At 38.7% G+C, this 144,179-nt stretch overlaps 2 protein-coding genes across 2 annotated transcripts; both read right to left on the minus strand.

Annotated features, from left to right (window-relative positions):
* Window positions 1–26,634: 26,634 nt before the first annotated feature.
* PTPN12 (protein tyrosine phosphatase non-receptor type 12) lies at window positions 26,635–103,565 on the minus strand. Its single transcript, XM_007530797.3, has 18 exons — window positions 103,214–103,565; window positions 68,714–68,822; window positions 65,646–65,722; window positions 61,726–61,821; window positions 60,575–60,613; window positions 56,719–56,790; window positions 54,633–54,692; window positions 50,325–50,467; window positions 47,329–47,395; window positions 44,709–44,786; window positions 44,515–44,613; window positions 41,870–41,955; window positions 35,841–36,814; window positions 33,821–33,898; window positions 32,820–32,887; window positions 31,981–32,011; window positions 29,163–29,270; window positions 26,635–27,527 (listed from the first exon to the last, which is right to left on the minus strand). Exons 1-18 carry the CDS (start codon window positions 103,310–103,312, stop codon window positions 27,466–27,468), a joined length of 2,346 nt encoding a protein of 781 aa, XP_007530859.1. The 5' UTR covers window positions 103,313–103,565; the 3' UTR covers window positions 26,635–27,465.
* Window positions 103,566–123,870: 20,305 nt separating this feature from the next.
* Window positions 123,871–125,680, minus strand: LOC103120393 (snRNA-activating protein complex subunit 1-like). The gene is made up of 2 exons (XM_007530802.3): window positions 125,511–125,680; window positions 123,871–125,201 (listed from the first exon to the last, which is right to left on the minus strand). Exons 1-2 carry the CDS (start codon window positions 125,636–125,638, stop codon window positions 124,220–124,222), a joined length of 1,110 nt encoding a protein of 369 aa, XP_007530864.1. The 5' UTR covers window positions 125,639–125,680; the 3' UTR covers window positions 123,871–124,219.
* Window positions 125,681–144,179: the final 18,499 nt, after the last annotated feature.

The following is a 144,179-nucleotide window of genomic DNA, read 5'->3' on the forward strand; positions in this document are numbered from 1 at the left end:
ACAATCAACAGATGACAGGCATTGCTTTCATAATCCCAGCTCATTTCTGCAAATGTAACATTGTAATTTCAGATTTTCTGAGATTCTGACTCAAGGAATTGCTGCCTTCAACAACATAGATTATGTGAGTGAAAGAGGGGCCAGTGACATAATTTCCCTTTATATATATATTTTAAAATTATCTTTATTTAGTTATTGGATAGAGACAGTCAGAAATCGATAGGACAGGGGAGATAGAGAGGGAGAGAGGCAGAGAGACACCTGCAACACTGCTTTACCACTAGCAAAGCTTTCCCCCTGCAGGTGGGGACCAGAGACTTGAACCTGGGTCCTTGAGCATTGTAAAGTGTACTCTCAACCAGGTGTGCCACCACCCAGCCCCTCTCTTTCTCTCTTATAATTAAAGTAGCTCTAAAAGAAGAAGAGATCATGTGGATCAAGATAAATGGTGTTCTTTGGAGGCCAGGAGGTGGCACACTTGGTTAAGTGCACATATTACCATGCACAAGGTCCCGAGAGGTGCTTCACTAATGATAAGAGCGGTCCATTGTAAGGGCAGCACCCCAAGCCCCAGAAATATTCTTGGTAGCAATTTAAAAAAATTTTTTTTATTTAAGAAAGGATTAATGAACAAAAACATAAGGTAGGAGGGGTACAACTCCACACAATTCCCACCACCCAATCTCCATAACCCACCCCCTCCCATGATAAGCTTTCCCATTCTCTATCCCTCTGGGAGCATGGACCCAGGGTCATTGTGGGTTGCAGAAGGTAGAAGGTCTCGCTTCTGTAATTGCTTCCCCGCTGAACATGGGCGTTGACTGGTCGGTCCATACTCCCAGTCTGCCTCTCTCTTTCCCTAGTAGGGTGGGTCTCTGGGGAAGCTGAGCTCCAGGACATATTGGTGGGGTCTTCAATCCAGGGAAGTCTGGCTGGCATCCTGATGACACCTGGAACCTGGTGACTTGGTAGCAATTTTTTAAAAAAGATAAATGGTGTCACACACACACACACACACACACACACACACACACACACACACACACACATTTATTTATTACCAGAGCACTGCTCAACTCTAGCTTATAGTGGTGCCAGGGACTGATCTTGCTAGAGTTAAGGTTGAGGTTTTCAGTTTAATTGATATCATTTATATTCCTTGTCACTTCTTCCCTAGAGCTTCCTCAGTCATGACATTTTTGGGACACATAGGATAATTTACTTTCATATGCATTTGTGGCATTTGGAAGCCCTCCAGTGGTCAAATGCTGTACTTGAGAAAAAAAAAATCTTTGCAATGCTGAAATGGTTAGATGTGAAGTGTACTTGTATTTGCAACTTATTTTAAAATGTATAAAAATGAATTAACTTAGGGGTTGGGTGGTAGCGCAGCAGGTTAAGCGCACGTGGCGCAAAGCACAAGGACCAGTGTAAGGATCCCGGTTCAAGCCCCAGGCTCCCCACCTGCAGGGGAGTCGCTTCACAGGTGGTGAAGCAGGCCTGCAGGTATCTATCTTTCTCCCCCCCTCTGTCTTACCCTCCTCTCTCCATTTCTATCTGTCCTATCCAACAACAAAGGACATCATCAACAACAATAATAATCAGAACAAGGATACAACAAGGGCAACAAAAGGGGGGGGGGGAAATGGCCTCCAGGAGCACTGGATTCATGGTGCAGGCACTGAGCCCCAGCAATAACTCTGGAGGCAATAAATAAATAAATAAATAAATAAAATGAAATAACTCAAGAATAGAAGGATGTGGGGGTCGGGCATAATGCAGCAGGTTAAGTGCACGTGGTACCAAGTGCAAGGACCAGCTAAGGATCCCAGGTCCAGGCCCTGGCTCCCCACCTGCAGGGGAGTCGCTGCACAGATGGTGAAGCAGGTCTGCAGGTGTCTCTTTCTCTCCCTTTCTCTGTCTTCCCTTCCTCTCTCCATTTCTCTCTGTCCTATCCAACAACAACGACGACATCTACAACAATAAAACTACAACAACAATAAAACAACAGGGGCAACAAAAGGGAAAATAAGTAAAAATGAATAATAAATTTTTTTAAAAAAGAATAGAAGGATGCATAGGTGGTTAGATCTGTAATAAAGCAAATACAACAGTAATTGTAGAATCCAGGTGACAGGTATGAGTGACTGTAGAATTCTTTCAACCTCTCTCCAAACATTCATATAATAAAATATTGAATAAAATCAGTGTGGTAGACTGACATTTTATACTTCATAGTTATATTATTGATTTAAACTTACTTTCAATATGGGATCCAGAACTAAAGACCTGCATTCCCAGAGTCCAAGCATCCAAAATATCTTTGAAGAACATCCCTGCCTGCAGACCTCCTGTGAGGAAAAGTGCTCAGAAGTGGAGGAGAAACAATGGATGAAAAATGGTCTGACCTTCCACCTTCTACAACCCATAATGATGCTGGGTCCATGCTCCCAGAGGGATAAAGAACAGGAAAGCTTCCAATGGAGGAGGGAATGGGATAAGGAACTCTGGTAGTGGGAATTGTGTGGAATTGCACCCCTCTTATCCTATGGTCTTGTTGATCATGATTAAATCCACAAAAGAAGGAAAGGGAGAGAGAGAGAGAGAGAGAAAGGGAATGGTTTGAACCCAAGACAGACAAGGATTCTCCATAAAAGGAGCAAGAAGGCATAGACAGCTTGGCCTGTCTGTCAGGGACCTCTCCAGCAGGAGGAAACAGTGACCACCACCTAAAAAACAGGAAAAGAAAGACTCCGGGTGGTGGCCATGAGAGCCAAAAATATCCTAGAAGGGGCCCCTGCAGAACCCAGAGAAGGTTCAATGGGCACAGGCACTACTCCCAATTCCACAGGCCTCCAGTCCCCTAGCCACCTCCCCTGAGAAAAAGTCTGGTGTCTTCCCTGAGATTCATGTCACAAGCCACCTATGAGAAGCTGACCCAGCACCACCAGGATCCCCAGGAGATACTGACCCAGCTGTGGGCTCCCCTATGGTCCCTGGTGCACAGCTGCTACACTATGGCCTCTCAGGTAACTTATACCATCCCTGCAGAGAGCCTGGTCCCCAGGGCACACCCAGGATGGCAGAGGAGGGCAGCGCCTCTCCCAGAAGAAACTCAAAGATGTGAGGGAAACCAGTTTGTGACATCTAAAAAAACCCATTGGTGGGCTGGGTTTATCAGCTGATCTGGCTAGCTAGGTGGGTTTCCCCATCATCCCTCACTACCCCATGTATGTCCCTTCTGAGGCTGCTTGTTTGGTCTCCAACTAAAAGCAGACTTGTCTTCCATTGAGGGTATCTGAGTACCTGTGCTTGACTACTAGAAACTCTAAACAAGCCCTTCAGGTCCAGAAGAGACCTATGCAGCCCTCAGCCCAGAACCTTGAAGCTGAGGTGTCAGGGCCTGCAGAAGACTGCACCTGATGGCACTCCTTCCACAGCTCCACAGGACTCAACCCTGGGAGCAAAGCCCAGCCTGCTGATCCTCAGTCACATCCAATAGACCCATAGGCCTGTCACAAAAAAAAAAAAAAAAAAAATCACAGACCTGGGGGTGGTCACAAGAAGAAAAGAAAGCTGGAATAAGAATGGAGATTTTGGCTACCAGGGGACAAAGGTCATACTGGGCTTGTGGTGACTTTCAAAATGACAGCAAGCAGATTCACCATATCAGGAGATCAACAAAAGCAGGTTGTTGGGCATAAATGCCCTTGAATTTCTCACATGTATATTTACTCCCTCTCAGGACTGGCGGCTTTGGGTTTGCCTTCTCTCCACTCCACACCTCTGATAGTAATCTAGAGCTTTCCACAGCCAAGGGATTGGGGCTTTGTACTTCCCTCATGTGCCTGCTGAATTGAACCTTATCCCTTGTAGTCTTTTCTTTCTTTCTTTCTTTTTAATTTTTTAAAAATTTCTTTATTGGGTAATTAATGTTTTACATTCAACAGTAAGTAAAAAGGTTGTACAATAGTTTGTACATGCATAACAGTTCCCAGTTTTCCATATAAAAATACAACCCCCACTAGGTCCTCTATCATCTTTCTTGGATCTGTATTCTCCCGACCCACCCACCCACCACAGAGTCTTTTACTTTGGTGCAATAAGCCAATTCCAGTTCAGATTCTACTTGTGTTTTCTTTTCTGATCTTGTTTTTCAATTTCTGCATGAGAGTGAGATCATCTCATATTCATCCTTCTGTTTCTGACTTATTTCACTTAACATGAATTTTTCAAGGTCCATCCAAGATTGGCTGAAAATGATGAAGTCACCATTTTTTACAGTTGAGTAGTATTCCATTATGTATATATGCACAACTTGCTCAGCCACTCATCTGTTGTTGGACACCTGGGTTGCTTTCAGGCTTTGGCTATTACAAATTGTGTTGCCAAGAACATATGTGTACACAGATCTTTTGGGATGGGTATGTTGGGTTCCTTAGAGGAGTTGCAGGATCATAGGGTAGGTCCATTTCTAGCCTTCTGAGAGTTCTCCAGACTGTTCTCCACAGAGGTTGGACCAATTGACATTGCTACCAGCAGTGCAGGAGGGTTCCTTTGACCCTACACCCTCTCCAGCATTTCCTGCTGTTCTCTTTTCTGATGTATGACATTCTCACAGGAGTGAAGTGGTATCTCATGGTTGTCTTTATTTGCATTTCTCTGACAATCAGAGACTTGGAGCATTTTTTCATGTGTTTCCCGACCTTTTGGATCTCTTCTGTGGTGAAGATTCTGTCCATGTCCTCTCCCCATTTTTGGATGGAGTTATCAGTTGTCTTGTTGTTGAGATTTGAAAGTTCTTTATATATTCTGGTTATTAGCCTCTTATCTGATGTATGGCATGTAAAGATCTCCCATTCTGTGAGGGGTCTCTTGGTTTGGGTAGTAGTTTCTTTAGCTGTGCAGAAGCTTTTTAATTTGATGTAGTCCCATAGGTTTATGCTTGTCTTAGTCTTCTTTGTAATTGGATTCGTTTCATTGAAGACGTCTTTAAAATTTATGCGGAAAAGAGTTCTGTCAATATTTTCCTCTAAGTATCTGATAGTTTGTGATCTAACATCCAAGTCCTTGATCCACTTGGAATTTACTTTTGTATTTGGTGAAATACAGTGGTTCAGTTTCATTCTTCTGCATGTTTCAACCCATTTTTCTCCAACACCATTTGTTGAAGAGACTCTGCTTTCCCCATTTAATAGTTCGGGCACCTTTGTCAAATATTAGATGTCCATAGGTGTGGGGCTTACTTCTGGGCTCTCAGTTCTATTCCACTGGTCAGTATATCTATTCATGTTCCAGTAGCAAGCAGTTTTGATGACAATGGCCCTATAATACAATCTGAGATCTGGGAAAATGATGCCTCCGGTTCTGTTCTTTTTTCTCAAGATTGTTTTGGCAATTCTAGGTCTTTTCTGGTTCCAGATAAACATTTGTAGCATTTGTTCTATTCTCCTAAAAAACGTGCTTGGGATCTTGATGGGGATAGCATTAAATTTGTAGATGGCTCTGGGTAGTATATTCATTTTGATGATGTTAATTCTTCCAACCCATGAACATGGAATATCTTTCCACTTCTTTGTGTCTTTTTCAATTTCCTTGAGTAGTGACTCATAATTTTCAGTATAGAAGTCTTTCACTTCTTTGGTTAAGTTTACTCCGAGATATTTTATTGTTTTAGTTGCTATAGTAAAAGGAATTGATTTCAGTTTCTTCTAACCTAGTGTTTGCATAGAGGAATGCCACTGACTTTTGAATGTTAATTTTATAGCCTGACACCTTACAGTATTGCCTGATGATATCCAAAAGCTTCTTGCTGGATTCCTTAGGTTTTTCTATGTATACTATCATGCCATCTGTAAATAGGGAGAGTTTGACTACTTCTCTTCCAATCTGTATGCCTTTAATTCCTTGCTCCTGCCTGATTGCTATGGCAAGAACTTCCAACACTATGTTGAATAGTAATGGTGATAGTGGGCAGCCCTGTCTGTACCTGATCTGAGGGGAAATGCTTCCAGTTTTTCACCATTGAGTATGATGTTGGCTGTAGGTTTGCTATATACAGACTCCACTATCTTCAGGGATTTTCCATCTATTCCCATTTTTTGTAGTGTTTTGATCATAAAGGGATGTTGTATTTTGTCAAAGGCTTTCTCTGTATCTATTTATATGACCATGTGGTTTTTGGTCTTGCTTTTGTTGATGTAGTGGATTACATTGATTGACTTACATATATTAAACCAACCTTGCATGCCTGGGATAAACTCCACTTGGTCATGATGAGTAATCCAATAATTAGGATCCACCTGCATTTCAGATTTCAGGCTCAGGGAAAAAAAAAAAAAACTAGTATAGCCACAGGCCCTTTGGAATATAACTAAAATATGCCTACTAGCTATCTACAAAATGGAGGACCCCCCAACTCTTCATCTGCACTGTTCCAGCCTTTAGGTCCATGATGAGTGAACAACTTGTTTGGCTTTATATGTTAACTTTCTTTTCAGCTACCAGGTTCCAGATGCTACTATGATGCCAAACAGACTTCCCTGGACAGACAGCCCCACCAGTGTGTCCTGGAGCTCCGATTCCCCAGAACTCCACCCCACTAGGGAAAGAGAAAGGCTGGGAGTATGGATCGACCTGCCAACGCCCATGTTCAACGGGGAAGCAATTACGGAAGCCAGACCTTCCACCTTCTGCATCCCACAATGACCTTGGGTCCATACTCCCAGAGGGTTAAAGAATAGGAATGCTATCAGGGGATGGGATGGGATATAGAGTTCTGGTGTTGGGAATTGTGTGAAGTTGTACTCCTCTTATCGTATGGTTTAGTCAATGTTTCCTTTTTATAAATAATAAATTTTTAAAAAATAGAAAAAAAGAAGGTTCCCACAACCTCTCCAACATTTGCTGTTGCTATCCTTTCTTTCTTTCTTTTTTTTTTTTTTTGAAACTGGAGTGCATCCTGTAGTAGTGTTTTCAGGTTTTCCATGTTCCTAGCAAGTGAATCTTTAAGGTTATGGGCTTATAGTTTTTCTTTTCTTTTTTTTAAAATTTATTTCTTTATTGGGGAATGGGGAATTAATGTTTTACATTCAACAGTAAATACAATAGTTTGTTCATTCATAACATTCCCCAGTTTCCCATTTAACAATACAACCCCCACTATATCATTTATCATCCTTCATGGACCTGTATTCTCCCCACCCACCCACCCCCGAGTCTTTTACTTTGGTGCGATATACCAATTACATTTCAGGTTCTACTTGTGTTTTCGTTTCTGATCTTGTTTTTCAACTACTGCCTGAGAGTGAGATCATGCCATATTCATCCTTCTGTTTCTGCCTTATTTCACTTAACATGAACATTCAAGGTCCATCCAAGATCGGCTGAAAACGGTGAAGTCACCATTTTTTACAGCTGAGTAGTATTCCATTGTGTATACATACCACAACATGCTCAGCCACTCATCTGTTGTTGGACACCTGGGTTGCCTCCAGGTTTTGGCCATTACAAATTGTGCTGCCAAGAACATATGTGCACACAGATCTTTTTGGATGGGTGTGTTGGGTTCCTTAGGATCTATCTCCAGGAGAGGGATTGCAGGGTCATAAGGTAGGTCCATTTCTGTTGCTGTCCTTTCTGATGTATGACATTCTCGCAGGAGTGAAGTAGTATCCCACTGTTGTCTTAATTTGCATTTCTCTGATAATCAATGACATAGAACATTTTTTAAAATATGTTTGTTGGCCTTTTGGATTTCTTTTCTTATGAATATTCTGCTTTCATATCCTCTCCCCTTTTTTGGATGGAGTTATTTTTTTGTGGTAGTCTATAATTTTTAATACATGCGCTGGAGTTTGAATGAATATTTCCTTATGCGTCTTGTAAAGTGGAACACTCGGGGCCAGATGGTGGTGCACCTGGTTAAGTGCACATGTTACAGTGCGCAAGGACCAGGATTCAAGCCCTCGGTCCCCACCTGCAGGGGGAAAGCTTTGCGAGTGGTGAAGTAGGGCTGCAGGTATCTCAGGCTCTCTCTCCCTTCCTATCACCCCCTTCCCTCTAGATTTCTGGCTGTCTCTATCCTATAAACAAATAAAGATTAAAAAAAAAATTGGAACACTCAGCATTTATGGCTTTCGTAAATATTTTCAACCATGAAGTTGTCCAAATGTTTTGGGACTGCCATTGCAGTTATTCTTTGTACTAATTAGTTAAATAATGCTTTATTGCCAGGACCTCATGCATACGTGATTTCACCACTCCACTGACTTCTTCAGTGAGAGATTGGGGGAGCGAGGGAGGGATGCAGACAAATAGAAAAAAGAGAGAGACACCACAGTGCCAAAGTTTGGCAGTGCAGTAGTATTTCCACATGGAATACTGAGAGCGCCTGATCTGATCCAAGTTGCATGGCAAAACAGGTTCCTTTCTATGTGATTTTATCTCATAGGCTGTCTAGATAATTTTGATCCTTAATTTTCCTCTTTGTTTGCTTTGCTGCCCCCTCCTGGTAGAAAGGAGAAGAGTTTAATGATGTTCCCAATTTTTTCAGTCATTGAAACTGACTAAAGGTACCAGTATTTTGAATCCCTAGTAAGAGAATCCACCTTTCAAAACATTCAGTCCTAACTTCGAGTGAATTATAATGAAATTAAAGGCGGAGGCCCAGGAGACCACTCACCCAAGAGCACACACCTTGCTATGCTTGAGGCCCTGGGTTTGAGCCCTGGCAACACATGGGAGCATGATGATGACACCAAGGCAGCTCTGTGGTTGGTGGAGTGGTGCTGTGGTCTCTCTCTTCTCTTTCTGTATGTCTCTCCCTCGCTCTCTCTGAACAAATGAAGAATAAAATATTTGGGCAGGAGGAGCTGTTTAGTGGTAATGCTCGAAGTCCCATATTCATTCCCTGGCACCACAATTAATAAAGGGACCACAGGCTGGTGGTAGCAAACATGGTTGAGAACATACATTGCATGCACAAGGATCTGGTTTCAATTCCCTGGTCTCCACCTGCAAAGAGGAAGTTCCATGAACAGTAATGTACTGTTGAAGAAGTTTTCTGATCCCAGATTTCTTGATATTTGTTGTCAGCAGTTTAACCTAACAGTTCCATGTTTACAAAACATGACTGTTAACAGATGCCCAGGCACTCCTTATTTTATTTTATTTTATTTTATTTTGTATCACAACTCTTTCCCCTTTAAGGCAGAAGTATAAAGAGTGTCAGACAATTATAATGGCAACCCACAGGCCTTGAGATTATACAAAATGCCTATCTGTATCAGCCTTGGCTACTTCCTGGGAAGGGGCTTGGGGCTGAGGCATTAGAGAATGGCACCTGACTAATGACACTCAGACAAACACTATTGTAATCAAAGTTTAACACATTGATGTCTGGAATAGCTTGAAAGTAATTTGTGCTTTGATAATTGCTCCCATTGTATTTACTTTTTGATGTGTTTATCAATAAATAGTCTAATCTAATTGAGTTCTAATCATTAGAACACGTGCCATTCTCCCACCTAGAGTTGTCTAGGTGCTGTCCCTCCAGATTCTTCCCCCCCAATTTCTCTCTGCCCTACCAAATAAAAATAGAAGAAAAAAAGAGAAAAATTGACCACTCGAGTCCCAGAGATAGCACTAGTTGATGGCAATGAAAAATAAGGGGGGGGGGGAAGGAATTAAAACATAATTTTTTAAAACTTTTATTTTTTATTTATTTAAAAAAATTAATATTGAGATCGCTTTCTCTCCTCTCCTCTCCTCTCCTCTCCTGGATCAACTAGGAATACCAAAGGAGACCACCCGGACTGAAACAAGACAGGACTAGAATGACCACAGGAACCCAGTAAATCACCTGTGAGTACAAACACGTGTGGCTGGTGACAGAGAGGAGAGAGGGGCCTAAGGAAAGATTAAGTGACTGCTAACAGTTCAACAGTTTATCAGTTGAGACACCACCTCCAGTTTGCTCCACCAACAAGGGGTCAGCTGAAGGGAGGAAAGGACTCCCCAGAGACTCACCAAGTGCAACTCTGAGTCTCCATTGCTACTACCCTCAGAATCTGGAGCAGCAACAGGGAGGGACACCAGGGGACAGAGATCTAACCGGGAAACTCAGGAGAATACCTATACCTCAGTGACATAGCTGAGGGGCTGTGAAAGTCTCTTTGCATAACCACTGGATTATCTCTGCCACACCCTGCTTTATCTCTTGGTCAGGAGTCAGTGATTAAGCTAAAAAAACTATTGATAGTTTAAAAGCCCTCAGGCTCCCATAGCCTACAGGGAAGAAAAAAAAAGAGGCTTTTACACCACTGAGCTCCAACTCAGGGATTGAAAAAACTGTTAACTTCCAACACGGTAAAACCTTTAATTAAATTACTTAGACACAAGTCAATCCAGGCAATAGTGATCAATAATTTGAAAAGTACTGATAAAGGGAACTCATAACATAATATATAAAATGGTTAAAACAACAAGAAAAAATATTGGAGACTCGAACCAGGACAAAAGTCCAGCTAAAAGTCCTCCAGAGGGTGAAGCACAAAACAACGAATTCAACATCCAAACATTAGCTAAGGAAATAATAACAGGAGTGAGTAAAGAATTTGAAAAAATTGTAATCAGAAATGCAGGAACAACAAATGAGAATATGGAAGAAAATTCTAATAATCTCATGGTTATTAGAGAGCTGAAAGCTGAAATCGCTGAACTAAGAAGGCAACTAGCTGAACAAGCTAAAACAGTATCAGAGCAGGGCAATAAAATAGATGAAGTTCAGAAAGCAGTAGAGGGCAGAGAGAATAGAATCAATGAGGCTGAAGACAGAATTAGCAAGATTGAGGATGAATTAGAGACAACTAAAAAAGAAGTAAGAGATCTCAAAAAGAGATTAAGAGATGCTGAAAACAACAACAGAGTCCTATGGGATGACTTCAAAAGAAACAATATCTGCATTATTGGCTTACCAGAGGAAGAAAGAGAAGGAGAAGAAGAAAGCATTCTCCAGGCCATAATAGCTGAAAATTTCTCTAGTCTAGACAACACCAAAGACATAAAGATTCAAGAAGCCCAGAGGGTCCCAAACAGAATTAACCCAGACCTAAAGACACCAAGACATGTCATACTTAGAATGGAAAGGAATAAGGATAAAGAAAGGATCCTCAAGGCTGCAAGAGAAAAACAAAGAGTCACCTACAAAGGAAAACCCATAAGATTAGCAGCAGACTTCTCCATACAAACACTACAGGCCAGAAGAGAATGGCAAGATATCTATCGAGTGCTCAATGAGAAAGGCTTTCAGCCAAGAATACTATATCCTGCTAGACTGTCACTCAGACTAGATGGAAGCATCAAAACCTTCTCAGACAAGCAACAGTTGAAGGAAGCAACCATCACCAAGCCTGCCCTGAAAGAAGTTCTGAAAGGTCTCCTATAAACAACCAGACCACCACAAATAGGACATATATCAAAACACTCTAAAACTCTACAAGAATGGCGTTAAAATATCTTCAATCTTTGATATCAATAAATGTCAATGGCCTGAATTCACCTATTAAAAGACACAGAGTAGGAAGATGGATCAGAAAACACAACCCAACAATATGCTGTCTACAGGAAACTCACCTAACTCAACAAGACAAACACAGACTTAAAGTGAAAGGATGGAAAACTATCATACAAGCCAATGGCACACAAAAAAGGGCAGGAACAGCTATTCTCATATCTGACATGATAGACTTTAAAATAGATAAGATTAAAAAAGATAGGAATTGACACTACTTAATGCTCAGAGGATCAGTCAATCAAGAGGACTTAACAATTATTAATATCTATGCACCCAATGAGAAGCCATCTAAATACATCAAACTTCTACTGAAAGAGCTACAGCAGTATATTAACAGCAACACAATCAGAGTAGGGGACTTCAACACCCCACTATCTCAACTTGACAGATCATCCAGGAAGAAAATCAGTAAAGACATAAGGGAGCTAAATGAAGAGATAGATAAACTAGAACTATTGGACATTTTCAGAGTCATTCATCCCAAGAAACTGGAATACACATTTTACTCAAATCCACATGGATCATTCTCAAGGATAGACCATGTGTTACGCCACAAAGACAGCATCAGCCAATTCAAGAGCACTGAAATCATCCCAAGCATCTTCTCAGACCACAGTGGAAATAAACTAACACTTAACAATCAACAAAAGATTAGTAACAGTCCCAAAATGTGGAAGCTCAACAGTACACTTCTTAACAACTTCTGGGTCAAAGAGGAAATCAAGGAAGAAATCAAAATGTTTCGAGAGTTCAATGAAAATGAAGACACAAGCTATCAAAATATTTGGGACACAGCTAAAGCAGTCCTAAGAGGGAAGTTCATAGCTATACAAGCACACATTAGGAAACAAGAAAAGGCACAAATAAATAGCCTGGTTGCACATCTTAAAGACCTAGAAGAAGAACAACAAAGGAATCCTAAAGCAACCAGAAGGACAGAAATCACTAAAGTTAGGGCAGAAATAAATAACATTGAGAATAGGAAAACCATACAAAAGATTAATGAAAGTAAATGTTGGTTCTTCGAAAGAGTAAACAAAATCGACAAACGTTTAGCCAGACTCACAAAACAAAAAAGGGAGAAGACCCAAATAAATCGGATAGTAAATGAAAGAGGAGATATCACAACAGACACTGCAGAAATTCAACATATCATGCAAGGCTTCTATGAACAACTATATGCCACCAAGCTAGAGAACCTGGAAGAAACGAATGATTTCCTAGATACCTACCAACTTCCAAAACTATGTAAAGAGGAAGTGGATAACATGAACAGGTCCATCACAGCTAATGAAATTGAAACAGTTATCAAAAATCTTCCCAAAAATAAAAGTCCTGGACCAGATGGTTTTACAAATGAATTCTACAAAACTTTCAAAGAAGAACTAATACCTCTACTTTTAAAAGTCTTCCAGAAGATTGAAGACACTGGAATACTCCCTGCCAGCTTCTATGAAGCCAACATCACCCTGATACCAAAAGCAGACAGGAACACAACCAAAAAAGAAAACTACAGACCAATATCTCTGATGACCATAGATGCGAAAATATTGAACAAAATTCTAGCCAATCGGATACAGCAGTATATCAAAAAGATTGTTCATCATGACCAAGTGGGGTTTATCCCAGACATGCAAGGTTGGTTTAATATACGTAAATCAATCAATGTGATCCACCACATCAACAAAAGCAAGACCAAAAACCACATGGCCATATCAATAGATGCAGAGAAAGCCTTTGACAAAATACAACATCCCTTTATGATCAAAACACTACAAAAATGGGAATAGATGAAAAATTCCTGAAGATAGTGGAGTCTATATGTAGCAAACCTACAGCCAACATCATACTCAATGGTGAAAAACTGGAAGCATTTCCCCTCAGATCAGGTACTAGACAGGGATGCCCACTATCACCATTACTATTCAACATAGTGTTAGAAGTTCTTGCCATAGCAATCAGGCAGGAGCAAGGAATTAAAGGCATACAGATTGGAAGAGAAGAAGTCAAAGTCTCCTTATTTGCAGATGACATGATAGTATACATGGAAAAACCTAAGGAATCCAGCAAGAAGCTTTTGGAAATCATCAGGCAATACAGTAATGTGTCAGGCTATAAAATTAACATTCAAAAGTCAGTGGCATTCCTCTATGCAAACACTAAGTTAGAAGAAATTGAAATCCAGAAATCAGTTCCTTTTTCTATAGCAACAAAAACAATAAAATATCTAGGAGTAAACCTAACCAAAGAAGTGAAAGACTTGTATACTGAAAATTATGAGTCACTACTCAAGAAAATTGAAAAAGACACAAAGAAGTGGAAAGATATTCCATGTTCATGGGTTGGAAGAATTAACATCATCAAAATGAATATATTACCCAGAGCCATCTATAAATTTAATGCTATCCCCATCAAGATCCCAAGCACATTTTTTAGGAGAATAGAACAAATGCTACAAGTGTTTCTCTGGGACCAGAAAAGACCTAGAATTGCCAAAATAATCTTGAGAAAAAAGAACAGAACCGGAGGCATCACACTCCCAGATCTCAAACTGTATTATAGGGCCATTGTCATCAAAACTGCTTGGTACTGGAACATGAATAGACACACTGACCAGTGGAATAGAATTGAGAGCCCAGAAATGAGGCCCCATACCTATGGACATCTAATCTTTGACAAAGGGGCCCAGAGTATTACATGGGGAAAGCAGAGTCTCTTCAACAAATGGTGTTGGAAACAATGGGTTGAAACATGCAGAAGAATGAAACTGAATCACTGTATTTCACCAAATACAAAAGTAAATTCCAAGTGGATCAAGGACTTGGATGTTAGACCAGAAACTATCAGATACTTAGAGGAAAATATTGGCAGAACTTTTTTCCGCATAAATTTTAAAGACATTTTCAATGAAACGAATCCAATTACAAGGAAGACTAAGGCAAGTATAAACCTATGGGACTACATCAAATTAAAAAGCTTCTTCACAGCAAAAGAAACCACTACCCAAACCAAGAGACCCCTCACAGAATGGGAGAAGATCTTTACATGCCATACATCAGATAAGAGTTTAATAACCAACATATATAAAGAGCTTGCCAGACTCAACAACAAGACAACAAATAACCCCATCCAAAAATGGGGGGAGGACTTGGACAGAATATTCACCACAGAAGAGATCCAAAAGGCCGAGAAACACATGAAAAAATGCTCCAAGTCTCTGATTGTCAGAGAAATGCAAATCAAGACAACAATGAGATATCACTTCACTCCTATGAGAATGTCATACATCAGAAAAGGTAACAGCAGCAAATGCTGGAGAGGGTGTGGGGTCAAAGGAATCCTCCTGCACTGCTGGTGGGAATGTAAATTGGTCCAACCTCTGTGGAGAACAGTCTGGAGAACTCTCAGAAGGCTAGAAATGGACCTACCCTCTGACCCTGCAATTCCCCTCCTGGGGATATATCCTAAGGAACCCAACACACCCATCCAAAAAGATCTGTGTACACATATGTTCTTGGCGGCACAATTTGTAATAGCCAAAACCTGGAAGCAACCCAGGTGTCCAACAACAGATGAGTGGCTGAGCAAGTTGTGGTATATATACACAATGGAATACTACTCAGCTGTAAAAAATGGTGACTTCACCGTTTTCAGCCGATCTTGAATGGACCTTGAAAAAATCATGTTGAGTGAAATAAGTCAGAAACAGAAGGATGAATATGGGATGATCTCACTCTCAGGCCGAAGTTGAAAAACAAGACCAGAAAAGAAAACACAAGTTGAACCTGAAATGGAATTGGAGTATTACACCAAAGTAAAAGACTTTGGGGTGGGTGGGTGTGTGGGGAGAATACAGGTCCATGAAAGATGATGAATGACATAGTGGGGGTTGTATTGTTAAATGGGAATCTGGGGAATGTTATGCATGTACAAACTATTGTATTTACTGTTGAATGTAAAACATTAATTCCCCAATCAAGAAATAAATTATTAAAAAATTAATATTTATTTATTTTCCTTTTAGTTGCCCTGTTTTTTATTGTTGTTGTAGTTACTATTGTTGTTGTTACTGATGTCGTCATTATTCGATAGAACAGAGAGAAATGGAGAGAGGAGGGGAGACAGAGAGTGGGAGAGAAAGATAGACACCTGCAGACCTGCTTCACTGCCTGTGAAGTGACTCCCCTGCAGGTGGGGAGCCAGGAGCTCGAACCTGGATCCTTATACTGGTCCTGGCACTTCCTGCCACGTGCGCTTAACTCACTGCACTACCATAAATGTAATAATTTTAATTATAATTTTTCTTTCTTTTTCTCTTTTGATAGAGAAAAAGAGAGATACAAAGGGGGAAAAGGGAGGGAGAAAGAGAGAAAAGGAGACATCTGCAGCAATATCCTACACAGGTGGCAGTTGGAGGCTTAAACCATGCATAGTAACACATACACTCCACCAGGACAGCTACTACCTAGCATCTCTAAATGTAAAAATTTTACACACAATTAAAAAATAGTCATTAATGAGAAAGAGAGAAAGAGAACCTGAGCATCACTCTGGCACATGCTTTGCTGGGGGAGAAAACGCTGGGCTTTATGCTAAGAGTCCCACACTTGACCTACTGTACCAACCTTCACCAGTGCTACATGTAAATTTTAATTTTTGTATGTTCCATGGAAATTGATGACAGGTTGATTGACTGATTGATGCATTTTACCAGAGCACTGATCAGCTTGGTTTGTGGTAGCGCAGGGATTGAACATGGAACTTCAGAGCATCAGGCATGAGAGTCTTTTTTTTTTTTTAAATTTATTTACCCTTTTGTTGCCCTTGTTGTTGTTTTTATTATTATTGTAGTTATTATTGTTGTTGTTACTGATGTTGTTAGATAGGACAGAGAGAAATGGAGAGAGGAGGGGAAGACAGAGAGGAGGAGAGAAAGATAGACACCCGCAGACCTGCTTCACCGCCTGTGAAGTGACTCCCCTGCAGGTGGGGAGCCGGGGCTCGAACCAGGATTCTTTTTTTTTTTTTTTTTAACTTTTAAGAATATTTTATTTAATTTTTATGACATGAAAGGCAAGGAAAGAAAGATACAGCTAGAAAAACTGGTGTACTGGTCAAATCTGGCTTATAGTAATGCTAGGGATTAAACCTGGGACTTTAATGTCTAAGGGAGTCTTTTGCCCCAAAACACCTATTTTTAAAGAGAAGAAAATGTTTATTGTTTTTTACTTTAAACATTAACTTTTCTTCCTCTTTTTTTTTTTTTAAGAAAGGATTAATTAACAAAACCATAGGGTAGGAGGGGTACAACTCCACACAATTCCCACCACCCAATCTCCATATCCCACCTCCTCCCCTGATAGCTTTCCCATTCTCTATCCCTCTGGGAGCATGGACCCAGGGTCATTGTGGGTTGCGAACCAGGATTCTTTTTTTTTTTTTTTTAACATTTTATTTATTTATTCCCTTCTGTTGCCCTTGTTGTTTTATTGTTGTAGTTATTATTGTTGTTGTCGTCGTTGTTGGATAGGACAGAGAGAAATGGAGAGAGGAAGGGAAGACAGAGGAGGAGAGAAAGATAGACACCTGCAGACCTGCTTCACCGCCTGTGAAGCGACTCCCCTGCAGGTGGGGAGCCGGGGTTCGAACCGGGATTGCGAACCAGGATTCTTAAGCCTATCCTTTTGCTTCGCGCCACATGCGTTTAACTCGGTGCGCTACCCGCATGAGTCTTTTTGCGTTACCATTATGCTATCTGTCCCTTCCACAAGTTGATCTAAATATTAAGACAATATGAAAACAAGTTATTTTAGGTTGAAAAAAATGCCACAGTTACTTTGTTACTTTGAATAATAAAAGGAAACTCCCTATGGGTTGCATTTTACCTTTCTGTTACAATTACATGTATATGTGTAGAATTTTGGGAGTCGGGCTGTAGCGCAGCGGGTTAAGCGCAGGTGGCCCGAAGCACAAGGACCGGCTTAAGGATCCGGGTTGGAGCCCCTGGCTCCCCACCTGCAGGGGAGTCGTTTCACAGGCGGTGAAGCAGGTTTGCAGGTATCTATCTTTCTCTCCCCCTCTCTGTCTCCCCTCCTCTCTCGATTTCTCTTTGTCCTATCCAACGATAGCAGCAGCAACAACAACAACAACAATAATGACTACAACGATAAAAAAACAACAAGGGCAACAAAAGGGGAAAAAATGGTCTCCAAGAGCAGTGGATTCGTGGAGCAGGCACCTGGAGGCAAAAAAAAAGAAAAAAGAATTTTATTAAAATGTTTTTGAATGTTTATATTGGTTAATATCTACATCTTTCAAATTAAAAGACAGTTGTGGTATCTCTCTCTTTTTTTTTAACCAGGAAACTGCTCAGCTCTGGTTTATGGTGGTACAAGGGACATTGGAGCTTCAGGCAAGAGTCTTTACACAACCATTATGCTATCTACCCCCACCCTAGATGTGGTAGCTCTAGGTTAGTATTTTACAGTTTTTGCACGGAAACTGCCTGAGAATGTTATCATTGGTGATCCAAAAGGTGGCACAGTGGATAAGGCATTGGACTGTCATGCATGATAGTCTCGAGTTCAATCCCTGACAGCACATGTGTCAGAGTGATATCAGTCTGCTTCTTTCTCCTCTTATCTTTCTCATTAATAAATACATAAATTCTTTTAAAAATATTGTCTGAGTTGGGCAGTGGATTAAGCACAGGTGGCGCAAAGTTTAAGGACCGGGGTAAGGATCTCGGTTTGAGCCCTGGCTCCCCACCTGCAGGGGAGTCGCTTCACAGGTGGTGAAGCAGGTCTGCAGGTGTCTGTCTTTCTCTGCCCCTCTCTGTCTTCCCCTTCCTCTCTCCATTTCTCTCTGTCTTATCCAACAACAACGATAACATCAATAACAACAACAACAATAACTAAAACAATAAAAAAACAAGGGCAACAAAAGGGAATAAATAAATATTTTAAGAATGTTATCATTGCATAATACAAATACAATAAAAATGCCCAAATATTTAGATATTATGTTTAATGTTCTTTTTTATTCCCTTTTGTTGCCCTTGTTTTATTGTAGTTTTTACTGATGTAGTTGTTGTTGGATAGGACAGAGAGAAATGGAGAGAGGAGGGCAAGACAGAGAGGGGGAGAGAAAGATAAGACACCTGCAGACCTGCTTCACCGCTTGTGAAGAGACTCCCTTGCAGGTGGGGAACCGGGGGCTCGAACCAAGATCCTTAAGCCAGTCCTTGCCCTTTGTGCCACGTGCGCTTAACTGTTGGACTCCCAGGAATCTTCTAATAGGCTATATATAGAAATCTAGGAGGAACAACACTTTAAATTTCATAGGTGCGCAAATAATCTGCACATGCATGTACTTAAAAATCTACAGGAACTGAAGAGCATGCTCTTACTGAATTATTATCTACCAAGGGAGCTCTCAAGTCATAAATGCCATTATATTCAATCATGGTAACAGTGCACATGCTGTGTTATCACTAACTAAATGTAAAATGACTGGAATCTTTGGAATTCCCTTCCCCCCACTAATTCAACAAAGCCCAGATTTGTTGTTCAGCACACACAGATGCATCTCCTGAAGCTACCCAAGCATAGCTGCTTTTTCACTGATCAAATCGTTTATGTTCTGAATATTGGTCATTTGCATATCTTCTAAGATCTGTGTGCCTTGAAGACAAATAGTGGAGGAAACAGATTGTAGCAAATCTGTTGAGGCAGTTGATATTAAGAACTAGATTGACTTTACACTTTAGCAGAACATTTAAGGGCTGGCTTATTGTGTGGATATGTGCCAAAGTCTTTGTTAAAGCTTTTGCAAATCTCCATCTGCCAGAATGAAAATATGAGCTTCTGGCCTTTAATAGCTGTATAACAAAGATGCTAAATTGGAGAATGGAATTTCAAAAAACAAATTAATTCCCATCCCATTATTTAGAAAGCTATTCATGGGATATGAATCTTTGCTATCTAAAATAACCTCACTAAAAGCAGGCAATTAGTAGATATTTGAAAAAGAAAACAAAAGCAGCAAGAACTGTTCCAAAACTAGACAATGACTTAATTCAATTTAATCATAAATTTAGGGTTACATCAGAATTACATACATTGTAATCAAGACTACAAATATTCAATATATATATTTCAGAAATATTACAATCAGAACACAGTTTTATCTTACATGTAATGAATATGTCTTATTTCACTTGAATTCACTTTAAAGTTTTCAGATTACAAATGGCATTCTTTGTGTTGTTTCCCTTGATACTTAGCACAAACATGTCTCTATGGCTTATGACAAGTTCCTAATATTGATGTATATATCTTTAGACAAAGCAAAATATTCACTTGGAGAATATATATAAGCAAAGTACTCACAGTGGATGATTTTCTTTCTTTTTTTTTTTTTTGTCTTTTCTGGGCTTCGTTCCAGGTTAACTTTTTCAGGTACAAATATGGGGGCTGGGGGTTGGGGTGAAGGAGAAAGAGCAGGGAGAGAGAGAGAGACACCACAGTACTAAGGCTTCTCTCAGGGCAGTTGGAGGATTGGCTTGCACCTGGGTTGCTAATATGGCAAAGCAGGAACCCAGCTGAGTTATCTTGCAGATTTGGATATTTTCTATTGATTTTTTTTTTTTTTCAGTTACTGCCTCAAAATCCTTCACATCACTAACACTTAAATAGCAGTGAGTTTTGGGTTAAGATAGTACTGTGAGTAGGGAGTTGGTAGCACAGCGCATTAAGCACAAGGACCGGCATAAGGATCTTGGTTCCAGCCCCTGGCTCCCCACCAGCAGGGGAGTCGCTTCACAGGCGGTGAAGCAGGTCTGCAGGTGTCTATCTTTCTCTCCCCCTCTGTCTTCCCCTCCTCTCTCCATTTCTCTCTGTCCAATCCAACAACAACAACAACATCAATAACTACAATAAAACAAGGGCAACAAAAGGGAATAAATAAATCTTAAAAAAAAGGTGCTATCACTTGCTCAATTAAAAAAAAAAAAAAAGGAAGGTCAGAACATCACTCTGGCATATGTGATGCTAGAGGTCAATTCAGGACCTCATGCTTCCAAGTCCAGTGATCTACCACTGTGCCACCTCCCAGTCCACTGGACAATAAATGATATTGACTACGTGTTTATTAAATCCTAGAATCAAGGACAAGTATGTAAATAACCCATTGTTCAACTTTACTTCAAGAGTAAGCACTTTAAGGAGGTAGTAACTCAGGGGTGGGTGGTAGCGCAGCGGGTTAAGTGCACATGGTGCAAAGTGCAAGGACGGGAGAAGACTGAGGAGGGGAGACACCGCAACACAGTTCTAATGCTCCTGAGGCTTCTAGCTTCCAGGTGATCCCATGTGGCAAGTGAGAACTTGAGCTTGGGCTCTGTACGTGGTACAGTGTGTGCTCTACCACGTGAGTTACCTCACAGCCCACTCAGGTAAAAAGAAGTTTTAAAACTTAAGAGGGAGAACTGGAGCATCACTCCGGCATATATGATGCTTGGGATCAAACTCAGGAAGGACCTCATGCTTGAAAGTCATATGGTTTATTCATTCGCCCCACCTCCCAGGCCATTTTGGGCAAATTTTATTTTATTTTATTTTTGCTTTTATTGACACTGGTGCCTGCACAATGAGTCCACCACTCTTGGGGGCGCATTTTTTAAAATTTGATAGGGCAGAGAAATTGAAAGGGGAAGAGAGAGTGAAAGAGAAACCTGCAGATCTGCTTCACTGCTTGTGAAGTATCCCCCCACCAGTGGGGAAGTAGGGGTTCGAACTCAGGTCCTTGCACATGGTAACATGCATGCTTAACTAGGTGCATCACCACCTGGCACCCTTCAGGCAAAACTTTAACTACATGTTTTATGAATCTGAGTGAGCAAGTCACATAGCTAAAAACTTAGCACTAACATACAATGATAACTTCACTGTTCTGTTGATTAATATATGGAGAAAATATCCATAAATTAAATACTATAATGGAAACTATGCAGAACTCTCCTAGGGGGTCAGGAGATAGCTTATCCAATAGTGAGTGTCTACCTTACTTATGCGCAAGACCTCAGGTTCAATTCCTGGCATTACATGCACAGTACTAGGGGAACTCCATGGATAGTGGAGTGGTACTGTGCTGTCTCCTCAGTATCTGAAATAAAGAGCATGAAAAATTAGGCCTGGGAGTGTTGGAATCACACATCTCTGGTTCTGACACCATAGAAAGGAAAAAAAAAAAAAAAAAAGAAAGAAATCCTTCCATGGTCCAGGAGGTGGTGCAGTGGATAAGGTTTGGACTCTCAAGCATGAGGTCCCAAGCTCAATCCCCGGCAGCATATGTACCAGACTGATATCTGGTTCTTTCTCTCTCCTATCATTGCTCATGAATAAATAAAATCTTAAAAAAAAAAAAGAAAAATTAGGCCAGGGAGTGTTGGAATCACATATCTGAGGTTCTAACACCACAGAATGGAAAAAAAAAAAAAATCCTATGGTCCAGGAAGTGGTGGTGCAGTGGATAAAGCATGAGGTCCAAGTTCAATACCCAGAAGCACATGTACCAGAGTGGTGTCTGGTTCTTTCTCCTTTTTCAATAAATAAAATCTTAAAAGAAAAAAATCCTTCCAAACAAATCTGTTATGATGTATAAGTAAAGACTGAAAGCTTTTTGTTCATTCCCTGGCAGCACATATACCAGAATGATGTCTGGTTCTTCCTCTTTCTTATTAATAAAATCTTACAGAGTAGAGCAGTAGTGCAGTAGGTTAAGTGCACGTGGCACAAAGTACAAGGACTGGCGTAAGATTCTGGTTCGAGCCTCTGGTTCTTCACCTGCATGGGAGTCACTTCACAAGCGGTGAAGCAGGTTTGCAGGTGTCTGTCTTTCTCCCCCTCCTCTCTTCATTTCTCTCTGTCCTATCCAACAATGATGACATCAACAATGATAATTACAATAGAACAAGGGCAACAAAAGGGAATTAAAAAAAAAGAAAAAATCTTAAAACAAAACAAAAAACCACCTTTCACAACCTTAAAGACTCACTCAACAGAAAAATGAAAATCATTCAGTCAGCTATCAGACAGTGTCACTCATAGTGCAATGTAATTGAAACACGTGATTTTGTTAAAAGAAAAAAAAAGTAGACAAATTGTTAAGACTTTGTGAAAAGCATGGTTGTTATCCTGAGGAAGGGGATTTTGCAAGGTGGTGATGGGTGGAGTTTGGAACTATACTTCTGTAACCTTATGATCTTGTAAATTATTAAATCATTAATAAACACAAAAAAACTCATTATAAAGACAGTGAAATAGAGTAGAAAATAGAATCACAGAAATCGTACCTTACAGTGAAGCTGTTTTTGGTGGTACCAAGCTGTATACACACACACACACACACACACACACACACACACATCACTGCTTCTGGGTCAACTTTTTTTTTTCCTCTTCCAGGGTTATTGCTGGGTTCGGTGCCTGCACCATGAATCCACCGCTCCTGGAGGCCATTTTTTCCCCCCTTTTGGTGCCCTTGTTGTAACTTCGTTGTGGTTATTATTATTGCCCTTGTTGACGCAATTCGTTGTTGGATAGGACAGAGAGAAATGGAGAGAGGAGGGGAAGACAGAGAAGGGGAAAGATAGACACCTGCAGACCTGCTTCACCGCCTGTATAGCGACTCCCCTGCAGGTGGGGAGCCGGGGGCTCGAACCGGGATCCTTACGCCAGTTCCTGTGCTTTGCGCCACATGCGCTTAATCCACTGCGCCACCGCCCGACCCCCCTGGGTCAACTTTTAAAATTTTATTCTAGAAAGATGAGAGACAGACACCATAGCTCTGCTCAATCATCCTTGGGGCATTCCATATGGTGCCAGAGCTTGAATCCAGGGCCTGGCACATGGCACTGTGCAGGACTTGGTTAGCAAGCTAACCAGGTAGCTGATGAAATTATTTAACAGTGAAGAAAGGATATAAGTGGTTAGTAAAAAGAAACTATGTATTCCATAAACACAACACACAAACACCCACTCTGTAGCACACACACACACCAGTAGAAAATCATGGAATAGTTCATGATTTTGTAGTGAACAAAGCTTTCTAAAAAGGGACATCAAGCAACATTATTTAAAAAAAAAAGACTAAATTAAAAACTCCTGTTTATTAAAAATAAATGAATAAGAGACAAGCCACAGGCAAACTAACAAGGGCTAAAATGAAGAATATATAAGTAATCTCATAATCAACAAATAACTCCAAAGAAAGACAGGTGCAAAACTTGTCAGATTTTAAATTATATGTATATTCTGCTTTGGTAGCTACTGCTGAATAATCTGAGATCTGAACAAGTAGTTTGTGAAAGAGAGTATTTACATGGTCACAAACATAATAAAATGTGCTTAATCTCATCAGAGAAACATGTTTAGATCATAATGCAGTATTAGTACATATCCAGTAGAATGGTTAAAATGAAAAAGTATTTGCAAGATATGTAACGTTAGATCAATTACTTTGGAAAACTGTAGTACCTACTGAAACAATATAAATGCCTACTCTATAAAAAATATTTCATTCTTGAATAAATACACAACAGACTTACATACATAAGTAAACTAAGTTACATATTCAGAAATGTTTGTAATAGCCTGGGAGCTGGCTGAGTAGAGGCACCACATATGCCAGAATGGAACAAACAGTGCTCTGGTTTGGGTCTCTTTCTCAAATAAGTCAGTCTTTAAGATTCCAACCTATTTGCTGCAGCATACTTTGTAATATTGCCAACATCTATTAATAGCAGACTGGATGAACTGTGGTTATTTACAAGCAATTGCTAAATTCTATAGTGGTGAAAAATGAACAAGTTACTATACATACAACAAAGCTCAAAGTCCCAAGAGAAAACAACTTAGTGGCTGATCTGTTCTGATTACCCTAGATGTTGATCACATTCACACAGGCATACTTTGAATTTTTTAGTTACAAAAGTGATGTGCTACAGATATTTCTGGTGAATGAATATGACCAAAATGTCTGAGGAAAAGCAGAAATCCTAAGGAGTCAACATGATTATTCAGCTTTAAGAATTTCTTTATAGTCGTAGGAGAGGTGGCTTAGTGGGAAAAAAAGCAAGCTTTGCAAACCTGAAGCCCCAAGTTCAATCCTGGCATTACATATGGCCAGCATAGTGATCTGGCCTCTAATACTAAACTGATCTTAATATTCTGACATTTAAAGTATTATTTTCTCTTTTCACAGCTATCCTTCCCCTTTTTTAGTCATGTAAGGTTACTTTCACTTTAGCCTCAATTTTTTTTTCCACTCTTATATGCAAAGGGAATATACAAATGTCTATCAATTTCAATCCGTCAGAATTTTGTTTTTTCAAATTTTTATTTATAAAAAGGAAACTGACAAAACCATAGGATAAGAGGGGTACAACTTCACACAATTCCCACCACCAGAACTCTGTATCCCATCCCCTCCCCTGATAGCTTTCCTATTCTTTTAACTCTCTGGGAGTATGAACCCAAGGCTTCTGTAATTGCTTCCCAGCTGAAAGTGGGCGTTGACAGGTCAATCCATAGTTCCAGCCTGTCTTTCTCTTTCCCTAGGGGGGAAGGGCTCTGGGGAATCAGGGCTCCAGGACACACTGGTGGGGTTATCTGTCCATGGAAGTCTGGTCAGCATCATGCTAGCATCTGGAACCTGGTGGTTGAAAAGAGAGTTAACATACAAGGCCAAACAAATTGTTGACTAATCATGGACCTTAACGCTGCAATAGTGCAGATGAAGAGTTGGGGGGGGGGGTGTTCCTCCATTTTGTAGATAGCTAGTAGGCATATTTTAGTTAAATTCCAAAGGGCCTGTGGCTATACTACCATGTCAAAATTTTATGGATTAAAACTATTGTCTAACCAACCCCCTTTTCCAACTCTCATCTCTATTTGGTTTCATGTATTTATTATTGGATAGAGACAAGGAGAAATTGAGAGGGAAGGGGAAAGCAGAGAGAAAGAGAGACACCTGGAGCTCTATTCACCAGTCGTGAAGCTTTTCCCTGGCGGGTGGGGACCAAAGGCTTGAACCTTGTGCACTGTAAAGTGAGTGCTTAACCAAGTTGTGTAGTAGGTAGAGTGCTGAACTTCTAACCATGAGGCTCTGTGTATGATCCTTGGTATTACATTTGCTAGGAGGATGCCATCATTCTGCTTTTCTACTTCATGAAAATAAAAACAACCCCCCCCCTCAAAAAATAAAATACACAAAAATTGCAAAGTAACTTTTCTATGAAAGGTGTCCTTCAGTTTGTAACTAAGAGATTATACACCATTCATACTAATAGGTAATAATGAGCCAACAGGTGCTCAGGAGATGGCACACTAGATAAAAGTGTATACTTAAAAAAAAAAAATTTACTTATCCCCTCTTGTTGCCCTTGTTTTATTGTTGGAGTTATTCTTGTTGTTGTTATTGATATCGTTGTTGTTGGACAGAACAGAGAGAAATGGAGAGAGGAAGGGAAGACAGAAAGCGAGAGAAAGATAGACATCTGCAGACCTGCTTCACTGCCTGTGAAATGACTTCCCTGCTGGTGGGAAGCCGGGGGCTCGAACCAGGATCCTTATGCTGGTCCTTGTGCTTTGCGCCACGTGCACTCAACCTGCTGCGCTACCACCTGACTCCTGATAAAGTGTATACTTTATATAAAACTTTACATAAAATGTATGCTTTATATAAAATTTTATACAAAACTCAAGCATGGAGTTCTGAGGTTAACTGAATATGCCAGAATGGTAGTTTGGTGTTATCTCTCTCTCACCTTTCTCATAAATAAATACACCTTTAAAAAAAAGAGTGAAGAGTAGATAGTACAATGGTTACATAAACAGACTCTCATGTTTGAGGCTCCAAAGTTCCAGGTTCAATCGCCCACACCACCATAAGCGAGAGCTGATCAGTACTCTGGTTAAAAAAAAAAGCCAACAGGAGGGAGGTGTTCATTAAATGTAATTTGTAGAAATGAGTAATAATAATTAAAAAAAAAAAGACAAGTAGACATTATAAAATTGTTTTTTTTTTTTTAATGGCAGGTCAAATATCCGGAAACATACATATATTTCGATAGTCATCTAATCCCAGTTGAATTCAAATATTAAAGATTAAAGTAACACACACGAGCTAAGAGAATTCAATATTGTTCCAAGGCACTTACTGAATCTCCATGACTAGATGAAAACAAAGACAATTAGGGTGGACAATTAGACAGTATATAATATAAAAATAACTTTTTGCTTACAATTTACAAAATGTATTATTATTACAATCTTTGATCTCTGATAACCTGTAATGCTGGCTGCATGAATCCAGCAATTTTAAAATTCAGTAACTATTTCTAAAACTCCAGGGCAAATAATTTACAAATAAGGTACACAAAGATTTAGACCATGCAGAAATTTCTTACATCTTCTGTTAATATCTTAACTGCAACTTTATCAAATTATATACTTACTTGCCCTGTACATATACAAAATAATGCATACATGATAAAACATTAGCAAAAGAGTAGTCCTTACTCAATTTATCATAAAAGTATTACTATATTAACATGTCTACAAGCAGCGTGTAACAGGGTTAAGAGACATTAAGGCAATAATACTTGAAGTTACAAAATAAACCATATGTAATACTTCTTTTCCTAAGTGTAGTATAAGGCAGGTAGATAGTCCCCCCAAAAACCAAACCAAACCAAACCAAAACAAAAAAACCCAAAGGTAACGATCTACACTGCTGGTTAGTCCCACATTTTATGATGGAATACTATAAACCTGGCTTTCAGTGGCACTTAAATTTTCCAGTATAACTTAAAGTGTCTTTCGCTCCCTGAATCATGTCCATTCTGAAGGTGGATCTCTTGGTCCTTTGGGTTTTCCACAGCGATTACCAAAACCTATAACCAAAACACCACAATAACTGGTCATTGTTCAGGAATATGCAGGTACTCATTTTCTGGAACTGATGCAAATCAATTCTTAATTTGTTTATGGCAGCTGAAAATAATAGCTTTTCATGAAAATAAAATCAGGTGCAAGGATACAGTAAGCAGAGTACAGTACCTGCACATATGAGGTTACAGATTTGATTCCATCACCATATAAGCCTGAGCCTAGAGGTGCTCTGCTCTCTAAGAAAAAATATTTTTGGAGGCTGGGCGGTAGTGCAGCGGGTTAAGCAAGCGCATGTGGCGCGAAGCACAAGGACTAGAGTAAGGATCCCGGTTCGAGCCCCTGGCTCCCCACCTGCAGGGGAGTCGCTTCGCAAGTGGTGAAGCAGGTCTGCAGGTGTCTATCTTTCTCTTCCCTGTCTTCCCCTCTTCTCTCCAGTTCTCTCTGTCCTATCCAATAACAACAGCAGCTATGACAACAATAACAACTACAACAAGCTCAACAAAAATGGGAAAAATGGCCTCCAGGAGCAGTGGATTCATAGTGTAGGCACCGAGCCCTAGCAATAACCCTGGAGGCAAAAAAAAAAAAAAGTCATTTAAAAAAATTTTTCATATCGCACCAAAGTAAAAGACTCTGGGGTGGGGAGAATACAGGTCCATGAAGGATGATAAGAGGACCTAGTGGGGGTTGTATTGTTTTATGGGAAACTGGGGAATGTTACGCATGTACAAACTATTGTATTTACTGTTGAATGTAAAACATTAATTCCCCAATAAAGAAATAAATTAAAATTTTTATTTTATTTTATTATTTTTTAAATTTATTTTTAATTTCTTTATTGGGGAATTAATGTTTTACATTCAACAGTAAATACAATAGTTTGTACATGCGTAACATTCCCCAGTTTCCCATAAAGCAATACAACCCCCACTAGGTCCTCTACCATCCTTCATGGACCTGTATTCTAACCCACCCACCCACCCCAGAGTCTTTTACTTTGGTGCGATATATTATTTTTATTTTATTTTACACCAGAACACTGCTCAGTTCTGGCTTATGGTGGGGCTGGGGATTGAACCTGGGACTTCAGAGCCTCAGGCTTGAAAGGCTTTTGCAGAACCATTATGCTATCTCCCCAGCCCCCAAAGTCCTTTTTTTTTGGGGGGGGGGGGATAGGGAGATATCAGAGCACTGGAATATCCACTGGTGATTTTGCAGTCTTATTTTATTTTATTTATTTTTTTACCAGAGCACTGTTCAGCTTTGCTTTATCGTAGTGCAAGGGATTGAACCTGGGACTCTGGAGCCCCAGGCATGAGAATCTCTTTGCATAACCATTATGCTATCTACCCTCACCCATGTTGGCAGTTTTAGGGGGTGCTGAACTTTGGTTACAGGCATGGGCAAACACTCTAAACAAGGTAAGCTATTTTTCTGGCTTAAAAGGGAGACAAGCCAGAGCACCCCTTTGGCAGATGAGACACTGGGGATGAAAGTCTGATGCTCTAGCAGTAGATTATTTCCCTGGCCATTTAAGATAAAATTCTAAGATATTTCAGAAAGATCTGTTATGACCTTTCCTCATTCTTGCCAACATGAACTAGTGACACTTATAAAGTATTTAGTAAATAAATTACCAATATCTGTGGCTTCTGTTGGACTTTCTGATATTTGCTCTTTCTTGTTACTGCAAATAGATGGGCATTCTGTACACATCTCTGTCACCATAATCCCTGCTGGATGATCTTAAATGCAAAACAAAGTCAGTGTTAATCACTATCACTTGTGGCATATGTTCATTCCACTAATTGTTTTACGGTGGTAAGATCCCCCCCCCCCCATGAGTATTTTACAGTAAGAAATACTAACATTGGATAAGAAGTTAAGCAAATTTTTATTCTTGATCATAATTCTAGAGGCCCAGATTAGTGTAAGAGCAAAAATAGGAAATCTTTTACGGTACTTTTGAGTGCACCCACAAATTTGCAATGAGCACTGATGCAATATGAAGACTGTTGCTATGCTCTTACTTTATTTACTTGATTTTAAACATATTTGAGCTGTTACCCTATGCACCAAAATCTTAAAGTAGTAATTGCAGTTGAAATACTTTTATATGGAAACCAATCCATTAACTCATGAACTCATTGTTTGCTCTGAAATTTTTGTGTTGCATATTTTCATGTGTGTGTTCAATTCTAAATATATAAGCTTCTACCAAGTATTGGGTTACTGGACAAGTTATGACTTGCAAAACATGTCATGACTTTTCCAACAACCTGATACTATGATCTACACATTCTTCCACAACCTTTCCATATCCGCTACAAGCAACTTTCCTGGAAATTTGAAATACAACTAAAATAGATGCTCTTGTCTTCAGATGCTTAGTCTTGAAAGGCCTGAAAACTTTTTTCTGTATAGGGCTAAAGATTAACATTGGTGGCTTTGTAAACCACATAGTTTGTCACATAATCTTCATTTTTATTTTTAAACAATTGTTAAAGTTCAGTGAACTTGGAGCAATGTTGTGTTCTTTGTACTTCTATTTCTGTTTCTCTCTCCTTGAAATTAATAATTAAAAAAAAAGCGGGGGGTGCAGCATGAGGGAGTCTGCTGGGAGTGATGAAATTGTGCAGGAACGAGAGACCTCTCGGGCAAAAAACCAAGACAAACCCACACATTTGTTCAGTTAAGCAAACCAAGGACGTGGCTTGAATAGTTCTGTAGGATAGTTTGCCAACCACTATAGGCAGAGAGAAAGGATAGGGAAAGTCAGACAAACATATTACTTGTTATAGTATACTTGCTATAGTTAGTAAAATAATGTGCATAGGGTTCAATCCCTAGCACCAAAACAATAAGCAAGTAAAATCGTACCCACAAAGTGTAATGAGAATAGAGAAGAAAAGCATACAGATATAACTAGTATAGTGAGGTATGCAGGGATTCTAGAAGGGATGATCGAGACTATAAGCCTTGAATTTCTTTTTCTTTTGGGACTGAAGAGTGTTCTGGTCTTGCTCATGAGAAAGGAGTTGGCAGATTTTAAGGGGCCCACCAATAGCAGCAGTAGTATAATAAAGACAAAACTAGCATTGCTACATATGAATGCCTATCCAGTGCTGGCCACAATGTTTGATAATCCATGTGATTTAATATTCTTAACTATCTTCTATTACTATACTTGCTTATTGTTTTGGTGCTAAGGATTGAACCCTATGTACAATATTTTATTAACTATAGCAAGTATAGAATAACAAGTAATAGTGTAGTAATAGTAGGCACTATTACTATCTCTTTCACAATGAAGAAAAGTGAAGTTCAAAAAGATGAGGTAACTTGTCCAAAGCTATACAGGAGAGTAAAACAACAGAAAAGGAGAAATAAGAGGGGGGAGGGGGATGAGAGAAACCAAAAAGGTTTCAAATTAGATGGGCTTGACTCTAAAGCTTTTCCTCTTTTCTTTTCTGTTACCTCAGGAAAGTAGAAAGCCTCATTAGGCTCAGCTCTAAGGTATAATCATGAAAGAGTAGCAGAAGCAGAAAGGAAAATAATGGCAGAAATGATAGCTTAGTTGGGGAAACTGTATAGGCTACAATGAGATATTTTACATGGTCAGTGATTTATAAGAAGAGTTACTCGACTCCTATTTTACTATAACTTTTACAGCAAAAGTTATGTGGTAGAAACATTCTTTAACAGCATTATAATATTGGGCTGAGTTATAGAATTTTACTAGCCTTTCAAAAAGTTGAAGTCCTAAAAGGAGATTTCAATAACAATGAATTTTTAGGGACCAAATTCAACTATCTAAATTAATCTGGGGTCATATGTTCAAATAACCGCTAGATCTAAATTTTAATTAGTTTTATAAGAAATAGAAATAAAATGGAACTATCTAAAAATTTCTTTTCTGCTATTCTATACCTACTGGTGGTAAAATGACCTTCCAGATTAATGATAATAAATACAGTAATTAATGTGAAGGAACTGAACTTCAATCCAGGTTGTACAGAGTTGTCTTACATATTTTCACATGCAGAAACAACCAAGTAAGTAGCATATACCATGAGGCAAGCGTAATAGTTAATACAATCTGTGGCACAGTCTATAATAAAGTGTTGGGATCTCAAGCAAGAGGTCCCAAGTTTGATCATCGGCACTGCATGAGCCAAACTGATGCTCTGGTTTTCATTTTCCTCTCTTGTAAGAAAATAAACCTTTTGTGGTCCGGGATGTGGCACAGTGGATAAAGCATCAGACTCTCAAGCATGAGGTCCTGAGTTCAATCCCCGGCAGCACATGTACCAGAGTGATGTCTGGCTCTTTCTCTCTCCTCCTATGTTTCTCATTAATAAATAAATAAATAAATAAATAAACAAATAAAATCTTTAAAAAATACACCTTTTAAAAATTCTACAGTAAAAAAGCAAACAAAGCCTATTAACTTACCACATTTTTCACTTCCACATAATATCATGCCCTATAAGGAAGACATTTAATAGCTATTACCACACATTCATTTCATTCATTTTATTTACAAATAGTTAACAAAATGGTATAAACATATAATCCAAGAAATCAAGGGCAGTCACGGTTCCCAGTGTCAAACAAGTGGGGAACCTATGGCATTTTCTGTTAGACTTAAAAACTTTCATGTATGCTGCTCTATATTGGGAGTAAAAGGATACAGGAATTTCTGTCTGGATGGAAAGTGAAAATGCAGGAGTTATTATAAGACACAGTATCATCAGTATAGATTTATGTGCCAATTAAACTATCACAATGCTTAAAATCAATTATAAGATGCATATCAATTTCATAAGTATTAAAATATATAAGGGAAATATAATAACAAAACTTTTCTTAAATGTGAAAAAAAGCTTAATGTGATCAGAAAAGTCAAAGGGAGGGTTTACATTTTTAGGTCTACAATGAAAGAAAAAAGGGAAGTACTGTTACTATGGTCCTAAGAATATTAACTCCTGACCATTCATACTTCTAGAAAGCAATCTAGAACGTGGCATAATTTGCAAACTTCACAAGTAATTAGGGAAGGTAATATTCTGAAGTGATCACGGTCCTATGTAGATCATGTTGCCCTTTCAATTTTTTTTTTCAGATCCCACATTTTATATAGGCTTTTCATCTGAAACCTCAGCATAAAATATGCTGATCAAAAATTAAATTTACTAGTTTCAAGATGATGGTTACTGTAACAAACTGCAAGAAAAACTAACAAAAGAGCAAAAATGTTGAGCTATAGCTATTCCAATCCCAAAAGGACTCACTTCAGATTTTTTTTGTTCAGACTGTTCCTGACTTTGAAGTTCACTCCATTCAGATCTTACAGGTGTATCTGAGAAAAATGAAATCTTACAATGAAAATTAACATCTCTAATTTTTGAAATGTCTTCCATTAAGGCAATATATACAGATTCCATAGATTTTTAGAAATGATAGTTTTCTTGTTTTATGTCACTCCAAGAAAAAATTTTAAGCTTCCTTTCTTAAAACTGAATTAAAAGAATTCACTAGTCAGTTTACTGTAAGTTTATTGTAATAGACTGACAGACTAATTTTATATTAAGTATACCACACCTCATTGTTTTTAACATCCATAAAAATCAGCTAAAAGGAATCAAATATTAGTAAAGTGTAACTCAAATTAGACCAGTGAGTACCTCCACTGAGCATAAGATACTACAGATATGTCAAAGTTGCTTCTGTACTATCAGGGGGCTATAGGGAGAAATAGATTATTGATGCTTTCAGCTATGGCTACTTTCTCCCAGCTCTGATACTTTGGTGGCTTCACGAGGCCTTCAATTAACATCAGTCTAATGCCAATGTGCAACCTGACTTACCTCTAATAGCAATATGAAGCAAATGTCTGTTCACAACTAAATTATTTTTAAAAGACAGGAAGTCAAATTGCAAATACATTTGTAACTGCATTTAACTGGATTCTAGTGATGATTAAAATGCAGCTACTTTAGCAAATTTCCCCCCTTTTCTTTCTGTGGTACCAGGAATTGAATTCAGGGTCTCATGCATGCAAGCTCTTAGCTCCATTACTGAGCTCTATCCCTAACCTCGCTCTATTTTACCATTCTTAACGAAGAAATAATATCATTTTACTTTTCATACATGGAATTAAGACATTTCTTAATATCAGTTTAAACCTGTTTTTGACCTAGGCAGCACAATAGCAACAAAATTAAAATAAGCTATATTGTTCAAAGTTTATTATTATTGTAGAATAAAATACAAAAAAGTATGAGACACTTACTATGTTCACTTGCTACTACAAATGATTCAGGAGTTCTTTCAGGTAGGGGAGGAGGTGAATCTTCACTAACATCAACATCTAAATTCAATACACAAAAATGTGGATAATTAAAAATCAATGTATTATCCAAACAAGAGGATTTTGCTGCTCATCACCAGAAATAAGAGAAATGATTTCTAAAAATGCAAGAAATGAACAAGAATTCCTTAAAATTCAACTTGCTATCAGGAAGAATTATGAAGTTTACTGAGCAAAGAATGAACTCTACCACTACTGCAATGAGAAAATGATTTTCCTGACACCATGTAGAAAGGAATCACATTGTCTCAGCCTGAAGGCCAGCAGGCAAATAACTCAATCTCACTCACTGGGCCTACTGCTAGTACGCTGACTACAAGAAGGAAAAGTTTTCATCATCTAGCTTAAGGCAGTGCTGTCTAAACTGGATTTAATTGCTCAAGTCCTTCCATGAGTTTTGCCCTACTATGCACCATCTGTCCTATTTACTTTTAAATTCCTACTCATCTTAAACTTACGTATTTCAATCATGTTTTACACAGTAGTGACTAAAATAACAGATGTTGCAGTACTAATTATTTTCAACCACACATAAAAATATAACCACTGGGAGTCGGGCGGTAGCACAGTGGGTTAAGCGCAGGTGGCACAAAGCGCAGGGACCGGCGTAAGAGGATCCCAGTTCAAGGCACTGGCTCCCCACCTGCAGGGGAAGTCGCTTCACAGGTGGTGAAGCAGGTCTGTATGTGTCTATCTTTCTCTCCCCCCCTCTGTCTTCCCCTCTTCTCTCCATTTCTCTCTGTCCTATCCAACAGTGATGACATCAATAACAACAACAATAAAACAAGGGCAACAAAAGGGAATAAAGTAAGTTTAAAAATCATTAAAAAAAATATAACCATTAAGAATTTTTGAATGTTCACTTACTATTCACACTTTTGTGAGGAACAGCATACGATTGCTCTTTGAAAACAAGAACACAATCCTGTGTAGACCCTCAGATTATAAAAGAATAGGGTAAAAAAACATAAATGTGAGGGGCCGGGTGGTGGTGCACCTAGTTAAGCACACACATTACAGTGTGCAAAGACCTGGGTTCAAACCCCTGGTCCCCACCTGCAGGGAGAAAGTTTCATTAAGTGGTAAGCAGGGCTGCAGGTGCCTGTCTCTTCCCCTCTTTACCTCCCCCCCTCAATTTCTGTCTCTATCCAATAATAAATATTAAGTGATTCATTTTTTCCACAATACCTTGCTTTCACCACACCTAGTAGTAGGATATACATTTAAAAGAGACTGCAAATTAACAGGAGCTTTTTTCTTTTTAACAACCATAAGTCAGTTATCATGGCTTCTGTTTCACCTACATATATTTATATGAAGATACAAAGAAACCAGACGCTGGGTCCTGCTGAGAGCAGACATTCCATTCAATGGCTTATTTCTTTTTCTTTTAATATTTATTTATTCATTTTATTTGATAGGATAGAGAAACTGAGAAGGAAGAGGAAATAGAGGAGAAACAGGGACACCTGCAGCACTGCTTCACCTCTCTGCAGGGGGGACTGGGGTTGGCACAAAGGTCCTTGTGCATGGTAACGTGTACACACAACCAGATGCACCACCACCTAGCCTCTCAGTTCAATAGTTTCTATATATACTAGGAGTGTCAGAAATTTCTCTTGCATAGGATAAATATAGAGAGACAGATTTAGATAGTTAATTGAAATCTGCAACCTTGGGAGGAAATGGTACAGAACTCTTATAGGAATGGCAAAGAATCATACCCCTATTATCTTAAGTTTATAAATCAATATTAAGTCACTAATAAAATTAAGAAATACATAGTCTGGTAGTAAAACAAGATCAACTACAAGTCAGCAATAAACACAAGCTTATTCAAAAATGTTATCAAAAATGAAATTTTGTATTATAAGATTTATAGTTAAAATGCTAAGAACAGAGTTATACATAGTTGAAATATTTGAATGTTAGATACTATTACCTTTTTCAGCACCTGAATGTATTATTCCTGCTATGTCATGTCTAGCAATAGACACTGGCAATACTTTCCTAGTAGAAATGCTTTCAGTATTAGTGGCAGCAGAAACTGTGGCACTTGCAGTTGAAATGTTAGTTTTATTCTTGGTCACAGCACCGTCAGAGTTCCTTTCATCAGAGTCTGAATCATCAGAATGAAGAGGATTAGTAAAACTAAGGGGTACTAGGAACAAAGGTGAACTGTTATGATGGTCCAGATCATGGGTTTCAACTTGTGCTGAAGAGCTTGGTGATAAACTCATAGTTTTTATTGTTTGACTGTGGCTATCCGAGGAGTTGCCTTCAGATGAATCAGGCATGGGTAGGGCATTTCCAGGTCCATGAAATGACCACATGACATGTCCTTTCTCATCAAGAGGCAATCGGTCTGGCCTTGGAGGTGTGTCTGAAGTCTTCTGTGATTCTTCTGGTGGAATTACTGGACCTTTATTTGACTGTGCTGCACTGCAGTCCACACAAGAATTTTGAGAAATACCATCAACTTTTACATCCCCTGAACTCAATTCCTGTGACTTAGAGATTTTATCAATTATACATGGTGAAGCAGATTTAATTTTAATTGCATGTCCCCTATTCAAGAGAGTGTTCCCATCAAAACTTTTTGGTCCTTCTTGGAGAGGGACCTTTTTAATTTCAAAGCTTATATTTCGTTCTAATTTTTTATCGGTCTGTTCAACAGCAGATTCATTTTTTCCTGGAAGTTCTGCTGATTTATCATAGTTTTTATTGAGGTCTGCTGGATGTTGTTCTGATGAAACAACGTGTAACACTGGCTTTGGATGATATCTGTCATTGTCTTGCCACACAGTAGTAACTGTTGGAAAAGCTGAAGGTGGAGAAGGTGTTAAGATGGGAGGCACAGGGTGAGGTTCTGGTGGTTGAAGTATTTCTTCCTTAGCATCTCCTTCTACAATGCAACTGAAAAACATTAAGAAAAGGGTGTTACATAAGAATGCTGATTCTCTTAAAAAAATAACCTATTTAAGTTACATAGGTTATGTATAAAAATCTACTACATACTAAAGGTAGAAGTCTGTGGTTATGGTGAAAAATTATAAACTGTCAAATTTAAGACATTTTAATGTTTAACAAAATAACATGCATACAGTTTGAAAAGGCAAATGCAATAGTTTAATTAAAAATTTTTTTTTAAATATTTATTTTCCATTTTGTTGCCCTTGTTTTTTATTGTTGTTGTAGTTATTGATGATGTCGTTGTTAGATAGGATAGAGAGAAATGGAGAGAGGAGGGGAAGAAAGAGAGGGGGAGAGAAAAATAGACAACTGCAGACCTGCTTCACTGCCAGTGAAGTGACCCCCCCTGCAGGTGGGGAGCCAGAAACTGAAGTTTTTAAAAATATTTGTTTATTTATTCCCTTTTGTTGCCCTTGTTGTTTTACTGTTGTAGTTATTATTGCTGTCGTTGTTGTGGGTAGGACAGAGAGAAATGGAGAGAAATGGGGGAAGACTGGGAGAGAGAAAGACACCTGCAGACCTGCTTCACTGCTTGTGAAGTGACTCCCCTGCAGGTGGGGAGCCAGGGCTTGAACCCGAATCCTTTTGGAGGTCCTTGCACTTCGCACCATCTGTGTTTAACCTGCTACACTACAGCTCCACCCCTAGTTTTTATTTTTAAGGGAATATTCAGTGTTGGGCAGTACGCCAGCTTCCCCCTGCTTAATGCTTCAGTCTATTTACATAACCACCGTTACCTAAGAACCACCCTGCCTTCAGGGCATTAGTTTAATCCCCACTGGTACTCTTTGCACTCTTTGCTCCGCCCCCTCTCCTAATCACATCCGGTTTTCCACCATTTAATCCCCACTGGTTTGCTAGCTTTTTCTTTTTCCCCACCCCCTATCCTACCTACATCCTCTTTGGACCTGACACTTCTGCCTCAGGAGATATATAGGACAGGACTGTGATTAGAGATATATAGCTTGCACTGCATTCCTCATCAATAAAGACTGAACTGTGTTCCCAGCTCAGCCATGAGTCCCTGGTCGCCTCTCTCCTTCCCGCAAAGCTAGACCGGCAATTCAGCACTGATGAAGTTTCCCCCAAGATGGGGACAGGGGCTTGAACTCAGGTCCTTGTTCATTATAACATGTGTACTCTACCACCTGTGCCACAGCTGGGATCCCAAATACAAGAGTTTTAATGAAAAGTAACCACTCTCTCTCATAGCACTCCAGCTACCCAGACATCAACTTTCTTCTTTCTTTTTCCTTTCCTTTTTCTTTGAGAGGGTGAGAGACACAATTTCTAAGTCTTTTTGCAACTCTTTGAGGAGAATCATCCCTTTTCTCTCTCCCCCCCCTTCCCCTAATCTGTATAAACCCCTTTCAGTGCTCATCAACCACAGGTAGGGTGGCTGGACAATAGCTTAAGGATGCAATTTACTTTGGCATGGGTACTTAGCTATGAGAAGTCCATAAAGGACGACCCACTAGGACTCCATTACCATGTTTGAATTATCCTTTTACTGACTGGCTTCCTCCAATTATAGGAATCTAAGTGTTAGTTTTATTTATCCCCCTTTCATTGATCAATGTACTTTCTCTACTTTCCAAAAGTTTGTTGCATCTTACCTGTCATCATTTCCTCTACGAATTTCTATTATCTTTATATACTTTAAAATTCTTTCACTAGTTTTAGAAGTTTGGGAAAGGATCAGAGTGAAATGTACTTAAAATGCTTCATTTAGAGCTGGAAAAATAGTTCACATGGATTGTGTGCTGCTTTGCCATGTACATGACCCAGGTTCAAGTCTGGTCCCCACCACACTGAAGGAAGCTTCGGTGTCATGGTCTCTTATACTCTCTCTGCATCTCTGCCTTCTTTATCTTGGCCTAGTTTAGTCAAGTATTGTGTAAAAGCTTTTGGAAGTTTCAGTATGTGCACAATGTGTACTGAGTCCGTATCTTCTTGGCTAATGGACTTGATGGAGGTATAGAGCTCATACACCTCAACTACACATATCTAAACACATCTACTGCCTCTGAAAGTTTCCTTGTGTTCCTTTGTGTATTGCTGCACCTCTATGTAAATTTGACCAATAATTATACCAACAGATGTTTCTCCTCTTAACTGAGGGTTGATTAGAACTCTTTCCATGGGCACAAAAGTTATAAGTCCAGTCACAAAAAATATTCTGCATACTGGTTATCTGATTTCCTCCTCCTTTTAAAGTTATCTTTATTTATTGGATACAGTCAGAAATCAAGAGGGAAAAAGGAGATAGAAAGGGTGAGAGAGAGAGAGAGAATGAGTTAGTTACCTGCAGTATTGGTTCAATACTCATGAAAGGCTTCCCTCTGCAGGTGGGGACTGGGGGCTTGAACCTGGGTCTTTGTGTACTTTAACATGTGTGCTCAACCAAATGCATCACCACCCGGCCTTTATCTGATTTTCTATGACAGCATTCCTATTTTCTCTAGATATTCTGATATAAAAAAATTCTACTAGTTATGTAACTTGTATATTCTTATTTAAATGTTGTTCTTAATCTCATCTGTTCTGAGGAAGGCACTTTTAAGTTCTCAGAATTTTCAGACCTACCACATGCTGGACATTATAGCAGTACCAGAAGAAAACAGAACATCGGATACAACAATCTGGCTCCTATGGAGTATGAATAGTAAAAAATAAGGTGAAAGAAGACAAGGTTGACTGAAGTCACATGTTCAAGGTCTAGAATTTCATATGAACAAGTTTGGACTTGTATATTTAATTTTTTTGACCAAGTCTTCAAATGAGAGGTTGGGTCAAGACTGAGTTTGTGGTAACTCCTTGTCATCACCCCCCACCCCATGCCCTTCCTCTCTGTTGTTACAGATATCTTAAATAGAAAGAATGAAAAAGTTGGCCTGGGAGTGTTGGAATTATGAATAATTGAAACCCTGTCACTGCAAGGAAAACATTTTTTTTTTTTAAAGAGATGGAAGGAGAGACAGAGAGAGGGAAAGATAAATCATTGCTCAGTCATTCAGGAAGCTTCCCATGGTGCCCTCAGTGCTGTCAGGGGCTCAGATCTGGGTCCTCTAGCATGGTAAAGTGTGCACCAAGTGAACTATCTTCCACCCTTGACCCTAACACTTAAATTGAAGTATAAATGAAGTATATTATTTGAGCTCCAAGTCTGCAACATAATGACTCAATATTTGTGATCAAGGTAAAATGACTATTTTTCTTTTCTTTATTGGGGATTAATGATTTACAGTAGAAAAATGTGCAACATTTTTCAGTTTTCCACATAACAATTCAACTCCTTTAGGTCCTCCTCTGCCATCATGTTCCAGGACCTAAACCCTCCCCTGCCACCCTAGAGTCTTTTACTTTGGTGCAATACACCAAACCCAGTTCTGCTTTGTGATTTCTTGTTTTTCAACTTTTGTATTATTATTATTAGTGATTTAATAACGATTGAACAGACTGTGGGATGAAATGCCTATTTTCTTAACTTTCAAATATACAATACCATATTATGATTAAAGTCACCATAGCTTATAATAATAATAATAACTTGCCTCCAGAGTTATTGCTGGGGCTCAGTGCCTGCACCACGAACCCAATGCTCCTAGAGGCTCCCCCCCTTTTGTTGCCCTTGTTGTAGCTTTGTTGTGGTTATTATTGTTGTTGTTGGATAGGACAGAGAGAAATGGAGAGAGGAGGGGAAGACAGAGAGGGGGAGAGAAAGACACATGCAGACCTCCTTCACTGCCTGTGAAGCGACTAACCCTGCAGGTGGGGAGCCAGGGCTCCAACCGGGATCTTTACGCTGGTCCCTGAGCCTTGTGCCACGTGTGCTTAACCTGCTGCTACTGACCACAGCTTATTTTATTATTATTATTTTTTAAATATTTATTTATTTCCTTCTGTTGGTCTTTTTGTTTTTTTGTTGTTGTCAGATAGACACCTGCAAACCTGCTTCACCATTTGTGAAGGGACTCCCCTGCAGGTAGGGACCCGGGGCTCAAACTGGGATCCTTAGACGGTCCTTGCGCTTTGCACCACCTGTACTTAACCCGCTGCGCTACTGCCTGACTCCCCCATAGCTTATTTTTAAGTCTGCACTTCTTCATCCTATTCACCCAATAGTGCAGCTCTACTGTAGCTTACCATTTTAAAGGAAAAAGTTGAATTTAGTATAATTTTTTTTTTTTTTTTTACCAATAAAAGAAAAGTAACATTGGAAGAAAGTACCAGAAGATTTTCTTTTGAAACAGAAAAAACAATGATGAAGGAACCAGACAGTGTATACTTTGTTAAGTGCACACATCACAATGCCCAAGGACTTGGGTTCAAGCCCCTGGTCCCCATCTGCAGGGGCAAAGCTTTACAACAGTGAAGCAGGGCTGCAGATGTCTGTCTCTTTCACTCTCTACCTGTCCCCCTCTCAATTTCTCTGTCTCTCTCTCTTTTTAAAAATACATTTATTTGATAGAGAGAGCCAGAAATCAAGAGGAAGGGGGAAAGAGGTAGAAAGACAGAGAGACACCTGCAACACTGCTTCACCAATCCTGAAGATCTCCCCTTGCAGGTGAAGACAGGGGCTTCAACCTGGGTCCTTGTGCACTGTAACATGTGTGCTCAAACAGCTGCACCACCACCCAGACCCTCTCTATCCAATAATAAAGTGAAATAAAAAATAACTTTACTGTTAACTGAGAACAAGAAAACAGGAATGAATATATGTTGATCTGAACCTTATAAACAAGTACAGTATGAAATAAAATAGAGAGAAATAACCTTATCTTCCCTAGTAACATTATTAAATATTTTCACATTAACTTCTTCAATTTTTGGCGATCATTATTACTTGCTTAGTCATTCTGAGAAAACTGAAATAAAAAATATCTAAAATTTTAGTTGCATCACATCAGGAATACTCAATTCAGGCTTAGCCGACTCTTACAGTACAGTGTAGTACTGAACTTTTATCCAGAGTGAAACAAATGTGACGTACAATACCTGCGGGTCCTTGGTGGTTTTGGAGGAGGAGAATCTTGTTTGTCAAGATCTATGGAGCAGACCATATTTTCAGTGTTTATCTCATTCTGCCAAGGGATGTGGGGGAGAGGAAACATGCTTCATTAAAATTAGGAGAAAAATGAATAAATTTCCTCTTCAGTCAAGTTTCAAATACATCGCTTCTGGGTCTCTGAATTTTAGCTTCAAGGACCAAACTACACTTGAAGAAATTAATACTAAAAACTAGCCCATTGTAAGTTACTGAAAAATAAACTGTACATAGTAGCATTCAAATACTAATATACAGAAATATTTCTTGAGATCTGGGAGGTAGACCAGTTGATAGTGTTAGACCCCTTAGACACGAGGTCTTGAGTTTGACTCCCAGTAATGGATATGCCAGAATGATGCACTGGTTTTCTCTCTTTCTAATTAACCTTAAAAAAAAAAAAAAGATTGCCTAAGAAAACAGAAACAGAAAAACATATACAGAGGAAAGACAACAAAATAAGGCTTGCATCCACCTTTCCCAATATTTTCTGAGAATCCTATGTTATGCCAAGTACTTTTAAACAGGCTCTAGAACTCACCAAAAATAGCTCACTTGACGAGGGGGAAGAGAGGGAGAAGGAAGAGGAGAAAAGAATAGTGTGGGTGTACACAAATACCTCCCAGGCAAGTAGCCACTGCCATTGCTTAGCCAAGTGGATATAGAAAGGCAGAAGAATTCATTTAGAGTGATCCGTTGCTCTTGCTGGTCATACATAGCAATGCTATGGTTATCATGGCTGAATTTTTTTTTTTTTAAACAGAAAGACAGAGAACAAGATTGAAAGAAAAACATCACCGCACTGAAATGTCCTTCTATATGGTGGGGGCCAGGCTTGAACCTGGGTGGTGTGTGACAAAACAAACATACTATCAAACTGAGCTATGTCGCCAGAACAACTTCTTAAATTGTGTTCAGGATTGTGAATATGAAATTATTATACCAAACACCATTAAAACTAGTTTTCTGGTCTAAGGAAGTACCTGACATTTTCTCCCGGTTTAGGCAACGGTAATTCTAGACCAGAAGCTAAAAATGATTTTCAACCTTGCCTACATTTTCAGTTAGTTTTAGGAGTAAAAGTTAAAACCAAAAACCAACTTTGCATACAACTGTGAGTAATTATGGAACTCTGAAACTGGAAGTGCATTTTTCTTTTTAAACTCAGAGACATTTCTTTCATATCCATCATAACAGCTTGTCTTTATAATTATTACTTGTCAATGTCCTTTTTAACTAAGTATACCCAACTAATGGGAACAGATCAAGACGTTTTTAGTGTGCCCTATCTCCCAATATGTAATTAGATGTATCAGAAATGCGTTATGCATCTTATTCTGACCAGGACAGAGTTAACACCACGAGAATGTAAAGTTTTCATCTTTGAAGCCACCTGCCATAATGGAGGCAATGTACTAAGAGACAGCTACTATAAACAAGTACACTGAGCATATGTTTTACTGTTCAAATTAGTGTAATGTAAGTAAAGAACTATTAATTATTACATTCAAACAGCAGTATAAACTGGCATTGAAATCAGGAACTTTGGTTATTACATTTTTAGATCCTCAGACTGTACCAGAACTTAGCAATTCTCTCCACAGATGTGACACAGCAATGATATGTTTACTTACAACTTCTAATTACACACACTTCCATAGTAATCATGACATTCTCACACCAAATTCTGTAAATATTCCTATTAATTAGATTGACTACAACGAGCCATATAAAAATGCTTTTCTGTTCAACAGTTTTGATTTTTTTTGTATTTTTAGATTTTTTTAATGTTTTGGATTTTAAGTTACTTTATTGGGGAAATGATTTATAAGATTGTCACGTGTAGTTTTTTAGTGGATCCTCTGTCCTCTGCCAACCCACTCTCACCTTTTATATGTGGCACCAGGGAATAAACTTATAATCTAATATGTTATACCACCGTGTAGTCTCTCAGGCCCAATTTTTTACATTTTTTTAATTTACAGAGTGAAGGAGAGAGACACCAAAGCTCAACTCCATCACCACAAAACCTTATGGTGATGGGGTACTTTTATTTTCTATTTCTATTTTTTTTTTGGGGGGATGGAGAAGGGAGGGAGGAGGAGAGAGAGGAGAAAGATAGCACATCACTGCTTTCTACTATCCAAGGAGTTCCACTCCTCTGGTGTTTGCCCTTGGTGCTGCCCACAGTGCTCCTTTGTAGTGGTGGGAATTAAACCCATGGTATTTCAAAGGCCATGTGCTCCACCAGCAGAGCCATCATCCTGACCCTGTCACAGTCCCTAATTTTTAAAAACTGGTGCCAGCAAATGGACAATAGTCTTATGCAAATGTGATAATGCTTAGCTGCCTCTCTGGCCCAATTTTATTCTTTTTGTTTTTTTGGGAGAAAGAGAAAATACATATGAAAAGAGGGAGAAATGCCAAAGTACTACTCCCTCGTGCAGTTCCTTTGGTGTACCCATGTTGTTCCCATGTAATATGGGGGAATAAATCCAGCATCTTACTCATGTTATGACACAAGGCAACAACTGAAATAGCACATTTCTAAATTTCAGTGAAAGTTTTCTAACATTAGTAAGCCAAAAATACTCACAATTCCATCATCAGTTTTCCGGGCTCCATGAATTTCATATAATTGTAGCTGTTTTTCAAATAGTTGGGCAATAGCCCTATGAACAAGCTCATATTGCTCCTATTGTGGAGAAGAAATGACAGAACAATGGATAAAGAATGATTAAAAAAGAAGGCATCTGAAAAATAAAAAGTTTATAAAACAAAGTACCATACCTTGGTTTGTACTGCAGAATGCCTTTGTGTTCTCATTTCTTGTATTAAGTTAAATACATTAAACTCTTCTGGTATTTTCTAAAATAAAGAATTTAATATATGAATTCTCTGGACAGAAAAAGTCACATATTATTTTAAAATATACTTTAGACTTCTTCAACACTAGTTACCATGTATCAGACACTGTGTTTGGCATTAAGAATATAATGTTAATTTTGATTTCAGTTGTTAAAGCTAATAAGCCAGTTAAATGATGTACATTCAAGACATGATAGTGCAGTGGGAATAAAGATGCTATGACTGATAGCATGTGTATGTGAAGTGAAAAGTAAAGGAAATATATACAGGTATGACAAATATACAATCTCTTTGGGGAATAGAGAAATTTAATGTAGACTTGTAGAAAATAAAAAGTATTCCAAGGAGGAGATAAGAAAAAGGTACATGGGAGGTCTGGAAAGACTGGTCCATTTGAAAGGGTTTATGCCCCTGCTATGAGTGTAACCCAATGTAAAGCCCTGGTACCACATAGGAGATGCTATGGCACCAGAGGGAGCTCCACTGCTTAGATGTCTTTGCTGCTCTGTAACTATGCATGAAAAAGTGGCTTAGAGTGGTAAAGTTGCGCATGCACTAGGTGCCAGCCTAGGCAATTCTCTTAAGCGTATATGTAGAATTAGAACTATGTAATAAGCCACAACGACATAAGAAAATTTGGTGTTCAGGTAACTTTTGTAGGAAGGAAGATGCCAATTCTGAAAGGGTTAAAATGGGTTGTGGTTCACTGAAGCACTCAGACCAAAGTCACATTTCTGACACAGAACTATTAAAAGTTCGTACCCAACAAAAACATTTTTCAGTGATAAAGAAGATAGAGTAAAGAATGATTCTCGGTTTTATAGCTGAAAGTTTTCATTTTATAATTTAATTAATTACTTTTTAAAAAAGTTTAATCAGAGCACTACTCAGCTCTGGCTTATGGTGATGCAGGGATTGAACCTAGGACTTTGGAGCCTCAGGCAGGAAAGTCTCTTTGCATAACCATTATGCTACCTATCCATGTCCTTGCTGGGAGTTTTTATATACATCAAGAGATTTTTTTTTTTTTTTTACATCAAGTCCTAACGTAAGGCCTAAAATTAAATTTGACCAAATGGGGACTGTGTTAAAAATAGAATGCTTTCTGAAATAAAGATGCCTGTTTTCTAACATTCATCTTTCCATTCCAATTTTAATGTTTGATCTTTATGCTAAAATGTCATATAATACTAATTAAATTTTCTTAAAATGCTCTGAAGAGTTTGGGGATGGTTCAGTGGGTTGAGTGGGGGCCCTGGGTTTGAAGATCAGCACCACATGGAGTACCATGGACAGTTTGTAGGGGATGAGAAGGGCAACTCCCTGGGTGGTAGAGCAGTGCTTTGGTATCTTCCTCTCAACAAACAAAACAACACAACAGACTGGAAAAGGAACAAAAAATTATCTATTTTATACAAAACAGCTGATATTAATAGAAACTAAAACTATGAAGAATGAAAGGTTCTTCCTAATGCACAAAATATGAACATTTTATGGAACCAGCAAGTGAACCAAATCTATATAAAATATAATTTATGTTTCAAATCTGTTATGATAGCTGTCTTATAACCTCTAAAACATCATATACAATTTTGTAAAAGAGCAGTAGTACTTAATAGCAATAGAAATAAAACTGATTACTAGTTACATGCCACACATTGTTCTAGAAAACTTTACAAAGGTCAATGAATTGAATTCTTTTTTTCTTAAATTATCATTATTTATTTATTTGGACAGAGACAGCCAGAAATCGAGAGGGAAGGGAGTGATAGAGAGGGAGACAGAGACACCTGCATCCCTGTTTCACCACTTGTGAACCTTTCCCACTGCAGGTGGGGGTCAGGGGCTCGAACCCAGGTCCTTGCGCACTGTAACATGTGCACTCAATCAGATGCGCCACCACCTGGCCCCTGAATTGAATTCTTTAAGGTATACAAGTGAACAGACTGCATGTGTGCTGCCCAATGCATTACCTAAGTGTAATATATTGGTCTCATTTAGGTCTTTTTCCTATTTGTATTTCTTATATAGCAAAGCTACCTCTAAAAACACATCAAAATATAAGCTGTAATATCATTAAGTTTGAAAATGTTAACAGAGTAATTGGATATAATGCTACATAAAAATTACTCGTGGGAGTTGGGCGGTAGTATAGCGGGTTAAGTTAAGTGCGGGTGGTGCAATGCACAAGGACCGGTATAAGGATCCCAGTTCGAGCTCCTGGCTCCCCACAAGCAGAGGAGTCACTTCACAAGCGGTGAAGCAGATCTGCAGGTGTCTATCTTTCTCTCCCCCTCTGTCTTCCCCATCTCTCTCCATTTCTCTCTGTCCTATCCAATAATGACAACATCAATAACAACAATAACTACAACAATCAAACAAGGGCAACAAAAGGGAATAAATAAATAAATATTAAAAAAAACAAATTACTCTTACTGAACTTGTGAACTTGGGAAGTCCCAGGTTAAATCCCCGGCATGACAGTATGCCAGAGGTGTTTTCTCTTTATCATAAAATCAAATAAATCTCAAAATATTCTTACCCCAGCTTTTAGTAAATTCCATGTATAATCTATGGCACAAATGGCACCTGTTCTTCCACAGCCTGCACTATGGAAATAAAATTTGAAGAAAAAATTCTGATTATTAGCATAAAGAAATACAAACAAAAGTAAAACATCACTTCAAATTGGATAAAAAGTAAATGCAAAGGCAAACTTTTTTTTTTTTTAATTACGGTAACACTAGCTTACAAGACTGCATGTTTTATGGGTACAGTTTCATATCTCTTCATAATGTGCTACCATACCAACCATGTCTACCACCAAAGTATCAATATCCCCACTAAAGCCCATTGGACTCTCTTCACTTTTTCAACCAACTCCCCTTACTTGCTCTGGCAACTCTAGCTATAAGGCAAATATCATTAATATTTATACTTGTTTTTATTTAAGGAACTTTCAAGAGCAAGTGATTCAATGATACATATGAGCTTTTACTTTAGAAGTTTAATTCTACTTCAGAAAATCTTGTCAACAAAGTATTTTGCAAAGATAATTCTTCTCTTTTTAAAAAATGTTTATTTACTTATTATTGGATAGAGAGAAATTGAGGGGGTGGGGGTGACAGGGGAGAGACAGAGAAACACCTACAGCCCTGCTTCACCACTTATGAAGTGTCCCCTTCTGCTGATGGGGACACTGGGGGTTGAACCTGGGTCCTTGTTCACTGTAATGTGAGCGCTTAACCAGGTACGCCACCACCTGATCCCTCAGATAATTTATTTTTTCAATGTTCAAGATGGCTCTTGGACTTTAGAACAGCAAAGGAAATAATACATCATTTTAGCAAGCAAAAGGCATATGAAAAATAAAGGCCTTAGAAATGAGTTTGAACACCAGCAGTGAATTAACTAAAGTGCTCCCTTATCTACCAAAGAACAAAACCTAGAAATTTGAAAATTACCTAGGATTTTTTTTTTTTTTTTTTTTTAGTTTCAAAGGATGACAAAGTACTTTAAATCAACTGATTTTCAACTAGAGAGAGGCACATGCATTTCAGAACTGAGAATCACTGTAATTCAAGATGCTACTGAAATCACAATGATTTTTTGAAGGAAAAATATAGTATTTTAATGTATAGCATCACAATTTGTTAAACTTGTATCTGAATCTAATCCCTGATAAAGTACATCATTAGCAGTTAAATATGATTTAAAAGGAGCAGTGGTGCTTTGGTGTCTTTCTCTCCATTCCTTTCTGTCTCTAAAGACATAAAGTGTTCTAGTAGCTGGCATACTAGATGAAGTGTTGTGCTTGCAAGTGTAAAGTCTTGAGTTCAATCACAGATATCACATATGTTAAGAGTGTAGTTCTGATTTTCTCTCATGAATCTTGGGAAAAAAAAAAAACAGAATAAGAGAACTGGGTAAGGGAGGTGGCTCAGAGGTACTGTGCATGTATGAAGCACTAGGTTTACCCTCCATCACTACGTAAGTAAATACACACATCAAACTAAAACCAAACAGAAAGCTGCTGTGGAGGTAGTACAGGACTCCCAGGCATGGTTGAGGCCTCTGTTTTGAGGCCACACTGCCAGAGCAGTGATCTGGTGTTTCCTTGCCTCTCCTGATAATAAACTAACTAAATAAATAAATCTCTTTGAAATATTAAATAGTCATCTTTGTTTTTTCTTTTAGTGGCAAAACCTGGGAATGAACTGGGAATCTTTAGCTATAATGCATTTTTTAAAATCTTAAAAAAAAAACAGTACTTATTTACTGGATAGAGATAACAGAAATTGAGAGGGAAGGGGAGATAAAGAGAGAGAGAGATCTGTAGCACTGCTTCACCATTCATGAAGCTTCCTCCCTGTAGGTGAGGACCAGAGGCTTGCACCTGGGTCCTTGTACATTATAATATGTATGCTCAATCAGGTGCACCACTGCCTGGCCCCTGGTTGAGCATATTTTAAATGTGTAAAATATTTTTTTTTTTTTGTCTCCAGGATTATGGCTAGGGCTCTGTGCCTACACTACAAATTAACTGCTCCTGTTACCCATTTTTTCCTGTTTTGTTGCCACTGTTGTTGGATAGGGCAGAGAGAAATTGAAAGAGGGGAAGATGGGGGAAAGAAAGACACCTGCATACCTGTTTCACTGCCTGTGAAATGACCCCCCTGTAGGTGGGGAGCTGGGGTCTTGAACTAGAATCCTTATAGCAGTCTTGTGCTTTTTGCCATGTGCACTTAATGTGCTGCGCTACCACCTGACCCCTAAAATAATGTATTTTAACCACTATTTTGTCAGTTCCACATGTCAAAACATTTCTTCAATTTTAGAGTTAAGAATTACTAGGACTAAATGATATCTATTTAAAAATTAATGCTTGAAAGTGTTATAAAAGCAAAATAAACAAGCCAATGGAACCTAACAGATGGTTCAAAAACATATATCTACATATTTTCTCTATAATGTATGATTTGATTTTTACTATAGGTATGTATCTATTATACAATGATAAATTCTCCAAAGGGGTGATTAAATCATTCAATAAAATTTACTAGAAAAGTTAGCTAGACAAGAATATCAAAAATGGAACTCTTTCTTACCTCCTATCTTAACCACAAAAAAAAAAAATCCACATAGAGTAAAAAAAAATATGTTAAAAAGAAAAGCTTAAGGAATGGGGAGATAGTATTAAGAGTTATACAAATGACTTTCATGCCCAAAGCTCTGAGCTTTATCCAAGAGGATAAAAAACTTTTTAAAAGGGATTTGTCTTTGCTAAAATCTTTTAACTATTTATATAACAAGTCTCAGAAGCTTCAGAAATTTCACTTACTTTTTGTAACATATACAAGTAGCATACAGGGGATGAAGTGATTATCATGGAGTATGTACTATATATATATTTAGAAACTTTTTTTTTAAATGACCTAATAAAAATTTCAATTACATTTTAAAAATACATCACCCATGTTACATATCACCTACATGTTACATATCACCTATATTCCAAAATATTTGAAGATTTTGTACCTGCAATGAATACAAATGGGCACATCTTCATGTTCTTGATATTTCCTCATCAAGCTTATCATGTCCAAAATAGAATCAAATGATGAAGGAACGTCATGATCTGGCCAGTTCACATAATGAAACTGATATAACCTACGAGATTCCTTCAAGAATAACAGAAATTCAACAGATGAACATATATTTACTATTTCTTAAAATATTTATTTATTCCATTTTGTTGCCCTTGTTTTATTGTTGTAGTTATTATTGTTGTTATTAATGTTGTTGTCGTTGTTGGATAGGACAGAGAGAAATGGAGAGCGGAGGGGAAGACGGGTGGGGGGGGAGAGAAAGATACCTACGGACCTGCTTCACCGCTTGTGAAGCAACTCCCCTGTAGGTGGGGAGGTGGGGGGCTCCAACTGGGATCCTTACGCTGGTCCTTGTGCTTAGCGCCATATGCGCTTAACCCACTGCTCTACTGCCCAACTCCCATATTTACTATTTTAAAGATCACTTTATTGGGGGCAATACTGTTATATCAGACTGTTGTCATGAATGCACATTTCCCATGGTAGGTGTTAGCACAACATACCCTTTACCACAGGACACTGGATCAACCACCCCATTTCAGCCACTACTCAACCCCCATTTCTCTCAAGAGTCCTTGGATCTACTGCAACACACAAAAACTAGTTACAGTTCCATCCTATGCTTTTCCTTTGTTTAAGTCCCACCTATGCATGAGGGCATATATTTGTAAATTTTATAGCATTTAGAAATGCTACATAACTTACTTTAAAAAGTCTGTATTTATTAACTGTCATATACTAAGTATTAGTCCAAGGGTTTCACATGTACAGTATACTTAGTTCTCATGTATGGAAATGAAGAGGTAAAACTATCATTTGTTAGAAAGGCTGAATAATTTGCCTAACATTTAACAGCAAATAATAAATGTAGGATCTGAATCCAAGTAATTTCACCTCCAAAGCTTGTATTTAAACCACTGCACTACTGGGTTGTAAGAAAAGTCATGATGTTTTTTTTTTCTATGCAAAAGTGCATCAAGAATTTTTTTTTTTTGCCTCTAGGGTTATTGCTGGGGCTTGATGCCTGTACCACAAATCCTCTGCTCCTGGAGGCCATTTTCCCCATTTTTGTTGCCCTTGTTGTTTTTAGTTATTGTTGTTATAGCTGCTGTTGTTGCTGGATAGGACAGACAGAAATTGAGAGAGGAGGGGAAGACACAGATGGGGAGAGAAAGATAGACACTTGCAGACCAGCTTCACCACTTGTGAAGCAACCCCCCTGGCAAGTGGGGAGCCAGGGGCTCAAACCAGAACCCTTACCCTGGTCCTTGTGCTTTGCAGCCCTATGTGCTCAACCCACCGCGCGCTACTGCCGACTCCCTTTTTATTACATTTTTAAGTTTATTTCTGACTAACAGTAGTTTACAGGACTGTAAGGTTACAGGGTATAGTTCTTTTTTAAATATTTATTATATTTATTTATTCCCTTTTGTTGCCCTTGTTGTTTTATTGCTATACTTATTGTTATTGATGTCGTTGTTGTTGGATAGGACAGATAGAAATGGAGAGGAGGGGAAGACAAAGAGGGAGAGAGAAAGACAGACACCTGCAGACCTGCTTCACCGCCTGTGAAGCGACTCCCCTACTGGGGCTCGAACAGGGATCCTTACACCGGTCCTTGCGCTTTGCACCGCTTGTGCTTAACCCTGCGCTACTGCCTGACTCCCACAGGTTATAGTTCTAAACTGCACCCACCCAAGTTCTGTGGCCCCATACCCCCATTTTATTTACATTATTAAAGTAAAATAACAATACACTTATATATAACAGCTCAACTAGAATAAATGAGCCATATACTAAAAACAAATTAGAATTTATTAAGATGACTAACAAATATTTGCACTAAAAACAAATTAGAAGCAAATTTGTCCAACTCTAACCTGCTTGCTTTTATTTGAGTAGTTCTCCAAATGAGGGTTCCCTAATCTATCCTCTTCAGGGTATGTGAATTTTAAATAGTTTTTACAATAATACTAGGTTGTTGCCATCTTTTTTCTTTCTTTTGGGGATGCTGTTAGTCCTTCACTGCTTTGAGTAGACTTCAGAACAAAAGAGAGAGACCACAGCACAACAGTTTGGTGGGGGCTGGGTTCATACACAACAAAGTAGCACACTCTCCAGGGGAGCTATCTTTCATTCTCAAGTGTAGTTTAATTTTCCAAGGCCACATGACTGCCTATCGCTTTAACTAATGGAATCTATACGCATGTATTTATATCAGATTTTTTTCCCCCTCAGGGCCAGAGAAATAGTTCAATGGACAACATACACCTTCTATGACACTGGGGGACACTCTGGTACTGTCATGTTTCTCCCACTCTCAAGCTTAATGAAAAAGTGGCCAAAAGTTGTGAAACTGTACAACCACAAAATCTGAGCACCACCTAAAAATTCTCAGTTTTAATTTCAACTACAGTAAATATTTAAAGTTAACAATCCACATAAATAATAGTCTCCAATAATTTTTAATAATATTAAATAGTACTGAAATAAAAGGGTTCTGATAATGGGTACTATACTGGAGAAGAATTTCCTGGAATCTAGAGAAAAATGTATTCAAATTTTACTTCTGCCATTTACTGAGCTAGAACTTTATGGTAAGTCAATCAACTTTGAAAAGAAGTACAACAGAGATAATCACGTCTATTACTATTAAGTTGGGAAGACTGAGATGGCTGAAATAAGGTAACCATTATGACTTTTTAAAAATTTCTTTATTGGGAAATTTTATATACCTACTTTAAAAAGCATTTTATCGGGAGTCGGGTGGTAGCGCAGCGGGTTAATTGCACCTACCGTGAAGTGCAAGGACCGGTGTAAGGATCCCGGTTCAAGCCTCCGCCTCCCCACCTGCAGGGGAGTCGCTTCACAGGCGGTGAAGCAGGTCTGTACGTGTCTATCTTTCTCTTCCCTTCTCTCTCCAGCTCTCTCTGTCCTATCTAACAATGATGACATCAATAACAACAACAATTAAAAATAAGGGCAACAAAAGTGAAAATAAATATAAGAAATTAAAAAAAAATTATCTACTTATTGGATAGTCAGAAATCAAGATAGAAGAGGAAGTCAGGGAGAGAGACAAAGGCACTCACAGTACTGCTTCACTGCTGTGAAGTTTCTTCCTACAGTGGGGGGGTTGGTGGGCTTGAACCTGAGTCCATACTTATTGCAATGTGTGCTCAACTGGGTCTGCCTTGCCTCCATGACTAGTATAGATTTAAAAAACAGCAACTGAAGTATAAACAATAATTAGTCAATTCAAGGGTTGGGTGGTTAGAATACTGTTAGCCGTATCTACTTGGTAAACATAATTATATAGATTTGATATAATCCTTGCTAAAAATGTTTAATTTTTTTGAGAAATGAAAAAAAAATCTTTAAATTTATGTAAAATTGCAAAGAACTCTGAATAGCCAATAGAAAAATAAGAACAAAGCCAGGGGATTCACATTTCCCAAATTCAAAACTTACTAAAAAGCTCCAGAAATCAAGAGTATGGTACTGATACAAGGAAAGATCTTTTTATCTTTGTGATAGAATTTAAAGTCGTAGAATAAACTCATGTATCTATAACCAATTGTTTTTTGACAAGGATGTCAAGTCTAGTCAATGTTAGGAGGTTAAAGATATGCTTTACAAATGTACAAGTTGGAGAAGAATACTGTATTCAGTCAACTCGAATTACTTAAATAATAAACATCTAAATAAATATTCTGCATGATGATGGCTTATTACTTTTTAAAAAATTGTGAATATAAAAAATAATTGTATAAATAATGCTGTTTCAGCAAAGGAAACAAGTATTCCAAAACCAGTACATTTTAGATAAAGCTGTTCTATGTTAAGTTGAAATTACAGTATTTTATTATCCAATTTGACAAGTAAGCATAAGGTTCAAGATACAAATTGTCCTGACTTTCTTCATTATTTTGCAAACTAAAAATGAACAAATCTTGTTAATTATGTAGATAAAATGGCATGTTATTTATGCATTTTCTCTTTAAAAACTATCTTTGGGGCCGGATGGTGGCGCACCTGGTTGAGCACACGTTACAGTGCGCAAGGACCCAGCCTGCATGAGGAAAGCTTCACAAGTGGTGAAGCAGGGCTGCTCTCCCCCTGTCATCCCCTTCCCTCTCCATTTCTGGCTGTCTCTAGCCGATAAATAAAGATTAAAAAAGAAAAAAAAAAAGAAAAAATTATCTTTTGAAGCTACCTCTAAATAGGCAATACTTACATTCTGAAATTCAAGTAAGAGCGTCCTAATGAAGTAATCTGTTCTTGCTTGTTCAGCTTCCTAAATAAAAGAAAGCACTTTTCAGTGAAAACTACAACAAAACCACATTTTAATATAAAAAATAACCTTGTACCTTGTATTTAAAGTCCATAATATAATAATCTTTGAAATTCCAGATGAAGGACCATCTGGGGAGACAGAGCAATGGGAGTGCATGAGACATATTTGAGAGGTCCCTGGCAACACTATATGCCAGAGTTAAGTGGTGCTCTGGTAAAAAAAAACAAAAAACAATTTCAGATATACCTGGTAATTATAAAAACAAGCCAAAGCCATCAATTTACTTATATGTTTAATTTGATAGCTTAAACAAAACAGGGTCTATTAGCCAATTATTTAGCTAAATGGTTTACCAGTCAATAAATTTTGCTTACCAAAACAGAGAGATACCCCATTGAAAGGGAGAAAATCTTTACAGGCCAATGTCACACAAAGTGTCAGTAACTCAAAGTTATAAAGAACCCCCCCCCAAAAAAAAAACAAACACAGTAACAACAACAACAAAAAACCCAAAAAAACCTCATTAAAAATGGGTAGAGAGCATGGATAGAACTTTTCATTTTCATTTGTAACTTTTTTTTGCCAATCGGACTGAGAAGGCATTGGGGACTCTGCATGATGGTGGAGAAACACTTAAGCCAGTGGTGGGAGTACCTATCATGGGGAAATAAATTCTAACCATTTGTCAACAACTATCCTGTAAACCATCAATAAAACAAATTGCAAAAAAATTTTTTTGCAAAGCAACAGAAGCCACCTGCAGACTCACATAACAAAAGTAATACAAACAAATGTCACTTCTTAGTGTCTATCTCCATGTTCAAACATAAATTTTCAATTTTCCCTGCTTAACATTAAACTTTTAAGTGGATGTCAACAAAGGAAATCAATTGATTATTTAACATTGATTCTTTATTATCTTTATTTATTTGTTGGATAGAGTCAATCAGAAATTGAGAGGAAGGGGGAGACAGAAGAGAAAGAGACCTGTAGCACTGCTTCAGCACTTAGGAAGCTTTCTCCCTGTAGACAGCTTGAACCTGAGTCTTTGCATATTCTGAAATGTGAGCTCAACCAGATGCAGATGCACTACTACCTGGCCCCCATGCATTTACTTTTTTTTTTGCCTCCAGGGCTATCACTGGGGCTCGGTGCCTGCACTAAGAATCTGCTGCTCCTGGAGGCTATTTTTTCCCTTTTGTTGCCCATCATTGTTATTGTTGTAAAGGACAGAGAGAAATTGAGAGAGGAGGGGAAGAAAAGAGAGGGAAGAGAAAGATAGACACGCGCAGGACTGCTTCACTGCTTATGAAGTGACCCTCCTGCAGGTGGGGAGCTGGGGGTTAGAACCAGGTTCCAGATGCTACCATGATGCCAACCAGACTTCCCTGGGCAGACGACTCCACCAATGTGTCCTGGAGCCCCGCTCCCTGCCCCACTAGGGAAAGAGAAAGGCTGGGAGTATGGATCGACCTGCCAACGCCCATGTTCAGCGGGGAAGCAATTACAGAAGCCAGACCTTCCACCTTCTGCACCCCATAATGACCCTTGGTCCATACTCCCAGAGGGATAAAGAATAGGAAATCTATCATGGGAGTGGATGGGATACGAAGATTTCTTTTAATTATTTCTTGAGAGCCAGAATGTTGCTCTGTAATACATAATACACGGAGCCCTGTGTTCTCCTGCTTAAGCCATTTCATCGGCGGCTATATCAATTTTCAAATAGACAGCCCAAAGTACCATTACTCTATGGTACAGAAACATTTATTATGACTGGTATACAAATAGGCACAGATTTAACATAAAGCACAAGGAACTCCTACATATATATACTCACTCACAAAGCTCCCAAATTTAAAACAGTAGGAAAAAACTATTAATATTATCATTATGGTATACTTAAGAATAGGTTTACCTGGTAAAACTGAGTACATAAAAATGGATTCATACCATATTATAGTTTTTCATCAGTCTAGTATGCCAATTTCCTGGTTAAATAATGCATATAAAAACAGATACTTACACAAGAAATTTTGAATGGTTCAAATGTTATAGGGTCTTCCCCATACAAAGGCCAGTAGCGCTCACATTTTTTCTATTGTCAAAGAAAAAAATCAGTCATTAGTTCACATATTTTGTACTCTGGTGTTTAGTTTGCTATTCTTTTTAAAAATTTTTTATTATTGATTTAATAATGATTAACAAGGTTGTAAGATAACAGGGATACAATTTCCATACAATTCTCATCACCAGAGTTCTGTGTCCTACCCTCTCCACTGGAGGCTTCCTGATTCTTAATTCCTCTCAGGGAGGATGAGCAAACATTCTTTATAGGATGCAGAAGGTGGAGGGTCTGGCTTCTGTAACTGCTTCTCCACTGAATATGGGTCTTGGTCGATCCATACCCCCCAGCCTATTTCTATCTTTCCCTTGTGGGATAGGGCTCTGGAGTTTGCTATTCTTACTCTGGGGTAAGGGGTAGGGGACTTGCTATCAGTATCCAAAGAGCAGAAAGAGTTTATATTTAGCCAACTGTTCTGCTACTGTACTCTTCCTTAAGATTAGTCATAAGAATCATACTAACTTAAGTGTATAAAGAATTCCTTGCTACCTGCTTGGACTACAAAATAAGACTCTAAATATATATCCCTAGGAAAAAAAAATTGCATTTAAAAAGTATCTGGCACAAGAACCACTTAGTAAAAAAGGCTGATGGGCAAGGTTGAAAGTTTGTAGAGAGAAGGGAAACAGTATAAAAAGCTTTCTGGCCTGAGGCTCCAAAGCCCAGGTTCATCCTCCATACCATCATAATAAGCCAAAACTGAGCACTACTACTCTGGTCTCCGTCTCTCTCATTAAAATAAAACACATTTGAAAAAAGAATGTTTAAAAAAATATTTTATTATTTATTATTGTTGTATTGTAGTTAGTGTTATTATTGATGTCATCATTGTTGGATAGGACAGAGAGAAATGGAGAGAGGAAGGGAAGACAGAGGGGGAGAGAAAGATAGACACCTGCAGACCTGCTTCACCACCTGTGAAGCGACTCCCCTGCAGGTGGGAACTGGGATCCTTGCACTTAGTGCCACGTGTGCTTAACCTGCTGCGCTACTGCCCGTCTCCCGAAAACCACTTTTATAATACCTGGCTGAATTCTAACAGGTAAAATCTATGGCACACAGAAATAGCATTCTCCTTGGTATCAAAAGAATTTTGCAAGTATTAATTTTTCTGCTCTACTAATGTTTTAATATCTTATCTGTAAGAATGGTAATAACTTTTACATGGTTGATGTGAGTGCTAAATAATAAGAATGTATTTCAAAAGTTTTATTGAAAACCCCAGGCATAAAGTATTATTTAAATCATGCATTTTTATTGGAGACACAAAGTATAACCAGTTTTCCCTTCCCATTTAAAATAGGAATAGAAATAGAATATTGAATATAGATGGTTTCTAATAGCAAACCCTATCATTTAAAAAAATTAGTGATATTTACAAAGTAAAGTTACAAAGTTAGTGATATTTATAATATTTACAAAGTCACATATTTATAAACATTTTAACCTTATTTAAGATAATTATTGTGATGCTAAGAAATGCTCTACACTTTTATCAAGGCCCCATAGAATAAAAGCCTTTACCTGACAGTCTATCTTAAAATAAAGTTTGGTAATGGGAAATGTATAAAAGTTCATAAAAATCTTTACTAAATCTTTATAGTTTCAAATACAAGTGGAATTATACCTACAAATAATTAATCACAACTTGACAACAGCTGTCAAAAGTAAAAACACATTAACTACTAGTATACTTCTGTAGCTTAGAATAAATACTACTAACAGCTTACAAGACTTTATAAACTACACTTCTCTACTTGTAGAAAATGGAAAAACTGGTGGCCCAGAATGTGGCCCTGTGGATAAAATTATTGGATACTCAAGTATGAGGCCCCAAATTTAAACTCCTGCTTTATATGTAACAGTGATATGTACTCTGGCTCTCTCTCATTGACAAATTAAATTAAAAAAAGGTGAGTGAAACTTTTTGATTTTCTACTAGGTAAAGATTTATTTTTTAAATATTACATTTGCTACATAGGGGAAGACAGAAAGGGCAAGAGACAGAGAGAAACCTGCAGCCCTTCACTGCTAGTGAAGCATCTTCTCTGCAGGTGGGGAGTGGGGGCTCAAATCTGGATCCTTAAGCACTGTAGTATGTGTGTTCAACCAGATGCACCACTGCCCAGCCCCTCGTACCAGGTAGTTTTAACACCATGAAACAAAAGTTATAGATTAATAAGAACAAAATATTAGGGTTAACATATGCCTTATTAGATGAGAACAAAAATCAGTATATTGATATTTATAGTCTAGTTTTAAACAATTACTGATATAAAATCTGTGTGCTAAAAAAATATAATTTAAAAATCAAAGATCATTCATTTTAGAAATGAAGAAACTGAAGCTGCGGGTGTACAGAATATTGGACTAGGATGAAAACACACTAGGTTTTCAAATAATCCATGAATCCTGACTCACTAACAAGTTGCTACCTATAAAATATCAAGAATCACAAAATTTTTAGCTTAAAAAACTTTTTCACTCAATTTTAAATTTAATTGAAAAAATAGTATTTACTATTACTAATGCATTATGTGAGTTTGTTAATAAAAAGGAGTTGTAAATCCTAATAGTAAATTAAAAAAAAAATCAGGAGATTTAAATTTCCTAATATACTCGATCATATTTAGTATATTGACAACACTTAAGGAGGTAACAACTACTCAACAAATTTCTCAGTTTGCTTATTTTTTTTAAATCTTAAGATGTTATTTTCTGTCCAATATAATCTAGTACTTCCACTACTGGTAAGAAATGTAGTTAAGAAAATGAAAAAAAAATTAATATAAAGTGTTCTAGTGATTTATACAATGTCTTATAACTTAAACATGTAATATTTTGCTTTCTACAACATATTCTTTAATAGAAAAATCTTCTTTACAACTTAAAATATTTGATGTTTTAAGTTTGTATGCCACATAGAGGGTCATGCTAAATTTTATTTTATACCTATTCTCCTTTACAAACATAAGAATATAAATAACTTCAAAAAACAAGGACTCAAAATTAATGCTGCAAAGAATACTGTGTAAAGAACACTTTACACACTTAATGTAAAGAATATAAAATGTTCTTAATGTAAAGAACATAAAAATGTAAAGAACACTTAATATAAAGAAGATAAAAATGCTAACATGTGACATATAAAATATGCTAATATGTTACATATAAAAATATGTTACAAAGAAAAGTTTTCCAACTCCATACTTTGAAAATAGTTCAGACAAAAATGTAAGTAGGTTGGTCTGAGTGCAGTGGTGTTTATAAAAAATGTATATGGCATTTGTAGACAGAGAAATCAGAATATTCAAGTTATAAACTGACAAATCAAAATTATTTTATTTAATTCATTTATTGTATCAATGTTATCAGTATTTTTTTAAAAAAACTTTCCACTACAACAGTGATGTTCAGTGTGGTAGTATGGAATTGTACCCTATAATCTTGCAAATCACTACTAAATTATTAACAACAATTATACTAAATTAAAATAATAATATCTCTACTTCAGGTAGCCTTTTACTTTCAAAACCATCAAATATTTGAAGATCACTGAATAATACAAAATCTACTATTTTAAGAAAATTATAAAAAACTTTACAGAGATTATTTTATTCCTTTTATCAAAATACAATACATGAAAAGAACAAAATTATTTAACTATTTAGGATCAGAATATAATGAAAGATCAGAAATGAAGAGATACAAATAGATACTGTACACAATTAGTTTAAATATTAATAGATAAACATACCCTTCCCATCTCAAATTCTCGACAGGCCATTACAATGATCTAAAAAGAATTCAAGTAGGGGTGAGAGGAGATAAAAAAATAAATAAATAAACCAGTTAAACACAGTTTTACTTTTAAAGTAAGTTGCATCCTTCGAAATTATATTTTAATATGAGAGAGTATACCCAGTTTGTCAAAAAGAATAGCTTTAATATGAGAAGTATGAGAGTAGGAAAACAAAGCCACATTTTCCAGACAAGGTCTAATTACATTAAATAGCAAGTTAAATTGAACTTTGTATTTTAAGTTTTACTTCTGACATGAAATTTCATTAAAACACTACTTTTAGGATATTTACTTAAGTAAACAGTACTAGAAAACATTTAAAAATATATTTGATAAAATTATTGAAAGATATAACACTATCTTTTAATTTTTTAAAGCATTTATTTTATTATTGTTTTTATTACTACCAGGGTTATAGCTGGGGCTCAGGGCCAGCACTATGAATGTAACATGTCTAGTAGCCCTTTCCCTTTTTTCCCTTTCTATTATACTTGATAGGACAGAGAGAAACTGAGAGGGGTGGGGAGACAGAGAGGAGGAGAGAAAGATAGACACTTGCAGACCTGCTTTACTGCTCGTGAAGTGCTCCCCCCAACTCCTGCATGTCGGGAGCAGAGGCTCAAACCCGGGTCTTTTTGCATGGTATTATGTGCACTTAACCAGGTGCAACACTGCCTGGCCCTTAACATTGTCTTTATACATAAAGTTCAGCTGTATTTGATTCCTCATTCCAATATTTTGTTTCAAAGATATAATAAGTCTGCAAGAATTTTACAGTAAACAGTGTACATATTGTACTATGTCACTAAACTTATTTTAATCAAATAATCATTTTTATTCAGTTATTAATCTCATCAGTAACTATAATTATTAGTCGATAATATATGACAAAGTTTAACATAGCACCACCCTTTAAAATACTTAGATGTGTTTGTGAGAACTTAAAAGAGTCATCCTAGACATCAGTTTCTCTATGGTCAAGATTAACTATAATTACAAGATAGCTAAAAAGTTTTTCATTCCTAATTCTGTAAAAAACGCAACCCGACAATATTTCTTACATTTTAATACCTTTCAAAATAGATTAAGGAAAGCGATTCACTTACCACAACATTGTACTCCCATATCATCCTCCAAAAGTCTATTACCGTATTTGCTAGAGGTCCTTGTGTTGCCACATATGCTTTTGGCCCATAAACACCCTAAAATGTTTAAAAACAAAATTGATGTTTACAATATGCTTACCAAAAATATTTCTTTAGACTTTAATATATCAAACTTTATTAGTAATACTGCTGCTTTTTTATATTTTTTTTATTTATTTATTCCCTTTTGTTGCCCTTGTTTTATTGTTATAGTTATTATTGTTGTTGTCGTCATTGTTGGATAGGACAGAGAGAAATGGAGAGAGGAGGGGAAGACGGAGAGGGGGAGAGAAAGATAGACACCTGCAGACCTGCTTCACCGCCTGTGAAGTGACTCCCCTGCAGGTGGAGAGCCGGGGTTCGAACCAGGATCCTTATGCTGGTTCTTGTGCTTTGCACCACCTGCGCTTAATCGCTGCGCTACAGCCTGACTCCCAATACTGCTGCTTTTATCCACAGTTTTCTTTCAGAGTACTAGAAATACGACAAACATCTAATTTTCTTCAACTTTTGGTGAAATGTTACTCTTTTTGTGCATGTATTAAAAATGATATTAGAAACTGTGACTCAAACTGCCTTATACTACTTTAAAAAAATTCACCTAATAATTAAGAACAAAGGTACAATACCTAGTTAATAATGCTCACTGTTGCAGAAACAAGAGCATATTTTGATTCTACAGTCAATATTAAATCAAACTTCTAGCACTATTTTTTTTTTTTTTTTACATCCCCACCAGGGTTATTACTAGGGTTCAGCTTCAAGAAGACTTTTTCTTTTCTTTTTAAAGATAGAGAATGAGAGACAAAAAGAGAGACACCGGAGCACTATTCTACCGCTCTTGAAGTCACTGCCATGCGGGTACTTCCAAGTGGTGGTTCAAACTCGGGTCCTTGTGCATGGTGATCACGTGTATGTTCTATCTGGTGAGTTATCTCCCACAACATCTTTTTTTTTTTTTTAAAATATTTATTTATTTATTCCCTTTGGTTGCCCTTGTTGTTTTATTGTTGTAGTTGTTATTGATGTCATTGTTGTTGGATAGGACAGAGAGAAATGGAGAGAGGAGGGGAAGACAAAGAAGGGGAGAGAAAGATAAGACACCTGCAGTCCTGTTTCACTGCTTGTGAAGCGACTCCCCTGCAGGTGGGGAGCCAGGGGCTTCAACCGGGATTCTTATGCTGCTCCTTGTGCTCAGCGCCACCTGCCCTTAACCCACTGTGCTACCGCCTGATTCCCATCTTTCTTTCTTTTTTTTTTTTAAAGCTAGCAGCTAGCTTGCTTTCTAGAAAGTAATTCATTAACATGAGAAAGAAGAACAGAGTGAGGCAGTGCAGCTCTCTGGCATATGTGATGTCAAGGATAGAACTCAGGGGCTTCATACCATTACTGTCATCTTTTTAGATTCCTTTACTAATGAGAGGGACAGAGAGCGCCAAGCATTGCTGGCACATGCAACACCGGGAAACAAACTTGGGACCTCATGGTTTAAAGTCCAAAGTCGTGACTACTGCATCACCTTCTAGGCTGCAGCTACTTTTAGTTACCTACTTAATTTAGTTTACTGAATTGCTACTATCTTTGTTTCTAATAATAAACCTGAGGCCATAACAAGATAGGTAACTAAAGTACTAAACCAGCACAAAACTGAGTTATACAATGAATTAGTGATTAAATATAGTTAGAAACTAGAACTGTTAATAATGCCATTCCAAGAGGATATAAGCACTGGCAACATTTAAAACAGCAAACCACCTATGTATTCATGTTTTTAAAAGCCAAGTCATTTTATTGAAGAAATGTTGATTTACAAGACTTAGTACTTTTGTATTTTCCTGTAAATACGTTAAAATTCACTTTGTTGAAAACTTTTTTTTTATTTGAGTCCTGGAACCAGGATGGAGGTGCTATGGCAATGAAGAAAGTTTTTGTTCTTCTCCTGTGTCTCTTTTTCTCAGTCTGAATGAAAACAAGGGCTTGGCCCAGAGGGATAAAGAATAGGGAAACTTCCATTGGAGGGGAGGGGATATGGACCTCTGGTGGTGGGAACTGTATCCCTCTTATTCCACAATCTTGTCAATCATTATTAAATCACTAATAAAAAAATTATATATGGGGGTGGGGCAGTGGCGCAGTGGGTTAAGCGCACATGGCACAAAGCACAAGGACCGGCTTAAAGATCCCAGTTTGAGCCCCAGCTCTTCACCTGCACGGGAGTCGCTTCACAGGCGGTGAAGCAGGTCTGCAGGTGTCTATCTTTCTCTCCCCCTCTCTGTCTTCCCCTCCTCTCTCCATTTCTCTCTGTCCTATCCAACAACGAACAACATCAACAATGGTAATAATAATAACCACAACGAGGCTACAACAAGGGCAACAAAAGGGGGAAAAATGGCCTCCAGGAGCGGTGGATTCATGGTGCAGGCACCGAGCCCAGCAATAACCCTGGAGGAAAAAATATATATATAAAGAAAAGAAAATAGGGGCTTGGAGCAGTGAAATCATGCATGTGGTCTCAGTTCTACCAAAATAAATGAAGATATGCATACATGTCATATATAAAATAATTGTAACTATACTTCTACATGATTTAACAAATTAAAAAAAAAATCCACAGAATAACTAACAGAACAAAGGCAGGCTTTTACTTAATCAAGTAGTTTGCATTTGTCTCTCCATTGAAAACAGAAAGAATCTAATTGCTTTCAAAGTGTCCCAAAAGACATTCACATAAACTCTACTCATTTAGGCTGCTATTGGAAACACAGTGTTAACTGGCAAAAGCTTTTAATGAGTTTATATTCTATAATTTTATTTTATTTGACCAGAGCACAGCTCAACTTTGGCTTATGGTGGGTTCCATAATGGGATTGAACCTTGGAACTCCAAGATATGGGCATAAAAATCTGTTGCAGGGTCAGGTGGTGGCGCATCTGGTTGAGTGCACGTTACAGTGCGTAAGGACACAGGTTCAAGCCCCCCACACTCCACCTGCAGGGGAAAGCTTCATAAGTGGTTAAGGCAGGGATGCAGGTATCTCTTTGTCTCTTTCTCTATCACCCCCTTCCCTCTCAATTTCTGGCTGTTTCTATCCAGTAAATAAATAAAGATAATTAAAAAAACCAAAACAAAACTGTTCTTTAAAAGAAAAAAAAAATCTGTTGCACAGATTCCTCTGTTATCCCTGGCCTCACTATTCTGTAATTTTAAATCAGTATTACTTAGTAATCCCAGATTTAGTATTTATCCTAACAAATTATTTGGAAGATTAACAGTGACCAGAGCATCAGGAAAAATTAGAAATCAATGTAAGAATAGTTCAACACAATGGTGTATATTCTGCATAAACTCAAAGGTATACTGAAAGGTAATTTAGCAGTATATTTATAAGTTTTTAATATAAAAGGACAAAATACTGGGTTGTTGGAAAAAATCATGACATATTATTTTTTCTATGCAAAATTGTGCTAGGACTCTTTTGACAACTTTTATTTTGACAATAAAAAACTCTACTTTTATGGGGCCAGGTACTGGCTCAACAGTAGAGCACACACATTATCATGCATGATAACTTGAGTTTAAGTCCCCAGACCCAACCTGTCTCACAAGTGGTGAAATAGTGCTGCAGGTCTCTTCTTTTTCTCTCCCTCTCAATCTCTCTGTCTCTCACCCTCTGTTTTTAAAAAAAAGTCTATTTATATTATCATAAAACTAAGCAAAAGCATTATTTTGAATCATGGAACTAGAAAGAAAGCAAAAAAGTATGCCAGCACTTTGCTTTTATTTTTCTTTTGTTGTTGGTATGTTTAGGAAATAGATTTAAAAACGGTGAGTATGCAGGAAGACATTAAATTATGGCAATTAAATATCAAATAAATACGTACCTTAATAAAATTTGCGTTGATATAGTCTGAATCTTGAGAAGGAGTCTTTAAAGTCAACTTAACTCGGCTGTGATCAACTACAAGAAAAAAATTTCATAAATTAGGTTCTTTTGGAAGATAGGTGTTTTCTGATGAATTGTGTAAATACTTAATAAAAATTCTAGCTTCAATAAATAACTTTCAAGAGCGAGGAGATAACTGACACTGTAGAGTGAGTGACTGATTGTGAATGAGGGCCTGAGTCTGAACCCCAGCACTATTCAGCACCAGAAGACAACAACTCTATGAGTGAAGTGGTGCCTCGACCTCCCCTCCACCATCCCAAAATAAATAATGTAAAGACTGGTCCAGAGAGGCTGCTTACTGATGGCTTAAGCATGTATGAGAGGCCAGGGCATCACATTAAAAAAAATAATAATAAATCAATAAACATTTACTTTAGGTATCAGCAGGCTAATTACTAACCTTATACTAACAGAAAGATAGCTTTAAAAACAAACAAGTAGGGAGTCGGTAGCACAGTGGATTAAGTGCAGGTGGCGCCAAGCACAAGGACCATAGTAAGGATCCCGGTTTGAGCCCCCAGCTCCCCACCTGTAGGGAAGTCACTTCATAAGCAGTAAAGCAGGTCTTCAGGTGTCTTTGTCTCCACCTTTCTGTCTTCCCCTCCTCTCTCCATTTCTCTCTGTCCTATCTAACAATGACATCAGTAACAACAATAATAACTACAACAATAAAACAAGGACAACAAAAGAGAATAAATAAATAAACAAGTAACATAAAACTGTGTTTTGAAGTCACATTCAGAATAATCTCAGAAACTCTTAAAATACCAATTCTTGGACATCACCCCAGACATACTAGATAAGAGTCTAGATTTTAAATCTCTGCAGCTTTTAACAAGTATACCAGGAAATGAACACTAATTATTTTGTCTAAATTCCAATAACAGAATCTAACTTCCATATTTCACAGGAAGCTATAAAAATTAAGCAAATGATGACACATGAATTAAGATAATATATAAAGTACTTACAACTGCATGTGGCAACAATATTTATTATCAGGGAATATAAATTTAGGGTAAAATCAATCTTTAAAATAAAAAATACCAGACTTAAGTTGTGCCCCTCTTATCCTATGGTTTTGCCAATGTTTCATTTTTATAAATAAATAAAAAAAAAAGAAATAAAATAAAAAATAACAAAATCATGTTTAGTTATACATACATATTCACATATATTTGGGCAGAGGCTAGACTTTGCACTGCTCCTGGGCTGCTTTTTATTCAGACAGAAAGAAAAAGAAGATACAATTGTGTGGAATTGTTTTAACCCTCCTACCCTACAGTCTTGTCGATCATTATTAAATCAATTTAAAAAAATCAAAAGGAAAAAAAAGCAAAGAAAAAGAAGATACCACAGCACCGAAACTTCCTCCACTACCAAAGCACCTCTCATGTGGTACTGGGGTAAAATGCTAGTTATGTGCACAGCAAGGCAGGTGACCTATTGGGTAAGCTAGCTCGCTGATCCTTAAATAAATATAAATATGATTTTAGATAATTAGGCCTTAGAAAAATAAGTGAAATGAAAAATAATCTTTCCCTGTTCTTGAAATTCTAGGGCTCATGCTTCCAAAAATATTAAGGTTCCTTTCCTCCCAAAGTTAATTTATGTGTATACACAAATAGAATTATGTTATACATACTGCTGCATACTTTTAAAAACATACCACTTCAATCAACAGTCACCAACAGCAGTGTAGGGAAGATTCTGAACAGAGGAATTGCTACATTATTTTTAAAAGGTGTGTGCCAACTTATACAAGTGTTAAAAAGTACTATTATACTTTCTAAAAATTGACAAGTAAAAATAAAACATGCAATTATAAAATTATACAAATGGAGGTACAGTTTCAGAGTCACTGTTTACATTTCTTTCAGTATAAGCCACTTGTTTCTCATAGATACCTATTTAAATTGCTGACAACAGCAGAAATAGGTATGAGCCAGTTTATGGTTTAATTTCTTGTGTAATTAAACCAAGGTTCTTATTGTGAATAGATAAACTATTTTTTTTTGCACTTTATAAAGTTTATTCAATTATACTTATTGAGTAATCTGTCTTTACTACTTTCAAAAAATATCTCCTTTGAACAGAAGATATTTTCTGAAAGAAAATGGAATTCACAAGTTTTCTTCCATTATTTGGTATTTAAAAACAAACTAGAGGGGGCTGGGCGGTGGTGTACCCAGTTGAATGTGTACACTACCATGCACAAAGACCTGTGGTTCAAGCCCCTAGTCCCCACTTTTTTTTTGGGGTGGGGGGAGGGAGGATACTTCATGACCAGTGAAGCAATCTGTAGCTGTATATATTTCTCTCTCCTTCTCTGCCTCCCCATCCCTCTCAATTTCTGTCTCTATCAACAAAAGAATGAATGAATATATACATATATACCAGGAGTGGTGAATTTGTCATGCTGGCCACGAACCTCAGCAATCAGCTTTGTGACAATAAAAAAGAAAGAAGGATAGATAGGTAGACAGACAGACAAGGCAGACAGAAAAAATAGAAAAGTTATTTGTGACACAAAGAAACTAACAACAAAACTATAATAAGAAACACTACTAAAAGATATCTTGTAGTGTACCTTAAGAGCAGTTAGGGAGTCGGGTGGTAGTGCAGCAGGTTAAGCACAGGCAGCACAAGGCGCAAGAACCAGTGTAAGGATCCCAGTTCGAGCCCCCGGCTCCCCACCTGCAGGGGAGTCACTTCACAGGCGGTGAAGCAGGTCTGCAGGTGTCTATCTTTCTCTCCCCCTCCTCTCTCCACTTCTCTCTTTCCTATCCAACAACAACAACACCAATAACAACAATAACTACAGCAATAAAGCAACAAAGGCAACAAAAGGGAATAAATAAATAAAATAAATATTTAAAAAAACATAAAAAAAGAGAAGTTAATTACTACCTTAACAATCAAACTCTTTAGGAAGAATAAAGCAGTTTAGTTAAATTGCTAATTAGCATTCCCATTATTTTATTAAGAACATTTCAAACTTACATGGCAGTATGTCCTTGTATCTGTTCTTTTTAACATTTTCCTCTTTTTCTCCAGTGGCCGTGGGGTAAATCTTTTCTGTTCTATATTTGGTAGACAATCTTCTTAATCGCTTAAAATATAAAATAAATACAGTGCAAGTTTAGAAAAAGTTACTTTGAGAAATTCAATGATTTATAAATATTTTTTCACTGAATTAACGCTGACCCCAATTCAAAATGATCACAAATGATTTTCCTGATTTTCTAAGCTCACAGTATCTCCCTGTCATCTTAACCCCAAAGATAATTGTTTTATAGCATATTTGCAAATATAAGAGCAGTGAAAGAAAGGTGACAACACTAAAGTGATTTGATTTAAACAACTCATTAATAAGCTGAGCCTGAAATATTTAGCTCAGGCTTTACCTTACTTAGGTTTCAACTTTTGTGTTTTAAGTAAGGGTCTCAATTACCAAGTTTCAAAATCATGTCTAAAAGTTTTTGTACAGTTTTGTACAGGTTTCTTTCTCACTTCTCTGAGTATACCTTGAGTACCCATGATGTGACAGGCTCCTAAGGCATAAGTTAATAATTACTTACAAGACACTGCAAAACAAAGTTCCTTCACACTGAATTGGAAATGCCCAACAAAAACTAATTCTGCTTATTCACTGCATTACAGAAATGGTTTGTGAGTCAGTGACAAATTCTTACCACATATGGCAGTAGGGATGTTCTTTGGGCTGGAATATTTCTGCATGTTAGTAATACACTTCCTGCTTTCAGAAGCACTGAAAGTCAGCATTGTGAATTGTTTAAATTCACTGCTGAAATTTAATTTCAAAGGAGGCTACTTTCTTCCAGGCTTAAAGACATATTGAAAGCATTCTGGTTTCACTATTCAACAAATTATTATCCAAGAAATGAAATGAAGTAAGTACAGTAACATATACTTTTCCAACCGTGCATGTGCTACTTGTGATGCTGATATTTAAGCTACTTTGTGTATTTTAACTATATTTTTTAAAAAAGACACGTAGGACACTGATTCAAGATTCTTGGTTATTTTTGTTAAGATATACTTTTGCATGCAGTAATAGAAATAATCTTGCAAATAGGCAGGCATGTATAGAATGAGTGGTTTTTCTTTTTCTCTGTCTTTGTCAGGACTTCACACTCTGGAGATCACAGCACCAAATCTTTTCTCACTACGATGGAGGCTAGGCTTGAACGTGGCTCATGTGTATGGCAAAACAGACACCCTCCCAGGTGTACTATCTTGCCAGTGCGAAAAATAACTATATTTTATCATCATAATCTTAGAGAATTAAAACAAGAATACATTTTCCCCCATAAATAAACATATTAGAATCTTGCATTGCCACAATGCTAAAGTAAAACCTCTCACATTTACAATTTCCTGTAGTAATAAAAATTCTCAAAGTTTGTGTTAGGGGAGGTTTTCTATTCAAAAGTAAATGGGGTTGTTGGTAAGGGTATGGGGGAAATCAGAACTTGCAAACAATGCTGAGAGAAAAGAATACTAGCATAACCAAGAATACTAGCATAACCAAGAATACTAGCATAACCAATCCTGTATTTGTAATCTGGCAATTACAAATACACATAACCACTTTATTTATTTCTGCCATCAGGGTTATTGTTGGGACAACAGTCTGAATCCACCACTACCAGTGGCCATTTTTTCAAAAAAAAAAAAAAAAATTTTTAATTGGAGAGGACAGAGAAATTGAGAGGGAAGGAGGTTATAGATAGAGATATCTGCAGACCTACTTTACAACTCGTGAAGCGTCCTGTCTGCAGGTGGAGAGCGAGCACTCAAACCCGGATCCTTGTGCATAGTAATGTGTGCACTTAACTGGGTGCAACACCTACCAGCCCCACATAACCTTAGTCCAAAAATTGCACCTTTACAAGTTTGTCCCGTAGATAAATGGCATACTTTAAAAAATGATTCACACATGCTATTTGTTGCACTGCTTATACCAATAAGAGCAATAAGAGTGCAAACAATAATCTAGTAACAGAGGTCAAGCTAAGTAAAGTAAGTTGTTTTTAATCATATAATCAAAATTTGATAGTTGAAAACAAATAAGGAAGCTCTTCATATATAGAGATAAATAACTCAAAAATACATATTAAGTGTCAAAACCAGGGAACACTCCTCTATTACTACTACTAGTGTTAAGATGAGTAACATGTGAGTTAAGACGTGGATAAAACATTTCCAAAAGAGAAACAGGAAAGAAAAATGGACAGCTGTAGGAAATATTCCTGTATGCCAATGTTTTCATATTTTTATACTGTATGAATAAACTGCCTACTCAAAAATTCAAATCTAAAAAAAAGTTGTCATGTACTTAATATATGGTCAACTTACATCTAAGACCTTAGGAGAATTATGTTATCATGGGAGTAAGGTAGGAACACAGAGCTTTGGTGGTGGAAGTGGTGTAGAATTACTCCCCTATTGTCCTAATATTATTCATTTTTGGGTAGAGACAAACTAGGGGGGGAGGTAGAGAGGGAAAGAGACAGAGACCTGCAGCCCTGCTTCACCACTCATGAAGCTTTCCTCCTACAGGTGGGGACTAGGGGCTAGAACCTGGATCCTTACACACTGTAATGTGTGCACTTAACCAGGTGCACCACCATCTGGCTCCCTCCCCTATTGTATTATAATCTTGTAAATCACTATTAAAAATTAAAAAGACATGTTTTAATATATATATATTTATCTTTCCTTCTGTAGCCCTTTTAAATTGTTGTAGTTATTATTGTTGTTGTTGATGTCATTGTTGTTAGGAAATGGAGAGGAGTGGAAGACAGAGAGGGGGAAAGACACCTGCAGACATGTTTCACCGCCTGTGAAGCAACTCCCCTGTAGGTGGGGAGCTGGGGGCTCCAACTGGGATCCTTATGCTGGTCCTTGTGCTTTGTGCCACGTACGCTTAACCCGCTGCACTACCGCCTGACTCCCAAAAGACATGTTTTCATTGTTTTGTGCTAACACAAAACCTCTAAAATTATTTACGTATACATCTTGCACATTTAACCTGAAAATGTCTACTTTTTGACTTAAATATATTTTAAAAATATTTATTTTATTTTTGAGAGAAATGCAGAGAGAGATCGAGAAACACCAGAGCACTGCTCAGCTCTGGCTTATGGTGGTGCTGGGGATTGAACCTGAGATTTAGGAGCCTCTGGCATGAGAGTCTGTTTGCATAACCATTATGCTATCTCTCCTGCCCTTAAATATTTTTTTAAATTTATTTTTGCCTCTGGGTTATGGCTGGGGCTTAGTGCCTGCAATATGAATCCACTGCTCCTGGAGGCCATCTCTCCCCCCCCCACCATTGTTGTTGTTGCTATTGTTGGATAGGACAAAGAGAAACTGAGAGGAGGGGAAGACAGAAGGAGAAAAAGACAGACATCTGCAGACCTGCTTCGCTGCCTGTGAAGTGACCCCCTGCAGGTGGGGAGCCAGGGGTTTGAACCAGGATCCTTGAGCCTTCCCTTGTGAACCCTGGCCCCTGATATATTTTTTAAATGTACTTATTTATTTTAGTTTATTTATTGGGTAGAGAGACAGGAATTGAGAAGGTAGGGGGAAACAGAGAGGGAGAGAGAAAGACACATGCAGCACTGCTTCAACACTTGCAAAGCTTCCCCTGCAGGTAGGAACTGGGGGCTCAAACTCAGGTCCTCGCACATTTGTTAATGTGTGCTCAACTAAGTGTGCCACCAACTAGCCCCTAAAGATTTTTATTTTTAGGTAGCTGTAGCATCTTAATGCACACAAAAGTACTACGTATGAATATGACTTACAAACACAAATAGCTGAATAGATGGGTGGGGTTTAAGTTCGGTAAAACTAATTAAAATTTAAATGTACAAACTACAAAGGAAAGTGAGCTAAATTTAATAAAAATATGTAAACACACTTCAATATGTGTTGCAATCACCAGGGGCATTTCTTTTAATTGACAAAGTATGCTACTGGGAAATTTGCAAAATAAAGTTTTAATGTGAAGTCATATTCCATTTCTCATAATTAATCTTGAGAACACTTGTGTACAAAGAAATGAATTTTTATTTATCCAGCTTTATTCAAGCCTAGTATAATACCAAGCTGCTTTCTACATTTCATACTTCCTTAAAATAATACCAAGCTGCTTTCTACATTTCATACTTCCTTAAAAAGGTTCTGTTAAAATAAACCTACACAAGTAGTGTACTTAGAAATTTCACACACATCTGAGAAACTCTCTGATGTAGTATGAGTAAAACAAACATGGTCCATTAACCACTAAAACTTTTCATGCTTTCTCCTTAAAAACGGACATTAAAAAAATCCTAAGAGGACCTAGTGGGGGGATTGAACTGTTATGTGGAAAATTGAGAAATGTTACACATGTACAAACTACTGTTATTTTACTGTCAAGTGCAAACCATTAATCCCAAATAAAAAGAAAATCCTACCTAACTGTATTAAAAACATAATCTCAAGTGGAGACCTTCCCCTAACAATAGTAACAACAAAAAAGGTCATTTTAAAGTTTGCTGCTTAAATTAAAAATTCTAGATCTGTCACTTTCTAGTTATGACACTGAACATATGTAACTTGTGCTTGACTTTCTGTAATTATGAGGATAATACCTATACTCAGCAAGAAGAATTACATAAAATGGGCTAAGTAAAAGTTAACTCTGATTACTGATTCAATTACTCAAAGTCTTTATTATTTGTAATTATAATTTATTTCCTTTAAAAAATTAAGTTATCAAGTATTCTGGAAAAATTCTGTCATCCTGAAAGTAATGAGTATTGTAAAATAAAAGAGCTTCAGAATAACCAGATGACTAGTTAAAATACTGATTTAGAGTCTCATCACTCCTGTTCAGTTGTTCTCAGGTGCAGTCCAAGAATTTGTATTTTTCTTAAGTTCTCAGATGCTGCTGCTGCTGCTGCTGCTATTTAGGGGTTGTGCTTGAAGAACCACTGATATAAGCTATTTGTGTTCAAGAGGAAGGAAAATTGTAAAACAAAGGGCCAGAAGCAGACTTCCAAGCATTCTCTGGTTCTTCTATATTTTATTTCACACAGTGTTATCAAATAAAAAAAAAAGTGATCAGGAAGTTTTCCTGAAAGCTGGAAGGCAGATTAGGAGAAAAATCACAATTCTCAAAAAACAAAACAAAACAAAACAAAAAACAAAAAGGTACTGGGTATAAACAAGAAGGGGCTTACAAAAATTAAAAAGTTTTAAGATTAGAGTAAGAAACTGGGAGATTAGACAAAAAAGAAAAATAAAAGTTCTTCTAAATTTCTTTTACTACCTCTTTAAAATATTGAAGTAAGACAACACTGCATGTGAACGGCAGCATTGGACAATCCTATTACGCAAACTGGCACACTAAAATAAGACAAACAAAACACACCATAGAAAAGTGCTTTCAAGATTCAACTTTTAAAATTTCCATGATAATCATATTTTGTGCATGCATTTTCATTGGTTCCTAGTGATTTCTCAAATTCCATGTCAGCTGCTTTTCTTTTTTTCTTCTTTTTTAGTGAAAGAACAGAATTTCTGGGGATTGAATCCAGGGTCACAAGTATGCAGGGCTCTACTACTGAGGCACTTCTCTGACCTCTGTACAGTTTATCTTCCTTATGTAAAAATAATCTTTCTCTCCTGTTATTTTTAGACTGTGTGTGTACTCCTAACACATCTTTTACAATAGAGTATATCTTTCCCTATTAATAACACTAAACTCCATGAATATAACATTACAGTGAAATTAATACTTTAGTGTCTTTGAGCATAATAAAATCCATATAATGTTAAAAGTTTAGAGCAAAGTTTAAATGCTAGTCTAATCAAGAGACTTTGATATTTTAATGTTATATCAACATGAATGTCTGAATAATGTTTAAAGCAGAGGTAATATCAAAATTAATTTGAACTATAATTTATGAAATGAAACATGTAAACAAAATTTCATTTTGATTTCCTGAGTATCACCCCATTGTCTCCTGTGAAGCTATTACTAGAAGTCTGAGAAACATGGCACAATATATTAAAGAATGTTATACAGAACTATGTGACAAGACTGACCTTGAAGTAAACTTATTAAGTTACAAGTATTTCATATAATTTTAATGTCCTAACAACAAAGTAGCTAAAAAGTGTGTTTACATAAACTTGTATCACCACATTTTTAAAAAAAATCATATATGGCTTAAAAAAAAAAAAACAGCCTTAAGGGTATTTTCAATGAAGTCTACCACTAATATTCTTGAAAAAGTCATATTTTGGTTGTCAAAAGTCATGATGTATTTTTGCTTTCCTTTTTTCTTTTTTTTATTTAAGAAAGGATTAATTAACAAAATCATAGGGTAAGAGGGGTACAACTCCACACAATTCTCACCACCCAATCTCCATATCCCACCCCCTCCCCTGATAGCTTTCCCACTCTGCTTTTCTTTTTTTTAACCAGAGTAACTGCTCAGCTCTGGCTTATGGTAGTGCAGGGGATCGAACCTGAGACTTCGAAGACTCAGGCATAACAGTCTCTTTGCATAACTATTATGCTATCTACTCTTGCCCTATTTTTGCTTCTCTATGCAAAAATGCATCATGAACTTTCCATTAACTCAATAATAAATTCCTTAAATTGACTCTAACCTCAATCAAAAGGTAAGTCTAATAACAATTTTATTTAAAAGCCCTCCAATGGTTTTATAACCTCCAAGTACCAATTTCTTAGCTTAGTAATAGCATTTTGAATGTTCTGACTTCCCACCCATCCATCTACTTTTTTTCAGACATAGAGAAAGGCAGAGCAATAATGTCACCAAAACTTTCTTCAATGCAATGGGAGGCAAACTTGAACCTGGGTGGCACACAAGATAAAAAGCAGCATGCTGCACAAGTGAACTATTTCATTTGCCTTTCCTAACTTCTTTTCACTATGTATGCTTAACCAGGTGTGCTACCACCCAGCCCCCCTAACTTCATTTCAAAACTGCAATCACACACCCTTAATAGCAGAGCTTCACAATTTTTGCTTTTGCTCATTACCAGTAGAACTGTGGCTAGTGTTATTTCCTTTGTGAATCCTTTCTTGAACCTCCTCTTTTTTAATGGTCCCTCAGTCTGCAGAATGCATTTTTCTATTATCACATGAAAAGTATTTCAATGCTGTACTTGTATGTATTTCCCACTAGACTATAATACTGAAGGCAGAAACTGGATTATCTTATTGGGACTTTACAGACTTGTATCCAATACAGTGCACTAAAAATAGATGAATTCAAGAATTAAAAAAATCATTAAGGATGAAACTGGAGATTGATTATGCTTAGCAAAATAAAGAGATGAAAGCCCAAGACTAGATAGTTCCACTCATATATGGAATCTAGAGATCTGATACATATGGGGGAAAATAACCAAAAGTAAGCAATTTTCTTCTCTAAGATTTGTGAGAACTGTAGTAGTTATCTTTGGGAGGGTGGGGATACAGAACTTTGATGGTAGGTGTGGGTGGGATCATACACTGTAATCTCACAATCTTGTAACCTACTAGTAATCACAAATAAAATAATCTAAAAAATCCATTATTTAAAAATCTTTTTCTGTGGAGAAATACCTTTTACATTTGCAATTTCACTGCCATTGGCTACTTTTTTCAATTCAAATAGACAAAAATATACACGGAGAGGGTTAAAGATATTATAGTAGCTGTCTCCTATTGCAATACCTCCCATGTGGTACACAGACTCAACCAGGGCCTACAGCACGACAATGTGGGTAACCTACCTGGGACGTATGGGCCAGAATTTTTTTCTTTCCAAAAACAGTACTGGGGATGAGTACAAGTCTTCATACATGCACTCTTCAACTGAATAAACTCATCGGCCCCATTTTTAATTCATATTTTTATGAGAAAGAACACTAAGGGAAGACACTACCAATATCCAAGGAGCTTTTGAGAGACAGAGAGAACATCAAGAGTATATGATGCCAGAAACTGAACTCAGGACCTTGTGCTCATAGTTCAGATATAAATTCAAATTCATTGAGTCTTCTCAGGTAATTCATGGAGATGTTTCTAATCATTAGGTTGCTTCCCCTTCTTCAGAGCACTATTTTGTTCTAGTTTATGAGAGTTCCAAGGATTGAAACTGTGACCCTTGGTGCCTCAGATATGAGAGTCTGTTGCATTAATACAGATCTCCTGGCTCTACCACCCTACCCCCTCAAACTGCATGATTCTACTGCTTCCAGTTGACTCTTCTTTTTTCCACATTAAGGGCATGAGTGTGTGTGTGTGTGTGTGTGTGTGTGTAGACAGACACACACATGAGAGATAGAGCCATATCACTATTCTACTGCTCATGAAGCTTCCCCATCCATGGTGATGCTATATGGTTGCTAGGGGTTTAACCCAGGTACTCATGCATAGTAAACTGTACGTTCTATTGGACGAGAGCCATCTCCAAGCCCCTACATTAGAATTTTTGATGCAAACATAAACTAAGTTTAATAATAACTTTGTCTTAAAGTTCCAAACTACTAATGTTCTCAAGAATATTTTATTTAGTTAGTTTAGACAGGCTCTGAGAGGGAGAGGGGAGATAAGACACCTGTAGTATTCCTTCAGTGCTTGTGAAGCTTCCTCCCTACAGGTGGGGACTAGGGGACTAAGGGCTTGAACCTAAGTCTTGTGCAATGTAATGTATGTGCTCTACCACATGCACCACTTCCCAGCCCTCTAATGTTTTCTTTATTGCTTAAAACATAAAAACTGGGGGCTTGGAGGTGATGACCTGGTTATGCACACATATTACCACGAGCAAGGTCAAGTCCCCACTCCCCACCTGCAGGGGTGACACTTCATGGGTAGAGAAGCAGGTCTGCAGGTATTTATCCCTCCCTCTCTGAATTTCTCTGTCCTGCCCAATTACAAAAAAAAAAGGCCACCAGGAGCAGTGGATTCAGTGTCAGTGTTGGCACCAAGCCCCAGTAATAACTCTGGTGGTCTCAGTCAGTGGGTTGGCCTCTCTCTCTCTGTTTCTCTATCCTAAACCAATCAACTCTCAATGGTCATTAAGGTATCTCAGCATGTCAAGATCTGAATTCACTAAGAGAGCAGATCATATTCATTTTCCTAATTACAGAAGCTAATGAAAATGTTTGGTGTGATGTCTGGTGAATCTCTACAAATATCTGTTCACTGGATACCACATGGTCATGACCAGTTGAAACAACACCACCATTCAATAGCTACTCAAACCAAAAAGCTGGAAATTATCCTTGATTCCTTCCTTTACCTACCCTATCCCCCAATTATCTAATCCATCAGCACCATGTTAGTTATACCTATAAAATATTGAGTTATCTTCATATTCACAAAAGGGCTTATAATTCAGAATACATTTAGACAGGACAAGTATTAAATTTAAATATTGAATGGACTTTACTTCAGGATAATTTAAAAAACAAATGGAAACAGAATTAAAATAGAATTAAATTTCTGGGGTCAGGTTGTGGCACACCTGGTTATGGGCACACATTACAGTGCACAAGGTCCCAGGTTCAAGCCCCTGGTCTCTACCTGCAGGGGGAAAGCTTCATGAGTGGTAAAGTAGGGTTGCAGGTTATCTGTCTCTCTCCCTCTCAATTTCTGTCTCTATCCAATAATAAATAAATAAGAAAATAATAATGAAATTAAACTCCAATTCTTTTTGGAATAAAATGGGATGTAAATAAATTCAGTACTAGTACTCAAGACTTTTCAATTACTGCCTCAAATTCCTTCACATCACTAACACTCACCACATGCAAACGCTCTGCCTTTCAAATTCAATCTTAGTCCTCTAGCCATTCTTCAACAACAAAAACAAACAAACAAAAAAGCATAGCTATGTCCCCTGACTAAATGCTAAGACAGATACAGAAACAACGTGTTTAAATAAGGCCTTTCAGTAACAAAATTTTACTTTTATTTTTTGTTCATGTTGATTTCTACCATTAGTATTTTTTCTACTGTCTGCCAAACAATCTCCTTGCTTTTTTCTAGTTTGGTACCAAATCATCTTGCTTAAACATTTCCAAATACTAGTAGTACTCATCCCCTAACTTTCACTTCACATCCCAAAATGCAATCATCATTTTTATATGTACATACACTGCCTCTCATAGAGGATGAATCAATCATCTAAGATACAGACCTTACCTCATTTTATAGTACCAGCTACTACCAGCATTACCCGTGACAAATATTAATGAGTTCAATTCACTGCTTAGGTCTTCTCAGAGAAAATGGACAAAAAAAAAAAATCAGAATTGACTGACGTACTTGATGAAGAGGTTTTCTTTTCCTCCTTAACACTTCATTGCCTCCTCATAAGTCAACTTTAAGTCAGAGAAACTGGGGTTCAATTTCTAGTTCCACCAATTACTAGCAGTGGTCATCTCACCTATATAACTTTAAAAAAAATTATTTTCCCTTTTGTTGCCCTTATATTGTTGTTGTAGTTATTATTGTTGTTGTTATTGATGTCATCGTTGTTTGGTAGGACAGAGAAAAATGGAGAAAGAGGAGGGGAAGACAGAGAGGGGGAGAGAAAGATAAGACACCTACAGACCTGCTTCACCACTTGTGAACTGACCACCCTGCAGGTGGGAGGTTGGGGGCTCGAACCAGGATCCTTACTCCGGTCCTTGCACCTTGCGCCACGTGCGCTTAATGACTTTTTTTAAAAAGGGGACCTTTGCAATTCTCCAAGAGGGTGTTACAATAGATTTTAACTTCAATAACTTGTCTTTTAAAAACTGTAATTACAGCATGGAGTATCAAACCAAGGAAAAAGGTAATAAAACTTCACAATCAGCCTGTGATTATTTTCTGCAAAGTCTATATAAGCCAATGTCTTTCCTTTTTAAAGGTCCTGTTCTTTGAGAATGGGTAGGGGAATCACAGTGCTTTCTCATGATCAAACTTAGGAAGGTGATATTTGCAAGTTTAAGGTCCCAAATTCAATCCCTCTCACATCATATGCCAGAGTGATGCTCTAGTTCACTCAAGCTCTCATTGATAAGTAAATCTTCAAAGTTTATCATTTAAAGTCAAGTTACATTCTTATGGAAAAGAAGTAGATTCCTAGAGGCGCAGAACCTTGGTGGTGGGAGTGGTATGGAATTGTACTTCTAATACTCAATTCAAAGTAATAAAATGCCTTGTCATATGTGTAAGGCCCTCCTCACTTTTCATTCCTTTCTTTATCATTCCTTTCTTTATCTGTTGCCCGTCTATCCATTTAACTTCTGCAATCACTGATTCCACACCCTGTGGGTCAATTCTAACTTCAAATATTTTGTATTATTGTCCTGTCAGTAAATTTCTTAAAACTTCCAAAATCTAGGTATTGAAATGTGGATTCTGATGAAGTTGTCACCATTTACCTGATTATGTCTTTATCTAAGACGTAATTAATTATAGTCTCCTTTACCCTGCAGTCTCCACTGTGGAACACTATGTCAAGTTCAGACTGTCAAAGTGATCCAAAGTAATCCATCACTAATCTTATTCTATAATATGTAATATAAACATACAGTAAAACTGAGACTGTTGTTCTAGCTTGAACAAAAGAACACCAACAGTCTATCTAAAAAAAAAAAAAAAAGGTCAACCTAAATTAATAGCATAGGTGAATAATTCATATTTATCTTTTCAAAACAAAGCAAAGGAAGTCATTTGTAGTTTACATATTTACCACTGTATGGAAATAAGTCTGTCCCTCTCTCCCTCCCACAGCAGTCAACAAGGTCAAAGTTCTAAAGAAACACCTATGCTTCCTGGTGAAGTGTTAACTTCTTAGCCCCTCAAAAATGTCAATCTTGGGAGTCCGATGATAGCGCAGTGGGTTAAGTGCATGTGGCACAAAGCACAAGGACCGGCATAAGGATCCCGGTTTGAGCCCCGGCTCCCCACCTGCAGGGGAGTCGCTTCACAAGCGGTGAAGCAGGTCTGCAGGTGTCTGTCTTTCTCTACCTCTCTCTGTCTTCCCCTCCTCTCTCTACTTCTCTCTGTGCTATCCAACAAAGATGACATCAATAACAGCAACAATAATAACTACAGCAATAAAAAAAAAACAAGGGCAACAAAAGGGAATAAATAAATAAAAAAAATTTTTTTAAAGTCAATCTTTTTACCGCTTGTACTGAAACGACTTTTATAAAGTTACCAACAGTCTCCGAAAGGCAACAAAATCTTAAAAGCCTCATCAGTACCTAAGAATATCTAACAGATTCATTTTAGATTTCACCAAAGGACTAATTCTTGATTCTCTACCCGACTAACTGATTCTATACTTGCCAGCCAGTAAACATGCTTATAGAACTTGCCTACCGTTTTAGCAAATCTATCCCTACAGTATTATGTCTTTAGCTACATTTGTGGAGATCCCAAAATTTCTATTTGCTGTCCTGACTTTTCTTCTCAGTTCCATATTCAAACTACTTAGTAAAAATCCCTAAATCTAGCTAGACAAAAAGAAACTTTTTTTTTTTTTTTTTTTTTTTACCAGAGCACTGCTCAGTTCTAGCTTATGGTGGTGTGGGGGATTGGGCCTGGGACTTTGGAGCCTCGGGCACGAGAGTATCTTTGCATAACCATTATCTACCCTCCACCCCTTGTATATTTTTTCAAATGCTTTTTTAAAAATTTAATATTTATTTATTCACTTTTGTTGCTCGTTTTATTGTTGTAGTTATTATTGTTACTGATGTCATTGTTGTTGGATAGGACAGAGAGAAATGGAGATGGGGGAAGACGGGGGGGGGGGGAAGACACCTGCAGACCTGCTTCACTGCCTATGAAGTGCCCTCCCCGAGGTGGGGAGCCGGGGGCTTGAACCGGGATCCTTATAACAGTCCTTGTGCTTTGTGGCACTTGCGCTTAACTTGCTGCGCTACCGCCAGGCTCCCTTTCAAATGCTTTTATGTCAATTTATTTTCATGGTACCGTTGCCCTGCTTACCTACTCAGTCTTAAAACTTAAAGTCTTGAACTTGCCCTGCTTATCTGCCCACTAACTTTCTCTCATATCCAATCAAGTTCCATTGGATCCACCTTAGTAAACACCTTTCAAACCTCTTACTTTCTAGGTTCATTGCCTATGAAAAAAAAGATATGTTTGTATAGGATAACATATAACGATTTTTCTTTTCTTTAATTCCAAGTGTTTTTATTTCAATTCAGAAAATAAAAATAAGAATCCCTCTGAATGACAGAGGACAGGTCAAAGTTTGGTAGGCATAACATAATAAATATTATTTAAAATGTCAAGGAGTAGAGACAGGAGAAATGTATTTATGTTGATTACACCATGTAGACAAAACAACCGCCAGATAATCTAGCATAGTAAGTACATGCCTTTAAATATGTAAAGTGAGGAGTCAGGTGGTAGTACACATGGTTGAGTGCACATGTTACAATGCACAAGGACCCAGGTTCAAGCTCCTAGTCCCCACCTGCAGAGGAAAAGCTTCATGAGTGGTGAAGTAGGGCAGCAGGTGTCTCCCTCTCTATCACCCCCTTCCTTCTCAATTTCTGGCTGTCTCTATCCAATAAATAAAGATAATAAAAAATATGTAAAGTGAAATGAGTAAGATCTATTAACAAATGAGGAACTTGAGGGGAAAATCAATCAGTGGCCTCACGTTAACTGAACTGTTATTGAAACTAGGAGATTCTAAGATGTCTTTATATGTAGATTTAAGTAGTCTCTAACATTTTAATCAAAGTTTTTGTCTGTGCTTGAAGATTTGGTGCCATGCCTAAATAGGATATTTGAGATCACAATGCTCATTACCAGTTTCAGTTTCTGTTCAGAAACTCAGGAGAAACATCGAAGCGCTGACTTTGATGCAGTGCCAGGGATCAAACCCAGGGCAACACATATAAGGAATGTGGTACAGCATAATGGTTATGCAAAGAGACTCTCATACCTGAGGATCCAAAGTCCCAGGTTCAATCCCCCACACCACCATAAGCCAGAGCTGAGCAGTGCTCTGGTTAAAATAAATAAATAAATAAATAAATAAATAAATGTTTTATCTGTAAAGCCACTTCCCCAGTCATGAGAGGAATTTATAACTGTATATTGGTGAGATGAACAAGGAATTATTTAATAGATATACAGTTTTAGTTTTTTAAGATAAAAAAGCTAGTTGCAAACCACTGTGCATATATTTGACAGTACTGAACTATATACTTACAAATGGTTAAGATTTTTTTTAAAGGAAAAGAATCCTTTGTAGTTGTTTGCATAAAAATTAAATGTCCTATCAAATGTATGTAGGGGAACCAGCTAGTTGTGAGTGCCAGTAGTATTTCTCAAATTATCATCTTCATAATACTGGATAGCTCTGCTCATAAATTAACTGTAATGATTATAAACAAAAACCATTTTTCAGTTTGCTGACAATGAATCCAGGCATTTATAGTAATAGGAAAATAAGTGAATGACCATATTCCTGAAGATGAATGGTTTCATCATTTTTTCCTAGTTGATTCGATGGTGCTAGAAATTCTTTATTTTGTGGCACCAGAGAATAATCCAGGGGTCTCATGCGTGTGCCATACCACCACTGAGTGACCTAACCAGGGCAGATTTTTCATTCTTTATTTTTAGAGATAAGGAGGAGAGAGGGAGAAACATCACAGCACTGCTCTACCATCCATGATCTCTAGACACAATGAGTAGTGAGGAGGACAAAATCCCTGTCCTTATGAAGCATACATTCGAAGCATTACCTAGATATAATATTTCTCTCTCAAATAAAATGAGGCCTGGCATAATAGCACCAGAATGCCTCCTTTGCCATGTGTGACCAAGGTTCAAACCTGACTTCCACTATATTAGAGAAAGTTTCAGTCTCTCCGGTCTCTCCCAAGTCCCCCTGGAAAAAGTTAGCTCATAGCAATGAACTCAGCCTGCTAAAAGCATAGGTTTTATAGTCAGAATTATTTCTGCCACCCACATGACCTTGGGCAAGTTCAGTTTTCTGTACAAAAATAGAACTCCTATTAGTCTGAGAATTCAAAGCAAATCACAGGGTGGGGGGAGGTGGTGTTGCACCCAGCATATATCACCATAAGCACAGATCTGAGTTTGAGTCCCACTCTATACCTGCAGGGAGACCCACTACATGAGCGGTAAAGCAGGTCTGCAATTGTCTATCTTTCTCCCTATCTTCCCTCCTATCTCAACTTCCCTCTATCCTAAGGAAAAGAATGACCACTGGGAGCGGGTAGTGCTGGCACTGAGACCCAGTGATAACCGTGGTGGCAAAACAAAAAACAACAAAGTAAAATCACATGTGACAGTTGCTGCAGAATTTATGGTATAAACAAGAACACAGCATCAAATATACACCATTACTTATGTTGTATATTAAACATACTTTGAAAGTACATTACAATGATTAGTTAAGAAGATTTACAAAGCATCTAAAGTGGATACTAGTTAGGTACCAGAAGTATAAAGATAAGACAGCTACTGATCCCCCCCCCAAAAAAAAGATAGCAATAGATCACTGTATCTCTGATGTCTTCATGTAGCTCTCTGGCTCCTGAAGACATCACAACCTAGTAATAGAAACAAAAATGCAGAATTGCAATATGATATGCAACAAGATAAATACACCAAAGTAATACTTTCTTGATTCTATAATCTCTGAACTTTAAGACAACCCTGGTTGCAACAGACCACTTTGCTCTAGAGGTTAAGAGTACAAACTAGGGGGTCAGGTGGTAGCACAGCAGGTTAAGTGCACATGGCACAAAGCACAAGGACCAGTGTAAGAATCCCAGTTTGAGCCCCTGGCTCCCCATCTGCAGGGGGGTCGCTTCACAAGCAGTGAAGCAGGTCTGCAGGTGTCTATCTTTCTCTCCCCGTCTTCCCCCTCCTCTCTCCATTTCTCTCTGTCCTATCCAATAACGACATCAATAACAATAACCACAACAAGGGCAACAAAAGGGGAAAAAAATAGCCTCCAGGGGCAGTGGATTTGTAGTGCAAACACCAAGCCCCAGCAATAAAAAAAAAAAAAAAAAAGAGTGCTAACTAAATAGCCGCATAAGGTGGCACCACAGAGGGTAGAAAAATGAGAAAGAAATCTGGAATTAAGAGAGGACAAAATAATAAAATAAATGAAGATCCAGGTTCAAGCCCAGCCCCTACCTGCAAGGGGAAAGCTTTACCAGTGGTGAAGCGGTGCGATAATTGTTTCTCTCCTTCTTTATCTCCCTATTCCTTATCAAATTCTGTGTCTATCAAATAAACTATTAAAAATTTTGTTTTCTCTGCCGGTATCAAAGATTACTTTTACTTTTCTAGCTACAATATATATGAAAGAGAAAATAATGACAATCCACTTATCTATTCAGTCACATTCCACTTTAAAATAAAATATTCCAAACCTTCTTTAATAAGAAAAATAATAAAGGTGAATGTTAGAACATACTTTAGAAATTATAGGTACAACATAAACAGTCTACGATTTATAAACAATCCATTGTTGTTAAAATTTCGGGGCTCCAGCCGGCCCGGCTAGCTTCACGGTGGGTAACAGAGATGACCAGAGACATACGGCTGGGCAGGGAAGCTGTATTTCTTTATTCAGGAACAACGATTCATAAACTAAACCAAACTAATCACCAAACAGAACTCTGCTGTCTCTTTGCCGTGGCGCAAGCACTCTCTCTAACTCTCCAACTCAGGAACCCTCTGAACTCTGGCGGGGTTCCTAGGGGCGGGGCCAAGTGGGCCCGCGAAACTAACTGGACTGATCCAATTCTCTTGGCGGGGGAGAACTAGAATAACCCAATGTAAAGCATACAACAATTCCCCCTTTTCTTTTTAACTAAATGACTACAGTACCAAGGGTGTGGGGTAAACAGAAACATATATCATACAGGCATTTTTAAAAAAGGAAACTGGCACAAACATGGAGAAACATGTAAGCAAGTAACAAGAACCAGTGTGCTGCCAAGGGAAGGCCTGAGGGGGCCGGCCATTTTTTGCCTCTGTGGGCAAAACTTTATTAGCTTAAAAAAAAAACATTTCTTGCCTCTGGGGGGGGCGTACTTTCTCGACGGACATTTGAATGGGGGCGGGGAATGGCCTAGAGTCCCAAAGGCAGCTGGCTGCAATTTACTTACTATGAAACAAAACTTGTTATTAGCATATCTACAGCACAATCTAATGTTTTAATAGAGAAGGAATTTGAGACTTTTACATAGCAACAATGTCTTTTTAACCTTTTGTTACACCCATTCAAGATGGAGTCACATTGTACTCAGGAAAGGAAACCTCAGGCATGAGAATAATTAGCATAGCCATTGTGCGATCTACCATTTCTAATAGAGAAGGTAATGGAGAGTTTTACATATCAACAAGTCTATTTAACCTTTTGTTTAGACCAACTTAGTTAAAATATATTGATTGTTAACTAATTTTTACCTCAGACTTTAAATGTAAGTTAATTTTTATCTTTATGAGAATTACGTTGAAAACCTTTTTCATTTAACTTTGACTAGTAAGAATTTAGCCTTAAAGTTACTGTTTACCAAACTTTAAACATACACATAAACATGGTCATTAATACACTAGGAGAGAAACTTTTGTTACGAAGACATGTCATTTTAAACACGAATTTAAATCTGTACTGTCTTAGTTGTGTGGGGGGGGGTGGGTTCACCATCCGGAGGTGGCTTCCCGCGCAGCTTCACTTTTAGGAATTGTAGGTTGTGATCTCTGCACAAATCTCTGCGTACTCCAGCTTGTCTGCCTTCAGACCGGACCGGCAGCTGGAGATCTCGTGTGTCCAGTTTCGGCAGGGAGCCCGGGGGTCCGGGATCGTTCCAGAATTTATAGCAAGAGGATGGGTGGGACAGCATTGTAAAAGGCGTAGGCTGAGGTGCCCAGGGGTGGCGGCCATGATAGGCCCTGCCATGTCTGCTGCCCTGCTCGCAGTGGCCGAGCAGCGTGGAGGGATCACGCGTCCAGTGCCCTGCTCCACGCGGTGGAGAGCCGGCTTCTGTGGGCTGGCCTGTGTGCTGGCATTGGGCTCCTGCATGGTGGCATCGGGCTCTCGCGTGTTGGCATCGGGCTCCTGCATGGTGGCATCGGGCTCCAGCGTGTTGGCATCGGGCTCTTGCATGCTGGCATCAGGCTCCTGTGTCGTGGCGTTGGGCTCCTGTGTGGTGGCATCGGGCTCCTGCGGGCTGCGGGGTTGCGGGCACGGTGCGCGGGGTCGTCTGGGCGCAGCCGGCTAGCTGGCTGTTTAACCAGGTGGAAACAGCAGCTCCGCGCCTCGCCTCCCGCCCGCTGGCTATTCCCGCTGGCTGTTCTGAGTTCGCCCGAGCGAGTGGAAACCACAGAGTGGTCCAGAGATAAATGTTCCAGAAACAGCAAAACAGTCTTGTGAAGAAAGAACAGAGGCCTTTGGAGATCTCTTCACAAGCAGAAGAGAAGGCCATAGTACATAGGTAGCCAAATTGTCTTCACTTATCTGAGAGATGTGCAGGTCAGGTCCACGTGGGCGCCATTTGTTGTTAAAATTTCGGTGGCTCTTGCTGGCCGGGCTAGCTTCACGGTGGGTAACAGAGACGACCAGAGACATACGGCTGGGCAGGGAAGCTGTATTTCTTTATTCAGGAACAACGATTCATAAACTAAACCAAACTAATCACCAAACAGAACTCTGCCGTCTCTTTGCCGCGGCGCAAGTACTCTCTTTAACTCTCCAACTCAGGAACCCTCTGAACTCTGGAACTCTGGCGGGGTTCCTAGGGGCGGGGCCAAGTGGGCCCCTGAAACTAACTGGACTGATCCAATTCTCTTGGCGGGGGAGAACTAGAACAACCCAATGTAAAGCATACAACACTCCATGACTACAAACAACATAAAATTGGCAAATAAGAAAGCAGCAATGGAACACAGGGACAGCCAAGTAAACATAGTAGCAGTCATGTGCCACAGGACTTCTAGTGCACTTTAGAGGATTAATGAACTACAGGAACGAGAGAGTTAGCTTAATTTTATTCAGTGCAAAATCTATTATAAAGAAAATAATTCATTTTTCAGACAAGAATGTATTTCAGGTATATTATTTAGGTAGAGGCTTGCACATGTGCAATTTTTTTAAAAACAAAATTTTTCCCTTATCTTTATTTATTGAATAGAGATAGCCAGAAATTGAGATAGAAAGGAAGAGACAGAGACACCTGCATCCCTGCTTTACCACTAGTAAAGCTTTCCCTCTGTAAGTGGAGACTGGGGGGCTTGAACCGGAGTCCTTACGCATTGTGACATGTGCATTCAACCAGGTGTACCACTGCCCGGCCCCTCAATTCCACTGCTCCCTAGTGCAGTTTTGTCTATGGACACAGAGTGTGAGTGCACATGTGTGAATATGCATGTATGCAGGAAGAAAAACAAAAGATTCACTCTACCATCCCTGGAACCTTTCCTGGTGCTACCACATGGTGCTACATCCTTGGCTCTTGAGGTATTTATTAAGTCTTGCGCTCTACTGAATAAGCTAGCTCCTGGTCATTTCTAGTTTTTGAACTATTAACATGTCCATATTATTTACTTTTTTTTTTACTTATTAACGAGAGGGAGAGAGACAACCAAAGCTTCACTTTGGCACATGTCATGCTGGGGCTGGAACTATGGATCTCATGCTTCAAAATTCAACACTTTACCTATTACAGTATCTCCTGGACCTCCTCCCTCCCTTCCTACCTTCTTTCCTTCTTTCCATGTGGTAGATCACATGAGGGGAGGGGGGAGGTTGAGAGAGAGAAAATAAAAAGAGAGAAGCCAGGGGGTCCCAGGTATGTTATATTAATAAGTTTCACATTCTACCAGTTAAGCTATATCCTTGGTCCTTTTTGCTTTTCCACAAAATAAAAAGCCCAAAGCATGTGATATACTGAAACAGTAAAATCATATTTATCTTACTTTTAATAACATATTATTTATATTATAAGATAATTTAAAAATCAAAACTAGGGAGTCGACAGTAGCGCAGCAGGTTAAGCGCAAGTGGTGCAAAGTGCAAGGACTGGCTTAAGGATCCCGGTTCGAGCCCCCTGCACCCCACCTGCAGGGGAGTTGCTTCACAGGCGGTGAAGCAGGTCTTCAGGTGTCTATCGTTCTCTTCCCCTCCTCTCTCCGTTTCTCTGTCCTATCCAACAACGATGACATCAACAACAATAATAATAAACACAACAACGATAAAACAATAAGGGCAACAAAAGGAAATAAATATTTTTTAAAAAAATCAAAACTAATTTTGTACAACAGCCAATAATGGCAGAAAATAATTTTATTTTTTTCAGGATCTGCATCTACCCAGATGAAAATCACTTGAGAGAGACATATTTGAACATATTCATTTACTTTACCTACAAAATTCTATTTTTAAAATTAATTGTTGCTAGATGCCAGAGGACAAAATCAGGATCTTGCACATGTAAGGCTGTGCCCTACTGCTGAGGCAGATCCGCACAAAATACTACTGATATTTATTTACTCTACATTTCTCCTTGATATCTGTATAAATGTCCTACTTACAGTATTAAAAGTAAAGAAAAAAATTAGTACTAGGAATACATTATAGGAAAATTATTTCAAATTACATAGTACATACTTATCTATGTCAAAAGCAATTTCTAAAACACATTAATGGATCTTAGGTACAAACAGGTCCAAGGGCAGAGTAGACAGGGACAGCCAAGTAAACACAGTAGCAGTCATGTGCCACAGGACTTTTAGTGCACTTTAGAGGATTAATGAACTATAGGAATAAGAGAGTTAGCTTAATTTTATTCAGTGCAAAATCTATTATAAAGAAAATAATTCACTTTTCAGACAAGAATGTATTTCAGTTGTTATCTAGGTAGAGAGCTTTAGAACAGTAATTCCTTGAAACCTTGAAAAGTGTGCACTCTGCCACTGAACTACACTCAGTCTGGTATCATATTTCAACACTAAAACATTTACAATTCATATTTCAGGTACCATATATATGCAGCTTATAGTTTAATTTTATGGTTTCTACACATTAAAAAAAATCTTTTAAAAAACATCACCTGATGGGGCTGGGAGATAGTTTATCTGGTAGAGTTCACACTTTACCATACCAGAGAACATAGGTTTGAGCTCTTGGCTACCATATGGGAATACCCACATCAGGGAAGTTCCACAAGCAGTGGAGTGGTACTGTGGTGTCCTTCTCTTCCTCCTCCTCCATCTTTCTCTCTTTCTCTCCCTCTCTCTCTCTCTCTCTCTCTCACACACACACACACACAATCTTAGCAGGAAAAAAAAAAGAGGTTCTCGTGGAATCCTGGAACCATGATGCAGGGATGAAGTTCTGGAATAGGTCTGGTGAGGGGGAAAATGCCTGATGTTTTACACTGTATATGTGAAATAGTGTTCTGACAGAGCCAACAGAATGTTCTTTTAAGGCACAAGGACTCTTTGTGTTTTTTTGTTTTTTTCCTTCTGTGAAAGAAGGTGGGTGGAGTTTACTTGGGGTTGAAACCTTAAAATAGTAGCTAATTTTTTTTCCCCCTGGCTTTGCTTCAAGAATTTAGTACTACTCTTTGGGTTGTCTGCCTAGTAGTGAACTAGCCCTCATTTTCCCTAGGAAAATTTCTTCTATGAACATTTAAATAAGCTCCCTACGTCTGTAAACTCCACATATTTATGTTGTATTCTATCACTGGCAAGTTGATTCTTTAAGGAAATGTCAGAACAGTCCTAGTTACTCTAAAATTGGCTAGGTCACCATAAAGGATGCCTTTATTCAACATGTACAACCTAACAGTGAATTGAAAATGTATTACAAGGTTGGGGGAGATACTGCATAATGACTATGTAAAGAGATTCTCATGCCTGAGGCTCCAAAGTCCAAGGTTCAACTCCCTGCACCACCATAACCAAGAGCTCAGCAGTACCCTGGTAAAATAAAATGAAATGAAGTAGTATAAAGTAAAATAAAGTAGTAAAGTAGGACAGAGGACTAAAGACATGCATTCATCAAGCATCCCTAGAGAGCCATAAACTCATACATATGAGAGTCATAGACAAATTTAAATGAAGAGTCATGTGAATTAAGACTTTTTAAAAACACTTTCCTAGGAAATGAAGCCAGGTTCTTGTGTGCAATACCACTGAGCTACCTGCTTCCCCGGCCTCTGCATCCAATTTTTACTCTACATTTTTAGAAAGAGGGAAAGGAATGGACACTTAAGCATTATTCTATCACTCATGGAATTCCCATGGTGTTGTCCCTAGTGGTTTTCTTTAAAATTATACTTATTTACTTGTTTATTGGATAGAGACAGTCAGAAATCTAGGGGAGAGGGAAAGAGACAGAGAGACCTGCTTCATCACTTGCAAAGCTTTCCCCCTGCAGGTAGGGACCAGAGGCTTGAACCTGGGTCCTTGTGCGCTTAACCAGGTGTATCAACACCTGGCCCCCTAGCCTTTTCATACTGTGCAAAAAAAAAAAAAAAAAACAATAACTGAAACCAAAAAGAAAGTGCCTGGTTCCCAATTTTTAAAAAATTGCCACCAGGATTATTGTCGGGTGTCTGCACAACAAATTCACTACTCCTGGCACATTTTTAATAGCAATAGAGCGAAATTGAGGGGAGGAGGGGTAGAAAGGGAGAGAGAGACACCTACGGCAAGGTGTAGCTTCCCCCCTGCAGGTGGGGATCCAGGGCTTAAAGCCAGGTCTTTAAGCATGGTAAAGTGTTGTGCACCTGGCCTCCAATAAGAAGTCCTTCCTACACACAGTGGTTATGCAAAAGACTTGAGGCGCCACAGTTCTTATTTATATCTTTCTGTTATTTTTTTCCTATCTAAAATGTCTTTTCTCTAATCCACCTGACAAACTCTTCCTCTAGAATCAGCTAAAATCTATCATCTTTACTGAGTTTCTGAGTTTGTTCACAATCTAGTCAAGTGGATTTGGACTCTCCAGCCTCTAGAGTTTAAATACTAAACATCCACTGAACATAACCACTTGAATTATTGAGTTTCTTCTACATACTATGTTAGGAGTATTACATGCATATTACCTTGGTCTTTTAAGTTAAGTACTACACCTTTAATTTCATTTATCTTCATATACTTATTATCATAGCAGGGTCAAAAGGAATTTCTGACACAGAAAATAATAATAATAGTTCACAAACCTCCAGCAGCCCATCCAGAAAAGCTTCCTATTACTTCTTCTCACAAGTCTGTTCACAATTTCTAAGAGCAATGATTGCCGTATTTTCAAATGTCAATTCTACACAGTATTTAAGGCAATCAATGGATATCTTTTGTATGAGTAGTGGATTGTAGGAACTATGAACGCCAACACAGTTTTTTTCATTCCTTTAGAGTATAACAGAACAGCTACTCAAATTATAGTTTCTCGCATAAAAAACTATGTCAAGACTTTTCAACAACCGAATACATTCCACTTTTCCCCCAGAAAATATTTTAGGGAAAAACTTCTCATTTATCTTCTCCAAATCAACTCATAGACACTATAATATTGTACAACAGAAACAAGATTTTTCTATGTCATTTCAGAGATATAATTATCAAGACTTGATGGCATGAATCTTACATTTTAATTGACCTGGGATTTCTGGGATCTCAGGCATACACATATTGTTAAGTTACTTCGTCAGCCCTCTCTGAATTCTTATACACACAAATGTATACTATGCTATTTTCACATTTATGTGAAAATTACAATTAGTAAAAACTATTTTGTCTTGTTTAATTCAATCTAGTTTTCTTTTTCCTCCCAGTGGATAACAGGAGCTGTGTAAACATACCTGCACACACAGAATGGGAAGAAGCAGTTTTCATGATGGCTTAACAAACAAGCCCCTCGGACCACTTGAAAAATGCACTTGAAAAGTCAATTTGTCTTACAGCATTAAGCTCTCCTACAATTTTGCTCAAGCAATGGCCATTAATGCCTGCTAAATGCCAGGCATTATATTAAGAAATGACGATACAAAGATAATTAAGTCTTAGTCTCTAGCCTTGGAGGATTTCAGTTCAGAGAAATCAGAAATGTAAATGTTTATGAATCCAATGAACTAAGTATTATAGAAATACAGAAGTGCTTAATGGATGAACAAAAAAAATGAATCTAGCTGCTAAGATCTTACTTTCCACCTTTCTGAAACTAAATCTCAAATATTAAAGAAAAAAGGTTAACAACATTCTAAAAGTAAATATAGTAAAGACATTCTAGAGATTCAGTACTTGAGGTAAGTTTTCAGTAAACTGTCACAGAGAGCCATGTCAAAAGAATTAGAAGTTCACTTTCAGGGAAAGGGAAGGAGCTCAGAAGAACAACATATGCCTCAATGAGGTCCTAAGCTCTATCCTTGGTCCAGACAAAAAGAGAGAAAGAGATTGATTTTCCACTAATGGTGGAGTAGGAGTGGTACTTAATCTCTTCAGATCCATTCTTCCTTCCTTCATTGCCACCAGGGTTATCACTGGGGCTCAGTGCAAGCACTACAAATCCACCACTCCTGGCAGCCATTTCTCTTGCTGCCCCCACTGTTTTCTCCTTTTTATTATATTTAATAGGACTGAGAGGAATTGAGAGGGGAGACCAAGAGGGAGAATTTAGATACCTGCAGACCTGCTTCATAGCTTGTGAAGTATCCCCTGTGCAGGTGGGGAGCAGGCACTCGAACCCGGGTCCTTGCTCAACCAGGTGTGCTACCACCTGGCCCTCAGACTGTTTCTATTTACAAGGTGAAATAAAAAGTGAGGAAAGGTGCCTCAGTGGCAAAGCATATCACTCATATGTGCGCCAGATTAAAACAAAACAAAAAAGTTTACTTCCATTTGTGTAGTTAACGATGGACTTGAACTTGGGTTATGTGCTGGTAAAGCACATGCACTACATGCACTATCCAAGTGAGTTATCTTACTTGTCCAGATTGAAAAAACAGGGACACAAATAAAGCACTGAGTAGCTCAAATGCAAGTACTGAGTATTTCCTATAGCTCTAGCTTTGAAAGACACAGTACCTTGTCTATAAAAAATTTATTATTACTTCATACCCATTACAGTGTGCAATAATAATAATAAAAAAAGACAACAGCAAATGCTGGTAAGGATTTTTGCAATTGGAGGGCATGTAAAATGTACAGCAGCTTTTAGTAACAGGTTGGCAATTTTTCAAAATGTTTTAAACATGTAAGTTACTAAATGATCTAGTAATTGTATTCCAAGATAAATAGCTAAAAGAATAGAAAACATATATTCTAACAAAAACCCTGTATATATTCAGAGTAATAATAGCCATAAAATATAGCTATATTTATGTACTGCTCTAGAACATGCAATATTCCAAGTGGAAACAACTGAAAATGTGATATCCATGCAATAAAAGATTATTCAGTCATAAAAAGGAATAAAATAGAGGCCAAGAGACAGCTAATCAGGTAGTGTTCATGTTTCACCAAATGTAAAGCCTTGGAATCAAGTCCTGGCACCAAATGGGAGTACCACAAATAGCAGCGAGGAGCTCCATGGGGGAATAGTACAGTATTCTCTCTCCTCTCTACCTAAATAAGAAAATTGGGCAAGGAGGCACATGCAAGAACTTGAGTTCACTACCTGGTGTTACAATAATGAAATCCAACCATGGTGACAGCTACAAAGGTTTGTGAAAAAAATATTAAAATCTTCAGATTAATGAATACATTGTGGTAGGCAAAAATTTCAATAAAGCTACTATAAATTTTTGAAGTACATACAAGCAGCCATATAGCTCTGCAGCATTAGCTCTTGAGAGGCTTTCAATCTCTTTTCCTTTATTTTGTATCTCAAATCCAAACTTTAATACATCAGAAATTTAAGATCGTATGAAAAAGATGAGGCCCTTTGTATCTGGATTCTAAAACTATATTTAAGTAGCAATTATTTCATAAGAGAGAATCATTGGTAACAAATATGTAAAAAAGGGGCCAGGTGGTGGCACACCTGGTTGAGTGCACACGCTACAATGCGCAAGGACCCAGGATCGAGTCCTGGTCCCCACCTGCAGGGGGGGAGGGGAAGCTTCACTAGTGGAAGCTTCACTGTCTCTCTTCCTCTCTATCCCCCCTTCCCTCTTGATTTTCTGGCTGTCTCTATCCAATAAATAAATAAAGATAATTAAAAAAAAAAAAGAAATATGTAAAAAAAATATGGTCTCTCTCTCTTTTTTTTTTTAAACAAGAGGATGGAAGTGGATTTCTTCAATCTGTGTATTCCTCTAGTAGCTTCTGCTATCCTCAAAATGATAAACAGAAAGTATCTATATTCACTTTATTTCTACTGCAGCCCACCATAACTTTTTTTAAAAAAATTCTCTGACCCCAAACTGCTTTTTTAAATTATCAAATCACTCCTACTTGGCAAACAGAATGGGTACTTTCTCAACCTCACCTTACTGGTCCTTCTAGAATTATCTGACTTTGGTAACTAGTCTTTCCCTGAAACTCTCCCAGGATTTCCTGATATCCCTGGGAGTCAGTCAACTAACATTTATTTCTCCCATGCTTTTAAAATGTTGATGCTCCTTACATTGAAATAAACTCACTCACTGCCTTAATTTCTACCTCTAATATGATGACTCCGAAATCCTTATAATTTTATCCTGTCAGCTCTTTTGTGCTCCACATTTGAGATTTCTCACACAGTACAGTTTTAACATGTCCCAAATTAAACTCAATGTCGTCTCTCATAATTTCCTTCTCTCATTATCCTCTTGGTCCTCTGTATTTGTTTCACTTCACTTCCTTTACCAAATGGTACCTAATGTGGGTAAGGGGATACCAAGCTCAAAAACTTGGATTCATATACACCACTCCCCTTATACTACTCACATCTAGTTAAGATGCCCTTAAAATTCATATTTTTTCCCCTTCAGTTGAACACTATCCAGTTCTGGATTATGGTGGTGCTGGGACTGAATCTGGGAACTTGGAGCTTCAAAGCATGAAAATCTTTTGCATAACCACTATGCTACCTCCTGTTTTCTCACTTTTTGCTACCAGGGCTATGCTAGGGCTAGATGCCTGTGTGATGAAGCCACTGTTCCCAGTGGCCATTTTCTTTTGTCATCTTTTCTTTGAATTTTGATACGACAGTGAGAAACTGAGAGGGGGGGGGGATAAAGAGCGAGAAAGAGACAACTGCAGCCCTGCTTCAACACTTGTGAAGCTGCTGGCCCTCTGCAGGTGGGGGCTGGGGTCGCTGAACCCAGGGCCCTCCACATGGTAATGTGTGGGCTCAACTGGAGGTGCCACTGCAGGGCCCCTACATTCTTTTATTTACCTTATTTTGATGGTTTGCTCATAGTCTCATATTGCACCTTCTTTACATATCAAGGAACTCCAAAATGCTCTTCTTTACCCATTTCCATTCTTCATACTGCCATCAGAATCAATTTTCTACCACACAGATCATATAGCATCAAACATGCAGCAGTTCTCTAGAGACCTACAGTAATGATTCTCGACTTTTCTACCAGAAATCATCACAATGATATAGCTAAAGCTTTATAGTAAAGTAGGCTGCAGGGAGGAGAGTGGGGAGGCAGGGTGGGAAACATTGCTGGAGTTACTCAATAATGTTCCCATTAGTCTGAGCTGTAGTGCAGAATGGCCTACAATTAGTGTTGTTGGTCAATAGTATGCATACAAAAACCTTCACAATCATCCTACTGCCTTTCTCAGGCATCTTTACCCTTTTCTATGCATTGCCTCGCTGGTTCTTAAAGAATGGTTCAGGGACAACCTCAGCTCTTGACCATTTTAGGGTATGTAAGGTCAAAACTGTCATAATACTGAGCTATGTTTTCTCTCATTTGTAAACAACACAATGGATTACTGGTCTTGACAACTGTGTTTTTATTCTCTTAGGTAGTTATTGTGGATTAAAGGTGCATGAAACATGATGCTGTGGAAAATAGAACATCACAACAGCATGAGTACAATATGAGAACCCACCTTTCTTCTGTTAAGACTGATTTATATAAAGAATAAATATACTGTATAAGTATGTAGTTTCCATTTTTAATAATTACTTGTCATAGAACAGTATACAAATTAATATGGGATAGATTTATTATTTTTAAAAGAATGTTTTAATTTTTTTTGAATATTTTTAAAAAAATATTTTCTTTTTGCCCTTATTTTTACTGTTGTAGTTGGTGTCATTGTTGGAAAGGACAAAGAGAAATGGAAAGAGGAGAGGAAGACAGAGAGGGGAAGAGAAAGACAGACACCTGCAGACCTGCTTCACTGCTTGTGAAGCGAACCCCCTACAGGTGGGGAGCCGGGGCTCGAACCAGGATCCTTATGCCAGTCCTTGCGCTTTGCGCCATGTGCGCTTAACCCGCTGTGCTACTGCCCAACTCCCAGACGTTTTAATTTTTAACAGAGTGAACAAAAACTCTTTAGTATCCTAAGTAACTGTTAGTGTTGCTGTAGTCACCAGGATTCATTACTCTGGGTCAACTTTAATTTTTCCCACATGCTATGTATAGGTCAGGAGACAGGAACCTGGGTATGCATGGCAAAGCCGGCCTCCTCCAAGATGAATTATTTCTCTAATTCCTGGTTTCCTCAGGGCCAGAGGAATAGCTTACTGGGTAGTGTGTCTACCTTGCCTTGCATGCAGTTCAAGGTGGGAGTTCCCGTACCATCTAAGACAGCCAGGATACCAGGGGGCAGCTCTGGTGCTGTGGGGTCTTTCACTCACTATCTGAATGAAAAAGTGTCCTGGGAGTGGTGAAATCACACACGTGTGAGGTTCTGCTTGTCAAAAAATAAAATATTGCTGTTATTTAACAGTATAAAGGACCTGAGACCCCAAGTAGTCAGGGAATAACTTATCTGGTAGGACAAAGTATCTGCATGTCCAAGACTCCAAGTTCAATCTCAGACCTCTCTTTCTCATGTGAAATTATCTCTTATAAAATAAGTAAAATAAATCTATAACACATTACCTTTTGCTCCCTAAACAGTTCTAACTTTAATTCCCATCCTTTTGCATGGCAATGTGCTTTCCATCACTAGTCTACTCGCATTCATCCAAATGCTATAGACTTATCTTGGAGAAACAATTAAAAGAATAAAAATTTTCAATCCAGGTCAAATATTTAGCTTCTCAGAATATGTTTCTGTAAAATACAGAACAAAGGTTTTATCTATCTCATAATTGTATGATAAATAAGACATTTGAATTTTCCAGCACCATATTTAACATGTAGTAAGACAATTTCTTTATTTAGAATAATTAATAAAATCCCTGACATTACTAATAAAAACTGTAGTGACTGTTCAGTATTAACAAGACAAGCAAACAAGCTACTGCTGTTCTGTCAGGGTTTCTACTATACAACATAAGGCATTTTGTATAATAAATTCCCAACAACTCTTAATTTCTATAGTAGTTGATTGGTTATCTTTGATACACTAAGTCCACCTTAATTTAAAATGTCAAACTATTTAAAAATAGCATTTTAAGGGAGTAGGGACGTAGCACAGTGGCTTAAGTGCACATGGCATGAAGCACAAGGACCAGCTTAAGGATCCGGGTTCAAGCCCCCGACTCCCCACTTGCAGGGGTGTCGCTTCACAGGTAGTGAAGCAGGTCTGCAGGTGTCTATCTTTCTCTCTCCCTCTCTGTCTTCCCCTCCTCTCTCCATTTCTTTCTGTCCTAACAATAACAACTACATCAATAACAACTACAACAATAATAAAAAAAAACAAGGGCAACAAAAGGGAAAATAAATAAGTAAATAAAATAGCACTTTAATATAGTATATCTTCCTAATATCCAAGTTTGGTCTGAGAAAAAGTTTCATAAATCCTCACCTTCTAATGTTTTACCAAAAATTCAACAATTCACAATTCATATACTTGCTTCAAAGCTTCAGAGTTCACTCATTAAACTTCTGCTTTCACCTTAACAAGTGGAATGAGAATTGGCTAATGCTAAACCTGCCATATTTGCTGATAGTCTGTTGCTTTTAATATACAAGACTAAAACACATTAAAAAACCATTAGTCCTATTAAGATACATACTGTTTCAACAATTTTGACAGGATAAAAGTTTAAAAAGCTTTTAAAATCACTGAAAATGAAAACCCAGAGGGCTGGGCAGTAGTGCAGCGGGTTAAGCGCACATGGCACTAAGCACAAGGACCAGCAAAAGGATACTGGTTCGAGCCCCCGGCTCCCTACCTGCGGGGGGAGGGGGGGTTGCTTCACAAGTGGTGAAGTGGGTCTGTAGGTGTCTATCTTTCTCTCTTTCTGTCTTCCCCTCCTCTCTGGATTTCTCTTTGTCTTATCCAACAACAGCTATGACAACTACAAGGGCAACAAGGTGAACAAAAAATGGGAAAAATAACCACCAGGAGCAGTGGATTCCACTGAGCCCCAGCAATAACCCTGGAGGCAAAAAAAGAGAGAGAGAGAGAGAGAGAGAGAGAGAGAGATAAAAAGAAAATGAAAACCCAGATAAGGAACTTCTATCCTTCTGCCATCAGCTATAGGAAATTTACTATTAAATTAACCACACAAGGATATACAGACCATAACACAATAATGTTAGATGATGACCCAACATACCAGTAAAGTCCACAACATACTTCTTTTATGGAGAAAAACTCAGCCGTTTATTTCTTTTAACTGGCTTTTCACAGCCAGAGTTAGCTAGTGGCAGAGAGACACTGGCCTGTCAAACATGAGTGTATACCACACTACTTGGCCATATACATTTACCTGGCATGATTACTATCTGCTATATTGTAAATTAGACTAATCAAGATCTGGCTCCACCACAAATTAGCTGTTTAATTTGCAATATGTAAATAAATATCTGCATCACTAGCTTTCTTCTCTTTAAAAGGATAGTAGAAGGCACAACAGAACAAACAGATAATAGCTGTTGGAAAAATTTCTACCTTCACTTGTAATCAAGAAATTAAAACAAAGTATTTTCCAGGCAGGAGTACATAGCATAATGGTTATGCAAAGAGACTCTCATGACTGAGGCTCCGAAGTCCCAGGTTTGATCCCCCACACCACCATAAACCATAGCTGAGCAGTAGTGCTCTGGTTAAAATAAAAATAAGGAGTCGGGCAGTAGTGCAGCAGGTTAAGTGCACGTGGCACAAAGCCCAAGAACTAGAGTAAAGATACTGGTCTGAGCACCCCCCTCCACTCCCCACCTGCAGGGGAGACACTTCACAGTGAAGCAGGTCTGAAGGTGTCTATCTTTCTCTCACCCTCTCTCCATTTCTGTCTGTCCTAATGACAACAACAATAAGAAGCAAGGGCAACAAATGGGGAAATAAACAAAAAAGGAGACACTTTCCAAAAACTATGTATTTTTCAACCATCAAAGGTCACAACAATTATAACGGGACACTTGTACTTTAAGACAGTTGTGTTAAATAACATAACTTTAAAAAATTATTCATAAACATTGGGAAAAGCCTAATGTTTATATCCTTTAGCTAGTACTTCCCTTACTGGAAGACCAGCAGTAATCCAAAATAAAGAAGCCTCATTAACAAAATGTTTTCCACAGAATTAAGATATATAAAAGCAAAAAAGTAAATGGCCTAACCATTCAACCATAAACAAATGGTTAAGCTGTAAACTAGTCACCAGGTTAAAATTACTGTACCAGCATGGTCACATTAAAATATTAACAGATATCTCCTTAGGGACTACAGGAAGGCTGGAGAGAATGGTGGGGGGAAAAAAGCAGAATTTGGATGCCCATTCTACTTTCCAAAGGATAAGGCATTGTTATTACTCCATAAATACTAAATTTGAAACAATGAACACTTTCACTGTATAAATGGTTATAATGGTCAGACTATCCTTAGTTAAGGGACAATTTTAACTTGTTGAAAGTTTTAAATGCATTTTTTTTTAATCCAAACCAGAATTTAAGAATAACAGAAGTCAGAATCTATCAGTTGATCTTCTCTTTCCACAAGGGAACAGGTTCCTTCTACCCTTCCAATCAAGGAAAAAAAGGTGATACCAACTAGCAGTATTACTTTTAGCTGTTGCTTATCAAGTCATGAAATTAAACAAAAATTTCACTTTGTCATCAAATCTTGGATAGAGAATCACCTGGCTATCCCATGGTATTATAAATGAAAAAAGAAACTCACTTAGTTCTTGAGAAATAAAATTTCCAATATGAATCCCTGACTCATTCCCAAAGCACGAGCCCTAAGGCTACTTCCCCTGTACAGGAGTTCAGAGACTGGGCACCTGTCCTGATAGCCTGCATCACAAAACAATGCTTTTTTTCTTACAAGATATGCCCAGGGATAGCAAGAGGACTAGCAAGCAAACAAGAAGTGGCTGGGAACACCACATCACCTGTTCTTCCATAACCAAAATAAGACTGCAGAAGACTAGTTTTAAACGTTTTAAATATTCGAAGGAAACATTCCCTTTAATGTGTGCTAGAGTGCAGTAAAACTGGGACGTCAGTTACTGTGACACCATTCAAGACACTAATACAATAAGAATTCTTAATTGCTGAATGTGAAAATGTTCTCTTTCTATCCTTTCTGGATAAAAAAAATTAATTGTTCAAAAACAGGTTGCGAGGAGTTGTTTGAAATAAGACAGATTATCCGATGTATATTCTTCCGTTTTCAGAAGACAGTAACAGAACATTACTCCTAACCTTTTCTGGTTGAGGGAGGCAGACAGATCGCAAAATTCAACAATAATACTGCTATAGTGTGCAAAGTGGAGGATCTACTTTATAAGCTGCTAATTTTAATGGTGAAGCTTTACTAGAGTAAGGTCTCTTTAAAATGTGAAAAAGCATTTTCAGTACAGAAAGTCATTTCACCAGCAGCACCCTGTAAACGGCTGCAGTGCTCTGAAACAAGAACAGGCCACTGTAGGCTGCTCATTCATTTTTTTCAGACATCATATGTGCATCCTTTTTACAATCGAGAGTTCGGCGCTGAGTGATTAAACCTGACTGTGTCTCGCTCAGGACAAAATTTCCCCTACCTTTTTTTTTCTTTCCCCCAAAACCCGCCAAGACTAAGGAGCAACCAACCACTTCCCAAAGTGCCACTTCCTTTTCCATAGCCCAGACCTCTAGGGTTTCCAACGCCCCAGTCTTGCGCAATATCCGTAGGAGCAGCAGCCGCAACCACCACCGCCTCCTGAGCCGGGAAACAACCCTAAAGGGAACATTGTCCACTAGAAAAATAAAGGGGGGGGGGTGAGGAAGCAATGTAGGAAGTCGACTTCTGGTCCCACGCCTTAGGATCTGACCCCCTTTAAGAGCGATGTATCTAAAGCAATTTCCCCAATGAGACTTTTAACCTCCTCTCCAACCAGCCTGCCCAAGCAGAGAGCGGAAGGGGGGGTGGTGGTGGCGGCGGCTGCGAAGGTTATCTCCCGGTTCAGGGCTTCGGCCCCTATCGTCGCCTCCGCCCCACCAGGACTATTGTTCCCGTGCACCCCACCCCCACCCCGGATAGGAAATGATAGTCACATCCCCTCCGCCTTCGGCAATATCCCCTAGGGAGTCCAAGTAGGCTTCCTACAGGATAACCATCTCTCTCTCCACACACACGTACAGGAGCAAGCACTAAGCCCCTTCACCTAAAGTCACGCTGACCTATCCCCCCCCAGTCCCCCCACCCCCCGACACCTTCTCAAACCCGAGTCTCAGGAGAGAAGAGATCGGACAGAGCTCAATGGAAATTAGGCAAATCACCAGATCCCTTAGGGGGCCATCCTCTCCTAAGTCCCTGGGAAAGAATAGCCGCCGATCTGGAAAAGCCGCAGCGGTTCTTCCTACCTTGCCCACTTCTGGGACCTGGCCTGTGCCGAGGGACCCCGCGGGGGCGAGAATGCCAAGCTCGGCAGACCCTCCCCAGCCCCGTCAGCCGCGACTCGCTCTCCCGCGGGTCGAGACACCCAGCCTCGACCCACCCTCCCTGCAGGGTCAGGCTCGCCCGGGAAGTGGAGGGAGAGAGACGAGCCCCCGCCGCCTGCACCTCACTCGCCTCCAGCTCCCGGCCCGAGAAACAATAGGTGGTCACGGGCGGCGGTGCGGGGTGCGGGCTCGGCCCGGCGGCCGCCTCCCTTCGCGTCCCGATGAGGGGGCCGCGAATGCCCGCAGCAGGGCAAGGAGGCCGGGGGTGGGGGCGGATGCGGGGTGAGGGCTCCCCTCCTGCCGGCCGGAGACCCCCCCCACCCCCGGCCCTGCAGACGGCTGCGCGCCCCCGCCGCACACAAAGCGCCCGCGGCCCGGCGAGGCAGCGGTGGGTTCCGCTGCCGACCAGCAGGAGCGGCGGCGAGGGCAGGGACTCACCATGAAGTCCCGGGCGAAGTTGTCTTCCCCATTGTGGTCCGGACTCTTCATGGCCTGGACCCGCTGGATGAATTTCCTCAGGATCTCCACTTGCTCCATCCTCCCGCGTCCCCCTGGCTGCGGTCGCTGCCCCTCCCGCCGCCGCCACCCGCCCGCCCGGCGCAGAGCCCGCTCGGTCTTCCCCAGCTCGTTCCTTCAGCCCCGTCCCCCTCCCTCCAGACCCCCGCCAACCCCACTGCTCCCGCTTCCTCCCCCACCGCCCTGGGCGGCGGCAGCGGCGGCACCCGCCCGGCTTCCGACACCACAACTTCCAGGAGCAGCCGCCGCGCTCCCACAGTAAGAGCAGAGCCGCTGCGGCTAGCGCCAGCCCCAACCCCCAGCTTGCTCCATCCTCCTTCCCCGCCCTCCTCCGTCGGAGACGCCGCCACCGCCTCAGGAACAAGGCTTCTCCGATTGCCCAGCCCCCAGCCCCCCCTCTTCCCGGTTCCTCCTCCCTCCCACCCTCTCCACTAGCAGCCTCAGCCGCCTCTCCCCACGGGCGCGCCCCCGCCGCCACCCAGACGAACGACCCCGCGCGGTGGCTCCGCCCTAAACGCTACGCCACGCCGATCCAGCCCCGCCCTCCCCGCCTCAGGACCACGCCCCCTCCCGCCCCAGCCCCCTCTCCGGCCAATGATCGGGCGCCTCACATCTACTTCCGGCGCGTGGTCCGGCCGGTCTCCGTGTAACACTAAGGAACGCGGGCAGGAGGTAAATTGTGTTCTGAACCGCGAAAACCCTACTGAGTCTGACTACGATTCAAACTGAAACGTGTGGTGTTATCGACGACTAGGAAGAAAGTTTCAATTCTAGAGTGCTACCGCGGGTTGGTGCTTCGAGTCCTGGCCGGCAGAACTCCGGGAGCGTGGGCGGCGGAGGGCAGTGGTGGGAAGAGTGGCATGCTGGGAATTGTAGTTGGGCCCGTGTCTACGTTCACAGCAGGTGTGTCTTCATCTTACTAATGGTTTACTAATGCGTGTTGAAGACTATTAGACTATGACACTTTGGGGAATGGCCACGGCTAAGAAAAACGAAACTCTTCTTGAGCGAAAGCACGTTTGCATATTGCAAATCCATCTAAGCATCGGCTGTGAGCTGAGATCGACTGAGTGCCCCCTGAAGACTGGAGATTGTATTAAATGAAGTTTCCTTCTTGCCTTTAGATTGGTAGAATTTAAGGGCGGAATAAAAGACTTTTTTTGTAGAATAGATTTTATACATCTTTGTTGATCTAATGTTTAGAGAATAGCTATCCAAGTCTAATTATCTCCAAGAAGTGTGATTTATCCAGGATTCCTCCCCCACACACCATACATTTTTAGCAAGGGCAGAACGACCTCAGATCATTTTGACTTCATTGGAAAATATACCCATTACTACCTTTCACTGAGGAGTGTAAATGTAGGGTTTTTTTTGACAGAAATGAAGAATTTGACGTGTGGGCTTATTTTGGTTACTTATTTGGTTACTTACAGATCAGATTGTTGAGGGAATTTGGTTAAAATAGGAAATGATAACATTAGGCCTGTTTCTCCAGACTAATATTTAGAAGCACCATAGAGCTTAATGATGAACTCCTTCAGTAAAATAAATATGAAAACAAGGTATAATTAATGCCCTCTTTTTAAAAACTACTTCTCTTTTCCTTATAGTAATACACTACATATACATCTATAAGTACATGAATTTACAACTCAGAAAATGCATTTCCAGGTGTCTCAGTCTGTGTGTGTGTGTGTGTGTGTGTGTGTGTGTGTGTGTGTGTGTGTGTGTGTAAAAAGGTACAGTTTTCTTTTAACTTCCTTTAGAGCAGAGATGGGAAAAGAACATCATGTCCTAGGACCAAATACTACCCTTGAAATAATTTGGTCTATCTCCACCAATTGCAAATGGGACTAGAAATTCAATAAATCCAGGAGCTTTTTTCTTTGCAACATTAAGTGCTATTATTTAAAAATTTTAATTGGGATTAATGGTTTACAGTAAATATAACTGTTGGTACATGTATAAAATTTCTCAGCTTTCTGCAAAACTCTCTAATCCCTTCATCATGCACCAGGATCTGAAAGCTGTCCCTCCTCCCCACCCCACTCCCAAGTCCTTTACTTTGGTGCAATACACCAGTGAGTGCTAATTTTTAAGTTGATACCTTAGTATGGCTGGTAAATGATGTTATAAATACCCAAATGGCTACTGGAAGAAAAAAGGTTCACCATATCTGCTAGAGGAATAGTTTAATTTCCAAGTTCAACTTTATTTGAAAAGAGGGGTCTGGATTATTTTTTAATGAATTAATTTTATGTATTTTAACCAGAGCACTTTTTTTTTTTTTTTTTTTAATACCAAAGCACTGCTCAGTTCTGGTTTATGATGGTGTGGGGGATTGAACCTGGGACTTTGGAGCCTCAAGCATGAGAGTTTGTTTGCATTAGCCATTATGCTGGGATGCATTGGATCGACCTTCTCGTGGTGCATCCTGTGAGTACCCATTTATTGGGGAAACTGACGATCCTTCCTAGCCGACTGAATCCACATGGATCCCAGTCACTTTCAAAGCCAGCAACAAGCAGACATCAGGCTCAACCTGACGCTGTTGACTGGCTACGGAAGAAGGGCAAACGCTAGAAGAAGAAGCCATTATGCTATCTATTCCCGCCTGATTTGAAGCATTTTACTTGAACCAGATATTGAGACTTTGCATTAGCCATTATGCTATCTACCCTTGCTGGATTTGAAGCATTTTACTTGAACCAGATATTGAGACTTAGTTTCATTGTATATGAGGAAGGCTGGAATCTGAGCTATTTCATCTACTGATCTAGCTCACCCCTTTTCACTCAGAACTGGGAGAGAAATTAGGCTGAAGGCAGAGGAGCAGATGATCATGAATGCTTCTACTTTTGAGAGGTTAAAGAATATACAAACCAGAAGGTGGATTAATAGAGACTACATGCTTGAGGGGTTGTCACACCTGGTTGATCGCACATGTTACAGTGCACAAGGACAAGGGTTTAAGCCCCCAGACCCCACCTGCAGGGGGAAAGCTTTTTGAGTGAAGCATGTTGCAGGTGTCTTACTGTCTCTTTTCCTCTCTTATCTCCTCCTAGCTTTTCAGTTTCTGGCTGTCTCTATCCAATAAGTAAATAAAGATAATATAACAACAACAAAAAGTGACTATGCTTGGCAAATTCTGTTAAAGTCCAGTGACAATTGGATAGAGAATGTTACTTGTTTTAAATTCTTTGAGTTTTACTTTGGCTAGGTTATTAGAATTTCTTTTTTTCTTCTTGATAAACATCTCTTATTTGCAACATAATAGGTTTTTGTTGTTGTTGTTGTTGTTGTTGTTGTTGTTATCGTCTCTTAATTTTCAGTAGCTTCAATTTGCATCTGATGTAGTTAAGGAACACAACTTTTTGTAAAAGATTTCGCAGCGCTTTCCACGTAACTGATTTGGGGAACGAGAAGAATATGGAATTTAAAATGATTGAAATTATCATATTGGAAAAGATCAGAAAGCAAGGTTGACAACATGCAAGGTTGTACATGGTGTAGACTACCTTTATTACAGCTATCACAACACCACAGATCTTTGTGAGCTTTTTTCCCCCAGCCTTGAAAAGCGATTTGGTATCACTGTCCTCATTAATAGATGAACAAATAAATAAAACACAGGCGTGAACATGACTAGCTTACTTATAAAAAACAAATGTCAGATACATGGCTAGAACCCACAGATCCTGAGTTTCCAGCTGTTGCATAAACCACTGAGTCACAAAACTTTTATACTTGTAGTTTAAGAGAAACTACGGATGAAGGTTCAAGCCGTTCCTGAGATTCTCCCACTGTAGCACTTCAAATAATAACTTGTCATTTCACCCTACATCCCTATGCCCTCTATACTCCCAAACTAGTGGATTTGTAGTTGTGAAGTTATGGGAGAGTAAATAAGAAAGAAGGGAGGGAAATTCTTTAGTTTGTTCCTTGTATCCTTTACTCCCTCATTCCTAAATCTAGTCACAACAAAAAACTGTTGACCACTTTTTAATCTGTGAGTTTACTGAGATAGGTAACTCAGTACATAGAGTATGGGGGGGGGGGGAGCATGACTTTGCAGTTTGGTAGTGTAAGACATAAAAAAAATCATATAAAATGGACAAAAGTTTGAAAAACTGAAATTTCTTTAATATATCTAAGATTTAATATTTCAGAGCTTTTTTCCTCATAATATTCCCATGGCTACACTGTAAAATAGGTGTGCCAGGTGTTAAAATATCCATCTTGGTGCATTAGGATACTAGTGGAGATAATAATTTCTGTACTTGAATAAAATAAATGGCTTATCTAAGGTCATATAGATTACGGAAGTGTCACCAAAACTCAGGTGGCTCTCCACTTAGTAAGAACTAAAGTATTACACAACAAAGGCAAAATAGTGAAATAATAAATACCAGCTGCAGGAGAATGCGGTAATTAAATCTACCCTTTTCTTGAACTTTTCTGTCTCACATTTCTTATGCTATTTCATTTCACATTTAGAGAAAAATTAAAACCTGATAAATAGCTTCCAAGCCAAGTAACTACCTAGTCTTCTAATTAGTGATCCTTCAGTATGATGACATTTACTTTCTTTATTCAGAAATGGATTATTAACAAGGGATGTGAGATGATTGTACTATATAAAATTCGTCCGCTCTGTTGATCAGGCTCAGGCCAGATTATTAACAGAAACCTCCTGAATAAAGCAAGAAAAAAAAATCCCTTTCATTCAGTGATGGTTAATATTTAAAATTAAAACTTGTGATTTAATCTATATGAAGTATCTAAAGTGGTCAAGTAGTCAAATTTGTAGAAGTAGTGGGGAGAAGACAAGACCCCTACAAGCTACTGCATGGGACCATTTATGGTGAGCCACAATAACCTGACTACTGGCACATTTCTCCTAAAAAGAATTCCTACCCAGCAGATCTAAAGACCTCTTAGTTTACATCTAACTCAACCTTTCTGCATTATATGACCTTTTTAAAAAAATAAATTCGGGAGCGGGTTAAGTGCATGTGGTGCCAAGCGCAAGGACCTGCATAAGGATCCTGGTTGGAGTCCCGGCTCCCCACCTGCAGGGGAGTCGTTTCACAGGTGGTGAAGCAGGTCTGCAGGTGTCTATCTTTCTCTCCCCCTCTCTGTCTTCCCCTCCTCTCCATTTCTCTCCTATCCAACAAGGACGACATCAACAACAACAATAATAACTACAACAACAATAAAAGGCAACAAAAGGGAAAATAAATTTAAAAATAAAATAAAACCTTAAAATTCTCCCCTTATATAGTTTTATTTTTAAGTTGTCATGGAAGTGGCATAACTTAAAATTAACCACTCTAAATCGAACACTTCAGTAGCATTTAGTACATTTATAATATTATGAAACTTACCATTCCTTTCTATTTCTAACACTTTTTTTTAGTGTGTGAGAGAAAGGTTAGAGTGAAAGAGGCTAGGAAACCAGATCTCTGCTCCATCACTTATGATGTTCTAATTTTTTTTTTTTTGCCTCCAGGGTTATTGCTGAGGCTCGGTGCCTGCACCACGAATCCACTGCACCTGGAAGCTGTTTTTTTCCCCCCTTTTCCTTGTTGCCCTTGTTTTATCATTGTTGTGGTGATTGTTATTGATGTCGTTGTTGTTGGATAAACAGAGAAATGGAGAGAGAAGGGGAAGACAGGGGGGGAGAAAGACACCTGCAGACCTGCTTCCCTGCTCGTGAAGCAACCCCCCCTGCAGGTGGGGAGCCAGTGGCTCGAACCGTGATCCTTCTGCCAGTCCTTGAGCTTTGCACCACCTGCGCTTAACCTGCTGTACTACCGCCCGACCCCCTCTACTTAATTTTTTTAAACTTGTTATTTACTTATGAGTGGAGGAGAGAGAACCAGAGTGTCAATTTCGCACATGTGATGCCAGGAATCAAACTCTGAACCTCATGCTTGAGAGTTCAACATTGTATTCTCTTCACCACCTCTAGGTCCACTCTACTTCTTTATCCAATCATCATATATATATTTCCACCTCTTGACTATTTTGAATAATGCTGCTGTGAGCACAAGAGTACATTACCTTTTTTTGAATTTATTATTTGGATAAATACCTAGGAGTGTATTGCTAAGTCAGACTGTTTATATTTTAAATATTTTAAGGAATATTTGTACAGTTTTCCATAGAGGCTGCACCAATTTACATTCCCATCACACTGTGTGAGAATTCCTTTTTCTCTGCACCTTTACCAATACATGCTTGCAGTCTTTTCTGTAGGTTATTCTCACAGGTATAAGATATTTTCTCTTTATACTGATAGTTTTGATTTATATATATTAATGAGTGAATTTAAACATAATAAATTTTAGCATAATTTAAGCATGTTGGGTATTGGTATACCTTCTTTTTTGTGATAGAAGTTTATATGCAAATCTTCCCACATTCTTCTTGAGTTATTTGCTGCTGTTGAGTTTAAAAGGTTTTTTTTTTTTTACATATTTTTAGTATTAATCCATTGTCTGATATATGATTTGCAAATATCCTCTCCCAGTCAGGTTGCCTTTGTGTGTGTGTGTGGTGATAAGTGCTTTGTTCATTTTTTCCCCTGTCCTATGCTTTCTTTTCTTTAAAACCTTTTTTATTTAGGGGGATTAATGGTTTATAGTCAACAGTAAAATACAATAGTTTGTACATGTATAATATTTCCACATAACAATACAATCCCCACTATGCCCTCCACTGCCATCATGTTTCCGGACCTGAACCCTCACCCCAACCCCAGAGTCTTTTACTTTGGTGCAATATACCAACTCCAGTCCAAGTTCTGCTTATTGTTTTCCCTTCTGATCTTGTTTTTCAACTTCTGTCTGTGAGTGAGATCATCCCATATTTATCCTTTTTTTCCTGACTTATATCACTTAACACGGTATCTTCGAGCTTCATCCAAGATGGAGTAAAGAAGGTGAATTTACCATGAACCTGAGACTTTGGAGCCTGAGGAATAAGAGTCTCTTTACATAACTATTATGCCATCTAACCCTGTTCACGTTTCTCAATTTGCCATCTAACCCTGTTCACATTTCTCAGTTTTCCATGTAACAGTTCAACCTACTCTACGTCCTTCTCTGCCATCATGTTCCAGGACCTAAACCCTCCTCCCTTACCCCAGAATCATTTTCTTTGGTGGAATACACTAGACCCAGTCCAAGTTCTATGCTTATTGGTCAACTAGGTGTTTTTTTTTTTTCCTTTGTTTTGTTTTTGTTTTTTGTAATTGTATTTGTTTCATTGAAGATGCCTTCAAAATTTAGATGGAAGATAATTCTGCTAATATTTTCTAAGTATTTGGTAGTTTCTGGTCTAACATCCAAGGGGTGTTGAAATCCCCTACTATTACTGTGTTGCTGTTAATATATTGCTGTAGCCCTTTCAGTAGATGTTTGATGTATTTAGATGGCCTCTCATTGGGTTCGTAGAAGTTAATAATCGTTAAGACCTCTTGACTGACTGATCCTCTGAGCATTAAGTAATGTCCATCCCTATCTTTTAAATTTTTATTTATTTTAAGGTCTATCATGTCAAATTAAGAATAGCTATTCCTGCCCTTTTTTGTGGCCCATTGGCTTGTGTGATAGTTTTCCATCCTTTCGCTTTGAGTCTGTCTTGTGGTGCTAAGTGCTTTGTTCATTTTATCTCTTTCTTTCTTCCTTTTTTCTTTTTCTTTTTTTTTTTCTGAGACGTTAATAGTTTACAGTACAATCGTTGGCACATGGGTATAATTTACTATCTTGCCTTGATGGGTGTCTACAGTACACTCTCACTTCCAGCTTAGATCCTTTCCAGCTTAGATCATTGTGTACCAGGACCTGAAATTCCCCATTACCTGACCCCTCTCTTTGCCCTCCGACAGCTTCTTTTGCCTTCCTGTAATACACTCAATCAGTCCAAGTTTTACTTTGTGTTTTCTCTTTCTGTTATTTCTTAAATTCTGTTCATGAGTGAGATCATCCCATATCCATCCTTATCTTTCTGGCTTATCTCATTTAACATGACTCCTTCAAGCTCCATCCAAGATGAAGTGAAGAAAGTGATTTATTTATTTATTTATTTATTTTGCCAGAACGCAGCTCAGCTCCAGCTTTTGGTAGTGTGGGGGATTGAACCTGAGACCTGGAAGCCTCAGGCATGACAGTTGGTTTGCATAACAATCATGCTATCTTCCCCACCCGATTTCTTTCTTTCTTTCTTTTTTTTTTAGTATTTATTCTCTTTTGTCACCCTTGTTGTTTTATTGATGTCATTGTTGGATAGGACAGAGAGAAATGGAGAGAGGAGGGGAAGACAGAGAGGGGGAGGGAAAGACAGACACCTGCAGACCTGCTTCACCACCTGTGAAGCGACTCCCCTGCAGATGGGGAGCTGGGTCTTGAACCAGGATCCTTATGCCAGTCCTTGCGCTTTACACCATGTGCGCTTAACCCACTGTGCTACCGGCAGACTCCTTTTTTTTTTTTTGACCTCCAGGGTTATTGTTGGGGCTCGGTGTCTGCACTAAAAATCTACTGCTCTTGGAGGCCATTTTTCCCATTTTGTTGCCCTTGTTATTTTGCCATTGCTACTGTTGTTGGATAGGACAGAGAGAAATCAAAAGAAGAGGAGAAGACAGAGGAGGGGAGAGAATGATAGACACCTGCAGACCTGCTTCACAGCACATGAAGTGACCCCCCTGCAGGTGGGGAACTGGGAGGGAGCTCCAAACAGGATCCTTATGCTGGTCCTTGCCCTTCATGCCATGTGTGCTTAATTCACTGCACTACTGCCCCCCCACTCATCTTTTTTAATAACTGAATAATAATAGTCCATTATGTATATATATACCACAACTTTCTTAGTCATTCATCTGTTGTTGGATACCTAGGTTGATTCCAAATTTGAGCTATTAAAAATTGTGCTGCTCATGTTATAATGTGCAAGGACCAGGGTTTGAGCCCTCAGTTCCCACCTGCAGGGGAGAAGCTTTTGCAAGTTGTGAAGCAGGGTTGCAGATGTCTGTCTGTTTCTCTCCCTCTCTATAAATGCCTTCCCTCTCGATTTCTGGCTATTTCTATCCAATAAATAAATAAAGATAATAAAGAATTTAAAACAAATTGTGCCACTAAGAACACAAGTGTACTTTGATCTCTTTGGATGGTTGTATTTGTTTACTTAGGATATAGCCCCAGGAGAGGAATTGTTAGGCTATAGGGTAGGTCCATTTCTAGCCTCCTGGGAGTTTTCCAAATTGCTCTCTACATGGGGTTGGACCAATTTACATTCCCACCAGCACTGTAAAAGGGTTCCTTCCCCCCCTCCCATAACCATTTGCTGAAGAGACTCTTCTTTCACTATTTATTATTTTGAGGTCCCTTGTCCAAAAATAGATATCCATTTCTGTGATGGTGTTTTGTTTGTTTTCTATACAGAAGTTTTCTTTTTAAAAATTTAACATTGTCTTTATTTCCTTTGACCTTAGAGGTGAGCCCTCAGATACATCTCTGTGGGTAATAGGTAGATGCTCATGATGTAAAGTATATCTTTTCTTAGATGTATTTTATGATTTTTGAGTCTCATGTCTATGTACTTAATCCATTCTTGGTTAATATTTGTGTGGATGGTGCTAAATAATGATCTAGTTTCTTTTCTTTCTTTCTTTCTTTTTTTTTTTTTTGCATGTGGATGTTCAAAATTCCTACATCTTTTGTTGAAGAGATTTTCTTCTCTTCATTTCTGGTCTTGAGCCTTGTCAAAAATTGTTTATGTGTGGGTTTATTTCTGTACTCTCAATTCTGTCTTCTTCGAGTGTCTGTCTTTTCTCTAATACCACACTGGTTTGATTATTGGAAATTTATAGATTAGAATTTGAAGTTGATCAGGATAACTTGGGGCCAGGTGGTGATGCACATGTTACAGTGTGGAAGGACCTAGGTTCAAGCCCCTGGTCCCCACCAGAAGGGGGAAAGCTTCACAAGTGGTGAAGTAGGGCTGCAGGTATCTCTCTCTGTCTCTATCCTTCTCTACCTCCCCCATCCTCTCAAAATTTCTCTGTCCAATAATAAATGAAAATATATTTTTAAAAAGGAGGAAGACAACTCCATTCTTCTTCCTTTTTTATAAAACATGTACTTATTAATGAGATAAACAAAGAATCAGCACATAACTGAATTCACTGCATGTCTTTGCCTGACTCTGCCCCTAAATCAGAGCAATCCTTTTTTTTTTCTTAATAAAAAGGAGATATTAACAAAACCATAGGATAAGAGGAGTACAACTCCACACAATTCCCACCAACATCTCTCTATATCCCATCCCCTCCCCTGTTAGCTTTCCTATTCTTTTTTTTTTTTGAATAGTTTCTTTTTTTTTCTTTTTTTAAATTTATTTCTTTATTGGGGAATTAATGTTTTACATTCAACAGTAAATACAATAGTTTGTTCATGCACAATATTCCCCAGTTTCCCATTTAACAATACAACCCCCACTATGTCATTTATCATCCTTCATGGACCTGTATTCTCCCCACCCACCCACTCCCACCCCAGAGTCTTTTACTTTGGTGCGATATGCCAATTACATTTCAGGTTCTAATTGTGTTTTTGTTTCTGATCTTGTTTTTCAACTTCTGCCTGAGAGTGAGATCATCCCGTATTCATCCTTCTGTTTCTGACTTATTTCACATAACATGAATTTTTCAAGGTCCATCCAAGATCGGCTGAAAACGGTGAAGTCACCATTTTTTATAGCTGAGTAGTATTCCATGGTATATATATATATACCACAACTTGCTCAGCCACTCATCTATTGTTGGACACCTGGGTTGCTTCCAGGTTTTGGCTATTACAAATTGTGCTGCCAAGAACATATGTGTACACAGATCTTTTTGGATGGATGTGTTGGGTTCCTTAGGATATATCCCCAGGAGAGGATTGCAGGATCATAGGTTAGGTCCATTTCTAGCCTTGTGAGAGTTCTCCAGACTGTTCTCCACAGAGGTTGGACCAATTTACATTCCCACCAGCAGTGCAGGAGGGTTCCTTTGACCCCACACCCTCTCCAGCATTTGCTGCTGTTACCTTTTCTGATGTGTTACATTCTCACAGGAGTGAAGTGCTCTCTCATTGTTGTCTTGATTTGCATTTCTCTGACAATCAGAGACTTGGAGCATTTTTTCATGTGTTTCCCGACCTTTTGGATCTCTTCTGTGATGAATATTCTGTCCAAGTTCTCCCCCCATTTTTGGATGGGGTTATTTGTTGTCTTGTTGTTGAGTCTGGCAAGCTCTTTATATATGTTGCTTATTAAACTCTGATATATGGCATGTAAAAATCTTCTCCCATTCTGTGAGGGGTCTCTTGATTTGGGTAGTGGTTTTTTTTGCTGTGAAGAAGCTTTTTAATTTGATGTAGTCCCATAGGTTTATACTTGCCTTAGTCTTCTTTGTAATTGGATTCGTTTCATTGAAAATGTCTTTAAAATTTATGCGGAAAAGAGTTCTGTCAATATTTTCCTCTAAGTATCTGATAGTTTCTGGTCTAACATCCAAGTCCTTGATCCACTTGGAATTTACTTTTGTATGTGTTGAAATACAGTGATTCAGTTTCATTCTTCTGCATGTTTCAACCCATTGTTTCCAACACCATTTGTTGAAGAGACTCTGCTTTCACCATTGAATAGTCTGGGCCCCTTTGTCAAAGATTAGATGTCCATAGGTGTGGGGAGCTTTCCTATTCTTTAGCCCTCTGGGAGTATGGACCCAAGGTCATCGTGGGATGCAGAAGTTGGAAGGTCTGGCTTCTTTAATTGCTTCCCTGCTGAACCTGAGTGTTGACTGGTTGATCCATACTCCCAGCCTGCCTCTCTCTTTCCCTAGTGGGGAAGGGCTCTGGGAAAGCAGAGCTCCAGGACACATTGGTTGTCTGTTCAGGGAAGTCTGGTCGGCATCATGCTAGCATCTGGAACCTGGTGGTTGACAAAAGAGTTAGCATACAAAACCAAACAAATTGTTGACCAATTCGTGGACCTAAAGGCTGGAATAGTGCAGACGAAGTGTTGGGGGAGGGGAGTTCCTCCATTTTGTAGATAGCTAGTAGGCGTATTTTAGTTATATTCCAAAGGGCCTGTGGCTATACTCTTTTTTTTTCCCCTGAGCCTGAAACCTGATATGTAGGTGGATCCAAGTTATTGTCTGGGGAGATGATGTCAAGGATGGAAAAAGGACCAGAAAGCTGGATCAGGGAAAAGAGTAGCTCCCAAATATGGGAAAGGTATATAAATACTGTTGACTGTAAACCCCATTGATGTGATCTGATCTGGGGCCCATATTCAGCTTAGGAGCCTATGTGATCTCTGCATTCCTGTAGATCTGAGCTCACATTCTGTGGTCATGAGTAGGAACGTTCCAAGCTGCCCCAATTTCAGGACCCATCTTACTCAGGTGGAACATAGACTATGTTGCCCATCCTTCCTTCCTCCCCTTGGAGGTTGGAACCATTCTCTACCATTGTGATCCAAGTTGAAGGCAAGGTCCTATTTATGGTCATGTTACATTTATGGTCATGATACAGCAAATCCTAACAAAGGGATTTTTCAAAGTTAACCCAATTACCAAATAATGTGATCATAACAATAATTGTCTTCTTGAACCCTAAGACAGTAGGAACCTCACATTTCCCCTATAGAGCCTATATTTCCCCCAGTCCTGGAACCTCTAGGGTGGGGCACACTTTCCTGCATGCTTCTCTCAATTCATACCAAATGATATTGCATCCACCGATCCCAACCTAATCAACGCAAGGAGTACCACCTCAGCATGCTTCACTTTAGACTGTGTCCAGAGACTTCAGGTGTGGAATGTCAACACTTCAGCTTTATTACTCAGGTGAGACCTTTCCTTTCATAGGATTCTCTAATTCCATTCTAGGCGGTTCACTTCCTAACAAAGTCTCAAAACCTAGTTATAGACCAGGACCCATGAGATAGAGCATATGTTCACATGTATCTATAAATTAGGGCAAAATATATACCTGAAAGCAAAAGTACACAATAGTCTGCAGTGAATCAGTATAAAGTTCATAATGAAATAGTTTCTAATTAGACTTAGATACCCTCCTCACCTTCTTCCTATTACAGTTCTCTCACTCACTCCAAAGCTAATCTTAGCAAAGCAAGGACTGCAAAAGCTGAATAAGGGCAAGAGACTGGCATACTTTAATGATGACTCTTAAGTCACTATCAGGCCATCCCATCAGCTGAGGCCCTAGTTGGGGAGTCCTGAGATTCCCAAACAGATAGGATGGGTCTACACCTCGAATAAATCCCTCTCTCCATTGTTACCAGTCATCTCTATCAGGAACAACAAAATAGACCACTTTGTGGGCAATCCGTTTTTTAAAAAAAATACTTTTTTCCTTTTGTTGCCCTTTTTAAAATAAAAAATAATTAATTAACTTATTCCCTTTTGTTGCCTTGTTTTTATTGTAGTTATTATTGTTGTTGGATAGGACAGAGAGAAATGGAGAGAAGAGGGAAAGACAGAGAGGGGGAGAGAAAGACACCTGCAGACCTGCTTCACTGCTTGTGAAGCAACTCCCCTGCACGTGGGGAGCCAGGGGCTTCAACCAGGATTCTTATGCTGCTCCTTGGTCTTCTCGCCAAGTGTGCTTAACCTGCTGCACTACCGCCTGACTCCCAGAGCAATCCTTTTCAAGCACGTCAATCTGAATCACTCCTCTGCTCAAAACTGTACAGTTTCATTCTACTAAGAGACAGCATGCAGTATCTTCGGTGGAGACAAGTTTTAAAATTTTGTAGTGGACATTTTGTTTATTGAATTTTTAAATTTACTAAACATTGCCCACGTCTGGCTCATGGTGGTGCTGGGCGTTGAATCTGGAACCTTTGGTGTCACAGACATAAAAGTCTTTTGCATAATCATTATGCTAGCTCCCCAGCACTGTGGCAAGCATTTTGGCTTGTACCATGATTAAACGGCATTTAATGTGTAGGTGCCTGAGCTGTTAGTCCATCTTACAGAGTCTGACTATTAAGAACTATTTTGCCCACCTGCAGGGGAGTCGCTTCACAGGCGGTGAAGCAGGTCTGCAGGTGTCTATCTTTCTCTCCCCCTCTCGGCCTTCCCTCCTCTCTCCATTTCTCTCTGTCCTGTCCAACGACGACAACAACAATGATAACTACAACAATAAAAAACAACAAGGGCAACAACAGGGAATATATGAATAAAATAAATATTAAAAAAAGAACTACTTTGGAGGGTCCGAGCGGTAGTGCACTGGGTTAAGCGCACATAGTTTACCTCAGGAACTGGTGCAAGTATCCTGGTTTGAGCCCCTGGCTCCCCACCTAAACGAGGCTTGCTTCACAAGTGGCGAAGCAGGTCTATCTCCCCCCCCCCCCCCCGTCTTTTCCTTGTCTCTCAATTTCTCTTATCCAACAATAGCAGCAGCAACAACAATGGGGAAAAAATGGCCTCCAGGAGCAGTGGATTCGTAGTCCAGGCATCGTTCCCCAGCGATAACCTTGGAGGCAAAAAAAACGACTTCAGAAATAAATAAATATATTTACAACAAGCAAAAAAACCTTGGGGCCAGGCGGTGGTGCACCCAGTTGAGTGCACACAGTACTAAAGGCAAGGATCTGTGCAAGGGTTTAATCCTCGGGCTCCCCACCTGCAGGAGAAATGCTTCACAAGTGGTGAAGCTGGTCTGCAGGTGTTTATCTTTCTCTCTCAATTTCTCTCTGCCCTATCCAATAAAGGGGGAAAAATGGCTACCAGGAGCAGTGGCTTCTTTGTGCTGGCACTGAGCCCCAGAAATAACCCTGGGGGGGACCCTTATCCTGTATGATTTAAAAATATATATATGTTTATTTATTTATTCATTCCCTTTTTGTTGCCCTTGTTGTTTGATTGTTGTAGTTATTGATGTTGCTGGATAGGACAGAGAGAAATGGAGAGAGGAGGGGAAGACAGAGAGGGGGTGAGGAAGATAGACACCGGCAGACCCGCTTCACCGCTTGTGAAGCGACTCCCGTGCAGGTGAGGAGCCAGGGACTTGAACCAGGATCCTTATGCTGGTCTTTGTGCTTTGTGCCACATGCACTTAACCTGCTGCCATACTGCCGAACTCCCTCCTGCATGATTTAAAATTTTTTAAAAATGTTTTATTTATTTATTATTGTATAGAAACAGAGAGAAAAAGAGAGGGGAAGATAGAGAGGGAGAGAGACAGAGAGACACCTGTAGCCCTGCTTCACCACTCGTGAAGCTTTCCCCCTGCAGGTAGGGACCAGGGGCTTGAACCTGGATTCTTGCACACTGTAATGTGTGCACTTAACCAAGTGTGCCACCGCCTGGCTCCCCGTATGATTTTTTAAAGTAGTTTTTGAGGGGCTATTTACATAATATAAGACATACCAATTTAAGTGTAATATTTATTGAGTTTTGACAAATGTATACACCTTCATAATCATCAAGGTATAAAACATTTCAGTCAATACAAAAAATTTCCTATGTGCATTCCATATGACTTGTGAATGCTTCTTTGGTTATTAATAAAGATATACAACCTCTTTATAATGATCTGAACCTACAAATTAATCAAATGTAAATTCAAATAATTATTACCAAGCTTTAATGTACACTTGATTTTTTTCAGAAATGCTGCTACCATATATTTGGAGGAAAGATATAGCACTCTTTTCTGAGTTTTACTAGATGCTTGCCATTGTGGGAGATCATACCAATGACAACACCATTTTTGGTATCAGTATGCACTTGTAGCTGTTACATTTCCAGTGATTTTTACATACAGCTGACATATTAGGTCTTTTACAGTATTCAAGTATGAACATTCACATGCCAAAAGATATTACAAGTGACTTTAATTTCTCATTCATTTGACATTGTATTTGTTCTTTTGAAGTCATAGTAGTTTAATTTCGGAATAGTGAAGAGTAGAAAATATTTGTTATAAAAAGACATTGAGTCTATTAGATAACTACTTCTTTTTCATATTCTGATTTTTCCCTTTCCCTCCTCTACATTACCTGTCCACTATTTACTCCCTTGCTCTAGTCACAGTGGCTACTGAAGCTTCTGCTATTGCTTGAAAACTGCAGGCTTTTGCCTCCTCTGGACATCTGTCTATATTTACTATTCCCTTTCCTCTTTGGGGATGTTCTGTCCTTGGGTATTCTCAGGACTCATTTGAGCACCTTCTTTAACTCTGCATAAATGCCGCCTTCTCAGTGAAGATTTCTGCCCATTGCACTAAAATAGAAACTTCATGACGACAAAGTGTGTGTTGGTTTTAGTAAAAAATAAAAAATCCAGTTTCCCATCCAAGTAACTTCAAAGTAACTTTTACTTTTATATACTACATACTTATTCCTGGGCTATTTTACAGCCTGTTACATTGTATTAACTTTCCCCATCCTTTGTCCTGTTTGTCAATATAGTAACATCCCTGCAGTTTAGAACAGTGCCTAACACCTATTAGGTTTTCAATTAATACTTATTGAGCGAGTTAATGTTTTTAGAATTCCACAGGAGGAGGGATTTTTTTATTTTTTCCTTTTATATTCATAAAGTTTTCTTGAAAATAATTCAAAGGGCATGTCATTTATACTCCCTTACACTGTAAAAGTTAGTTGATTCATAATTGGTTCTTTAAAGGTTCCATTGTATTATTTTCCTCATTAAGATGATTGACAGCTATAGCCTAGTGTTATTTATAAGGTATACCCAAAGGCATACTGATATTTATCATACGTATGCTATAATTAACGTGAGTCATAAATTACTTATCAATCATTTACGCCTAAGTGTTAGAGGCAATACAAGGTATCTTAAGAATAAAACTAGGAAAACATTGTTAATACAAATATATCTCATTGATTTAAGCCCTGTTATTTAAAAAATGAGTTAGTTTACTTACATTGAGCTCAAATGTTTAATCCTTACATAACCTCTAAATAGAAGCTAGTCAGAGGCTGGGCACTGACCCATCCAGTAGAACATACACTTCTCACCTGCAAGGGGAAAGTTTCATAAGTGGTGGAGCAATGCTACAGATGTCTTTCTCTCTATTCCCCCCTTCCCTTTTAATTTCTCTCTGTTCTATCAGGTAAAAGAAAGGAAGAAAAAAATGGCCACCGGGAATGCTGGATTCATCCTGCAGCCACAGAGCTCCAGTGATACATATATTTAAGCAAGTCAGAGATGTAAGGAGGATTGCAGGGAGATGACCAACGTAGAGCCGTCAACTTCTGCTTGTAAGTAATTATTTGAAACAGTCACTTATTCATTCAACAAAATAGCTAAGCAACTATATGCATCAAATATGCAACTATATGCATCAAATATGAGTAGAAATACAAAGATACACAGGGCAGACTACTAACTTTTAAGGGGTTTAACCTCTAATGAATGAAAATTCATGCAAGTGAACACACAGGTCTTTTAAAATGCCATAGTCAGAAAACCAGTAATTTTAGGGGGACTTATAAAGGGCTATAAGTGGAAATGCAGTGGCCATAGACACCTGTCGAACTGAATATTAGGCATATCAGTCTTTTCAAAAACATTTGACATGTATCTGGAGTTAAGGATGTACTTGGGGCACAGGTGATAGGTGTGGAATGGCAGTGTACCTAAGTAATCTTCTAATCTTGTAAGCCATTATTAAATCACTGATAAAAAATGAAAAACAAAGAGAATGTGATAGTAGGTCAGAGGAAATAGCTCAACTGGTAGAGCGATGAACTTGCATGCCTGAATCTCATAGTTTGCTCTATGGTATCACATGTACCAGAGTCACATTTTAGCGTCTCTCTTACTTTCTTTGCTATGTGAAATTGTTTCACATAAAATAAATCAAATACATCTTTAAAAAAACTGTAGCCTAGGAGTTTGTGCAATGGGTAGAGTGCTAGACCTGCATGTATGAGGTCCCAAGTTTGATCTCTGGCACCACATATACCAGTGTAATACTAGTTCTCTCTCTCCCTCTCATTAACGGATCAATATCAGCACAAATCAATCTTTTCCTTTTTCAATTTTTTATATTTATTTATTTATTTTCCCTTTTGTTGCCTTTGTTGTTTGTTGTTAAAATTCAGAGGCTCTGGCCGGGCTGGCTTGCTTCACGGCAGGTAACAGAGACGCAGAGACAACGGCTGGGCAGGGAAGCTGTATTTCTTTATTCACGAACAACGATTCATAAACTAAGACAAACTAATCATCAAACAGAACTCTGCTGTCTCTTTGCGGCGGCACAAGCACTCCCTCTTACTCTCGAACTCAGGAACTCTCCAACTCTGGAACTCTGGAACTCTCATACTGGGGAACCCTCTGAAACTCTTCCACTGTGGAACTCTCTCTTACTCTGTAACCCTGAAATTCTCGAACTCAGGAACTCCGGAACTCTTGGACTCAGGAACTCTGGAACTCTCGGACTCAGGAACCCTCTCTCGGGGTTCCTTGGGGCGGGGCCAAGCAGGCCCGCGAAATTAACAGGACTGATCCAATTCTCTTGGCGGGGGAGGGCTAGAACAAACCAATGTAAAGCATACGACAGTTGTTTTATTGTTGTAGTTATTATTGTTGTTATTGATGTCGTCATTGTTAGAGAGAAATGGAGAGAGGAGGGGAAGACAGAGAGGGGGAGAGAAAGATAGACACCTGCAGATCTGCTTCACAGCCTGTGAAGTGACTCCCCTGCAGATGGGGAGCTGGGGCCTCGAACTGGGATCCTTATGCTGGTCCTTGTGCTTCGTGCCACATATACTTAACCTGCTGTGCTACTGCCCAACTCCCTCAATCTTTTTTCTAAGAGTGTAGTTGTTGACCTTAATGGGTAAGATGAGAATATTTAGGCATAAAGAGCAGCATACTCTAGAGCTTTGCAGTAACTCACCTGACTAGTAGAACTATTTGGCAGAGTTGGGGCCGAGACTAATACTGTAGGAATAAAGTGTGGTAAAGTTGGAGAGGTAAGCAGGGGTCAGGGCATGGATGGCCTGGTATCATATACTAAAAGAATTTGAGCTTTAGCCCAAAAGCAATAGATAACCAATGAGATCCTTTAGACAGAATAATAATGCCAGTTTACTTCAGTGGTGTTTTAACTTTGAGTTGTACAGGTGGAGCTTGAGTTATACTGTTACAGAAGTCCAGATAAGCAGTGGTTGAGAATGTAGCAATTGTGATGAAGAAGAGGGAGTCATATTGGGAAAGCAGCTAGCAAAAGACAAGAAATTCTCAAAGAAGTAGGAAAAGTACTAGACATCAATTATGTCTTAAAAGTGAAAGGAATGGTGGATTGCACCAAAGTAAAAGACTTTGAGGTGGGGAGGAGGGTTCAGGTTCTAGAACATCATGGCTGAGGAGGACCTAGTGGGGGTTGTATTGTTATGTGGAAATGTTTTGCATGTACAGACTATTATATTTTACTGTTGGCTGTAAACCATTAATCCCCAATAAATGAATTTAAAAAAGTGAAAGGAAGTTTTTTTTTTTTTTATTGCTTCCAGGGTTATCACTGGGGCTTGGTGCCAGCACAAGGAATCCACCATTTTTTTTCTTTACTCTTCCTCCTTCTCCTCCTCTGCTTCCTCCTCTTCCCTATTCTTTTCCTTTGTTTGATAGAACAGAGAGAAATTGAGAAGGGAGAGGAGAGAGAGAGAGAGAGAGAGAGAGACAACTGTAGTACTTGCTTCACCATTTGTGAAGTGTCTCCCCTGCATGTGGGGATCAGGGGCTTGAACCCAGATCAGGAGCTTGAACCCAGATCAGGGGCTTGAACCCAGGTACTTGCTCATGGTAACATGTGCATCTAACCAGCCCCCATGAATATATATTTAAAGTATCAGATCCTTTAAAGAAGTTAAGTAAAATAGAAAACAAACGTAGTGAAGGTAGTGATATGTGTAAGTATAGTTAATAAGTAAAGTTTAAATTCTAGGGGGTCGGGCGGTTGTTGGTATGCTTCTAAATTCTGCTTCTAAGACCCCTTCTGTTTCACTGGTTTAACACCCCCCCCAACACTGTATTCTTTTTTTTTTTTTTTACCAGTCATAAAGGTTTTATTAGAAATAATCAGTATTTAAGTATTATACTTAATCTGAGTAATCATTATATGGCATAGATACATATACATGGAAGTGCACATATAAAAACATATTTACACTCATATTAAGACAAGCAAACTTTAAAACAAGTACTACAGATTTAATTGATTACAGAAATAGAAATTGTGCTTTCTTAAATATTCTTTTTTATATATTTATTTTTATTTATTTATTCCCTTTTGTTGCCCTTGTTGTTTTATTGTTGTAGTTATTATTGTTGTCGTTGTTGGATAGGACAGAGAGAAGTGGAGAGAGGAGGGGAAGACAGAGAGGAGGAGAGGAAGATAGACACCTGCAGACCTGCTTCACCGCCTGTGAAGCGACTCCCCTGGAGTCGGTGGGGAGCCGGGGTTCGAACCGGGATCCTTATGCCGGTCCTTGTGCTTTGCGCCACCTGCGCTTAACCCGCTGTGCTACAGCCCGACTCCCAGAAATTGTGCTTTCTAACTTATATATTACTGACCATATGTTTCATGTATTAAAAAATAAAGCAAGTAACACAAAAACTTTATGCATTCAACATCATATAAAGTAGTAATATACAATATATAAACAAATTCATCATCAAATTATAGATACAAATTAGTCATTTGTATTATAAATATTAGTTTCAATGAAAAGGATTTTAATAGAATAGTTACTATTACCACTACTAACCTACAATTATAGCAAACAGTTATTTTAAATACCAGCAGTTTTCTTCTTTAACACATAAAATATGAATTTTTCCCTTTGTCAGGAAGCTCAAAATTAAGAATTCTATACCAGGCTCTTTGTTCTGTGTTTTCTTTTCTTCTTTGGTGCCATGAACTCTGTTTCACTAAAACTTTCATTCTCTTCTGTAATTACAGGCATACTGAGCCTTAAAGATTTTTCTTCTTTATGTATATTCTGCAAGTTACCTCTGGAAGATAGCTTCCTTCCTTTTGGTTTTGATGTCTCTTTATTTCTTCTTTTTCTAGTTTCTTTGGTTTGTCCTTGACCAGATGCAGAATCAGAGTCAGATGAGTCAAGTTTGACCTGACGGTGTCTCCTTGACTTTGATGCCTGAGCAACAACCGAAAAGGCCTTTGATTTTATCTTGGCTAATGATTCTGCCCTTTCACATCTCTCTGTTTCTTGTGATTTTCCTTCTTTTTTCTCTTCTCCATCTTTATCTTTTGAGTTAAAGGATGGGTTCTTCCTGTCTTTGTGCCACTCTTGATGTTCCAAAACTGTGTTTTTGATGGTGTCAAAAAAGTCATCCTTTATCAAGTTGAGGGCTTTGTCTGGATTGGATTTATCAGCTGAAATTGTATTTTTCATGTTCTGATAATGATCATGAACATTTAACATTTCCTCAACAACATCAGAAGTGGTAAGTTTCATTACACGATCAGTTGGGTCCTTAAATTCTTCTGTTACTTCAGTTCGTTGACTCTTCTTCATTCTGTATGACAGCAATTTGGGCATTGCTGTGTAGTGAAATGCTTTGTCTAGTCTTAACTTCCTAAAAATATAAGCTGCATCAAAGTGTTGAGCATTTATCAAATCTTGCTGAAATTTTAAGACTTCATCCCAATCCTTTAGGGCTACTCTGATCTTTTGTTTCGGTTGACACAGTTGGTTGTTATATAGTCCATATAGCAGATACAAAGTACCAACTCTGATCTGGAAGGTGTACGGAGGTAAAAAATACTGCCAAGCCAAAGCTAATGCTTCTTTTGTAAATGTGTTCTTTTCTAAATTTCTCATTTTACCACTGCATCAATTAATATTTAAATGTGTTCAATGGTGCAGGGTTTTGCCTTTGTGCAATTGTATTATAGATGCGGCTTTAGCAGAACAAGGCATGATGGTGACCGAGGTCAGCGTGGGGTCAGTGGAGATGGAAAGGCAGGCGAGCATGCAGGGGCACATTTGGGAAGACGCAGCAAAAGGATGCAACCGAGGACGATGACTGGACCCTGTGAAAGCGCCCAGCCTGCACCCAGTGGAAGCCTAGCAGGACAAAAGGCAGAGGTCAGAGACCGCCGCTTCCCTTCCCTCTGCCTTTCCTGGGCACGGTGACCAGAAAATGCTCCCGAATTTCATGCTCCTCCACAACTCTGTGAAGTCCTCGAAGTGAATGCTATCAGTTTCCTGGAAGCTGCTGAGCAGCACCTCGAAGTCGGACTGCAGTCCGGGTGGGGTCCCCATGGTTGCAGAAAGGATGCACTACAGGCACGATCCAGCCCGCAGTGGTCGCCCAGGAAACCAAGGCAGGTGTACCACCCCTTCACCACTGTATTCTATTTACATAACCACTGTTAACTAAGCACCGCCCTGCCTCCAGGGCATTGGTTTAATCCTCATTGTTTTGCATGCTTTTTCCTTCTCCCCACCCCCTATCCTAGGTACATCCTCTTCGGACTTGACTCTTCTGCCTCAGGATATATAAGGACAAGATTGTGATTAGAGATAGCCTAGATTGCCCTGCGTTCCACATGAATAAAGACTGAACTGCATACCACTCAGCCTTGAGTCCCTGATCGTCTCTCTCTCCCGCCGCAAAGCTAGCCGGACAGGCGGTATGGCAGCGGGTTAAGCGCAGGTGGCGCAAAGAGCAAGGACCAGAATAAAGATCCCAGTTCGAGCCCCAGGCTCCCCACCTGCAGGGGAGTCGCTTCACAGGCAGTGAAGCAGGTCTGCAAGTGTCTGTCTTTCTCTCCCCTTCTCTGTCTTTCCCTCCTCTCTCCATTTCTCTCTGTCCTATCCAACAACTAAGGACATCGACAATAACAATAATAACCACAAGGCTACAACAAGAGCAACAAAAGGGGGGGGGGGAATGGCTTCCAGGAGCAGTGGATTCATCGTGCAGGCACTGAGCCCCAGCAATAACCCTGGAGGCAAAAAACCAAAAAAATTCTGACCATTTACTAACACAAAGTTCTTATATGGGGAGCTCAGATGTTTGTGCAGTAGTAAGAAGGCTTGTGATTTGGACAAGGCATTGGACCCTGCTCCTGTTTACCTATAAAAATTGTCTTTGGGACTTAAATAATACTCATGCCCAGGTCCTGGACCCGACTGGAAACTTTGTGGATGGGTATTTTCTTAAGAACTATAGAATCCCAGTTGATGCTATGTTGACTTTGAAAACCGAGAATCTTTGATCGTTTAGACCTGGAGTTACCTTGAAGTAATTGGACAGAATTGTGCAAAAGAAATCTCATTTCCATATTTTTAATAAAGAGTGTAATTGCTATTATTGTGTATAAACTTGAGTGTGGGGGCTGGGTAGTGGTGCACCTAATTGAGCATAGATTCCCATGCTCAAGGACTGGGGTCCCAGCCCCTGATCCCCACCTACAGGGAGGACACTCCACAAGTAGTGAAGCAGGTCTGCAGGTGTCTCTCTGTCTCTTTGTGTCTCTCCCTCTCAATTTCTGTCTGTCCTATCAAAACAGATAAAAGAAAAAATGGCTGCAGGGACTGATGGATTGGCAGTGCTGGTACCAAGCCTCAGCATTATCCCTAGTGGCAAAAAAAAAAAAAAAGAGAAAAAACTTAAGTGTGAAAGAATATTTACTTGCAGTAGTTGGGCGGTAGTGCAGTGGGTTAAGTGCAGGTGGTGCAAAGTGCAAGGATGGGAGCAAGGGTCCTGGTTCGAGCCCCGGCCCCCCACCTGCAGGGGAGTTGATTCACAAGTGGTGAAGCAGGTCTGCAGGTGTCTGTCTTTCTCTCCCCCTCTCTGTCTTTGCCTCCTCTCTCCATTTCCCTCTGTTCTAACAACGATGACATCAACAATAATAATAACTACAACAACAACAACAAAACAAGGGCAACAAAAGGGAATAAATAAATAAATAAATAAATAAATAAAAAGAATATTTACTTGCTTACTGTAAATAGTTTAGATTTGATTTTGTGCCTGCAGTTCCACTAGGCTAACAGAAAAACCTTAAAAGCATTCCCTAAATCTCTTTGCCGACATCAGTTTTGTTGGATTCTGGTATCTTACACACAATATCAATACCAGGCATAGTATATCATTCAAGTAATCAGTCAGGGCAGCATTCTGCTAACCCACTTGCCACCCTGATTGTCATCTGCATTGATGACAATTGATGACAATCAAGATAGTCCTCAATGATTCCTTACTTGCTGATTTTCACACCCTGTAGCCTACTCCCTCTTCATATCAGGGTCAATCTGGTCTGTGTTAATTCAGGGGATGTGACAGTGTGTGACATCTGAGGCTAGTTTTTTTAAAAGGACATTACCACTTCTGACTTGCTCTCTTGGATGTATTATTCTGGATTAAACCATACCACAAGGATACTCAAGAGGCTCTGTGCATATGATGAGAAACTGAAGCCTTCTGTCAAAAGCCAGCACCAATTTACCAGCCAATTTACAAGTGGATTGTCTAGCTCCAGCCAAGCCTTCTGATAACTGCAGACACAGCTGATATTTTGACTACAATTTTATGAGGCCCTGAACCCAAGCCACCCAGCTAAGCCACTCTTAAATTTTTCACACATAGCAACTATGTGAGATAATAAATGTTTGTCATTGCATTAACTTGCTAATTTTGAAGAGATAATTTGTTATATAACATACAGCATGACATGTCCACATCTAAACACTGTCTTTTCCTTACTTGACAAACCCAAGTGTATATAAATCTTCCTGCTGTTTCATGAGACACTTGGAGTGTGACAGTTAGTGTGGGGTTATCTATGGTCTTGTTTATCCCAGCACACTATGGGATTCTTTCATCACAGGGATTGTATTTTCTAGTCTCCATTCAGGAAATACAACCTAAACTTCCCTACTTTTAGAAACTCAGATCTGTTTGTAGACCACCTATCCTTTACCTCTAGCTTGCATCTGACTTGAGAAAGTATTTCTCCACCATTTTGACACTAATAGTATGTACTTTAAACTTCCCATCTTCCCCAAGGCTTTTAGGAATAAAAGTTAGAAAACTTACAGGTGAATCTGGTTTCTACTATGTTATAATCCCTTCCTTGATAATAGTGAGCACATGCTGTCTCCTTGAATTTTGGATACTGGGATAGGGAAAATGTAGGGAAGAAATATCATATGTAGACATTCCAAAATATCTTACCAAAACTATCAATTGATATTTATACTATATTGAGTGATTCAACAATCTTACTGAATTCTTATACTAGCTATGAAATGAGTGTTATTATTATACTCATTTTACAAAGTGTTCAGGCTTAGAAAGATTAAGCAACTTGCCTATAGCCTCAGACTTGTAGGTAGAAAAACTGTGGTCCTACCAAGAAGCTGAGTAGGAAGGTAAGGATTTTGACCATCACCATGTTGTTCCATTTCATGTATTTGGGGAGGGAAAGGACTGGCCCTAAGGATGTTCTTTAATTTAATTTGTTCACATGAGTAAATATGCCAGTCATACTAAGATTTAGTTGTTCATTAGAACATCTCTGACAGTAGCTTGGAAACACATTGCAGTCTGGCAGAACTACTATGTGCACTTGGAAATTTAAAAGTCACTGTTTTAAAATGCAAATTAAGCCAGCAATTTCATTTAGTCAAGCAAGAAACCCAGGTCATTCATCTAGCAAATGTTTTCCAAATGCCTGTCCTATAGGTATTGTGTATGATGCTAGGGATGCAAAATAAATACTTGGGCTGTGTGTGTGTTTAGATGATACTGACTTTAAAACTATTAATTATAGCAGTGAGGTAAGTACTGTATCTAAACAACATAAAAAATACATGTCCTGTAATGTACAAGAGAAACACTGATCTGATTTTAGGTATATCAGGGCGAAATTCTCAGAGGTAACATTTTAGTTCTCAAGGATATGTAAGAATTCACTAGTAGAATGTTCTGAACAGAGGAAGTAACATTGATGAAGGTGTTAGCAATTTTATAGAGCTCTGCGTAGCTGAGAATAATTGAAGAGTAGCCTGGGTGATTGCACGAACCAGATAATGAAGGGGTTTGTTATACCATACCAACAAGTTGAAAGGATCAAAACTCCTACTCCACAGGTGGAGTCTTGCTCACAGATTTGCTTTGTTTGGTGTTGCATTTTAAATGTTGACTTTGAGTGTCTGTAAGTCTCCTGTCTCTTTAGTACACTTCTCCTTATTATATTTGACCCAACAAATCATATACTTAGGCTTCCTATTTATCCCTGCTGAATTTACTCCAACACCAATGGGGAGTCAGTGAAGACCACTTTGCAGTTGAGAAAATGTGAATGTGCTTGCTAGTTAAGAGAAGACCACGCTGGCTTAACATGGTGAATGAATGGTGGGGCTGCTTGGGGAGGAGTGACAAGCTATATAAGATTGAGAGTTATTGGATGAGAAGTGAGAGTGAAGAGCCATAATTCCCAAGTTCACACTGGATGAATGGTGTTAACATCATTGAATAAGTAAGATATTTAGGGGCAATAAAATAAATCAGCCATTTTGGGCAAATACAATATATCAAGCAGTATTCTGTGTGCTGAATTTGTATTATCTTATTTAATCTTAAAGTCACCTGCTATGAAAAAGAGCCTGATTTATTCCAGTTTTATAGATAAGGAAACAGAACTTCAAAGAGCTTAGGTAATTTATAAAAGGTCTAATAGTAAAGTCAGTGTTTTTAAAAGCCAAAAAGAGTTGAGTATATGTTTTATGTATTTTTTTCTTTACTGGGAGGATTAAATTATTATCTTTTTTAGCATATCATTTTCCCCCCTTTATTGGGGGATTAATGTTTTACATTTGAGAGTGAATATAATAGTTTGTACATTTCTCAGTTTACCACATAACAATACAACCTCCACTAGGTCCTCTGTCCTCCTTTTCCAGGATCTGTACTCTCCCCCCCACACACCCCAGAGTCTTTTACATTACTGCAACACAAGAACTCCAGTTCAGGTACTACTTATGTTTTCTCTTTCTCTTTTTAAAATTTCTTTATCGAGTGATTAATGGTTTACATTCGACAGTAGATATAATAGTTTGTACATTCATAACATTTCTCAGTTTTCCACACAACAATACAACCCCCACTAGGTCCTCTGTCATCCTTTTCCAGGACCCAGACCCTCCCCCACCCCCGAGTCTTTTACTTTGGTGCAATACACCAACTCCAGTTCAGATTCTACTTGTGTTTTCTTTTCTGATCTTGTTTTTCAACTTTTGCCTGAGAGTGAGGTAATCCCATATTTATTCTTCTCTTTCTGACTTATTTCACTTAACATGATTTCTTCAAGCTCCATCCAAGATGGGCTGAAAACAGTGAAGTCACCATTTTTAATAGCTGAGTAGTTTTCTATTGTGTATATAGACCATAACTTTCTCAGCCACTCATCTGCTCTTGGACACCTGGGTTGCTTCCAGGCTTTGGCTATTACAAATTGTGCTGCTAAGAACATAGGTATACACAAATCTTTTTGGATGGGTGTGTTGGGTTCCTTAGGTTATATCCCCAGGAGAGGAATTGCAGTTATCATAGGGTAGGTCCATTTCTAGCCTTCTGAGAGTTCTTCAGACTGCTTCTCCACAGAGGTTGGACTAATTTACATTCCCACAAGCTGTGCAGGAGGGCTCCTTTGTCCCCACAATCTCTCCAGCTTTTGCTGCTGGTACCTTTTCTGATATATGACATTCTCACAGGAGTGAAGTGGTTATCTCATTGTTGTCTTTATTTGCATTTCTCTGACAATTAGTTGGAGCATTTTTTCATGTTTCTCAGCCTTTTGGATCTCTTCTGTGGTGACTATTCTGTCCATGTCCTCTCCCTATTTTTGGATGGGGTAATTTTTTTTCTTGTGGTTGAGTTTAGCAAGGTCTTTATATATTTTGGTTATTAAATTCTTCTCTGATGTATGGCATGTAAAGATCTTCTCTCATTCTGTGAGGGGTCTCTTGGTTTGGGTAGTGGTTTCTTTTGCTGTGCAGAAGCTTTTTAGTTTGATGTAGTCCCATAGATTTATACTTGCCTTTGTCTTCTTTGTAATTGGATCCATTTCACTGAAGGTGTCTTTAAAATTTATGCAGAAAAAAGTTCTGCCAATATTTTCCTCTAAGTATCTGACAGTTTCTGGTCTAACATCCAAGTCCTTGATCCACTTGGAAGAGTATATCTTTTTTTTTTTTTTTTGCCTCCAGGGTTATTGCTAGAGCTCAGTGCCTGCACCACGAATCCACTGCTCCTAGACACCATTTTTCCCCCTTTTGTTGCCCTTGTTGTTTTATTATTGTTGTGGTTATTATTGTTGTTGTCGTTGGAGAGGACAGAGAGAAATGGAGAAAGGAGGGGAAGACAGATGGGGGAGAGAAAAACTGACACCTGCAGATTTGCTTCACTGCCTGTGAAGTGACTCCCCTGCAGGTGGGGAGCCCAAGGCTCTAACGGGGCCAGTCCTTGCGCTTCACGCCATGTGTGCTTAACCCTCTGCGCTACCTCCCGACTTCTGGAAGTGTATATCTTATAGTTGCATTTCAGCACATGAAATGCTTACCTTGTTTGTCTTGCTTTGTGTCTGAGGGCTTCACTACTCTAGACTGGTTTGCTGCTTTTTTTTTAAAAAAGTGTTTTTTTAAAGAAATGTTTTAGGTTAGGACTGGAAGATAGCTTGCTTCCCATGTGTTGAGGTCATTTGTTTGAACCCAGGGTAGTACTGGAATAGTCCTTGAATATCAGAGCAGTACTGGGAGATATGTCTCCCTCTCCTCTCACTGCTTGCTCTCCTCCTCTTCTCTTCCTCTGTCCCACCACCCCCCCAAAAAAAATACTGAAAAATGGGACTGGGGAGGTAGGTGAGCAGTGGTATTGTGTAGGGGTGAGGCCTTGATTGTATTCGCCAGGATTGCATGGGAATAAAAGATGGGGATGTGCACAGCTTGTAGCACACAGGATTTAGATTCAGGAAGTCTTGGCTTCTGTCTTCAACATCACCAATAGCTGGCACTGAGTGGTGCTCTAGCTGTCCAAACAAAAAAAGGTTAAGTCAACTTTTAGTTTTCTATATTTTTTCTTTTATTCAACACATGTTTTTAGTTGCTGATTAGGTTCATAATATTGTCCACAGATGTTACAAAGAAAATGGTGAGGATTCGACTTCCGGAGGCGGAGCTATGAGCAGCAGATCGCTTTCTCTCCTCTCCTCTCCTCTCCTCTCCTCTCCTCTCCTCTCCTCTCCTCTCCTCTCCTCTCCTCTCCTCCCTCTCCCCTCTCCCGGATCAACTAGGAATACCAAAGGAGACCATCCGGACCAAAACAAGACAGGACTAGAATGACCATAGGAACCCAGTAAATCACCCGTGAGTACAAACACGCGTGGCTGGTGAAAGAGAGGAGAGAGGGGCCTAAGGAGAGATTAAGTGGCTGCTAACAGTTCAACAGTTTATCAGTGGAGACACCACCTCCAGTCTGCTCCACAACAAGGGGACAGCTGAAGGGAGGAAAGGACTCCCCAGAGACTCACTAAGTGCAACTCTGAGTCTCCATTGCTACTACCCTCAGAATCTGGAGCAGCAACAGGGAGGGACACCAGGGGACAGAGATCTAACCAGGAAACTCAGGAGACCTATACCTCAGTGACATAGCTGAGGGGCTGTGAAAGTCTCTTTGCATAACCACTAGATTATCTCTGCCACACCCTGCTTTATCTCTTGGTCAGGAGTCAGTGATTAAGCTAAGAAGCCTATTGATAGTTTAAAAGCCCTCAGACTACCATAGCCTACAGGGAAGAAAAAAAAAAGAGGCTTTTACACCACTGAGCTCCAACTCAGGGATTGAAAAAACTGTTAACATATATAAAATGGTTAAAACAACAAGAAAAAATATTGGAGACTTGAACCAGGACAAGAGTCCAGCTAAAAGTCCTCCAGAGGGTGAAGCACAAAACAACGAGTTCAACATCCAAACATTAGCTAAGGAAATAATAGTAGGAGTGAGTAAAGAATTTGAAAAAATTGTAATCAGAAATGCAGGAACAACAAATGAGAAAATGGAAGAAAATTCTAATTATCTCATGGTTATTAGAGAGCTGAAAGCTGAAATCGCTGAGCTAAGAAGGCAACTAGCTGAACAAGCTAAAACAGTATCAGAGCAGGGCAACAAAATAGATGAACTCCAGAAAGCAGTAGAGGGCAGAGAGAATAGAATCTATGAGGCTGAAGACAGAACTAGCAAGATTGAGGATGAATTAGAGACAACTAAAGAAGAAGTAAGAGATCTCAAAAAGAGATTAAGAGATGCTGAAAACAACAACAGAGTCCTATGGGATGACTTCAAAAGAAACAATATACGCATTATTGGCTTACCAGAGGAAGAAAGAGAAGGGGAGGAAGAAAGCATTCTCCAGGCCATAATAGCTGAAAATTTCTCTAGTCTAGACAACACCAAAGACATAAAGATTCAAGAAGCCCAGAGGGTCCCAAACAGAATTAACCCAGACCTAAAGACACCAAGACATGTCATACTTAGATTGGAAAGGAATAAGGATAAAGAAAGGATCCTCAAGGCTGCAAGAGAAAAACAAAGAGTCACCTACAAAGGAAAACCCAAAAGATTAGCAGCAGACTTCTCCATACAAACACTACAGGCCAGAAGAGAATGGCAAGACATCTATCGAGTGCTCAATGAGAAAGGCTTTCAGCCAAGAATACTATATCCTGCTAGACTGTCACTCAGACTAGATGGAAGCATCAAAACCTTCTCAGACAAGCAACAGTTGAAGGAAGCAACCATCACCAAGTCTGCCCTGAAAGAAGTTCTGAAAGGTCTATAAACAACCAGACCACCACAAATAGGACATATATCAAAACACTCTAAAACTCTACAGGAGTGGCGTTAAAATATCTTCAATCTTTGATATCAATAAATGTCAATGGCCTGAATTCACCTATTAAAAGACACAGAGTAGGAAGATGGATCAGAAAACACAACCCAACAATATGTTGTCTACAGGAAACTCACCTAACTCAACAAGACAAACACAGACTTAAAGTGAAAGGATGTAAAACTATCATACAAGCCAATGGCCCACAAAAAAGGGCAGGAACAGCTATTCTCATATCTGACATGATAGACTTTAAAATACATAAGATTAAAAAAGATAGGAATGGACACTACTTAATGCTCAGAGGATCAGTCAATCAAGAGGACTTAACAATTATTAATATCTATGCACCCAATGAGAAGCCATCTAAATACATCAAACTTCTACTGAAGGAGCTACAGCAATATATTAACAGTAACACAATCATAGTAGGGGACTTCAACACCCCACTCTCTCAACTTGACAGATCATCCAGGAAGAAAATCAGTAAAGACATAAGGGAGCTAAATGAAGAGATAGATAAACTAGAACTATTGGAAATTTTCAGAGTCATTCATCCCAAGAAACTGGAATACACATTTTACTCAAATCCACATGGATCATTCTCAAGGATAGACCATATGTTACGCCACCAAGACAGCATCAGCCAATTCAAGAGCACTGAAATCATCCCAAGCATCTTCTCAGACCACAGTGGAAATAAACTAACACTTAACAATCAACAAAAGATTAGTAACAGTCCCAAAATGTGGAAGCTCAACAGTACACTTCTTAACAACTTCTGGGTCAAAGAGGAAATCAAGGAAGAAATCAAAATGTTTCGAGAGTTCAATGAAAATGAAGACACAAGCTATCAAAATATTTGGGACACAGCTAAAGCAGTCCTAAGAGGGAAGTTCATAGCTATACAAGCACACATTAGGAAACAAGAAAAGGCACAAATAAACAGCCTGATTGCACATCTTAAAGACCTAGAAGAAGAACAACAAAAGAATCCTAAAGCAACCAGAAGGACAGAAATCACTAAAGTTAGGGCAGAAATAAATAACATTGAGAATAGGAAAACCATACAAAAGATCAATGAAAGTAAATGTTGGTTCTTGGAAAGAGTAAACAAAATTGACAAACCTTTAGCCAGACTCACAAAACAAAAAAGGGAGAAGACCCAAATAAATCGGATAGTAAATGAAAGAGGAGATATCACAACAGACACTGCAGAAATTCAACATATCATGTGAGGCTTCTATGAACAACTATATGCCACCAAGCTAGAGAACCTGGAAGAAATGAATGATTTCCTAGATACCTACCAACTTCCAAAACTAAGTAAAGAGGAAGTGGATAACATGAACAGGCCCATCACAGCTAATGAAATGGAAACAGTTATCAAAAATCTTCCCAAAAATAAAATTTCTGGACCAGATGGTTTTACAAATGAATTCTACAAAACTTTCAAAGAAGAACTAATACCTCTACTTTTAAAAGTCTTCCAGAAGATTGAAGACACTGGAATACTCCCTGCCAGCTTCTATGAAGCCAACATCACCCTGATACCAAAAGCAGACAGGGACACAACAAAAAAAGAAAACTACAGACCAATATCTCTGATGAACATAGATGCGAAAATATTGAACAAAATTCAACTGGATACAGCAGTATATCAAAAAGATTGTTCATCATGACCAAGTGGGGTTTATCCCAGGCATGCAAGGTTGGTTTAATATACTTAAATCAATCAATGTGATCCACCACATCAACAAAAGCAAGACCAAAAACCACATGGTCATATCAATAGATGCAGAGAAAGCCTTTGACAAAATACAACATCTCTTTATGATCAAAACACTACAAAAAATGGGATTAGATGGAAAATTCCTGAAGATAGTGGAGTCTATATATAGCAAACCTACAGCCAACATCATACTCAATGGTGAAAAACTGGAATCATTTCCCCTCAGATCAGGTACTAGACAGGGCTGCCCACTATCACCAATACTATTCAATATAGTGTTGGAAGTTCTTGCCATAGCAATCAGGCAGGAGCAAGGAATTAAAGGCATACAGATTGGAAGAGAAGAAGTCAAACTCTCCTTATTTGCAGATGACATGATAGTATACATGGAAAAACCTAAGGAATCCAGCCAGAAGCTTCTGGAAATCATCAGGCAATACAGTAAGGTGTCAGGCTATAAAATTAACATTCAAAAGTCAGTGGCATTCCTCTATGCAAACACTAAGTTAGAAGAAATTGAAATCCAGAAATCAGTTCCTTTTTCTATAGCAACAAAAACAATAAAATATCTAGGAGTAAACCTAACCAAAGAAGTGAAAGACTTGTATACTGAAAATTATGAGTCACTACTCAAAGAAATTGAAAAAGACACAAAGAAGTGGAAAGATATTCTATGTTCATGGGTTGGAAGAATTAACATCATCAAAATGAATATATTACCCAGAGCCATCTACAAATTTAATGCTATCCCCATCAAGATCCCAAGCACATTTTTTAGGAGAATAGAAAAAATGCTACAAATGTTTATCTGGAACCAGAAAAGACCTAGAATTGCCAAAACAATCTTGAGAAAAAAGAACAGAACCGGAGGCATCACACTCCCAGATCTCAAACTGTATTATAGGGCCATTGTCATCAAAACTGCTTGGTACTGGAACATGAACAGACACACTGACCAGTGGAATAGAATTGAGAGCCCAGAAATGAGGCCCCACACGTATGGACATCTAATCTTTGACAAAGGGGCCCAGACTATTACATGGGGAAAGCAGAGTCTCTTCAACAAATGGTGTTGGAAACAATGGGTTGAAACATGCAGAAGAATGAAACTGAATCACTGTATTTCAACACATACAAAAGTAAATTCCAAGTGGATCAAGGACTTGGATGTTAGACCAGAAACTATCAGATACTTAGAGGAAAATATTGGCAGAACTTTTTTCCGCATAAATTTTAAAGACATTTTCAATGAAACGAATCCAATTACAAGGAAGACTAAGGCAAGTATAAACCTATGGGACTACATCAAATTAAAAAGCTTCTTCACAGCAAAAGAAACTACTACCCAAACCAAGAGACTCCTCACAGAATGGGAGAAGATCTTTACATGCCATACATCAGATAAGAGTTTAATAACCAACATATATAAAGAGCTTGCCAGACTCAACAACAAGACAACAAATAACCCCATCCAAAAATGGCGGGAGGACTTGGACAGAATATTCACCACAGAAGAGATCCAAAAGGCCGAGAAACACATGAAAAAATGCTCCAAGTCTCTGATTGTCAGAGAAATGCAAATCAAGACAACAATGAGATAGCACTTCACTCCTGTGAGAATGTCATACATCAGAAAAGGTAACAGCAGCAAATGCTGGAGAGGGTGTGGGGTCAAAGGAACCCTCCTGCACTGCTGGTGGGAATGTAAATTGGTCCAACCTCTGTGGAGAACAGTCTGGAGAACTCTCAGAAGGCTAGAAATGGACCTACCCTCTGACCCTGCAATTCCCCTCCTGGGGATATATCCTAAGGAACCCAACACATCCATCCAAAAAGATCTGTGTACACATATGTTCTTGGCGGCACAATTTGTAATAGCCAAAACCTGGAAGCAACCCAGGTGTCCAACAACAGATGAGTGACTGAGCAAGTTGTGTTATATATACACAATGGAATACTACTCAGCTGTAAAAAATGGTGACTTCACCATTTTCAGCCCATCTTGGATGGACCTTGAAAAAATCATGTTGAGTGAAATAAGTCAGAAACAGAAGGATGAATATGGGATGATCTCACTCTCAGGCAGAAGTTGAAAAACAAGACCAGAAAAGAAAATACAAGTCGAACCTGAAATGGAATTGGAGTATTACACCAAAGTAAAAGACTCTGGGGTGGGTGGGTGGGTGGGAAGAATACAGGTCCATGAAAAATGATGAATGAAATAGTGGGGGTTGTATTGTTAAATGGGAATCTGGGGAATGTTAGGCATGTTCAAACTATTGTATTTACTGTTGAATGTAAAGCATTAATTCCCCAATAAAGAAATAAATTATTTAAAAAAAAAAGAAAATGGTGAGTAACATTTTTAGAATAAAATTATTGTTTGCCCTAAAATTATTATATGCTATAAGGTACTGAAAAGTTAGATACAAATTATTTTCAGTTATTTGCTTTTTATGATTTGCATATTATTTGTTTATTGAGATGTAAAATTGGTAAGATTTTGAAAATACAGAATCCATGATCATATCATGGAATACAAATTATATATATCAACACCATTTGTTGAGGCTTTCTTTTCCCCAATGAGTGATTTTGTCTCATTTGTTATATATTAGGCATCTGTATTTGTGGGTTTATTTCTGGATTCTTTATTCCATTGGTTCTAGTACCCCCCAATTCTTATACTTTTAATTATTGTTGCTTTGTAGTATAAAATGAAACCGAGAAGCATGATAACTCTCCCCCCCTCAAAAATGCTTTGGCTATTAGTGATCTTTTGTGGTTCCACAAAGATTTTTGGATTGTTTTCCTTGAAAAAAATATTAAGCATTTTGAAAGGGATTGCATTGACTCTATTGATTTATTTTGGTACGATGGGCATTTTAATAATATTTAGTCTTCCAGTCTGTGTGAAAAAGGAATATTCTTCCATCATTTGTGTTACTCTCTTTCAGTGATGACCTACAGTTTTCATTGTAAGAGTCTGTAATCTCCTTTGTAGATCCACTCCAAGGTTTTTTTTTTTTTTTTTATCTTTTGTATTAAATTTTAAATAGGATTGCTTTTTCATTACTCTTTCATATGTGGTAGGCCTATTTTTAATATTTTAAGAAATATTTTTTTAAATTTTAAAATAATGTTTATTTATTGGACAGAGATAGCCAGGAATTGAGAAGAAAGGGGAGAGAGAAAGAGGGAGAGAGACAGAGAGACACCTGCATCACTGCTTCACCACTTGTGAAACTTTCCCCCTGCAGGTGGGGACCAGGGGCTTGAATCTGGGTCCTTGTGCATTGTAACAAGGTGTGCCACCATCCGGCCCCTATTTTGAGAAATCTTTATACTGTTTTATACAAGGGCTGGACCAATGTACATTCCCATTTACACAAGGGCTGGACATTAGTGTAAATGTATTCCTTTTTTCCACACCCTCTTAGTACTTGTTTCTCTCTCTTTCCTTTCCTTTCCTTTCCTTTCCTTTCCTTTCCTTTCCTTTCCTTTCCTTCCCTTCCCTTCCCTTCCCTTCCCTTTTCTTTCATTCATTCATTCATTCTTTCTTTTTTAATATATCCCATTCTCACAGATGTGGGATGGTATCTCATGGTTGCCTTGATTTTCATTTTCCTGGAAATGAGTGAAAATGGGCTTTTTTTTTCAGGTGCTTGTTGGCAAATTTATATTTTCTTTGGTGAAATGTCCTTTTAACTGTTCTCCTTTTTTTTGATAGACTTGTTTAGTTTTTTGATATTGAACTTGATATTTGATGTAATCCCATTTGTTTATTGTTACTTTTGTTTTCTTTGTTATTAGAGTTGAGTCTCTGAATCCATCTCTGAAACCACTATTATAAAGTGCCCTGTCAGTGTTTTCTTCCATCTATCTTATGGCTTCTAGTCTAATACTCAAATCTTTAATCCCTTTTTGCATTAGGTTTGATGAAATATAGTGATCTTATTTTATTATTTTGAATCTGGCTCTCCATATATGTGAAGAATTATATGTGTGTGTATGTATGTATTTACCAGAGCACTGCATATCTTTGGCTTATGGAGGTACAGGGGATTGAACCTGGGACCTTGGAGCCTCAGGCATGAGAGTCTATTTGCATAATTATCATGCTCTCTCCCTCACCTATTATGCTATGTCCCCTTGCTTTTATTTTTGTGTTCTAAATTCTATTTCATTGGTCTGTGAATCTTCTCTATTCCAGTACCATGCTGTTTTAATATCTATAGCTTTGCAATATAGTCTGAAGTCAGGGAGTGTCATGCTGACATTTTTAATATTTTAGGATTACTTTGGTAAAATTTTTTGTGGTTTCAAACAAATTTCTGTATCATTTGTTTTACTTCCTTCTTAATATCCTTTATTAATTCCCAACTCTTGTTTTCATTTCATTTTTCCAGATACTTTAAATATATTCTCAAAGATACACTTATAGAGCATATACATAGATATGCATATATTTATACATGTATATGACTATACATACAGTATGTCTATGCACATATACAAAAATATATACATACTTCTCTGTGTATATTTCATATATGTAGCTTCTGATGTCGGAAGCTAAGTATATGAAACGCATACGGGGTTTAAAAAATTTCAACATATATAAACCTAGAACTTAAAATTACTTTTAATCAATGAATATTTACATATCACTTTTTTTATTAAATCAGGTAATAGGTTACTTTTGAATAATTGCTTCCAAATGTCACTTAACAGTCTTCAAAAATATTTATTCATGACAGCAACTTCCGGCTGGGTCTGGGTGGAGATGTCCCGCTGGCTTTCGTGTTGCGCTTTACCCTGAGCAAGTCCCAAAAGAGAGAGAGAGAGACAGACAGACAGACAGAGACAGAGAGGCAGAGACCACAACACCACTTCAATATTTGTGACTCTTTCCCTTTACATGATGATCCTATGGGTAGTTGGTGGCTTGAACTCAGGTCTTCACACATGATAAAGTGTGTTTTATCAGGTGAAATATTTCCCAACTCCTGATAGTGCTTTTTATGGCCTAGCCTTCTTAGTTGCACATTGTCATTTGCACTTTATTCTATTAATTGGAAGTAAAGTACTCAGTTTAGCCTACACTCAAAAGGGAAGGGGATTCGTCTTAAGTTGTTGAAAGAATGAATGAATAGCAATGCATTTGTGTGCATGTTTAAAATCCATCTACTGTTTTTACTCTAAAGGTGGGTTCAGTGTTCTTAGTAGATCCCTGTCTTCTCTTCCTCCATGTACCCAGCAGAGCCAAATAATATCTTTTGATTAAATATAAAGCCAATGTTTACATTATTATAATTATATAAGTAGTGCTCACTGCTAGGCCTAGCAGGACCCTATGATTACATTTTCTTCTATAGTGTTTATTTTTGCTGAAGTTTCTAACTCTCCTTTACTATATTATTTAATAATTTTCCATGGAAATATATTTAAACTACTTCCTAAGAAAGAATGATTTAGAGGTATAATTCTTCACTGTCCTGGAGTTTTTTGTTTTTCATTTTTTGTCATCACAGGGCGGGCCTTCACCATTCCAAGAGAACTTTTTCAGATAGGAAGAGACAGAAAGACAGAGGGAGAGAGGGGAAGATACCATAACACTGAAGCTTCCTCCAGTAGGGTGTGGGCTGGTCTCACACCTTGGTTATGCACATAGTAAAGCAAATGCACTATACATGTGAGCTATCTTGCTAGGGCTAACTGAATTCTTGTCTGTATTCTCGAAACTGTCTTTTTTCCTTGAAGCAAACTACATTGGTGACATCTAAAAATACCTTAGCTCTTCTGTTAATAGTGGGATTATATGGTATTTTATTCTTTTATTATTTAAGTGAGATTTTTAAACTTAATGTGGTGTCAGGGAATGAATACTGGATCTTTTACATGCACCTCAGTGGCTCAGTTTTGCACTCTGTTTACCCACCTATGAACTTATATTTGTCACCAAGGCTTGACTTCTCAGGGATGACCATTTCAGATAGACACAGAGATAGATAGAGATAAAGATAGAGAGAGACACCGCAGCACTGAAACTTCCTCCAATATGATGAGGGGCCAGGCTTAAGCCTGGGCCATGCACATGGCAAAGCAGGCACACGATGCAGGTGAATGGTTTTGCTAACCCTAATCTACTTTTTTTTTTTTTTCTTTTTGATGAAAGAAAGGGAGAGAGACAGAGAGGCATGAAAACATTGTTCCACTGTGCATGGAGTTGCTTTGGTGCTGCTCCTTGGGGTTCCCAAGTATCACCAGGGACTGAACCCCAGGTCTTATGCTTGGTATGACATGTGCTTTATTACTGAACCATCTCCTTTTAAAATTTTTTTATCTATAAAAAGGAAATATTGACTAAACCATAGGATAAGAGGGGTAAAGCTTTGCACAATTCCCACCATAAGAACTCTGTATACCATCCCCTTCCCTGATAGCTTTAACCCTCTGGGAGTATGGACCCAAGGTCACTGTGGGATACAGAAGGTTGAAGGTCTGGCTTCTGTAATTGCTTCCCCACTGAACATGGGTGTTGACAGGTCAATCCATACTCCCAGCCTATATCTCTCTTTTCCTAGTGGGGAAGGGCTCCAAGGCACACTGGTGGGGTTGTTTCTCCAGGGAAGTCTGGTCACATCCTGCTAGCATCTGGAACCTGGTGGCTGAAAAGAGAGTTAACATACAAAGCCAAACAAGTCATGGACCAATCATGGACCTAAAGGCTGAGCCATCTCTTGTCCCCTTACATGAGATGTTATTCTAATCAATTCACCATCTTTAGCTGAAACTTCAACCTATTTTTTTTTAATTAAACCACTTTTATTAGGGGAAATAATGATTTATAACATTGTCGTCACATATGTATAGTTTCTTCTCCCATGGTAAGTATCAACACACCGCACCCTTAACCGTCATCTTTTTTATATATCATATCATTTTTAGAGGCAACCTATATTGCACTATATGGATGTATCATAAGAAAGCACCACTCTGCCATACTTGGCACCAGTTAGAGTAAAGGAAGTGTATGTTTTAAAAAGTTAAAGGAACTATCAGATTGCCTTCTACAGTACCATACTAATTTATCCTGAAATTCACTTGTGATTGCAGTTGTTCATTCATCAACATTCAAACATACTAAGATTAAGCATATTTTCCTCCAAGTTATATCCTGTTCATGAATGAGTGGGAGGAAAATAATATATAAGCTGTTTGCACAATATAATGACAATTCCATCTTTAACTTATAAACAAGAAATAGAACCAAGATGAAAACACCACTTCCTCCACTTTCAATGAGAAAAACATAATAAGCATCCTTCCCCCACCCTCATAAAAAAAAAAAAAGAGAGAGGAAATCAAATCAAACAAATTAACAGGGTGAAACCTACAGATAACCAAATTCACAAGTAGAATTAAGGTTCACATATATTTTTAATTAATTGATTAAGTAATTAATTTGTTAATGGATAGAGACAGAGAGAAATTGAGAGAGAAGGGGGATCCTAACCGGTCCTTGTGCTTTGAACCACGTGCGCTTAGCGCTACCGCCTGACTCCCTAAGGTTGATAACCAAATGAAAGTCAGCCTCAAACTAAAATTAATACTGTATCCAAGAACACAGGCCACTAATACCACCTAGATTTGCACAATGATTTTTTGTTTGAGTCATTGTGTGTAAAATGAGCTTTCTAAGTGAATTTCATTTACAAGGGGATTTAAGTTCTTATATGACCCCTATGACCAATCATTCTTAAAATACTTTTTTTCCCATTTCATTTTATAAATGTTTGTTTTTCTCATATGATTCTGTAGTAGGCTGCATTATTTGAATAATTGGAGCTTTATTTTAAAATTAGCCAATTGGTTGTAAACACCATTTTAAGAAATTGCTTACTCTTCTTGCTCACTGGCAGAAATTGTTAGAGACAACTCTTTTGGCTTACTGAGGAACCCCTTTAGTTTGAGATACGAATACTTGAGACAAACGTGCTTTCTGACAAAGAGCAGGGCTTTTCTTTTTGCTTCTGTAGCACTATCTTGTTAGTTTTGTGTGTTTTTGAGCAAAACTTTCCTATCTCTGATAGTGCTAGAAGAACTGACATGGGGGACCAGGAGATAGTGCACCAGACGGAGTGCCTGCCTTGCCATGCATGTGACCTGGCTT

The sequence above is a fragment of the Erinaceus europaeus genome, chromosome 8 (genome assembly GCF_950295315.1).
Source record: "Erinaceus europaeus chromosome 8, mEriEur2.1, whole genome shotgun sequence".
Taxonomy (NCBI): domain Eukaryota; kingdom Metazoa; phylum Chordata; class Mammalia; order Eulipotyphla; family Erinaceidae; genus Erinaceus; species Erinaceus europaeus.

What these genes read in the sequence shown, in the direction of transcription:
- PTPN12 (XM_007530797.3), bottom strand. Translation starts at nt 103,312, where the DNA reads ATGGAGCAAGTGGAGATCCTGAGGAAATTCATCCAGCGGGTCCAGGCC. An exon ending in TCTTACTTGAATTTCAGAAT is followed by an intron (nt 50,468 to 54,632) that starts GTAAGTATTGCC and finishes TTATTCTTGAAG; the next exon opens with GAATCTCGTAGGTTATATCA. An exon ending in ACATTCAGGTGCTGAAAAAG is followed by an intron (nt 33,899 to 35,840) that starts GTAATAGTATCT and finishes TATTGAATTTAG; the next exon opens with ATGTTGATGTTAGTGAAGAT.
- LOC103120393 (XM_007530802.3), bottom strand. Translation starts at nt 125,638, where the DNA reads ATGGGGACCCCACCCGGACTGCAGTCCGACTTCGAGGTGCTGCTCAGC. An exon ending in AAATTCGGGAGCATTTTCTG is followed by an intron (nt 125,202 to 125,510) that starts GTCACCGTGCCC and finishes TAATTGATGCAG; the next exon opens with TGGTAAAATGAGAAATTTAG.